This window comes from Hypomesus nipponensis, chromosome 14 (assembly GCF_054491055.1).
Source record: "Hypomesus nipponensis isolate SF chromosome 14, ASM5449105v1, whole genome shotgun sequence".
Taxonomy (NCBI): Eukaryota; Metazoa; Chordata; class Actinopteri; order Osmeriformes; family Osmeridae; genus Hypomesus; species Hypomesus nipponensis.
Window position 1 is genome coordinate 6,426,303 of NC_140374.1, and position 142,736 is coordinate 6,569,038.

The 142,736-nt window shown below is 44.2% G+C and overlaps 7 protein-coding genes across 17 annotated transcripts; 3 read left to right on the forward strand and 4 right to left on the reverse strand.

Moving 5' to 3' along the window:
- Window positions 1-3,064: 3,064 nt before the first annotated feature.
- On the forward strand, window positions 3,065-27,854 carry shisal1b (shisa like 1b). 3 transcript variants are annotated; one of them, XM_084672357.1, is made up of 5 exons: window positions 3,065-3,294; window positions 14,640-14,824; window positions 16,869-17,082; window positions 19,754-20,077; window positions 24,893-27,854. In XM_084672357.1, coding segments are annotated over exons 2-5 (606 nt in total). In that variant the 5' UTR covers window positions 3,065-3,294; window positions 14,640-14,757; the 3' UTR covers window positions 24,894-27,854. The 3 variants fall into 3 exon arrangements, with proteins under 3 accessions (XP_084528483.1, XP_084528481.1, XP_084528482.1); XM_084672355.1 differs by lacking the exon at window positions 24,893-27,854 and having other exon boundaries at window positions 19,754-20,081; XM_084672356.1 differs by lacking the exons at window positions 3,065-3,294; window positions 24,893-27,854 and having other exon boundaries at window positions 14,588-14,824; window positions 19,754-20,081.
- A 1,248-nt stretch (window positions 27,855-29,102) lies between these two features.
- Window positions 29,103-35,175, reverse strand: parvg (parvin, gamma). The gene is made up of 14 exons (XM_084672471.1): window positions 34,905-35,175; window positions 34,554-34,673; window positions 34,392-34,465; window positions 34,226-34,290; window positions 33,601-33,703; window positions 33,350-33,490; window positions 32,607-32,722; window positions 32,388-32,443; window positions 32,266-32,297; window positions 32,107-32,168; window positions 31,725-31,793; window positions 31,459-31,560; window positions 31,177-31,249; window positions 29,103-30,005 (listed from the first exon to the last, which is right to left on the reverse strand). Exons 3-14 carry the CDS (start codon window positions 34,453-34,455, stop codon window positions 29,932-29,934), a joined length of 957 nt encoding a protein of 318 aa, XP_084528597.1. The 5' UTR covers window positions 34,456-34,465; window positions 34,554-34,673; window positions 34,905-35,175; the 3' UTR covers window positions 29,103-29,931.
- Window positions 35,176-35,736: 561 nt separating this feature from the next.
- On the reverse strand, window positions 35,737-44,502 carry parvb (parvin, beta). 2 transcript variants are annotated; one of them, XM_084672470.1, is made up of 13 exons: window positions 44,160-44,502; window positions 39,769-39,858; window positions 39,123-39,193; window positions 38,925-39,027; window positions 38,599-38,739; window positions 38,183-38,298; window positions 38,001-38,059; window positions 37,827-37,846; window positions 37,679-37,740; window positions 37,530-37,598; window positions 37,181-37,282; window positions 37,006-37,078; window positions 35,737-36,697 (listed from the first exon to the last, which is right to left on the reverse strand). In XM_084672470.1, exons 1-13 carry the CDS (start codon window positions 44,272-44,274, stop codon window positions 36,621-36,623), a joined length of 1,098 nt encoding a protein of 365 aa, XP_084528596.1. In that variant the 5' UTR covers window positions 44,275-44,502; the 3' UTR covers window positions 35,737-36,620. The 2 variants fall into 2 exon arrangements, with proteins under 2 accessions (XP_084528596.1, XP_084528595.1); XM_084672469.1 differs by lacking the exon at window positions 44,160-44,502 and adding an exon at window positions 41,488-41,642.
- Window positions 44,503-44,719: 217 nt separating this feature from the next.
- On the reverse strand, window positions 44,720-50,261 carry hdac10 (histone deacetylase 10). 2 transcript variants are annotated; one of them, XM_084672257.1, is made up of 21 exons: window positions 50,150-50,261; window positions 49,955-50,041; window positions 49,669-49,803; window positions 49,127-49,223; window positions 48,805-48,902; window positions 48,545-48,649; window positions 48,246-48,314; window positions 47,766-47,892; window positions 47,617-47,682; window positions 47,477-47,536; window positions 47,286-47,375; window positions 47,065-47,171; window positions 46,878-46,945; window positions 46,520-46,769; window positions 46,344-46,434; window positions 46,145-46,230; window positions 45,974-46,030; window positions 45,788-45,869; window positions 45,489-45,689; window positions 45,184-45,343; window positions 44,720-45,055 (listed from the first exon to the last, which is right to left on the reverse strand). In XM_084672257.1, exons 2-21 carry the CDS (start codon window positions 50,017-50,019, stop codon window positions 45,039-45,041), a joined length of 2,031 nt encoding a protein of 676 aa, XP_084528383.1. In that variant the 5' UTR covers window positions 50,020-50,041; window positions 50,150-50,261; the 3' UTR covers window positions 44,720-45,038. The 2 variants fall into 2 exon arrangements, with proteins under 2 accessions (XP_084528383.1, XP_084528382.1); XM_084672256.1 differs by having other exon boundaries at window positions 46,520-46,787.
- A 194-nt stretch (window positions 50,262-50,455) lies between these two features.
- On the forward strand, window positions 50,456-54,916 carry ccdc77 (coiled-coil domain containing 77). 4 transcript variants are annotated; one of them, XM_084672552.1, is made up of 12 exons: window positions 50,456-50,487; window positions 51,192-51,250; window positions 51,668-51,854; window positions 51,960-52,102; window positions 52,355-52,451; window positions 52,646-52,727; window positions 52,989-53,074; window positions 53,161-53,309; window positions 53,477-53,723; window positions 53,919-54,044; window positions 54,135-54,287; window positions 54,457-54,916. In XM_084672552.1, the coding sequence occupies exons 2-12, from the start codon at window positions 51,213-51,215 to the stop codon at window positions 54,601-54,603; spliced, it is 1,455 nt and encodes a 484-aa protein (XP_084528678.1). In that variant the 5' UTR covers window positions 50,456-50,487; window positions 51,192-51,212; the 3' UTR covers window positions 54,604-54,916. The 4 variants fall into 4 exon arrangements, with proteins under 4 accessions (XP_084528678.1, XP_084528680.1, XP_084528681.1 ...); XM_084672554.1 differs by having other exon boundaries at window positions 51,203-51,250; XM_084672555.1 differs by having other exon boundaries at window positions 50,469-50,548; window positions 51,203-51,250.
- A 77-nt stretch (window positions 54,917-54,993) lies between these two features.
- gxylt1a (glucoside xylosyltransferase 1a) lies at window positions 54,994-61,363 on the forward strand. Of its 4 annotated transcripts, XM_084672558.1 has the most exons (9): window positions 54,994-55,278; window positions 55,443-55,602; window positions 56,003-56,095; window positions 56,408-56,588; window positions 56,745-56,876; window positions 57,174-57,425; window positions 57,727-57,850; window positions 58,195-58,367; window positions 60,376-61,363. In XM_084672558.1, exons 2-9 carry the CDS (start codon window positions 55,502-55,504, stop codon window positions 60,535-60,537), a joined length of 1,218 nt encoding a protein of 405 aa, XP_084528684.1. In that variant the 5' UTR covers window positions 54,994-55,278; window positions 55,443-55,501; the 3' UTR covers window positions 60,538-61,363. The 4 variants fall into 4 exon arrangements, with proteins under 4 accessions (XP_084528684.1, XP_084528682.1, XP_084528685.1 ...); XM_084672556.1 differs by having other exon boundaries at window positions 54,994-55,602; XM_084672559.1 differs by lacking the exon at window positions 56,003-56,095 and having other exon boundaries at window positions 54,994-55,542.
- Window positions 61,364-90,285: 28,922 nt separating this feature from the next.
- LOC146258440 (PDZ domain-containing RING finger protein 4-like) lies at window positions 90,286-131,111 on the reverse strand. Its single transcript, XM_084672239.1, has 8 exons — window positions 131,031-131,111; window positions 105,033-105,283; window positions 102,926-103,028; window positions 97,673-97,771; window positions 95,481-95,543; window positions 94,115-94,216; window positions 93,121-93,249; window positions 90,286-92,358 (listed from the first exon to the last, which is right to left on the reverse strand). Exons 1-8 carry the CDS (start codon window positions 131,097-131,099, stop codon window positions 90,850-90,852), a joined length of 2,325 nt encoding a protein of 774 aa, XP_084528365.1. The 5' UTR covers window positions 131,100-131,111; the 3' UTR covers window positions 90,286-90,849.
- Between the last annotated feature and the right edge of the window lie 11,625 nt (window positions 131,112-142,736).

Sequence of the window (142,736 nt, forward strand, 5' to 3'; positions counted from 1 at the left end):
TAGGCAACGTGTGTGGTAGATGTCCTGTAGGGCTGGAAGCTTCCTGCCGATGATTAACTCAGCAGAACGGACCACACTTCGTAGGGCCTTGCGGTCCCGGTCTGTGCAGCTCCCATACCACACTGTAATACAACCAGTCAGAATGCTCTCTATAGCGCATCTGTAAAAGTTAGTGAGGAGGACTGAGTCCATACCAAACTTCTTCAGTCTCCTCAGGAAGAAGAGGCGCTTACGGTCCGATTTGACCACCTTGACCATGTGAACAGACCAGGTGAGGTAGTTGCTGATGTTCACCCCGAGGAACTTGAAGCAGCTGAGCTTCTCCACTTCAGATCAATTGATGAGTAGGGGTGCATGCTCCTCCTCCTGCCGCCTCCTATAGTCCACAATCATCTCCTTGGTCTTGCTGATGTTGAGAGAAAGGTTATTGTCCTGACACCATGATGTCAGGGTGTCAACCTCCTCTCTGTAGGCTGACTCGTCACTGTCAGAGATGAGGCCCACGATGGTTGTGTCGTCAGCAAACTTAACAAAGAGGTTGGAGCTGTGCGTTGCCGCACAGTCGTGAGTGAACAAGGAGAACAGGAGAGGGCTGAGCACACAGCCCTGGGGGGTACCTGGGGGGTACATGCAGAGAACGGACACATTTGCTGGTACAACAAGGAGTGAAGCACTAAGTGCAGCTTTGGGAGCCCTTAGGCCCACAATATGCCCTCACAAACAATAGTTCTGAAAGGGAAATATAAGTAAAAGATATCAATGCAATTTATGGTAAATCGACTGTATTCCTCTACTGGAGCGCTTTTCTACCTTAATGGTGATCAAACAGCTTTACAATCGTTTTGCTTCTCCTTTCCCCACTCACACAACGATGCCAGTGGAACTGCCATGCATACCTACTCGTCAGGAGCAACTTGGGGCTCAGTCTCTCGCTAACAGAAATCTCTAAAATACAATGCAGTGTATTCAGACTAAAAAGAAAAGTTGATGTACAGTCATTTTCTATTCCTCATTAAAAAGAAAATGTTACGGTACAGTCATTTTCTATTCCTCAGCCTCCCACCCCCACCCCCAATGCACACATTTTGCAGTGCCAGGAATATCAATAATGATTTACTCATTTGAAAATCTACACACCTTTGGTTGAAATGATTCCTACCTTCATCCCCATCCTAACACCTAGTGCACAAGGAGAAATCCCCAGCCATCCCCAACGCCAGCTCTAGGAGTGAACCACTTAGTGAAGGGTCTCGCTCTCCTGAAAGCTTCATAATGTCATGGATATGTGGTGAACAAGTCAGTGTCTCCAGTTTGCATGCATTTAATATGACCTGATTCCCACAGCATTCTTCAAAGCAGTTAATATTTCATGAGACTTTTTACCAAATTGGCCATGTTCTGTATTCAAATGTGAGAAAGCTGAACAAGCAACAATACTCAGAATAATACAATGATTTGGAGCTTCATCCTCTACCAAGTCAATCTTAAAATTAATTCATGTTTGTTATTTTGATAAAAATAAAATCGATTTTCATTTATTGTTATTTTATTTATCCCAGATAAAATGTACACCCCCTAAATCTTTCAAGCAGTTTTTGTTGAAAACACAAAAGGTTTAACAATATTATGACTTGTGAAAGTTTAACCTCTTGTTTTCTGTTGTGATCATGCAGACGTGTACTCCTTTCTGCCTCTCTGCCTCATAACATTCACATTACATTCCTGGGCATATTCCCTGGCTGGATGGACTTCATACACGACTCGAAATCAGCCTGCCATGAGGTCCGGCTGCAGGCTATCCTGCCTATGACTGACACTGCGGTTTATCTCCCTTCACACATACACACCCACGCGCACGCACACACCAACTCTCCTCATGCTCGCGTCGGAAGAGCCGGAGCATCAATGGCAAGTGTGCCGGACAACCCTGGGCGGTTTCTCTGGAGAGGGGCTCTGTCAGCAGGTCGCCCACGCGCTGAGCGGACGCGTGCGTTCCCAACGACAGCTCTGTCTGTTTCTCTCCCTCTGCTCTCGTGCTCTGAAAAGGTCCTCGTCGCTACTTGGGGTTTGGCGTGGGATATCGGGGAATGACGACACGTCATCGACATCAGTAAATATGCCTGCCGAGAGACAACTGAGTCGATTCCCACTCCAACTTGTGTAGTCAGGGGGGGTTGCATGGTAGCTGCATGAAGACATTATTCAAAGGCTTGAAATGGGCCAAGTCTCCTGAGCATGTGGGGACTTCCATCTGTTAGCGTCCTGTTTTTCTGCCCCCCTTCCTCTCCACAAACACACACACACACACACTCATCCCCCCAATGTCCCTCAAGAGGGAACGTTCACCATCAAGCTCTAAGGCCACTGGGATACAGTGTGTTTGCGTGAGTGTACGTGCACATGGTGCTGGAGCGTGAGCGTGTGTGTAATTTACATTTCTGTGCACATCCGGGATAAGGCAGTGACCCCTAGCCAAACAGTGAGGGTGTAGCTGGGGGTGGACATTACATGTCCTCTCCCAGGGATTCAAATCAATTGAGGGGGCAGGGCTGAGAGAGAGAGAGAGAGAGAGAGAGAGAGAGAGAGAGAGAGAGAGAGAGAGAGAGAGAGAGAGAGAGAGAGAGAGAGAGAGAGAGAGAGAGAGAGAGAGAGAGAGAGAGAGAGAGAGAGAGAGAGACAGAGGTTAAACAGATGAATGGGTGATCTTTTATCAAAGGGTCTTCATCAGGGGGATGCTCATAAGTGAGATAACCAGAGGGTTTCTCTTGAGGGGACTCATTTCTGTTAGGGTAGCAGCAACTGACCTGGTGCCTTCTGTTAAAAAAAGAATATGAGACTCACAAGTGAATACACACGCACATACACGCACACGTGCTCGCACACACCCTCCAGTGAAACGCACACTACCTTCCCCCTCTCCCGCTCTCTTCTCTCTCTCTCTCTCTCTCTCTCTCTCTCTCTCTCTCTCTCTCCCTCTCACTCGCTCGCTCGCTTCCTCAGTATCGCTCCATCTCCTCCTCTCTCCCCCTCCCTGCCTCACTCACTCTCAAAAGCGGAGCTGGAACGGCTGGGATACCGAGCAGGGGACTTGGGAGAGAGACAGACTTGCTTCTGCCTTTCTTCTTGGGCTTTTCTTTCCCTCTCCTCTCTCCTTAATGAGCTGTTGATGTCTGTCTCTTCCCCGGGATGAGGAGGAGTATGTCGGCGTGAAGGCGTAACAAAGGAAGAGTAACACAGAAGCAACAAGGGGAGTCTTTGACAGAACGCTCCTTCCTCCTCTAGGCTAAACAAAAGGTTAGTGGGGAAAGCTGTTTTGAATCGAACAAACAAACAAACAAACCAAAGCTGTATGTTCCTCTTGTGTTTGTCATGGCTAATTGAGCTCTCAAAGTTTCCTTGTCTTTTCGATCTGATCCGAAGGAAGTCGTTTGATTTGATGTGGTATAGTCATTAACTTGGATGGAGTCTGCTATGGTTATCGAGGGTATCCCTTTTCAGATGTGCCGATATGGATAACCGTAGTTGGGAAGTTTCAGTTAGGAATTCCACAGCTTGGGAACACTGTCATTTATTTCTGTCTTTTTCTCTCACTCTTCCTTGCTCTCTGTATCCCCCCCCTCTCTCTCTCTCCCCCCCCCCTCCCTCTCTCTTACGCACGTTTTTACGATACTCAGGTGGAGTCGTTTCTTTGCTCTCGCCTTGTCCACTGGTGGGCAGCTCTGTGGAAGACGAGGGCGTCTCAGCCTTCTCCTCCTATGTGAGGCAATCAGGGTGGATTGGCAGGCGCGGACAGTGGCTTGGAAAGGGGGTTGTGGAAATGTACAGTGGCACATGAGAGGAGAAAAAAAATGAGGAGGATCCCTTTGTATATGACGACAGCTGCCTTTCTCTCTCTGACAAGGATTAGAATGTGTGTGTGTGTGTCTGTGTTTGTTTGAGAGAGAGAGAAATAAGTTCAGGGCTTCTGTTAGCAGTCATTGTTTAAGTTGGTTTGGTCAGGTGTTGAATGTGTGTGTGTCTGTCTGTGAGTGTGTGTGTTTTTGTGTGTGTGTATATATATATATATATATATATATATATATATATATATCTGTACTTCTACATGTACCAAAAAGTCCCACCGGAGTGTTTTAGAGATAATGAGTCCATTAGTGCTAATGCACATCAACACACATGCGTTGATCCCCACGTTTAATGGCTTACGGTAAAGTGGAAGATGATTGAGGGGGTTGTGAGCCACTGTGAACACACTGTATTCCTCACAATGCATTTAAGAATTAGTTGGAGGGGAGGCTAGGACTTCATCTCCTTACAGGTTCATGACGTAGCAAAAACAGATCTTTTATTAGAGCCCAGTGGGAGGTCTGCATGAACAAGAATTCACTTGTTGTCGTTACTGTAACGGAGAGTGAGAGGAGGGAGGAGGGGAGGGAGAGAGGGAGAGACAGAGAGAGAGAGAGAAAGAGAGAGAGAGAGAGAGAAGAGAGAGAGAGAGAGAGAGAGAGAGAGAGAGAGAGAGAGAGAGAGAGAGAGAGAGAGAGAGAGAGAAGAGAGGACAGGCACAACCTCAACAGCCTCACGCCTTACACTCTACAGGAAACGCATGACTTGAACATATGAATTATTTGAAATTCTATATCCTCTCAGCGAAGCTTTTCATATATTCATTTAAGCAGTGTTGTGTTTACATTTGTATGCATCATTTTGTATTGCAACAGCTCATTGCATTTTCCACATTTTTGTAGTTAGTTTTTGCAGTGTTAAGACCCTAATCAGGGAGTCAGGTGGCTGAGCGGTGGGGAATCGGACAAGTAATTTGAAGGTCGCCAGTTCGATTCCCGGCTGAGCCAAATGACGTTATGTCCTTGGGCAAGGTACTTCACCCTACTTGCCTCGTCGGAATGTCCCTGTACTTGCTGTAAGTCGCTCTGGATAAAAGGTAAATGCTAAACGACTCAATGTAAATGTAATCACAAGTGACTTCAGCTGATAACATGGCTGAGGACTTGAGGACTGCCAGCCCACAATCTTAAACAGTGTACATACACACAGACACACAAGTCTATAGCAGGTCCTTATGGGGACTGACCAGAATACTCAGACGCTTGTTGACATTCCCCAGTGGGAGAAGTCACTGACCGTGATGGTGTTATAGCCAGCCTGACACACAGAGTGAAGGAGACGGGAGGAACGTCACGACTGGTGCCTTGGAAGGACACAAACATACACGGACATGAACAGACACACGCACACACACCCAAACGCACACACATACTCGCACATCCAAACACACAAACACGTACACTACTCACTACACACTATACTCACACAACAGGCTCACCTCGCTGTAAACTGAGTGAGAAGCATTTCATATTCTGAGTGAAGTAGGATGAGCTAGTTTCAAAAGAGTGGAACATGGTCATTGGTGTCAAGATGAGTCTGAGACACAAAGTCAGACATGGGGAAGTGAATCGGATCTAAATGAAACCGGTGTCATCATCTCATCTCTCCAGGAAAATCTTGTATGCCTGTCCCTCAGAGAAGTGTTCATAGGCTGTGAAGAGAACATATTGAACTGCCTGGGCTCGAATTCAACATCCGAATTAAATTGAAGAAGATAATCAAACCTGAGAAATGTCATGAGCCTTCAATGAATGTATACATTCAAGAGGAATTGACTGTTAACTGATTAAGAACATCATGTAGAAGTAACATAATGTACTTGAAAAAATCACAGCATGCGCTTTACGTAATCAAAGCCTTTGGATGAGAACAGACCAGGAGCTCATAAACACTCTGGATGATAGACATTGTTTCCTGGCCCACTGCGCTTAGAACTGAACGTGTTAGTTTCTGGTCCCTGTCTTGGTGTCTGTTTCCTTCCTATAGAGTTCCCCATCTCTTGTGATGTTCTGTGTGTGTGTGCGAACCTTGCTAGATAATTATCTGTTCACTAGAACTGGATGGATAAGGGTGGAAGCATCAAAGGCAATGTCACAAGCTCATCAAGTACCGTAGCTGTTGTTACTGTAGCTACTAAGCCTGATTCTGTCACACAGGCATGCGCAGGTACACACAAACACACACATACACACACAGCTAAGCATCGACTGTATCCTCTCTCTCGCTGCGTAGCCCTGTATCCAAACAATGTAACCATTAGACACCAGAAGCATTCAGCCAGTCAGTCAGGCAGCCATCCAGTCAATCAGCCAGACAGTCAGCCGGCCAGTCAAGTACTGTAGAGGTCACGTCTTTTACTCTGTAACGGATATTGTGTATTTAGTATCTCCAATGACACACTGTATCCTATTCATGTTTGTCAGGGTTCCAGATCTCTGCCACAAACTCAAAACTAAATGAGAGGTATTTATCATTGTTTACCAAGGAAATAGCACCATATTAAACACTATCATTATGTAGAGGTGGCAATGTGGCATCTGGAGTCTGTTGTCATAATCCCCACCAAACTGTTTCCATTCGGTTTCACATTATGGTGGTTTGTAGGCGGCTGTTGTTCACTCAGAGGGATGAATGTAGATGGAGAGGGTTTATCACCAAAGAAACATGAGGGCATCTTCTCTCCTGTGCTTCTGACCTGTTCAAATGAGAGGCAGGAATAATAAAATAAAAACCCTGCTGTTGAAATTCAGAGACATTTTCACCCACCGGCTGTTCTGAATGCTGATGGGCTGTTTGCTTCTCTGTGGTCAACAAACAAGCAAGGAAATATTGCACTGAGTTGTAATCGCACCAGGTTGTCAAGGTGTTGAGAGCATTGGATGGCTTTAGCTTGACATTGCAAAAGTCTTTTTTTGTTGCCAAAACCAACAACCCTAACCCACGTCACACACATGCAGTATGGATCCACAGATCAACTCATTGATTACCAGCATCTGAATACAAAATGAATGTATTGGCTGTGTCAATACTCATTAGCTCTCTGAATCCACCTCTCTCTGAGACCTGAGACCACACAAGCATTGATCCTTTATTGGCCCTTGTTTATGTTGAAATTCAGATTTCGAATCCAACAGAACTATGGAAGGAACAGCATGGTCAGGACCATCGATTTCCAGAGTCAAGGTGTCCGGATTTGTTTAGAGAGCGGAGGAAAGTCGGTGTGTGACTCTGGAGTGTGATTACTGGGGCTGAGGCAGGTGTTGCAGAGCTGCTGACACCCAGTCTGCCGGAAGGCAGGAGAAGCTCTTAAGTCCAGATAAAAGGGCAGTGATTGTTGGAGCCAGGGCCCCATGTCCCTCACACTGAAACAGACAACGGTTCAGAGGTACGATTGAAGACCTGTACGCTTACCTCCAGTTTACCATCAGTTGTAGTCTGGTCTGTAGCTGGTTGTCTGGATGCGTGGCTGACCTCTGCGTTCTGACTCCCGAAGGGACGCTCAAGTGGGGATTAAGGATTAACGGAGCATGGGAGAGTTTAAGGAAATTGTTATGGAATAGTTTGAATTCACCATCACGCTCGGAATGACAACTTTCCTGCCTCATCTCCTTCCTCACCGCTACGATTGTCCCTCGAGTTATTAAACAATGTACATTAATGCCCGGTACACACACACACACACACACACACGCACGCACACACACACACGCAGAAGTCAGCTGAAGAGCATACATTTAGTCATTTAGCAGACGCTCTTATCCAGAGAAACTTACAGTAAGTACAGGGACATTCCCCCGAGGCAAGTAGGGTGAAGCGCCTTGCCCAACGACACGTCATTTTGCACGGGGAATCGAACCGACAACCTTTTGATTGGTAGCCCAATTCCCTAACCGCTCAGCCATCTGTCCCCCACGGGGTACTGTCATTGCATTCTCACATGTTCTCAAAGACAAATGAGAAACGGTGAAACAATGTGTTCTTTGACAACGGGGTTCTTTGTGCTTGTGCAGCCGACCTGGTAGTTAAGGGGAAGCCACACTGCCATGGTGACGGTGCAGGGACAGAAGAACAATAGATAACTGAGGTTTATTTGAGTGTGTGTTTGGTCTCACATGTAATCTACAGTCCAAGCACAGCAGCTGTGTCTGATAGTCGCACGGCAAACACCTCAGAGAGGAACCCTCACACTGTGAGCGACAGCGATGACGAGTGTGTGTTCGTTAAACACAAACTGTGACATTTCCCTCATAGGCGACAATAGCAGGTGTGTATTGCTGCTATTGCCTGGCATGATGGGGAATATGAATCACTATACATTCCGTTGTAATACTAGAGAGACAAAGGACTGTGAGTCACATCACTCATTTCCTCTGAATATCAAATTTCTCATGTAATTCCAACTCCTTCACGTTGATTAAAATCCTTTCAATCATTGTCCTACAAAGGCTAATGGCTTCTTCCCTTACAAGGATTCTCGTTTTCTTAAGTGTCTCACTTGTTAGCATCTCATGCATACTGAAAGAGCATGTACGAACCAATCAGGTGTTAGCGCTGTGCAGACGTACTCTCAGGCCTCTGTTTGCCGAGCGGAGCTCCGCCTGGTTCCATTAGATCACGACAGCTTCAGTAATAAGGTGTGATTCCTCTGTGATGGCCAGTCACCCAGCATATCTTCTAATGATCTCTGAAAAGAACTCTCTGGGTTTCTAATGTTGCATAAAAATCACCTGTCAAAACCGCATTAGAGCTTGGATCTGGAGAGTTAAATATATTATAACAATCCCTCAGAGTGACAGTGTTATTCTCAGCAGAATGTTTGCGCAGTTGCTGACCTTTGCCCTTTGGCCTCGGTGATCTCCTCGTGTGACCTGGAGGTGTGTGAGCTGTCTATGTTTATCTCCTGGGATTTCTTTGTGACTGTGCTTCAGAAGGGTCATCTGGCACTGTCAAACACCAGAACGTGAAAATACACCACAGATAAGAATGCGTGGTACGGCCATTCTCGGGCTTGTTGGCAATTGCGTATCATGGTGAGAATTGATGTGTAGTCTCAAGATATCCCCGTCCACAACAGAGCCCACGGAATGCAATCTGAGGATGAGGACGCATGAGGCCATTCGGGAATCACTCAGCTCATCTAGATGTTATGGGCCATTTCGTCACACGCTCCTGGCTGGTGTCTCGCCAAACGTTGCATTTCTTCCTTGACATTCCCTGTGGGCTGTGAAGCGTTATTTCAGAGCTGGGTTCTTCAGGATCAACTGAGGATGAGGAAGTGGATACTAGCCAGAAGAAATGAGTTCAGCCCAAAGCGTAGTGTCACAGCGAAATCAAACAAACAGGGCTCAACTTGTGTCTGGGAGATTAAGCCAAAGGGGGCCCATGTCCACGACCTCCTGCAGGGGTGCTGGGCATCTTTTCTCCCTGGTTCTCTTCCTTACAACCATAAAGGGTAGCATTGGAGTCACGCTGGCCTAAAATACAGCACGTATAAACACTGGAATGATTAATCAGCCTGCGGTATGTGACGGCAGCCACTAAAAGCTAAAGGTCCTATTGTGGCAGGAGTCTGAAAAACAATGAAGAGCAGCTTTGGGAAGACCTCCCTGAACGATACAGAATGTCATGTCTCCAGCCCTGGACATGATTGATTATTCCGAACACTTTCCCAGTGTCCCCCACGATCATCCCCCCTGATCATTAGCAGAAACATGGAAACCAGAGCAAACTGGCTACGTATGCATCTAGCAGACACTTTGTATCCAAAGCGATGTACGCGTGGGGGGGGGGATTTAAACCTGTGACCTCTGCAGTCAGATGCTCTACCACAAAGCTATACCCAATGAAACGGGGGGCTGTTAAAGGAAGGAACTAAAAGAGAGGATCAGTCTTCTGTGCTGTTGATGCTGCTCGTCTTTAGTTTCCCTCATTCACTATGCCTGCCTGCTGATGGGAGAGGCTGTCTAATAATAGCAAGAGAATCCCTTGCCTTGACAGGTAACAAGCTAGAGACTCCCGAGAACCACAGTCTGTTCTATCCTCTGGAAGCATGGGCTTGGTAGATACGAGGCAAAGCTCACATTATGTTAGTGAGGTCTAATACATTCCAATCCCCCCTCCCCCGACTTCCACGACTGTGATCCTATAATGAATTTGGTTGATTCAACTCCAGTGGCAGTCTCATTAGAAAATCCCTGCCCTGCTTGAATATGTTTTTTTATCACAGGGTGGAAATGCACCCAAAGGAATGTTCAGTTTAATTTCCAATCGATGCAAGAAGTATTCACACCAGCCAGGAGCTCACATCGGCTGGGTGGTTGAACGTTATTCATATGACTGGTTCAAACAGTCATAAACAGAATACTCTTTAATATAATTGTGTCTGTGTGATATTTCCGTCAATACAAATTGGATTTAGCTGTAACTATTTCTTGTACAGTGTAACATTCGTATGGTAGACTACGTTTTGGCATTTGGCTATCTATCAAATCTTCAGTTGTCATGTACTGTGGCTATATGAGGAAACCATTCGGTTCCCTCTGTGTTGTTAGGCTCAGTCAGATGTTATGTATAGAATCCCCACTAGCATCCTTTTACAAACACAATTACTCCTTTCGAACCAGTCTTACAGCTCCAGATGAGAGAGGGAGATGGAAGGAAGTACAGGGATGGGGAATGGTAATAAAAGATCTCAGCAGGTTGACAAACAGCAGGCTGACAGAGTCTGACTTTGATTACAGTGTTAACACATTTTTGGATTGTATCAACTTAATAACGAGTTGTCGTGCAAATGCAGCCCTACTATATACAGTAGGCAGGCAGGCAGGCAGGCAGGCAGGCAGGCAGGCAGGCAGGCAGGCAGGCAGGCAGGCAGGCAGGCAGGCAGGCAGGCAGGCAGGCAGGCAGGCAGGCAGGCAGGCAGGCAGGCAGGCAGGCAGGCAGGCACACAATAGAGGAACCAATTAAACTAGCGTGGGCCACTCTCACCACAACAAGCTCCCTGGCAACCCCGCTGTGTCGTTCTTTCAGCAGCTTCTTTCCTATTTGACAGCGACTCGTGTCTGTTCATTTCCTGTTCTCCAGTACCACAGACGCTGATTACTAGACTGAGCAAAATCCATTCTTTTCCTGATTATTTACTGGAAGATATCTCCGTCTGTGTCGAGCAGTAGCTTATTAGCACACTGGTTTTTCACAGTCTGCCTTTTAAAATGTTGTTTAGGGTGTCGGTGGTGGGGGTTGATGTTTGGAAATATAGTTTGCATTGTTGCTGATGTAAAGTAAGGCAGTTCCAGCATTTGTATGTGTGGAGACTCCTTTGACATGCCTGTGTAGCAGTGTTGAGTAAGGAGTGTACTGTGCCAACAACAGGGCTCACAAGCTAGCAATTGATTTAACAACCGATTAAACCAACTGGACTATTAACAACAGCATTTCATGAGCGATCACATTGCAATGATCAGGCTTGCTTTGTGTCCAAGACACCAGGCATAAATGTCTCATTGATTCACTCTTTGAATACACCTTTCATATACTGTAGTCTTTCCTTATCCTGTGAAACAGACTTGTTGTCTAGGCAGAGTGAGTTTTGGCCATTCTTGCAGATTCCTGAGGATGGGAATTGCAGGTATACATGCAAAGCACACAGACACTCTGGAACAACTCAGTGCCCATATCAAAATCTAAAAGTGAAATATTTTCTTTTCAAGTCAAACGGTTTTTAAATCTCAGGATACACACACACACACACACACACAAACACACACACACACACACACATTTACATATAAATGTACACACATAGCAAAAAAGCTGTTTAGAAATCATGATGCACAGACCAGGCTCATCAACCTCCCTGATGTAGGAAGTCAGGTGGCTGAGAGGTAAGGGAATCAGGCTAGTAATCAGAAGGTTGTTGGTTCGATTCCCGGCCGTGAAAAATGACTTTGTCCTTGGGCAAGGCACCTCGGCGGGAATGTCCCTGTACTTTCTGTAAGTCGCTCTGGATAAGAGCGTCTGCTGATTGACTAAAAATGTAGGCTCACATCCTCATGGGGTTCTGCACAGTATCGAAGTGATGCTCTCATGTCCTTCAAATGGTACAAATAGTACATGTAGAAAGTACAGCAGAAGATTAAGGATCAGAAGTGCATGGTTCAAACTGTATATTGGTGGTCAGAGTCAAGGAACGGTCTGTAGCCAGGTTGCCACTAACCACATCGCAAAGTAACAACATCTGAGCTATTCTGTTGAATAGTGAGCAGTATGATCTGGGTTCCTGCCACCAGCAGACCCAAGACTGGGATGACGATGAAGAGGCTCTGTCTGTTGAAGGAGGTCTGAGCTGCCACCTGTGTTCCTACAGACTCCTGGAGCAAGATGTCTATCACACTGTACTGTTTGTTTGGGTTTGTATTCCCATTCTATAGCTTTGAACAAATAAATGATATGCTATAGATAATCCATGTAGATTTAGTATAAAAGTCAAACGATTCCGATTACGTACGGTATAATGTCCCATGGCTTTGCAGGGATTTTATGGTAAATTGGTTTCAATAAATAGCCTGAGGATATCAGAACATATTTTATCCAGTCAATGCATTAGCATTAAAGCTGCAGGATGAAAGGTGCTCAACAGCATACACAAATAAAATAAATATATATTTTGAAAAAACATATCTGATCAAAACCATGACAATACAAGAAGGTTGTTTTAAATCTATTTGTCATCTGAAAATAACAAAACCACTTTGCTTATTACCCTACCAACAGATCAAAGCTCCCTCCTTTGTTGCAATTGTGAATTTTTCAGTGGCAGGGGTAATTGCAGCTTTATTTACTTTTGTGCTGTTTGAGTCTGGTAAGTGGTAAGATAAACGGAAGCAAAAACTGGGTTGTTAGGGACCATTTCTTTGTTTAGTAATAATTAGTGTTATCAGAATCATGCTCCTCTCAGTTTGTGCCTTGTTTTGTTGTCTAGCTGTGAGTTTTGTTTGTGTTTTTCGGCTGTGATGTAAACAGCATCTAGTCAGCATCAGTCTGTTTATGTGTGCAACATGTTCATCCTGAGAGCTGTGTGTGTGTTTGAATCCTTGTATGTTCTGTGTGGGTGGGGTGGGGTGTATGTGTGGTTGTCCTTACCAGCTTGTACTCTACTGCATTCTGCTTTGCTTCTATTAAACTCATCACCCCAATGAAACCCTGAGCATTCACATCTGATTTCACATCAGATTCTTTGGCTGAAAACAAACGTCATTATGAGGAACGTGTCAGCCTACAGCACGGCAAAACACAGGAACATATGTCCATCAACCTTGGGAAAGGGAATCCCTGGTCCCACAGCATATGTTGCTGCCTGACAAAATGTTTGGTCCGTTCTAGCTCGAAAAAGAAGAAGAAAGAAGGCAAACGTTTCTAACAAGCCTCCGGTGGTGTCTGCAGCCAGGCTCTCTGAGGAGCAGAGAGACGGATGCCACAGCAGAAACGACAACACAAAACCACCGCATCACTCCACCACCAGGACACATGTTTCTGTCTCCACCGTCCTCTATATGAGATATCGGTGCGGCAGCTATGGTGGGTTCTAACCCCTTTGTTCAGCAATGTTCTCATCAGGTAGACGTTTGGACTGATGACTTTGCATCAAGGGTGAGTAGAGATGGATTGGGAAGTGAAAGGGAGAGACCAAGGAGGATAAATGGATAGATGAGTTTTGGAGGCTGGATGGACAAACCTTAACCTCTTGTTTCTGACTGAAAGAAACCAGGAAAACCAGGCTTGAATCCTGCTTTATTCCGCATCAGACTGTAGGCTGCATCAATCTCCATCTGTCACCAAAGCAAACTGCTGATGGGGCAATCATAGACCCACACAGCCATGAGGCAGATGGTTAGGCTAACTTTGCTAAAACGTTGCCTTACTTTCCAAGTGATTGATGCCGTGTGAGTCAACCTTCAGTTAATGTACATTTTGTGATGTAAGCTCACAACTGAACCAACCGAATTGACAAAGACCGATTTTAGCATTTCTCCTGCATTCTTCCTAGTGTCAACAACGGTCCAGAAGAGTAAAAAAAAAAAGCTTTCTAAGCTAAATCGGTTAGCATCTGTGTCCATTTGTCTCGTTTAGTGCTAGTCTTGGGACAGCTGTGACAGAGTACTACCATGCTAATGGTAGCCTTGCGGTGATGTTGCAGCAAGCAAGAAGAAGGATATACTTTCACAGACTGAAGCATCGTTTAGCAGCAGGCTCATCTTTGAACAGTTCTATTGCCACACAGGGGTCTTATCTGTCAAACTTTGCTGTGATTTATAGGTGACAAACACATTAACTAACAAATGTCCCCATTTGCCCAAACTCTCAAGGGCTGAGAAACACACTGAAGGGACATTTCATTTTTTTAAGTGACAGCAATAGTTTGACCTGTGGTTAATGGTACAGGACCGAAGTATTACATGTAAAAGAAAACTATGCGACAAACCACTATACTGTCTTAGTACCCCAGGCTTTCGGCTATTTTTATGTATTTCCTATTTAACCGCACGGTTGTTACTATAGATCTTCAGGTCAAATGGCAGTTCATGTAACCTTAATGTAAAGTGTTGCCAATAAGTATTTTCTAAACTACAATGTTTATACTATAGATATTGTAGATGTAGATACATGGTAGTCAATGTAACCTAAATGTTAAATGTCTTCTTAATGCATCAGTGTTAATCTGTCCTCTTGCTGTCCAGGGGCTCCAGTGACCATCTGCAGCCATGTGAGAGGAGCTGTGAGAGAGCCGAGGATGTCCAGGTCCAGCTGAAGCAGCCAGCCCCGCTCTCCGTCCTGCTCCCTTATGAGGACGAGAAGATGACGATCACCAGCCGGCAGTCCTTCAATGTCCTGACAGTCCTTTTCCTCCTGCTGTCCACAGCAGGTCAGACCACTGTGTGTGTGTGTGTGTGTGTATATGTGTGTCGGTGTGTGTTTGAGTTTACGTTTGCACAGATGTATGTGTGAATTTAAACATACATGTTCGTCCATCCCAGAAACACTGTTTAACTATTCGCAATATTTTGATCGTCAGACCAACATTCCTGAAATGCTGTTATGGACTTGTAAACAAATGTAATTGAGGGAGATCCTTTCAGGGTTTGGGCTCACAGATTGTAAATATAATGCAATATTTATAAACTGTTTACTGTATCCTAAAATTCTAAAAGGTGTTAATGTAATTAATAACATGGCAATGTGTAGAATGGTACCTTGACCAAAAACAGATGTTTCCACCTAATACCGCAACTCCCCATGTCCCACATGTACCTTTAAGTCTTGCATCATTAGAGCACTTTATGGTCCACTTCCTGTGCATAGATCCTTGGCTTCCTCATTGGTAGATCTTATTACTGCCAATCCCTCTTTTTTTCCTAAAGTTTACAGCATTATCAAATGTCGTTACACCACAACCATGGATTTTACTGCCGTGGGCTTATCACAAATATAAATATTTTCTATTTGAGGATGATGCTTGACATTTAAGAACGATATATCTGATTTCCGGAGATTTACCTCTGCAGTCACCTCTGAAATGTCAGCTGTAGAGATCTCAATCCTCTCAAAACTCTGCACTCAGTCCCTAACTCAAGAACTCAAATGAATAGCATTGTTTTTCTTTTGTATTTCTTGCACTTCATGCTCAAGGTATTTTCCCTTCCTGTATTAAATCCTATCAAAGAGAGCTGCTGGAAAGAACCCAGTAAGCCACAAATTGAGGCTCTCCACCCTGAGTGTTATGCTCCTTCACACGGCCAAAATGTCCCTGTCCAAGATTATAAAAGCTTTCTACCATCAGCAGAAATATGAAGGACCAATCACCCCAAATACCCTGGAAGAACATTATCCATTTTAGCACTCTCAATTATCTTTGGTACATTATTCATGGAAAGCACATGACAGACAGAAATGACCTTCCTTTTCTTCCCCTTTTACATTGTTCATTCAGATAGGCTTCATGCAAAAAAATATCTTTCTCCAACTATATGTAGGATATATTTACATCCTCTGATTAGCAGGGATTAAATGTGAAAGGATGCCAAATTCTCTGAAGCTGATAGGGTTTGATGGTGTCAAACAAGTGGTTTTGTCTTGGTCCATTGTGACGAGTTAACCGTCATCAGCCATGTGTAATTGACATCCATTATAACTGGTCCATTTGGCTGACAGGCTAGTAATTGGTTATCATCTACATGAGTCTCGCCTGCCAAACGATGTTTCCGTGACTTCAATCAAAGACAGAAAAAGCCTCTTGGTTGCCAGACTTCATATTCATGCCATTACATTACATTTATTCATTTAGCAGACACTTTTATCTAAAGCTACTTCCAAAAGAGAGCTTTACAAAGTGCATAGGTCACTGATAATAACAACAAGATAGCCCCAAAGCATTGCGGGTGTCCAAAACAAGAAGCACACATTGTGAACAACCGAAAAATAAGTGCCAAAGGGAAGAACCATAAGAGCAAGTTAAGCAAGTTAAGCAAGTTACAATTAAACAACATGAATCTCTAAGTGCAAGTGTACCTGTAGAAAAAGCAGCAACAGTAAAAATAAAAAATAAGATTAACTCAAATAGGATATTTTGCAGCGAATACAACAGTTTAAATCAGTTTCCACTAACCAACAAGAGCAACAAGTCTCTAAGCAAGAGTCATTGTGATCCTTGAGAAAACTAGCATGACTCATTTCTTAAAATTCCAAACCTTCTACAGAGATTAGAAGAGTAGTGTTGAATTGTGTTATTTCCTTTCATAATTTGCCATGTAGAATACATTTCAGTTGGATAAATTGTGTGTCACAACTGTGACCATCCACGCATTTACTGTCATTGCATTTGCAACAAGAAAAACACAGCTGCATGCCAAATATCACATAATCTAAATATTTCACCCTGCCCGATTTGATCTGGCTCTCCATCTCTTCAGCCCTCTCTGCACATTTCCGAGTGTGCGAACCCTACACCGACCACAAGGGGCGTTACCACTTTGGCTTCCACTGCCCACGCCTCTCAGACAACAAGACCTACATGTTCTGCTGTCACCACAACAACACGGCCTTCAAGTACTGCTGCAACGAAACAGAGTTCCAGACAGTCATGCAGATCAACCTGACCACCACCTCAGATGGCTATGCGCACAAGTAAGTCATTTTCTCAGTGGTCATATGAATGGACTAGCTTACCATGGCTACTTAAACAGATCACATTCCTATCCACTGAAATTACACTACTTGTATGCTGTTTTCAAACATGTTGTTTAAATAAAAGTTAAAGATCATGTAAAGTGGAATTTAAAATTAGTTTTAAGTCAATCACACCACAGAAGAATGTGTTGTTAACTACCCATCCAAATTCGAATGAAAAAAAAAAAAAAAAAAAAAGTTAAATAAGGCTTTGAAATCGTGAGAAAATCAGCAGTCTTCTCTGTTTGAGACTGGGGGGGCGTGTCGCCTGAAGGAGCTGAATCTCCGCCCCCTCGAATTTATTGAATTTAGCAACAACAGCAACACTAGCTAAATCAATTGCAGATATCAGAACAGACCTACCTTCAGTCTCTGAGTGTTTTATGTATGAATTACTTTGTCTTTGCATCGTACCAGCTGAGTAACAGAATGCAACCGTCTGTGATCTGACATGGATAGGTTGCTGTGATGTAGATCGATGGGGTTTTGGCTCCGCCTCTACAAAACCTGAGCTGAAAACGGAAGAGAACTGTTCAACGGTTTAACTCCACATTTTAGTGCGACAAAGTTTTTGCGCTTTGCACATGCTTTCAGGAACTAATTTCGCACGTATATAATGTACTGAGAAGCAAATCATGGATTTTGCTTTACAGGATCTTTAAGAGAAATCTTGACACGACACCACTCAAATGTTCTCAAAGGAAAATACAACTTTGGTTTGGCAGGCTTCAAATGCTAGTGACTGACTGTTAAATTGTTGGCCTAGACGGTAACCCTCTCAATGACACCCTCTGCCCTGTGTTCAAAGGGCACTCCGACATTGATCCAGAGAGCTACAGAGATTCAGAAACACTGCAGTGAAGAGCTGCTACTGCTGTCAACTGTTCCCCGTGAGTGGGATGCCTGTGCATGGGAGATCAGTGGAGAGTAGTGCAGGAGTCAAGTCCGAAGTAACGCGCTGCGCTGAGTATAAGAACGCTATAGCCGTCAGCACAGTGCTCTGCCAAATCTCATAACGGTTCTAAAAAAACAAAAAACATTCATATTATACTGTACCATATGACGCAATCTGTACATTTTGATGTAATCAGTACATCAAATAAACCCGACACTGTGACTTAAAAACACTTCTCACCATAAGTAAACACATCTGCCTGATGTGGCTGGAGTGACAACCCTGTCACCACAACAGGGCTTTAGTCTAGCACAGCTGGCCTGTGGAGTGCCAGAGTCAGAGTGGGTGTGTAGGAGCTTAGTAGGAGGGTTCCCTGACAAACACACAGAGCTTCTCTCCACTAATGCTCTCTCACCAGGACTCTGCCAGGGACGGCCTCTCTGCCCTACGGCAGGTCATGATATTTCACATGACTTGATGGGAGGCCATTTCCTGTAGATGGAGGGTTTGAGAGTGTGATATTTACCACTGGCTTCAAATTAAGTTATCTATCTGTCTGGCACACCATTTCTGGCAAATGTCAAAGCCAGAGAAGTGCTCTTGTTAATCAGCCATTCTTCACTATTCCAGTGCACTGCAGTGTCTTTACCAGTAGAGGTATGTGGGCCGAACTGATCTGATTTCATGATCTGATTTTGACATTCAAATCAAGTGTTGGCAGATGCCACCCATGTGCAAATCATCCAAGAAAATCCGTAAGGAAGACATTCAGTGAGAAGAACGGCCCAAATACTGACACATAATCAATCTTCTGTATTTTGCCCCTCAATTTGCCTTGTTTAACAGCGTCAAACATTTGTTGTAGCTGTGTGGTGATCATCAATCGCTCTCTCAACACTAAGGCCTGTCCAAACAGTACCATCTGTTTACTCTGAGGCTCTCTTAAAACACAGTGTGGTATGGATGGCTTGCTGACCTTAAACACAATCACACACAGACAAATGTACACTTCTTTTTAGATTAGGCTTAGCAAACAGTGTGCTAGGCTACAAAGCAATAAGGGAGTACTTTTGTGGTTCAGGTGTAGAAGCATCGAGGCCCACTAACACTAGACGTGAGTCATGACAGTAAAGAGTGCATTAATAATGCAAGCTGCTTTGGTCAGTTTGACATCCAGTGACGCTTTGTGTCCTTTGTCATAAGAGACTGGATTTGAATACATCTGTTCCAAATATACCTCCACCAACCAAAATGTTGACACTCAAAATAAGTGTTGACACCCCAAAGATAGTGTTAAGCTGACTTCCTGTCTCTCGTCTGCTCTCACTCAGATAAGGGTCAGAGTTGTGTCTTCTTTGCATCCTAATAGGATGCCATCAACTCCCAGGGTACTCCCTATTAGCGCTCCACTTCATAAAACGTCTGGCGCAGCCTTAGATATTTAAGACTGCTCACAGCCCACAGCCCTCACCTGGGGGTTGATTGGAAACAGTCTGAACACATTTACCATCACAGTTATTGATAGATGCAAGCCAACTGTGAGTAATGTTGAGATGAATACCGGCTCCAGAGATTTAGCATAGAGAGATGTAGATGACCAGAGATGGCTCAGTAAGCCTCCCTTTTTACATTGCACTAATGCAACATATTGTCCTATCAATTACTAAACTGCATGAGGAAGAATATATACAAGTTGAACTACAGTGAACCTGGTTCCCTGTCTTTCCCATACAGTAACTACACTGCTCTGGTAGGCGTCTGGATCTATGGGTTCTTCGTCATGGTGCTGCTAGCCCTGGACTTCCTGTACTACTCGGCTATGAACTATGAGGTGTGCCGGGTCTACCTGGAGAAGTGGGGCCTGGGCGGGCGCTGGCTCAAGAAAGCCAGGAACCAATGGCATCGGCCGGTACCAGAGGAGGAGGACAGCCTGGCCCAGGCCCAGCCCATGGTGCAGAGCCACCATCATCCCAGACACAGCCTGCGGGGAGAGAGCAACAGCCTGCGGGGAGAGAGTAACAGTCCCACGCTCCTGTCCTACAACACGTCCACCGCCTGGTGAGTCTTGCTCTCACTCATTACAAATGCCAACAACGGCCATCTTTTGTATTTTGGTTTGACGTTCAACTTTGGGTGAAGGTAATTTTAGCTTATGAAGTAGCTCATGGAAAGCAGGTGCAAGCTCCTGGGAACCCATTACAGTTAAGCCCTCAATTCATCGTTCTTCCTATGCTTCTGTCTCTTTTTTTGGCTCTGCCTACATAAGACTGGGTTCTGTATGATTTTACTCAAAAATGTCAACTTCCAAACCTGCATTACAATACAGCTTTCCCTCCTCCATACTTTTCTGCAGGCTGACTGAGAATGAACCATTGAGTACCCCCCCCACACACACACACACACACACTCACCTGCATTCTCTCTTCCTCTACCTCTCTCTTTCTCTCGCTCTCTCAAAATCTCTCTCTCAAACACACACAGACATGCTAACATCCTACCCACTGATATTCTCATTGCCCGCACACACACACTACTTAGCAATACACACTCTTTACGTTTTCATGTATTCATTTAGCAGACGCTTTTATCCAAAGCGACTTCCAAGAGAAAAGTACAGTCGTGAATATTAAGAAAGCATGGTTATTTGAATATTTTGCTCCTCAAATAGTTGAGTCATCAATATTCAATATTCTTTTCTGTGATTCCCTGGTCATCTCGTAATGAAGCCGTCATCAAATCAAGTGCCGACTGAAATGCTGGCTCGGGACACTATGCTAGTGTGACCTATAACTCATACTAAATGTAATAGTATCATCTAAGATTCACATTTAAACCTCCTCAGAGAATTTTGAAGTGAAAACACCGTCCTTTATGACCTTTTCACATTTGTGGATTGCATGTGGGAGCCTTAGACAAACTCTCTAAAGCAAGAGAAGAGAGAGGAAAATAAAATAATCAGCTCCCGGGGAACACCTAGAGCCTTGCCACGTTGATGTATCAGTACACACAGACAAAATACAGTTGACACAGACAAAACACAGTTGACACAGACAAAACACAGTTGACACAGACAAAACACAGTTAGTCCACCACAGAAACACCACAAAGAAAACCTCAATAATTTGGTTCTCAGTTCCAGGCGTTCTGTGGTGTGTCTGTGGCAAGACTCTGGAACTCAGGAGCAGTTTCCTCATGCAGTCACTGACTGCCCCGGTGCCTCACACTGTCTCCTTCTGTCCATACTAACTTAATGAGGGCAGAGATTTGACAAATGGGCTTGTGAGCTTGACTGGACCGTCGGAGCCTGTGCCCTGACACAGATTGAGGAGCTAGGGCTTCAAAAGTGGAATCCTTTGGCTGTCCACACACTGGCAGATGTCTAACTACAAGCGGAAATACCCAGCAAGCTACCTAGTTAGACATGGCATCCGCTCATTAAGAGAGGCCTCATCAATCTTACACTGTACTGGTTGACCTGTTCTAGCAGAATGCCAGCATTTCAGATAGTAGGCACACAAAAAATAGTGGAATTGACTACATAGGCATTGGAGGATGGAACCATGACAACAACCTGCAGGGTTTATGTAATACCTGTTGATATCATGTGTGATGGATGGTAACTGCTTAGAATTTTGACTCGTTATATTGGGAAGGGTGGCACTAGGGTGTTCGAGGATACATTGTTGTCAAAATAAGTCGCATATTTCGTTTGTTATTGCATTGCTTTGAGTGTCTCACAAAGTGCACGACAAGTAAGCCTCCTGTGAATATGAGTCATATAATTAAACAGGACTTCCCACAAAGTATTATTACAATTCTTGATACAATTATTCAGTATGCAGTGAACACCTTGCCATGTATGAGGAGACCAAATTGATCCCAAATAGCTAATCTTGTGTTTCCTGAACAGTGAGGGAGTCGGGCTACTAATCAGAAGGTTGCTGGATCGTTTCCCCACCGTGCAAAATGACGTTGTGTCCTTGGGCAAGGCACTTCACCCTACTTGCCTTGGGGGGAATGTCCCTGTACTTACTGTAAGTCGCTCTGGATAAGAGCGTCTGCTAAATGACTAAATGTAAATGTAAGATGACAAAGAACATACAGTAGGTGTAGATCAACTAATATGTTCCTGCCTCCTTGGTAATAATAAGCTCACCCACAATTCATGAGTTCAGTAGCGTTCAAACGAGTATTGTAATACATTACAAAGATTCTATCCTTCCAGCGGAAACCCAAGCACGAGTCGTTCATTCTCTGTTTCCTACAGGGAAATAAGACAAAACATACGTCATGAATGGCCTTGGGTTTATTTGTGGAGATGAAGGCCTATCCCCAGAGACAATGCTGAGAAATGTTGAAGTCACTAAGCACAACATCTGTGGTTTTGATGTCAACAAACAAGACGGGGTCAAGTTCTAAAACTGTGGCATTGCCATAAAACAATACTTGCTAAACATCTCCAAGCAACCCCTTTCGATTTTCTTGAAATGAAGGTCTATATGGTAAGCTCGGGAATCAGAAATGAGAGTTGCATATTGCTGGTTTAGAAGGCTGGCATGTGCATTTTTAGATAGGCAGCTGCGTTCTGAACCTGGAGTGGGCGGTCCTAGGAAGCTCTTGTTAGTTTCTTTCTGTGGATCCCTTTTATTAAACTTGGCTCTCCAGGTATGGAGCTTAGTTTGAACAAACAAAGAAAATGTAGTCATGTACAGCAGGCCTGATGGGAAAAAGCCATGGCCTAAATTAACAAGTATCATGGCAAAGTTCAAAAATACACACAGACACAACCCAATAAGACCCTTAAAATATCCTTTCAGACAAAAGCTCAAACAGAGGGCCCAGACACTGGCAAGACACTTAACTAATCAGATTTGTAATGCTGTAATATAAAGGTGCTATTTGCTTTCCTTTACATTTAGTGCGACTTACAGTAAGTACAGGAACATTCCCCCCGAGGCAAGTAGGGGGAAGTGCCTTGCCCAAGGACACAACGTCAAATTGTCTGTCCGGGATTTGAACCGGCAACCTTCTGATTACTAGCCAGATTCCCTAACCGCTCAGCCATCTGACTACCACTCCTGTATCAAGTATCTACACAAAAATGGCACGGCCATGAAACATCTACTCATAATCTCCTGGGACCTCCAGCAACCCTAAAACAGTGGTAAACACAGCTGTTCCTGGAAACTCCCAACACATTTCTGTAAGCCAGAGCATTCAATTATTAAATGGACAACCTGACTGTTAATAAATGCAGAAATCTGTGGATGACTTTTAGCTTTGTCAATGCCTGGACCGTGAGCCTCAGGGGCCGGTGCCCTGCTTTATTCCCTGGCAGCGGCACAAGTCTTCTCGATGCCAGAGAGATGCCCTGGATTCAGTTCTGGGGCTTTGGCTGAGGAAACCCTCTCCAGTGGCTCTCTGCATTCCTTGTGTGTCCATGTTCCCTGCCTCAGTGGATCATAACACAACACCAAAGCTACAGATCAGAATTGGGTCTACTAACAATAAACAAACAAAACATTTGATTGGTTCGGAGTCCCCCCCCCCTAAAAAAAAAGATTCTAATTATGTTTTCTGGCTTTTACGCTTAACTTGAGACAACTATCATGTCAGTATGCCTGCGCCTCATCCATTAATTGTATATAGCGGGACGAGTTATCCCTTATTTCTTAGCGTGAGAAATGTCTGAAATGCGTGAGAAATACAAGGTGTTGCGTGAGAGCGTGAGGAATGGCTGAAATGCGTGAGTCTCACAGCGAATGCGTGAGACCTTGAGAGCCCAGCTGTCCAACCCTAGTCTAGCTTTACCAAATTGTTTGAGTAAAACCAGGCCCAGAGCAGAGTTTAGGCCTGGTCTCCAGGACTTCAGGACTGTGCCTGACGCCAGGATGTTTGTTGATTTAGGTTTGTATACAGTGACAGTGTGTAAACAGGGTGGGCAGCGCACGTGGCCACCAAAAGCTACCCCAGACATGTGACTAACGTCTCCGTGGTGCTGATTAGCAGGTCCATTGGCTGAGGGTCCTGGCAGGCTTCATCCCATGCTGCCTCCCACCTACCTAGCCCTCGCCACCGGTTGTCACAATGATCCAAGCAACTGGCATCTGCCACCATGTTCACAGGAGCTGACTAAGAACTGCCACCAGATCGTCACTTTCAGTTGGTGCTCAATGACTCAACAGCTATCTCAGTCAGTCTGTCACATGGGCTTGTCTGGCAACCAGTCCAGTCTCTGTCGAGGCTATGTCTGTTCCCTTGCTTTTTTTGTCTTCATTGACCAGAAGGCAGTGGCTCCCCACCTGACTATCTATCTGCCAGAGAAATAACACTCCAGAGCACACCATAACTGACCATAATACACGTACATGGTGAATAAACTGAATTCTGGTTCTGATTTTTGTGGCACCGTATGTGATCAAAGAGTAATATATGTACTGCATATTCATTGTTTATTCGAACCAGAACTTAGGCCGTGGAGTTTTTTGTTTAGTTATATATAAGAACTATGATAGTTCTTGGAAATAATTAAATCAAGCCTCTCCTGTCTATCAGTGGAGCAGCATGTCCAGACATTGTCCAATTACAGTGCAACACTCACCATGTGGTGTGAGTACATTACATATCATGGAAACTGCAAAAGACAGCCTGGTTCAGTTTGGCTATGCAAAGATGAAAAGCCCTGGCTGGAATTGCTTTCCTCATGTTGACAATGGACCAGCCGGCACGAACAAAAGCATAAATTACCCTCATTAAATCAGTCGGAAGATCACTCAAGTTGATATTTTACCTTGTTTGTGAAACTCTTGTATTTGGCGTGTGGTATTGTCTGTGCTGTGAAAATTCTAATACCTTGTGTCTTTGTCTGGGCAGAGTACTTTTGTGAGAAGACTGGCGAGAGGCAGCTGCTCTGTTTAATTAACGACAGAGAAGAGCTCAAGCCCAGGCAGACTCTGGACTATTGACACAGCACCACAGTAATGCTGGCTGAGCTGGACCTAGCGAACAGCAGCCCTGGACACTGACTTCAACGCACCTATCCTCTCAGTACCAGACCAGGCCTACTGTTGGACCTACAGAGCCAGGTCTATGAGGTCCTTTCAGCCTCTGCAGAATACAGGCTGTGTGGATCTGTAGAGGTCGAGCCCTACCACCACAAATGACAGAAACATTCATCGAGGCACTAGAAACCTACATTATGGAGGGACAGTTTGGAGCACCTAACACAAAACCTGAACTTGAGGAGGCTAAAGAGGGCTCGCTAGATAAAAAAATAAACTAAAAAACACCTTTCTAGATATCAAGTCTTGATTACACTGCTGTGTTGGTTTGTATTCTGTAGCCATTAGAAGCAGTTGTGGGGTTTTATCTATTGGTGATTTATTGATGTGATTGTCAGGGAATTCTGTGAGTTTGTGGTCAACATTCTGAATAAGTCACAGTGAAGAGTTGATGCCAAGCATCTCTTATGTTTTGTGTACTGAAAACTTTGTCAAAGCCACAGACATAGTGTTGTCTCTCTGTGTGAGCTTCTCAATACTTGATCTTCTTCTAGACTATTGATCACTGAGCACTAATCCCTGCTCGACAAAGATGCTGTAATAAACACAGTAATTTAGCCTACTGTTATAGATGAAGAATGAACGCCATAAAACACAAAAGTAGGTCAACCGAAGGGCTCATGTTGACTATAGAGGGGTTTTTTTCAATTCAAACTAAAGCAAGAATCAGGGACGCTTCAATGACAGCCAACTGACCCCCCATCCCATGCCAGCTAAAGACGGTATTTAAAACTACGTTTTTTGGATCACAGGTATTTCAACATAAAATATATAGTTCAAATAGATTTTATGACCATGGCAAATTAATCTTCAATCCCAGTCCAGACCGGGGTGAGGCTTTAGCTCAGTCAGCAATAAAATGACAATGTTAATTTGGTTCATGATTAGAAAATGTATGATTAGCCATAATAAAGAATGTACAGCCCATAAACACACCTTTCTCTGTCAGCAATAATGTACAGCATTCAGGGCCCTGAGGAGACCTCTACTAAAATGAGCACATACTGTACAGTAGACTGAGTAACCAGTGAGGTGCAGATGAAATGCTCTCAGTAAGGGCACATTTAATAGGGAGGTGAAGTCTATGGAACAGACATGTATCAGGATAATGAACATCAATATTCTATTGAATACTGATGCCCTCCTGCTGCCAGCGAGCTTTACTATGAGAGAGGAACTAAATAATCCCATTAAACGTACACACCAAATGTCACACAATTGTGAGTTAATCCTGCTTAGTTCCTCTTAGTTCCTAAGTTCTTAACGAATTGCTGATGTATTTCCTGATTGATCAATAAAGTGAAGGTTTTTTTCCAAGGAACACAGGAAGCATCTGCTCGTGCCAGACTGCGTGTGGGATGGAACATAATAGGCGGAGACTGAGCCAGGCGGCCCTGTCTATCTCCCACTACAGTGGATAGACGGGGGGGGGGGTGCTTCAACCCCTTTCTGCGTCTGTAACCTGCAGTCTGGCCCTGCACAGAACTACACAAAGAGCGTTCCTGACCAGGCGAGTAGACTGCAGAGTCCCTGGAGGGGTACAAAGTGGCCATAAATGGTTTCTGGGTCCAACATACAACCCTGGAGCAGAGAGATGATAGTAGCTTCACTTAACAAAACAAAATGACAAGACAGAAGAGAATATAAATGGGATGGCCATTATATCCTGTTTTAACAGGAGTCAGCAGACTCAGGAGTCAGTGTGAGTCAGTGTGACTACTACATTTGCTCTTACAACAATAGGGATTCTGGCCTGCTAATCTTTAGTTAGCAATAACGTTCAAATTGGCAAGTCAGAGCAAGTTAACTTCACTGCGCATTTTAATTGCAAGTGTTCTGCCATCACAACCAGAGTAGATATAAAGTGTGCCCAACTCGGATATAATTGGCCTGGAGAGCAGCCTTGGAACTCTCTCTCTCCCCCCCCTCTCTCCCTCTCTCCCTCTCTCTCTCCTTCTTCTCTCTCTCTTTTCTTTCTTTCTCCCGTCTACCTCTCTCTCTCCTTCTTCTCTCTCTCTTTTCTTTATTTTTCCCGTCTACCTCTCTCTCTCCTTCCTCTCTCTCTTTTCTCTCTTCCTACCGTCTCCCTCCCCCAAAGTGAGGGGCAGCAGCAAGCCAGGAGGAACACGAATTTTAAACAGCTGCAGCTCTACAAAGGGATTTAATTGGGCCTCAAAGCAGGGGAAACTGCACAGATCGGATATGGTAGGAAACACACATCGTCTCAGCAGCCTTACTGCTGCAGCCCTTCTGACACTGAAACAGGCTACATGGCTAGCAGGGAGTTCCCCCTTCAACAACAATATGGAGGCTAGCCTAGCAGTGAGTCCCACCAAAAGAGCCCCTTCTCTCATCTCCTCAAAGTGTCAGTCAGTGCCAAGCAGCCCATCTCATTCTGTCCCCTTAACACGAGAGGAATCCCAGAGATCATTTTTCTCAAAGTGTGGTGTGATTGTTGTCTCTTTTATTGAATCTTAACTTTTGACATTGTAAATGTATTTGTAATCCTTAACTTGTGGTAAGGATCAGTCCCCATGTCTGTTTTGGTCTTCAGGTTGTCATGGTAATAGTTGCCTTACAGTGAAATATTCACCTGTACACAAATAAAGCTTGGTGATTGGTACATGGGTGTGGTGATGATGAATTTTATGACGATAATGATAATGTCGACACACATTACGTTCTGTCTATGTAGAACAACTAGATAGAATGTACAGTGCAGTTTTTGGGGGGTTGAATTGTTCTTGCACATGTTGACTTTGTATTGTTACAACAGGGAGAAATAAAGTTTTATCTTTTCCAGTGTGTTTAAAGTCCTGTATGTGCTCTGTCTTTTTATTGTGAAATGGTAAAAAAGAAACCTTGGACACTTCTAAGCCCAGCACATAAAAACACCATGGACCTTCTGAATTACAGTCCGTCCTGGATCTCACTTTGATGAGACACGCACAAGAATCGAGACACTGTCAGACAAGCCAGTCTAAAGACTGAGGTGAATCACCTGCCAAACAGCCATTTCAAAGTCTGCTTCATTCAAAGGAGACATTGAGGTTTGTCTTCAAAGTTTCTCACAAGCTCTCTCTCCAAAGCCCACACCGTTCTATCCGTCGTTGAGAGCTGGCTTTCTCTCTCATCAATCCATCCCTCTCTCGCCTCTCTCTTGATTTTCTATACCAGCCATGCCAAGGCCCTTTTCAGAATGTATTTCTCTGAAACAGTTGCATCATCCGTAGAGGAGGGGAGACATGGAGATGATGAAGAAGAAGAATTTGAAGATGATTGCCATTCATCACTATGGAGAAGCCATTGCCTTGGTATCCATCTCCAGCCATTACAGCAGAGCAGGAGGAGAACTCACCCTGCTAGCATTCACCTATTAAAAACTCATTCCAGTCCTCATCTCTATGTGGCTTCATGCCCCGGCCCACACAGGCCTCAGACCCAAGGTTAAGCTCTGTCTGAAGCATTACAGACAAATTAAGTGGTTTTTAATGTTGTCGTTAGATGATTTGCTTTAACATATTGTACTGAAGCCCCTAAGAATGCCTTAGAATGCCCCAGTCTCTGTTATCACAACACCATTACGCTGCCATTTAAGATCACATTCAGATAGCAACATGGCCTTAAACTCAGCACGCAAAGCCAAGTTCAGAAAGAGAACCACAACAGAAGAAACTGCCAGCTAGCTAGTTATTCGTGTCTTCAGAGTGGCTGTGTTTGCTCGTGAGAGTTGAAGAAGGTCAGGATTTGTCTCTCATGACAAAACACATCCTCTCTGACGACACTGAAGAACCCGCTAGCCGATAGTTTCTGAGAGGTCCTTCTCCTGTGCCGTTGGACCTTTGACATCAGCTCTAGACTGAGGGTAAGAGAGGAGGAAAGTGAGGAGAAAACTCGGATAGTCATCGCCGGACATGCTGAGAACAACCCCGGGCTAGCCAGCTGGATCACTCATCAGATTCTCCGCCATAGGTATGAGGAGAGAGGGGCTTTGTGATGTTGAAGAAGCACAGCAAACTGTCCCCGATGTTTGTTCAAGTTTATTTTTCAATTTGTAAAAAGTAGAGTTACAAGTACATTGGAATTCTGCAAGAAATACAGCTTTTTTTTACAGGTCTTTACACCCGATTTACTGCCTTTATCTAATTCTCCAGAACATCATAAAATACTCAGACATTGGCTTTTAGTGCTGCCAGATTGAAGATGTCTCTATTAAACTACCTGTGACAGGGTTTTTTGGATCACAACATCTGACTGACATTAAACTGGATGCTTGATTTCAAATGTCTACAACTGCAAATGGGAGATGTGGCAGACAACTATATGGGACACAGAGTTGAAGGAGTAGTAAATTGGAAGGTCGATACAAAACGGCAAGTGAAGAAAGCCCATTCAGCTGACCTGACAGGACACTTAAGCTGTCTGCTGAATCGAGCCATTTCCATGATGAACAGGAGGCTCCACAGCAACGCCCAACGCTGCTTGCTGTCCGACTTATGACATTGAGCTGTAATGAGCAACTGTTTCCATAAAGCAGAACACATTTATATCCTACCCTAGACTCAGAAACTCGTCGAGCAGTCTATTCAAAATTGTATTTAAATTATTACAGGGATACAAGGTTGAAGTCATTGCAATCAGCAAGTAATTAAAATGATGCATTCACACAATGATGCATTTATATTACAAAACTATGTATTGGGAAATAAATACTGATTAACCTATGATGCTATGGTTTTAACATCTCCAACATGGTATATAATGGGTGATTGAGGCAGGGAATCCAAGGCTTTGCAGGAGACTGTTCCGACATCCCCTCATCATCTCCTTTCCCATAGCCACACTTCGTGCTCACTTGGCTTTGTGCCTCTTAAATAGGCCATAAAGGACCCTCAAGGTGGCTGATGCATCCTGGGAGATGATGTCTGTTTGAGATACAAAGTCAATTGGGGATGATCTGTTCTGCAACATTAGCAGTTTTACAGCCTCGTGTTTTTACTGACACTAGAGGACGACATCTATTACACAACCTGTAAAGAGGTCAGGAACAAGGTCACAACAACAAAATTAGATGCAATCCAATCAATATAGAGGGAATGGAAAGATCCAAGATTTTGTGTGTGAAGCATTAATTCACTTTTGTGCACTATTAAGATCCACTTCAGCTCCGGATGAGCTAATGAATGTATTCAGTGTGTGTCTGTAGTCCCTGAACGTTGTGATTCCTTATTCCATCAGAGAGATTACCCGGTAATTAAAAGGACACAAAACTTGAATTAAATGAGTCACTTGCTCCTTGATTAAATTTAAGGTGCTGATTCAACTATTCAGCAGCTCCTAATTTGAAACTTAAGAAATGAATATTACAATGTACTGGTTGGGAAAGTATGTTCGTTAAGTCATCACAGAGCACGGAGAGAAAGTTATACTGAGCATTATCCAAAAATAGCCATTAGGCGTATAGGCAATGTTATGAAAAGGGAGTTATATGCACTGTACACACTCACCCACACATGCCTGCCTGACACACACACACACACACACAAACACACACACATACACACACACACCTAATGACGGATATTGCAATACGATGAATAAATATCTGTATCAATCCGCAGACATCAAGTTGTCCTTCTCCCGTGTTTGTCCTTGTGAAAAACTAAAAATGACCTCAGACTTAGCCAGTCACCCAAAGCAAAACATATCTGATACAGATTACTCGACAATAATAATAATCCCATTGTATTCGACAACAATTCTCAGATGCACATTCACACCCAAAGCGTTGGGTCTTAACTGATCAGCACAAATCCTGTCTCTCACTTGACATATAAAAAATCTGTGGCATGCCACTATCACCTAGATAAAGTTCTCTCACACAGGAAATCTTCTGAATTATTTTGTTGTTTTTGTTTCCTGAAGCACTTCTCAATGCCTTGAAAACTGCTGTGGAATGCAACCATGGTTACAGTCCTCAGCTAGATACGAGTTGCTGTCTTGATGCCAGTTGGCACTTTAAGGAGATCTTCATCTGGCGGCAGGAGTGACAGTATGAGGCCAGCTGTTGAAGCTGCAGATTGTCGACGTACTTACCTTGTGGGTCAACGTTGGACACCTCCAGCTCCAGGTCATTGAGGAGGTCCAGGGCTAACGTGACATTGTGAAGCTAGGCAAGAGAAAATACATTACATTGACATCCAAACACAAGCCACACAACACTTACAATGGAAAATCCTAACATCTCACACAGGAGAGACATGGAGCATGATAGCCATTAATAGACAAATCCTTACATAGGGGACCCAAAGCCTTTGATAACATGTCATCATTTCATTGCGACTCTCCATTCAGCATCAGTGTGTTGTGGATGCTCACCATCTCAGTGTGGCTCACGGGGGTAAGGTGAAAGTTACAAATGGGGAGGAAGAACCCCTCTAACTGCCCAATCAGCAGCAGGAGAATCACACCATCTGCAAACTACACAGGAACACAACACCGGCACAGTCACCCTGATAGGCTGAAGCAATGGCAGGGGAGTCAATCAATAGCTTTTCATTAGTAAAAAGTGCTAAGGGATCAATGAAGTAAGCGATCTGTAGCAGTAACCAATGAAAACAAGGCAGGAGCCGATGTTGACTCACCTGTTTCTCCAGGTCGATCACCTGCAGACCCAGGGAGGACAAGTTCTGGTTGACAAAGTGCAGAATGGCCTGGAAAAAGAACAGCAATGGCAATGTAACTATATTCATGTGGCAGAGGCTTTCATCCAAAATGACATACAGGGGGGGATTTTAACCTTTGACTGATACCTCGTGTTTTGCAGTCAAATGCTCTACAGTTGAACCATACCCCACTCCCCAATCATGAGCTTAGGTGTTCTGTAACTGTGTTGAGCATTAGATCAAGAAAAGGTTTCATTTCTGAGCATTAAGCTAGATGAGGAGAAATTCACTCCTGTTACTGCTTCAGAAATACATGTTCTGCATGTGTGAACTGAACTATTCAAAAATAGGTCTGTATTACCTTTTTCACTGTGTGGACTTTGTGCGGGTCTAGCTGAAGCAGCTGATCAATAGGATGTTCTCCTGTACAGAGACAGGCAAGGGTTACAATGGTTCAATGATGACTGGCAGTAACTACTTCAAATGGGTCCCATCTACTTGAACCGAATATTGCACTCACTGTTAGAACTACTCAGGGAGTCTGTTGAATCACTGTTGACAAAGCAAGCAGATGAAAGTCAGTTCACCCAGCCGTTTGATGGGAGGAGGAATAATCCTGTTCATAGGCAGCAATTTACCAACCTTTCTTTGGTCAGGAACTCTATTTGTACGTCAGACTTGATTCCACTTCTGCTGACCTGTATGCAACAACAAAGGAATAACAAACTTATCACTCTACTATTCTATCTCCATGAAGAGGATGAGGTCATTACTTCAAGATCCCCAGGCTCCAAATACAATATTAAATTCTCTTCGAAACCTGGCCTCAGCTGAAGCACTTGAGATAAAATCCAAACTCACCTCAACCAGAACAACTTCCACACTCACATTCGAAGGCAAATCTAGATCGGGCTGAAAACACTTCACCATGGCAACCAGCAGATGAAGAGTGGCCAGGAGGTCTCTGCTGTGGATGACTGACATGGACAACAGAGGAAAAGAAGAAATCATTTTTCATTCTGTAAACACGAAAGCCCCCCCTTCATCTCACTGGCACAAGAAAACAAAGTAATCTCCACCAGTGATGATTAACATGCTGCCCTGTAGCGCTGTCATATCCACAACAATAATCCTTCTCAGTTGGTGACAGGAAACAGACAACACCCTAGGGTGAACATCAAACCTTACCCCTGAAGCCAAACGTGTTCAAATGTATCTTTTGTGTATACTTTCCTCAAGGCTAAAACGACACGGTGATATGTCTGCATTGTTAAGAGGATCTTGTGATGTTTCTACAACATTTAAACAACATGATATGAGTTTTTGCAACATTATGGCAACCCTGTGATGTTTATACAACCTTTAGACAACATTGAGGTGATAATCCAACATCAAGACAACATTGGGACGATAATACAACATCTACAAAACGTTGTGATATTTCAACAACTTTTAGACAACATTAGGATGTTTCTACAACATTGGGATGATTCATCAACATTAAGACAACCATGGGATGTTTCTACAACATTATGATGTTTGAGTAACAATTAGACAACATTCAGATGTTTCTACAACGAGACAACATCCTGAGCATGACTCACGTTTGACGCTCCACTTGATGGTGCTCTCCTTGAGTTCTAGCCTCTTGTTGAGAGCTTCCAGAATGATCTCCAGCTTGTGGATCTGAGCAGCGCTCGTCACAGCTATCTCATCCACGGGCAGCTGCACCCCTGCTAGACTGACTACGGACAGCACAGGCACACACCAGATCAAACAACCAGAGAGAAAAACAAATCAATATGTGTGTTTGTCTATGTGCATATGCACATATGTTTGTGTGTGTGTGTCTCACCCAAGAGATGATGAATCACCAGTCCATCAAATATGTCTTCTTCTAGATGTTGGACCACAATGTGCTCGTGCTTTAAAGTACTGTTGATCCAGTCAACCAAGACCTGTAGAAGGTTTTCACTGTAGGAGTGTGTCATGTAATTGAGATGCTATGCGCTAATCTAAGGTAGCATCTAACAGAATTCCACATAACTGAGCAGCTATCCATGAACTTTCTGTTTTTCAGGGGTCATTCCAAGCACATCTTTTCATATCAAATTATTTCAGAGAACTTCTACCCTCACAGATTGCATCAGGTTTTGTGATAACTCTGATCTGTCTTACCATCTTCTGAGATAAAGATGTTCATTAAAGTTTCACTGATCTCACCACCTCTCTCAGCATGAGACTGCAATAGAACTCAGATGAATAAATGTATAAAGATTGTCCTCCTGATGCATTTTCTGTCATGACTGTGAAATGATCTTCAGCCCAAGGCAAAGGAGAGCGTAGTGATGTGTGTATGAAACTGTTATAAAGGCCTCTGATTTGGATAGTACAATAAATCTGGATTGTGCTGTATATGGAGTATTATTATTTTTTTGTCACTGTCTATGTACACTGTATTTTTTTTTTTTACGTCTTACCTCTTTCAATTTTTCAAGTTTGGGGTCTTGCAAAGATGAGGGTTGAATGATCTTTCTCTTCTCCCCTGTATATCAAAATTGATAATAGTTGAATTCATGACAGAATAAAAGTTAGGTTTTAGGCAAATCGATAGGTTAATGTCCGACTCCAAATAATAAGACTCACCCTGAAAACTGTCAATGTCAATGATGTCTTTCTCCTGCTGTGAGTCAAAGACGTTTCCCTCCATCTTTCTCTTCCTGAACAAGACATTTTTCGTAATGTACCTTCGGAGATTGGTTAACTTTGAATAGTTCAAACAGTTCTTGTCTGGTTTGCTAAACTCACTTCCTTAGTTTACTTTCGTTTTCACTGAACACAATATTGTAGTCAAAGTTGGTGACCCACGTGTACAACCAGCACTGCTACTGTCTGTATTTAGCCGTGACTCTTCCTCTACGTATGTTCCTAAACAGACAAACACTGAAAGAATTAAAAAGAAATACATTTTGACAAAACACTAACATGAATGAGATGGACTTTGACCACGAGTCTATCAAACTCTCCTAACCAAAACTTTAGTTCAGCTTTTCTGAGCATGTATTTCTTTGTGTTGCAGTCCTCTCTGAGGGAATTTCTCCCTAAGGTTGACAGACACTTTCGATGGAGTAACAACAAAGTATTTTCGAATAAGCTTACCTTCAGAGCGACAGAAGTGAACAAACCGAATATGGGAACTTCTGCTTCCTGACTGACGTCAACCCTGACCCCTTCAAAAAAGCCAACAGAGTGAAACTCATCTAGCCTGACAAAAATAGATTTTTTCTGAAATGTTGCATGAAAAAGTTGCCTTCATTCAATTTGAAAACTAAAACCTCACTGAAAATTCAAAACCAAAGTCTGAATGAAGTGCATAGCATAAATCGGAAAACAGACAAATGTGATTCAGAAGAACACTTCCTCTTTACGTTGCTGTGGTGGAGACATATCCTGAGTGTTTCCTGATGAGGACATTCATCTCTATATGATGCATACAAGCTTAGACTCTCATTCCACCACGAGAGGAAAAGGTAAGGACACTTCACTTGATAGGACCAAACACATTTTTCTCCAACCCCACTTCTGGGCAGCACAAATGAATGTGACACAGTCTTGCCCTGTGGCTCCAACGCACTCCACACACATCTCCATTTGAGCCTGGCATTATCAATGTTTTGTAGTCTGGCCCCCAGCAATCCACAATCATCTGTAGACAGATAAAACACATGACACACTAAGCACACTCTCTTGTGCGTACTTCAGAAAAGGAAGACCTTCCATCACCTGCGGGAAAGTATAATTTGGGGAAGGAAACGTTGCTATGGTAACCAAGGGAATAGACAAGAAAATAAAGTCTGAAAATAAACCCGTAATTACACTGACTAAACCTGAACCGTTGGTCTTTTGAGATCCAAGCTTGCGATCACAAAGAACAACAAGCCACCAGACAAGTGGGACACGTACCATTAAAAAGAACACGTTTGTCTGCGGACATGGTTGAAACATTGAAACATTTATTTCTTGACGGTCACATCCACAGGCTAACAACCACCGAGCAGAAACACGTACATCTCCTCTGCTTCTCATCCCAACTTGACTCACAGCCTCTCAATAATTCAACCTGGGTCTAAAATGCATGAGAGGGTCTCTCTGCTCTTGGGCTGCTGCACTGTGTTCAGGAGGAAGCTCCACCGAGACCACTTTGAAAGGAGGATTACTGAAAAGCTACTCTGTGGCCTGCTCTGCTCGGAGAATAACATGGCACTTAAGGTAGGAGGCAACAGTGCTAGCAACAGCTAGGAAATACGGCTCTACAATCATTTGGGAGCATTATGAGAGACGGGGTTAGAGGGTAGGAGATGGAATTAAAGAGTATGTCATATTCATATATCTTGCAGAAATACAATATTCAGCAAGCCATCCAAACAGTGAATCACATTCATAAGCAGTAGTGGCTCTTTGCATAAAATAACTCGGGGTGTTCTTCAGTTCATAATAACATGGCAAACAAGGGCATCCGTATTCTTCCCAGTGCAGACACAGTTCAGGCACGTAGCAAAATATTGGAGGGGTGAGGCTTAGCCTTAGCATACAGGACGTCTTAAATAAATACTGACATTTAGCGTGATTAAATACTAACAGTAAGAGACTCCTCAGGCCATTCCACCTGGATCTGTCCAGAATCAGAATCAGAAGGGATTTTATCATCCAGGTCCAACACAACGCTCTAGTGAGTACAGAGCACAAAGAAAGTATCCTGTATCCAGTATCGTGTTTTCTAGTATAGTCCCAGGGTGAACTCCGGGTCCAGATTTCCATGGAGTGTGGATTTAGAGGAGGTTCCACCTTCTGTTATAAGCAGTGTCCATCCATGACTTATTCAGAGTTCTTGTAGTTGGTGAACAGGTTGTACAAGACCCTCAGAGTGGACTTCAGGTTCAAGTTGACGACGTCTGTAAGAGAGATATGATGTGATAAGGTCATATGAGGTGATTTATTGAGGACTTGGGAACGTTTAGTGAGCGAGTCACTAAGAGACCGTTCACTTCACCGTAGCCTAAAGTTTTACAGTAAGGCAAGGCTGCCCCCTACTGGACACCTGCGCACCATTACATACTATTGACATGTTATTCATTTAGCAGATTTAACAGCATCAGGGTTATAAAAAGGTATATGTTATGAGGCCACATAGAATCAAAGGCCACATAGAATTGTTCTGCACTCTTTTATGTGGTACTTCCTGTGAATGTCCCCATCTTACCTTCGGGTCTAGCTTTGGGTTTCTTCAGTCCTCCATCTTGCATCAGCTCAAAGGCAAACGCCACATTGTGGACCTGCAGGAAACAGGCAATAGAATCCCAATGGGACATTGACCAATAAACAGCAACAATGATCATAAAAACATTTTTTTTAAGATAACTTTGTAATAAACTTACTTTCTGTTCAAAGCTCTCTGGCGTCAGGAAAAAGTTGTAGAGAGGGACAAAATAGTCTTCCAGCAGCCCCATTAACAGCACCAGATACACACCATCAGCGAACTACACAACAGATAACACAAGCGAGGACACACAGGAAAGCACAGCAAATATGTATCATCTTCCAAAGATGCAACATTGATTCATTGCATTTGCATGTATATTGTATTTGTTTAGCAGACACTTTTATCCAAGGTGACATACAAAAAGTGGATACAGTAAGTAAAGGAGAAGATCAGAGATCAGACGTGCATCTTTCTAACAGTAAGTGGGAGTCATTAGAGATGTAGAACTTGAGTTGATGTCCCACCTGAGACTCCAGCTCTGTCACCTCAAGGTTCAGCTTGTTCAGGTGTTTGTTTACAAATGTGATGAGTGACTGGTGAAAGGACACAAAAACGGCACGTGAATCACTGAGAAAACAACAAAACTGTGGAAACAAGAAGTCGGATAACTTACCTTTTTTACAACGTTGAGTTTGTCGGGGGCATGATCCAGGAGTGTGTCAAAAGCATCCCTATCTAAGATAAAATGAAATGTGGGATGAATGAATGCTAACATTTAAATGGACCACTCATTAATCAGTAACCGAACAGAAGTTACTTACCAAATCGACCCACCATCATCCTAGAAAAAGGAGACACATGAGGTAGAGTCATACCCCAACCATCAACACTAACAACTACTTATTTTCACTACAGGTAGAAGAAACGACAACATCACAGCTCTCTTCCGCGACATCCACACTGGAGCATGGATAAGGACATCCAACATGTCTTACTCTGTAGTGCTAGTTAGCTCCTTGGTCACATGAGACGTCTGCAGTATGCCCTCTCGTTTCTGTATTCCCAAGAAGGGGTGGAGGAACAAAACAACGGGTTCAATGAACCTCACACGGCAGCCAAAGTAGCAGAAATGGGTCAGTCAGGTGTCAGCCAGAACTGTGTAGGTGGGTTTCCTCACCTTGACCACCACCACCTGTACAGACACGTGCTCAGGCAGCCGAATGGGAGCCAGGAAGTGCATAGCAAGGGCCACCAGCAGGTAGATGATGGACACCAGGTTTTTAGAATGGATAGCTGTAAAGAACGGCCAGAAGAAGGCACTTACGGGAGACATCGCGTGTCTGTCCTGTTTATCTTCTTAGCCAAAAACCACATTTCAAGATAAGATACAATGCGAACGACAAAGAGTTGTCGTTTTTGACGGAATGTCATAACAAAAGCAGAATTTCAAAGTCAGATTCATAAAGAACAACTGAAAGTGCATTATAGCATGACGGTTTCTGATCGAATGACACACAGAATGTGGTAACGGCTGCATGGAAGCCTGTGGTCCAGAGGTCAGGTTACACCAGCAGTGAACAGATGTCCACTCACAGTCCACACTCCACTCGATGGACCATCCGTGAGGCCGGAGCTGCTCGTTCACGGCCTCCAGAACCATCTGGAGTTTTTGCTTCTGGCCGATCTCAGACTGGGTCACCTCCGCTACGTTCAGCTTCCTTCCACACAGCTTCTCTGCCGTCAGGATGAGGAAGAAACACAGGCCAGCGTTTTCAGACGGCTACTCACAGCCACAGACAAAACACGGGCAATAAGACTAAGGCAAAAAAGATTTCCTTACATAAACGTATACATTCTGGCATAGAGAATACAGCCCCACAAACATTTCTACACACTATCCAAATCCATCTATTTCTTACCAAATAACTTCTGAAGCACCTGCCCATCATAGCAATCTTCTTCCAGGTCTTTGACAATGATCCTGTCCTCCTCCAGCTCATTGTTGATCCAATCAATCAGTACCTGCACACACACACACACACACACACATAGGATCAGTACTCCGATGGATTTCAAAACACACCCTAACACTGGGAATACTGAGGGCTGTGACCTACCTTCTGAAGGTCTTTGAATTTAGGATTTTCTCTGGATGTTGGGTCCAGCATGTTCCTCTCAGCATTCTCTTCTGGCAAAGACATGACAGAGAGCAACTCTTAGCTGAGGAGCCAAAGAAAGACAGTGGAACATACAATACACACAGATGGAGAGTGTGTCTTACACATTTACAGTTTTGAAATGAGTAACTCCTTTTCTCTGTCACATACATAGCCCCGCCCCCCCCCCCCACACACACACACACACACACCAAGCTTCCCATCAGTCATCTCTAAACATAGTAAGTGATTCGGAAAAAAAGGGTGTTGTCCTCGCTCCACCCTTCACGCACTGCTCTTGTCTTGTTTCATTTCCTCCTCCTGAAGTCACTCAAGGTAGTCAGTCCCGACCTGTCACCCAGTCAACGTCAGTCGCCTCCTACCTGGTTCATCATCGTGCCCTGTAGCTGAGATGGGGTTACTTTGCGATGCGGCTAAGTAAATACAGACTATTCCTTGAATCTTACCACTGAAACACGTTTCGAACTGTGCACTTCTGAACTTCAGTTGTACTTTACAGATGAACTGTTTTTGAAGTTGCTGAAAATAGTGTTTGTGTTGTCTTAAACAGCAATTGTATGAGCATTGGCGTTAGCCTGTTGCTTACCTAGCAACGTGTCCTCAGGGTGGATTTCGGTCCCAGAGGGCAGCATGGGGGCGTTGATGGCATTCTTGCCCTCTTCAGTGAGGTCACTCACTGGGGACAGGCAGGGGAGAGTGAGACACCGTTAGATACATCGACATTCTCGGGGAGAGAAAGAGAATGCGGACAGAGAGGAGAAAGAGAGATGGAAAGGAAGAGAGAGAGAGAGTGAGACAGTGAGAGAAAGAGACAGAGAGAGAGTTAGAGAAAGAAACGGAGAGAGAGAGAGAGTGAGAGAAAGGGACAGAGAGAGAGTGAGAGACACAGAGAGAGCGCTTCAGTGTACCTCCTACTAAGCTGTTTGTTGGTCACTCATGCCACACTCATCCCTGAACGCATCATCACCCTCCACACCTCCTGGGCACTGTAGGTCTTTACTTCTGTAGTTCTATACCCTATTAACACCATCTGCTACAGCCTATACATGCGAGTACATGCATATCACCACCAAGAACCAAGGGACAATTAGGCACTTACCCACTGCAGGGTAACCAATCAACCAGTCCCTTCTGTATAGTGACACAAATCCATTATGAAATTGGCAAAGCAAAGGTAATGTTGAGTATAAAGAGTTTTGCGTTTTGGAGTCGCACCATTGCTACAGTATGGTATAGCTGTAGTATAGATCCTTTCTTAGATGCAAATGGAAAGCCTTCCCAGTCAAGCCTATCTCTTTGGGATTTCTCTAGCTCTGTTCTATTGCACAGTCTCTGGGGGTTATAGATCAAATACTGGCCTTGTACCCCAGCAGACGCAGTCCTTTCATCTTCCCAAACACTAAGGGCTGCTTTCAAAAGAGCCAACCCAAGTCTATGACTAAGAAGCCGCTTTAATGGAGAATCTACCAATACATTCACTCAACCCAGCACTCGCTTTGATTTGTGTCTGGTACCAGTCACACAGAGTTGATTTCCCGGCCAGAGCCTAATCTCACCGCTTCAGACAAACTATCTATGCTTAATCTCTGTCTGGGGAAAGGATACAGAGAGTGGAGAGAATGTTAATATATGTAGAACTGAGATATTGAAGTCTGGGTGGAGTACTCTCTACAGATTTAGTCTAATCCGTTGTTTACCACCAGTCCTTGCCGGAGGGTAAACAGTATGGCTGCATCAGACCACAGATCAGTATTTCCTTCATAATTACAGGCCTGTCCGCCTTTAATCGTAATAGAGCCCTTTCCCTGGCTGTGTCCAGTCCATCTGTCTCTCTGGCTGGGTTCAGTGCCTCTGGCCCTGTGGCTGTGTCCGAGCCACACTGGTCCATTAGTAGCACCAGCATTGTTTCACACATCCTTACCAAAAGCAGTAGTACAAAACATGTAGACAAACATTGCAGCAATGAAAAGGTTCCCACATATTTTGCGGAAACACCATCTTCTGACAATCTGATATTGGTTGTATTTATATATATATATATATATATATACTGTATATATATAAAAACCTCCAAAACCTTATGACAAAGAAGATTTTTTCTAATGATATAAAAATGTAACAAATATGGTCCATGTAAAGTATTTCTTTCATCAACGATGAGGCGGAATAAGAAACAGCATTACAGTCCATGCAGGCACAGAGGTTAATACAATACAATAGGTTGTAAGTCATGCTTCCTATTCATGGTTCCCTCAAAGCCCTTTAGTGACCTCAAACACCATTACAATCATATCAACAGAACTACCTTGTTTCTTCCTCTTGGTCCCACACAGGAGTCCAGCCATGTCCACAAATATACAGCCCTTGGAACGGCGGTAGCAGCTAGTGAAGGTAGAGTGTGTGTGTATCTGTGTACATGTGGTGCAGCCGGTGGGTCTAGGCATCGGCAGAAGCGTCATCACGTGTTTATTTCTGTCACAAACCCCCACCCACCCATGCGGTCTGGTTACAAGAGAGGGGAGAGAGAGAGAAGGTGTGTGTTGTGTGTGTGTGTGCGTGTGCGCAAGCGTGTGTGTGTTTATGAAGGCAGAGGGGTGGTCTTTAAGAAAGGAAGAAGTAGTAGAGCACAGCATTGGATCCCTGGTATACTCCAAAGTGGAAACAGAACTTGGCAACTTGGACTGAACAGAGGACCTGGAGACCCTGCAGCTGGCAGGTAGCATGTGCCGCATGTCTACAGCACAATAGGTTAACATTTTCCTGTTATCAAGAAAAAAAATGTTATCTTCACTTAAGTAATGTGTAGGAAGCCCAGATGGCAAACATTTAGATATGCTGGAAGAAGGAACACATTTTAATTTGCTTTGCTTCATTAGATAATCAATCATGCAGGAAATGTAGCCCTCTTAATTGAATTACAATAACTCAATTCTAACCCAAGGTCTTCTCGAGGTATAAATCTTTTTACAGCTTTGTTGCAGGCATTGTGCAAAACATTGTGCAAGGCAAGCATTGTGCAAAACTAAATTCATTAGCAGAGTAGTCTGAGGAAATGACCTCAGTCACAACAGTAATAACACCAGCATTCAAATGCATAGTCAAAAGCTTGTCATGGTGCACATCTATTCTAATCTACCTTTACACATTTCCCTCCAAGTTTCACATGATGTGTGACATGGAGGATATGGTGCAGTGTGGAGACAGAGCTGGCCTTAAATTAGCCCCTGGGTATTCATGCCAGCAATGGTCAGGAGGACTGACTAAACATCCACAGTCATACATTCAGTGTCACATGCCAGGAGCAACGACACAGTCACACCACTAGGGGCTTCTCCGGTGACCCAGAGAAACAGTGTCCTACCCCGGACCACAAACTGGGTGTGAAAGTTACTAAAACGTTGTTCATAGAGAGCCTACAGGTCATTTATAATTGTTGCAGTCATTCAAAACACTACTTATAAATGTTATCGACGCTGATATGTAGAATAGATAATAGCAACTAAGAGCAGAAGCTAAAATAGCTTGAGTGTATAATATTAACTGAGGAAATTGTGTGGAAAAAACCTCTCCAACCAAGCTTAACCTAGGACAATGCTTGAATCAAACAGTCCTTAATATCCAACAATAATTCACATAAAACACTGTGCCAGTATATACCTGTATAATATGGGATACACAAAAAGAGACTTACTTGCTGTAAATAAGTTGTCTGTACACTACAAGGGTTTGGGAGCAGTAAAGTCTTCTTTAATTAAAACACACTGCAAGTGAACTACCATCCTTCCTTTTTAATGGAGACAGTGACTTGCACTTTCATAGCCTCTTTATCACTTGCCTGTCCATTGCAAGTGAGTGACACTATCATTTGAGGGAAAAAAGACACACTTCCCTTCAGTTTATCTGGAGACAGTTGCCATTGTGTGTTCTGGCACTGCAGGAATCTGAGGAGTTCCACAGTTAGCTCTAATCGTGCAACTCTGCTCATCCATCTGCCACAGACGGTGGTTACTTCTCCAAATCTGAAAGCATCAGCTGGAAAAGTGGGTTCTTTGCGAATTCTGTTATGGCAAATGCTGTTCCCCCAATATATTCAGAAATGTATATATATATAGTCGTGACATATAGTCTTGGGATTGGCTCTCATCACATTCTCCATACCGGGGCAGTCTAAACAGCTATGACAGCACCAGGGAGCTTTGTGTTCCACTCCTCTCTTTCTGGTACAAGCAGCCATATCACCTATAGTATTGTTGTGTTGACTTGGAATTTATTGGGGTTCCCCATTCTCCTACTGTTTGAGCTCCTTATGAGGAGAATGGCAAACACATGGCTGGGAACACACACACAGACACAGACACACAAACACACAGACAGGCGTCAAACCTTGCAGCTGTCCATACTAGACAGAGGGGGGAGAAGGGAGGTGGTGGTGAGACTTCAAAATAGCATGGTAAATAAATAAGAGAGATAGCGCAGTATAAAGGTTTAATACCCCAAAAGCTAATTATCATTCTAGACCAAACAAAAACTGGAGGTAATCCTCTTACACCTTATCTTCATAACCTTGCATTACTGGCAAGGGTGACATGTATCTATTTATGTGTATTACCTCATGTGGAATGCCAGGCAACTTTCTTTGTGACTGTCACACGCACTCTTTCTAGACTGGAACCCTGTCTACAGTTCTCTAAAATGAGCATTATAAATGAAATTCCACCCTAGCCTACTTCATAATCATAGTCAGAGAATTGCGTGAAAGCCATACACGTTGAAAAATGATCATATATAATTTGCACTCCATTTGTATAGTAGGCCCACGCAAATGTAGACAATATTCATTATATTTTAAAGCTATTAAACGATCGCTCAAGAACATGTTGATACAGAACCATGGATAGTTACTTGTAAATAACTTACATAATCATACTATCCATATCAATGACAACAGACAATATATTATTAACAGTTCTCAGTTACCTTCTCTACACTTTTTCTTTCTCACCAGCGTTCCTCCTAGTTTCCCAAGAAAAGATTCGTCTTTTTTCATCTTGCCCGACTGTGAGGTTGCAGATCTAGATGGAGCTGCAGACATCTTCGTACGACTGTTAGCGACTATAATCTAATTCAACGTGAAAGCCCAAAACTGATTCATTCAGTTACAGCTGGATTTCGCAGACCGAAAATAAACTCGTAGCCTTAAAGCCTTGAAAGCTACTTTAGACACTGAAGACGTAAACGATAGGGTAGAAAGAGAACACCGATTGTTTGGCATTAGTATTACCGGATGGCTCATTGTATGGGAAGGCTATGCTTTTATCTACCGGACCCCACAGCGCCAGTCAATGGCTGGATGAAGGATAGAGCAGGCTGTCCCGTGAAAGCGAGGGAGGATGACCGTGGGAGAGCCTGGGACCACCTGCCATGATGCAAATCTTTGGGTGTGTTTAACACAACGGCTGACTTAAGAGTTAGCAGACATTTTTATCCCAAGCGTTATGTAGGAGAGGGGGAACCAGCAAACCACACGCATTAACATGCCCATTCATCTGCCATTGTGACATTTAATAGAAGAGTTTACAGAATACAAATCAAATACTTTTGTAAGAGGGATAGGCCTAAAATTTTTGCAGACAGTTTACAAATAATAAAAAAAAGTATATTTTACAATTGTTGGCTAACAATTGACAACTGTGCTACCAATTAATATTAATGATTAACTTTTTTTGATTCAAAAACATTATTGTGCACACATTATGAAAACTAATTCAAACGGTATCAAAATTGAAAATGTAGGATCTTGCTTGTTGTAAATCAAGTGTAAATGTGTATGTGTCTTCAGTCATCTTGGTCCCTGGGTCATTTTTCTGATATCGCTGTCAAGAAATCAGGTCAACAATACAAGAGTTACAAAACATCTTGTATTCATGAAGGGATCACGCCTTTTAAATATGTCTCAGATTGCTAAGATCTTGTTTTCTATTTGGGTTTGTCACATCCTTACCAGTGGTCTGCAGTAGCTTCCAGCTGGTCTGCAGCCTCTGTCTCTGTCTCTCTACTGCCTCAACATCTTCAGATGGCGGGGCCCCTAAGGGGCCCAAGGACGGCACAGGGTCCCCTTGAAGAGAGGCTGCGGTGCCCCTTAGAGCTTTCTCCTCCCCCACCTAGAGTACCACAAGAAAATATATTTGTCATCCGGACTGCACTGTATTAGAATACATATGTAGAATAAATACACAGGTTGTAATGTTTAAATCATTTAGGATGAACTCCCAGTGAAGTCCTGTGGCTCTGTGTATTGTCACTCACCTGTAAGAGTACCAGTGTGTGTCCTTGTGCCAGCCCCTGGAGCAGGCTGGTGAGCTGGGCCCAGGCGGCCTCCCCTATCCCACAGCCAGGCGATCGGGCAAGCAGGACCAGACCAGGGTCATACTCGTAGGCCAGGGGCAGGAGCAGGCCCAGCACTGCATGCATGAACCCGGATACGTCACTCTGGTCCTCTGGTGGAGACTACAAGCACACACTTCGGATTTCCCAGGACCAAAACAAGTTCCCACATTTCAGGAAACAATGAAATATTTGTGTGGATGAGTACTGAATCGGTTTACCTTTTTCAGACACACAGAAACTTTATACTGGGATTTCTGCTCTCCTGACTGCCTCCTGCTTATCTGCACGAACAGCATTTTTCTAAAAGACAGGAGATGCCAATAAGGATTCTATACTAGTTTATATCCAATACAAAACATCTGATGTTACTAGACAAGTTAACACTATAGGACCCAAATACTCACCCCTCCTCTGTGCTATAAGTTGTGACGTCCTCCTCCCCCACAAACACCACTAGGACCCTGCAGAGAATAAACGCAATTAGATGTCTGTGTGTTTACATGAGCTATACCCCACATATTGTCTGTACTGTAGGTCTAGTATTGGAAAAGGTCAAAGGTTATCATTTCAAGTACCGGTTTGTAAGTGACTCAGCAGCATGCTTAAAAGCACATGAAATTGCCACGGGAACATGAGGAACCAGCGCCAAACCATTCCGAATCTGAAACAAGTTAACTTGTTAGTCAGAACAATATTCAATTTCCACTTTTCATTTTAGCACTGTTTTAGTATTCTTGGAAATTATCTGAGGAAAACAACAAAGGATGTTCTCACCTCATTTTTCTTCATTTTTTCAAAGAGAGTAATGACACTGTAAAGGGTCTTGAGATATCCTTCATCCACAGATTTTTCAAAAAAGTCATTCCTTTTTCAAATAAACAACAGTACAATGTCAAGAAAAAGCATAATCATAGAAAATCAAGTGTTATTGACCAATATTTAATGCAGACCTCAGTGTCTGCAGTATGTCTGCAGCAGGAGCCAGGGAAGGTTCCAGCAGATCACATCCCTCCAGGGGCTTCACCTCAGCTGGCAGTACTGCAGCTGTACGGGATGGAGGGACCAGCCTCAACGGAGACTCTTGCCAGACAACCATCTCCTCTTTCTCCTCCTCCTTCTCTCCATCTTCTGCCTTCCCGTTTCCTTCTCCCTCTGTCTGTTTACAGCGTTTGGTACTGGGCTCAGAGATGGGTGGAGCCTCTGGGGGACACAGTGTTACTGGGTTTGTAACGGGCAAAAGAAAGATGTATGTTCAGATTGAGTGAGTGGTGTTTCTGATGGGTATAGGAGTGCGTTGCCTTCCTGTACCTGCATGTTTGAGGCAGTCCCAGTATGGCTTGTGTGCTGCCCTGACACACTGAATAGACTCCAGAGCACTGAAGAGAGTCAAAGTAAATTGAGCTAAACATCAGTACTATCAACACTACAGGACACATTATTGAGGGTACCATACTTTTTGACTGACACAATATATATGATTGATAACTGAGCAGACCTCTCACAGGGGCCAATCAGCTCGGACGGTTGGGGGGCGGGATCTCCGAGCAAGGTTTGGACCGTCTGGCATACTGATTGGGCGAGAGAGGTCAGGTTGTACCCTCCCTGGAAACCAAATGATTTGTAGTGAAGTATACAACAGTAACAGTCTTCTTGGTATATTTTATTATCATCACCATTGGCCGCCGAGTTAATTTTTTTCAGTGGCATCCGACTTACCTCAAGCACTGCACACAGTCTACCCCCAGCCAGGGACATGAGGAGGTGGGTGAGATGGGCAAATATATCTGGGGTGGCACACATGTGTCCCTGAAACATAGAATGTACACAAAGGGCTTAGTGGGGGAAAAAAACTTTATTTTGTAGTGTACAGTTGCGACAGGCCTTGTTTGGAGGTTAGAATGACTGACCTCTGGATCACCAATGGCTGAGTCGAACCCTGCACACACCAATACCAAATCTGGACAGAACTAAAACAAGCAGCATGAAATGTGTTATTCTCAGATCCCTAAAGTAAATACAGAGATTGTTCTCTATCGCATGAACTCACCTCGTATGCCACAGGTAGGAGGACATGAAAGAAGACTGACAGATAGTCACTGTTCTCCATACCAACCTGAAACGGGAACAAAGGTGAAAATAGCAAGGTTAACATACGATTTTGAGGAAGAATACATGAAAGTAGTTGTGGGGCCTTGCCTTGTTCCAGGGAACATTGATGTTGAAGCCAGCTCCTTTCTCCTTGCCTACACTGTCATAGTCTGACTCTCGAAGTTTGGGCCAGAAGTCTTGGTGCTCATAGCGGTGCCAGGAGAAGTAGAGGACACTGGGAAATGGAGTATGCAAATATCAGAAGTGTCAGTAAGAAAGAATAGTAATGATTTTAGCCTGAATATAATATATGTATTATTATTATTACAATGTCCAACGTGATCAGTGCCGGTCCTTGCTATAGGCGACATAGGCATCCAATTAAATTAACCTTTCCGCTGTCCTTGAGTTTCAAACGCACTACCAGCAGGGGGCGCCAACCGCAGCACGTCATATGTCCGTGTTGTGGTTGGCGCCCTCTGCTGGCATTAAAAAGTGGGGCTAAGGTTGGGGGGGGGGGTGCCAGGGGTAAACCTAGCCAAGGGCACCAAATGTGCTAGGACCGGCACTGAAAGTGATGATTCTCACCTTGGGTCATCCTCAAAACTGTACTGCACCCCTTGTCCGTGATGTACATCCCAGTCCACAATTAGCACCCTAAGAGTGAGATAATGATTGTCCAAAACATTCAGGCATGTCAGTGTAGATAAACAAAATCAAGTAAGGTAAGGTAATATTTATTATACCCAATTTGTGGTAAATCTGGTTGTGCAATTTGTAGCACAGCCAGCAGTATATAGCAAAATATACACAACAAAGAAAACATAATATTACAACTATGAAATCACAGTCGTAAGTAGTTTAAGCTCTACCCACCTTCTCCTTACCTTTTAACATTGTGGTGCTTTTTAGCATAGTGGGCTGCTATAGCTACATTGTTGAACACACAGAAGCCGTTAGCAGCACTACGTTGACTGTGATGTCCTGGAGGTCTGGAGAGAGAAAAATAATAAGGGTAAAAGCCAACTACCAGATACGCGAGGTGAGCATCTAGACTCAAAGAACAGCATTCTGGGAGATGTAGTAGAACAACACAATTGAGATTTACGGTAGCTGATTCTTAACTCTCTCTATGATGAGGACTCACCTGACCAACGCCATGCCGTTCCTCACCTTCCCTTTCAGCACACTGTCCACCAGCTGGAGTGTGGCACCTATAGCCAGCTTGGCACAGTGGTAGATATTCTGAAGAAAACAACAAGTCACATCATTCATTCAAAGTCAGTCAGCGAACCATGTCTGCTCAACCAATGCCAGGCTTTATAATGTATTTAGCACCCTGCCTTTGAAAGAGACAAGACACACATTTACACTACAACATTTGAAGACTGCCATTCTACCATAACAATTAAAATATAGTACACTGTATCTATAGTGTGTGCGTGTCTTCCAGAAAGTGTTCATCTCACTGGGTGGAAGTAGACATCTCCATACTGCTGAGTAAAGGTCATCAGCTCTTCCAGGGTCATATGAGGGGTCTTCTTGACAGCCTCCAGATACTCTTCACTGTGGGACAGATGGAGCAGGAGATTAAAGATGCTGTAAAGCAGAACTGAAAATGAGTTTTAAGTTCACCACACTACAGAAGAATGTGTTGCTAACTACCCATCCAAATTAGAATGAAAAAAAAAAAACACAGACAAGTATGGGGAAGTTCCGGAAGTAACTGAATGCAGGTTATATGAACCATCTGTGATCTGATGTAGATGGGTGGCTGTGACGTAGATAGGCTGGGTTTTAACCCGTCCATACAAAACCTGAGCAGATAACGGGTGAGAAACTGTTCAATGGTTTAACTCCACATATCAGTGCAACAAAGTTCTCGCTTTGAACATGCTTTCAGCAACTCAATTCACACTTACATAATGTACTGAGAAGCAAATCATGGAATTTGCTTTACAGCATCTTTAAAAGGAGGGATGTGAGGGATGTGTGTATGTGTCAGACTAACCTGTGTGCCAGTAGAATCTCTGCATCAGTGGCCTGGCGCACAGGCACATTGATACAACGCTGGGCAAGGCCATTCTCTTCCAGAGCTTTATAGCTCACAGTAAGGCGTTCAGGAACCTCTATCTTACATGCTGGGCTAGAGAAAGCAGACACACGTGAGAAACGTGAAAACATAAAGTTCATACATTTGAATACAGTATTTGAAAGGCTGTGGAAACATACTAAAGCAAACAAAAAATTGTCCTGTGGCGATATGAAGTCGATATTTGAATTAGATCAAGACTTACTCAACCCACAGAAGTTTATATTTGGTCATCTCCTCATCATATATCAGTGCAGTCCCCGACTTCATCTTGGAATAATAGTAGTAGGTACTGCAACAGAGAATGGCAACGTCAATGCAATGTGTTTGGTGCTGCATGGACTAGCAAGTAACACGGTAGCAAACTGGCAGGATTTTTAATTTGCTTGCAGTCACATACCGAGATTTGAAATCTGTTTACAAAGAAATAACAACAAAATGTGTAGCAACTTTATCAAAACATGTGAGAATAGGGCGTCGACATCTTTGTTTTGTCATGTGACGTCTACGCATCGGTCACATTAAATGTACTTCAAGACCAAAATAACAAAAATACATATATAGTAAATAAATGTGTTTTAATATGTTAATTACACTAACAATCTAGTCGTTTATGTTTTTCATAGGTTTTAAAATAGGTAAATAAATAAAAATGTATTTTCATTGTAATTTCCTACTTCCTCTATTTATGATCATTTCCGGCACAACGGCAAAAAGAAAAACTTCAAAACAGTCGAGGTAAGATAATGAAAATATTTGGTTGAAACACTACAGTAAAGTACTGGATTTTTAACAGACAGTAAGTGGTAGTGTAGCTTATCTGAATTAGCTAGGCAACTCATTCACAATCCCGCATTCCGCACAGTAAACTAGACTATTGTTAGTGTGCTAATTTAAGATATACTTGTCAGATTCGCTCATTTTGTCATGCTTTTTCAAAATGTAGTATAGCTACAGTAGCTGTTTGCATGCCATGTCTAAAATAGTGATAAACCAGCATAATAAACTAGTGTTACTAGATAATATAAATGTTCCGTGATTTAAACGTCCCGCCTCACCTGGCGCCCAATTGGAAATTGCAACGTACAGTGTGTAACAGTAGTATTACAAAATGACTTGACAACATGCTGGAGATGGGAAAACTCAACCCACACGTAGTGGCAAAGCTCTGAGCAGTGGGTTGAGTTGAGTGACTAACCCAGCAGTTTGTCACTCAACAAACTAGCGTTAATTCCCGCTGTAACGTAACTGGGGAACTTGAAACTTAAGCTTCCATCGTTAATTTACAGTACAATCACTTGTGATTTGCACAATCTACTGCCTCAAGATAAACACGCTTTAGTCATACTACATTAACTATACAGGCTAATTTTTATAAATTAACAGTTTCCTAGGTAGGCTACATTATAATACGCATATAGTTATTTACTCAATCCATGCAGTTTTGTCACAGGTCAACAAAGATGGAGTCCCCTCCTGCAAGGGATCATGTTTCAAACAGGTTAGAATATCTAATGTATCTGGATTTTCATTACTCAACTTTATTTTAAAAATTCAAGTTTTGTAATTCCTAAATCTGTGCCTAAATAACTTTTCCTCTCTGGAATCTATTTCAATTCTGTTGAGATTATGCAATAATAATTTTGTTTCATTACCGGCTCTGACCTGATTTGTATGTGATTAGGCATCTATTTGGATGACTACAATTAACTGTAATCCCAGAATACTAGTGTTATTGTGTCTAATCCAGCCCTGCTCCTATTCTAATCTGACTCTAAGGAATGATTCCTTAATTGGGTTTATCTAGATATTTCAGCCTAGTGTCCACATTCCCTAGCTTCTAACCCCTCAAACCCTGGGGTCCTCACGTTACCATGTCTGAGTTTGATCAATGGTCTCCTGTGCGCTCCCTCTCCAGAGCCACTGGTCGTACCCCGGGACAGGAACTCGACTCTCCCCTGCCTCCTATCAATGAGCGCCTGGCCTACCTGCGGCCCTCCAGGGAGCTGCTGGAGTTCTACAGGCAGAAGATTGCCCAGTATGATGGGGAACACGAGGATCTGCTACAGATGCTGGAGAAGTACAGAGCTACCACAGACGACCAGGTAAGAGATATGTCTGTGCGTGTCTGTTTGTTTGTGTGTGTGTGTGTCTATTTTCACATGTACCAGTTTGCTTGTTAATCTCCCTGTCTCTCTCTGCCCTCCCAGCACAAGCTGCAGTGGGAGGTGCGTCAGCGCGAGGGAGAGATTGCTGAACTGCAGAAGGCGCTGAGCGACATGCAGGTGTACCTCTTCCAAGAGAGAGAACAGGCCCTGCGCCTCTACGCAGAGAACGACAGGCTCAAAATCAGGTAGGACAGCCCCAGTGAAACACGAGTATGTAGAATAGGGAGGAATCTGTCAAAAGATACGATGCCAACAAATATAAAATGAGACCACAGTTCCGCACTTTTTCATACTGTCAATCACTTTTTATTTGTTCCCTTATTTATTAGTCTATTTGTTCACATTTTACATTTCTGAAGAGTAAAACATAAAACAAAAAGGATTAGGATATGAATAGAAACCTTATTCTTTTCATCTTAAACATCTCTGTGTTGTAGAGAGTTGGAGGACAGGAAGAAGATCCAGCACCTGCTTGCTCTGGTGGGACCCGACCCTGGGGAGATCACCTACTTCCACCGCGACCCCCCACACAAGGTCAGTTCCAGCCAACCAGCCAACTGTTGATTACAAATAATGAAAGATAACGAAATGTTGCTTATTTGCTTATTTTAAAGTGAATTTATAGGTGTATTGATGTTTGGATGTGTAATGATCATTTTGTTATAAAGATTAATTTACAAAGATACCAAACCATTGGTTTGTTTTCTATCTAATGGGTTATTTTCCAGGTCATTGTTGCACAAAAAAAGCTTGAGACAAAGGTCCAGGATCCTCATAGGACAACAAAATCAAGAGTTGGATCCATTAAAGGTGTGTACCAAAATCAACATGGCAATATACTCCCCAACTTCTCCTGCAACTCGTATGTTCTCATCAAATACAAAGACTTTAAGATTATACCTTTACTGTAAGATCAACCTAAGCCCAAAACAGTGAAGTCCCCCAAATTCCCAATTTGTAAGTAGGATTACAGCTCTTAGAACTAATTAGATTACAAAAAGTGGAATAATCTGACTTGGGAGTGCAATATTTTCCTGTCTCTGCCACCTAATCCTGTGTGTATCTGAGCAGAGGGCAAGCGGAGAGCCAGATCAGAGGAGGGGATGAATGGAGATTCCGAGCAGTACAAAAAGGACAACCAGACCTTATTACTACAGGTACTGAGTGACACATAAGAACCCAAACCAGTAAGGCTACCAGTCTCCGGTTGACCCACTCTCTTGTTATGTCTCTGCCTGTCCAGGTGGAGGCACTGCAGGCTCAGATGGAGGAGCAGACCCGTCTGTCCAAGGAGCAGGTGGAGTCTCTGCTGGAGGACCGCAGGATCCACGTAGAAGAAGGACAGGTTCAGCACCAGAGAGACCAGGACCGCATCACTGCTCTCACTGACAAGTAGGTCTATTAAACCTCACACACAGTACTGCTATTAATGCTTCATCACCCCTTACCCTAACCTTCCTGCATTGTGACACCATGTAAACTGACTTGCAGTATATCAGACAAGTCCCGATATGTGCCTCAGTATATCGACCGTTTGTCTCTACTGGCCCTCTTTCCAGACTCCAGCGTACTCAGAACCTGCTGTACGAGAGCACCAGGGACTTCCTGAAGCTGAAGTTTGACTCACGGGCCAATGAGAAGAGCTGGATGGTGGAGAAGGACTGTCTGCTGCGGGAGCTGGACCAGAACCAGGACAGACTGAGGGAGGCCAGGGTTGGCCGAGACCACCCGGGTCCCAGCACCGCAACATTGCTCCTGGCCCAGCCCCTACCAGACACAGAGCAGGTCTACAGAGAGGAGCTCAAGGTGGGACCCGGACTTCAGAAATATGTTATGTAATGTATTCATGTAGCAGATCATCTGGTATATGGTTATTTAATCATGCATTGGCTGAAATTATTTCCTTCATTACGGATGACATTAAACGTTTGACTACTCCTGAGTCTGTTTTATTTTTCGCTAAGTTACAAGGGGTCTTGCACCCCATGATCTGTTCTTCAGTCGATGCAGGAGGAGCTGAAGCAGGCCCACCGTCTAGCTGAGATGTACCGGGAGCAGTGCGTCACCCTGGAGACAGACCTGGCCCAGATTAGAGAGGAAGGGGATGTGGGCAGAGAGATCTTTAAGGTAATGTGTGTGCGTGTGCGAGGGCATGTGTGAGGGCGCGTGTGCGTAATCCTTGTGATACCTGAGTGGTTTGGTGTATCACGCGTGCAGGGTCGCTCAGACAAGATGGCAAAGCGTCTGCAGATGATGACGCAGCGCTACGAGGCGCTGGAGAAGAGGCGGGTCATGGAGGTGGAGGGCTTCAAGACTGACATCAAACACCTGCGGCAGAAACTCAAAGATGTGGAGAAGCAGCTCTTCAAGGTGAGAGATGAGGGGATTTCAGTAGCAAGCAGACATGAATCAAATACAGCTTAAAACCTTTTGTGTCAGATATTTATAGGTAGGTTTGTTGTTCTTTTACTAATCTATCTATTCCACATTGGTGCTCAACTGGATGTTGTCTGTATTTTACCTCACCTGTCTATCTAAGGTGACATTGAACGTGGGCCCTAACCAGGACCTGGCAATTCTGCATGAGGTGCGCCAGACCAACGCCCGCACCAAGAAGGTTCAGGGGGAGCTGAAGACCCTAAAAGCCAAGATCTATGGCCTGGAGAATGACCTGCGATACAGCTGAGGTCCAGCTTGGGTTGGACCACTGAAGTGGGATATCATAACATGATAGATGTTATGAAAGGAACTGTCTTCTAATGCAAGTTTTATTTATTATTTTTCAGGATGTTATAGAATTGATAGAAGCTTAACATTTAAGATTGGTCAGTGCCTTTTATTGTTGATGTTTCAGATTATCTGAAATACAACATGGACAATGTTGGTCTGTGTAAAATGTTGATCCCATGATTTTTCACTACTTATTCGTTTAATGTCTTTATATGAAATGTAATGTGATAAGTCTGTAAAGTTTTTAAGTAAAGCCGTGTTTTTATGGACGATGTAGCCTGCTGTTGGTCATGTTGTTGTCATGTGTACCCTGTACCCTGGAGTGCTTGTAGCCAGAGCATTAGCCTTATTACTCAGCAGCGTACTCGACGATCCACAGGTCCTATCATGTCTTTAAAAGAGCTAGAGATTGCTCTATTATGCTCATGGTTAATGATTTCTAAACGTGTTGCCTCTCCTTTCTCCACGCTTTTGGAGTCAAGTAATATTGTCAGAGCTAATGTTGTTAACTCAAACTGATCAAAAATTCAAGATACGGGCAACACTTTCAGTATTTATTTTCGACTGAAATAAGCAAAACACTTCCATTCAGAAGTTAACATTTCGGACGGTGGCGCCTACTATTGACTGGGTCTGTTAGTGAAACAGATTAGTTAGCTACCAACCTAGCTAGTCTAACCACACACCAAGGCAGCATGATTAAATGACGCTGGCCAAAATACAAACGAATTGGGTTAAAAATGCGATGCTATCTCCAAGCGCTTACGCTGTGTATGGTGTTCGCTTTCTTTTCAGTGCTTTATGTATTTAACCAACTAGCGTCTTCTTTGGAGTCGCAGAGCGGATGGGCAGACATGGAAAAACAAAAGGGCTCCAGAAAGAGTTATGACACGGGGTACGTTCTCAGGAAAGAGGCCGGAGTGGCAGGCCTAAATGACAGGCAGTTACGTGACAGGTACGGCGGAATGGCAACATTTTCCAACAATTCAAAACTAACTAGCTGCACTGCTATGCACTTGCCTATTGATGTTTATGGCCAACATTTTTTAACGAGCTTGCAAATAATATGCGTTGTAGATAGCTTACTAGCATTATCAAAACTACGCTAAGGTAAGGAATACGTACAGTGAGGTTCTTTGATCATTTATTGATTTACCTCTGAAAGTACAAAAGGGCAAACAGCTCTTAGCCCAGTAGCTATACGGAAAACGAACCTGTTACGCACATAAGTTGTGTCAAGAACAGACACTGTTTTATTTCATAAATGACTACAGGTGCTAACAAAATCCCTTACTATTTGCCCCAAATAAAAGTATTGGAAGAATCCAAAAGGTATTTTCTTTCTGTTCTGTCAGGTGTAATTCATTGTCTGTGTCTTACTGGAATCCCTATTGGAGACTGCCTCCTGATGTTTGTGACGTGAACTGCTTTATGGATTCACCTTCTAGGTATGCTTGGTTGGGGCAATTCCTGAGAGGGCCACATTGGTTTCTTTATCTATGCTTAGTTGTTTCAACTACGTGTAGTGGAACTTAACACAACTCTAGACTAAGTCTTTGCTCCAGTTTGCCCTAATTGCTCGTCTGCCTCTCTAAGTAGGTATTCTATGTGACAATTACAAATGCCTTGGGCTTGAAGTCCAGACAGAACATACCGGAATATCTTTCTCCATTTAGGGTGCCTCCTTTCCACTACAGGGACACATTGGGCCCCAGATGTTGGTTGACACACATCTTTTCTTTGTCCCCCTTCTGTCTCAGGGAGAAACCAAGCACTGGCGTGAAGACCAGCACAGAGAGAATGCACCTGGGTGTGGTGGCCTGTGGCCCCAGACTGGAAGAGACCCTCACCATGCTGAAGTCTGCTGTCCTGTTCAGCACAAAGCCACTGCACTTCCACATCTTTGCTGAGGACCACCTACACTACAGCTTCAAAGATTCTGTAAGTCTTAGTAGCAGAGTGAGTGATCAATTACAAATGTGGGGATGAGACTGATGTTTCCTGATGAAAGCCTGATTAGCTGTGATGTCTGCTTTTACATAGGCTTACCCTTTCTAATAATAATAATAATAATAATAGTGTTGTTTTTCCTCCTAGTTAAACACTTGGCCCAGTGTCGTCCAGAACAAGTTCAATTATACTACATATCCCATCACCTTCCCTCGTGAGAATGCCAACGAGTGGAAGAAGCTGTTCAAACCATGTGCATCTCAGAGGCTTTTCCTACCGGTGAGTTATCCATCTGCATCCTTCGCCATTAACGATCATCCTCAGGGTTTGACAAACGTTGGGTCGCATGCTTGTGACAAGAGTTTAGTTGAGTCAGGTGACGTCCATCACTGTCTAATTGAGGTCTTCTTGTGTTGTTTGGAATGGGAACACAGGTGGGTATTGGCAGTAGGCCCAATTGTTATTGTGCAAGGATACGTGGCATATTTCACATAGGAAATGTGGTTTTGACTTGAAAACGAATGCCAGATCTAACTGAATAGCTTTTTGTATTCTCTTTTTGTTGCTGTCAATCAGCTGATTCTGAAGGACGTGGACTCTCTGCTGTACGTCGACACAGACATCCTGTTCCTGCAGCCCGTGGAGGAGATCTGGTCCTTCCTCAGCCTCTTCAACTCCAGCCACGTCGCGGCCATGGCTCCGGAGCACGAGGAGCCGCGCATCGCCTGGTACAACCGCTTCGCCAGACACCCCTACTACGGGAGGACGGGGGTCAACTCTGGGGTCATGCTCATGAACATGACGCGCATCAGAGGCCGACTCTTCAAGGTATTGTCACGCTGCAGTTGATATTGTGTTGTTGTGTGTTTCAGGTCCAATTCGTCCTGTTTTCCTTGAATGTCATCTACCTGCCGTTATAGCTCTGTTGTACCACCAGTGTTGACCAGAGGAGGTCACTGTTGTCATTTGTTTGGCTTGCTCGCAGGCTACAAAGACGTGAACGTCCGGCTTTACGTTCTCAGGGTTCACACCAGTGTGGATTTGGATGTTTGCCCTTCCTGCTTTGTCTTGTATTCATAGTCCTTATTTGATTCAAAATACTTTGGTATGACTGTTGTTTTCTTGACAGAATGACATGACATCTGTTCCTCTGAGCTGGAATGAGCTTCTGATGCCTCTCCTTCAGAAATACAAACTCAACATCACATGGGGGGACCAGGACCTCCTCAACATCATCTTCCACCACAACCCAGGTTTGAGACAGATTCATGTCAGATTGCTAACTCTCACCAGGACCTCAGATCTAATTTAGCAGTTGCTTTTTATACAAAGCGTTGTACGCGGGGGATTCAAGCCTGCAAGCTCTTGATCTGCTGATCTGCAGTCAAATACTCTGCCACTGATATAATGCCTATCCATAATTAAATCCTATAGATCTCGAATGTTAAAACCAAAGGGGACAGTTCTGGTTAGCTTCTTACATCATGACTCTGGTCATATTCCTTGTTAGAAGATCCACTCCCCCGTAGACTTTTCGGGTGGGTCATTTATTACAAGGAATGTCTGCAATGCAACTTTTCCCCATTCTGTCTTGCAGATACCCTGCATGTGTTCCCCTGCCAGTGGAACTACCGCCCGGACCACTGTATCTACGGCAGCAATTGTCGCCAAGCCGAGCAAGATGGAGTCTTCATTCTACATGGCAACAGAGGCGTTTACCATGATGACAAGCAGCCAGCGTTTCGAGCTGTCTATGAGGCCATCCAAAAGGTACCACTGTCCTTGTACCTTAGTTGATTTGATGTACTTGTAATGTTTTAGGTAGAAAGGGGTTTGAAGTCAAGCTGGAAGTGTATTTTCCCATCTCTACCCAGAGAGAATACTAGAGTAATGTTGTGGCTAGGAAACATCCACCAACTATATTGTAGTTAAATCTCCTTAGCCCCTTGCTGTTCGTCCAATCACTATTGTTGTGATGAAACGACCTAGTCGACCAGCGTTCGCTCAATTATATCATCAGGACACTGCCGACCATTGCTTTTCTATTAGGGTGACTTCCCTCCGTCCAGCCCCGAATGCAAAATCAATAGCCCCTTTAACTTTTCTGTCATTCTGACCAGGCTCCGCCAAAGCCAACTAATCTCCAAAGCCCTTTCGTCCGCTGCGCCGATCGGTCCCCTTAATGCTGAAATCTTTAGCGCTGTGATGGATGGGGGTGGCTAACTCCCGTTCGTCCGTAAAGCCTGTGGCCTTCTGTCTCCCTGCACTCCTGGGCCGGCCGGCCCGCCTTCGATCCCCTGCTGTTGGGATCTCAGGATGCAGGGAGGCGAGGCAGAAGCATTGATGGAGGGGGGTGCTTCATTAGCTGATCTCTATCCATTACCACTACATGCCCCCAGACCAGCCACCATCACTGTGGGCAATATTCTCAGCCATTAAGTAAACGAGCTTGCTCCATTAAGGGGCACTTGGCCCCACACTGCCATCCTTCTCTGACAGCACGCACAGTAAAGTACACACACACACACACACAACAAATGAACACGCTGACCACCCTTATGCCTGCTACATTGAGCTGGATTGATGGGGAGGATGGGCAAACCGGTCTTGTTTACTGAGTAAAGAAATATGATTTGTGGCAAGTCGTTAACCCTAGCCCTGGACTCAGCCCTTACGGATGAGAATGATAAGATATACAACATATAATCTTATACTAGATATCTTCAAACCAACACAAGCCTATAGTAAACTCCACACAAAAGCACACAGATGCTGTCTGATAAACCTGATAGGTCTATCTAAAAGCCACAACCAGACATGGGTAGGTTTAAGAGAGACCATATAGATGGCATGAATTATCCCTGTGAAAATAAACTGGTTTGAAACGTTCTGAAGTGAGTGTCTGAATCGAACCTCGTCCTGGCGTTTAATTCTGCCACACTTTGTGGGATTCGAAGCACTGCCCCAGCAGTGCTGGGTTAACAGGCGCTCTCTCAGCCTCCCACTCCTCTCCCTGATCGTCCTCAGAGTCCCAGAGTGGAAGGTTCTGGAAAAACCTTTCAGATGCAGCACACAAAGAAGTGCCCAGTAATCCTCCCCAGACAAGTCCTTGCCCGGTCTGCAGGGTAGCTGGCAGTAAAGGGCCCAACCATTACAGAGCTAGGCCCTCAGAAGAGTAGTAAATATTTTTAGTGCTGATGTCACGTTACAGACACAATGATGTGATGTGGACAACGCACCACCACTATTCACATAAAATCAATAGGAAAGAAAGACTGTTAATGGTGCTTTATGGCCTGCTGTTGTGGATGAACCATAATAGAGCAAGTGTGCTTTGAGTGACCTAATGCTAGGCCAAACAAGAGTCAAATGAGACCTCGTAAAAAAGTAATTTCCTCATATTTACTGTGACGGCTGTAAAAGTGAGGCGCACCCACAGAATGTGAAGAAGCATGATTTTTTATTCATGAAGGAGACTGAGGTGCTGGGGCTGTTTGGTGGTGCAAGAGACAAGACAAATATTGACTGGCATTTGAGTTGGTCTTCATCCCTGGCATTTACATTACAAAGGCAAACAGCCATCAAGTAATATCTTGAGTGCTTCGTCTGGGGTTTCAATAACACCGTCATGCTTTACCTAACCCAATATCTTATTGTTGTGGTAATTATGATACATTTCAATATTCATCTGCCGACCATGGTCTGACCTGAAATGAAATGAGGTATGATGATATTGTTTTCGACTGACAATGACAAATGTGTTTTGTTTGTCCCGCAGTACACGTTTGGTGAGAACATGGCCGACTCTCTCCTGCTCCCCCTAGAGGTGAAGCTACAGACCACCACTCACACCTATTGCGGAAGAGCCAGCCATTTGTTCACAAGGAGACTAAAGCAGACTATTGGGTGCATTCAACAGGAAACCACACAAGGAGGATAAACTTTGTGACTTGCTATTACCATACTTAACTCCCGGGCCAAGCAAAATGGCAGTCCAACTGAACTAAGCATTTTAAACATGAGTAACAGGAAGTGTGACACCACTTCCCCTGTTAAAGACTTCAAGTCCACTGGACAATCTGCTGTTTACAAAGAGGACTTGGTTTATGAGTTGCTTGAGATAGAAGTTAAAAGAGGAGCACACTCTGATTACTTCCATGTGAAAACTTGATCACCTAAATCCATCCGAACAACCTAACGTGTGATCACCAATGCTGCGGTACGTGAAACGCACTGGAATGACCTTTAGAGAGGGGATGTGTCTCGCTCATGGATACAAAAGACATGCCAGTCAGGGCGCCATGACAACGTCCTAAGCAGTGACGATTGACAATCAGTCCGTTTGTCTCCTCAGGTCTTAAATAAAGAAATAGATAATCAAGAGCCTTCCACGATGATCTAAATATATATTAAAGTTAGGGCTAAGATTTATTGTACATCCTAAAAATACATTTTATATTTTTTGGCCTATGTGTCTAAATAGTGACTATTCTGTTTTAAGGTACGTTAAAACAACTCCAGTGCTAGTACTTTTTATTAGTAATGGAATGAAGAGCATAACCTGGAAATGTCAGTATTGATGATGGCGCATCAGATGATTCACTGAAGTTTACATGGGATTGTTAACTTTGTAACGACAGCCTCAATCGTGAGGTGTATTATAGAGATATTTTTATTTGTACATGCCAATGTGAAGATGGTGACAATATCTGGAATACGTTTTGAGTCTACTGATCTAATCTTCAAAATGTTGTGTAGAAATTTCATTTTGTTTCTTGGTATTTGTTCCCCATCTAGATTATGCCAAATAACCCCCATATTTTGCACTATTATGGATGACGCAAGTTATATTCAGAAATGACGGAAGTGTTTCAAATATGATATTGGAAGAGTAAAATATTTGATTGCAATATAAATCAAATCTCAGTCAAGAAAAATCAAATCTCAGTCAAGAATTATCATTGAATTTATTTTCAGTGTTTAAATATAAAGAGACATAATTCGACAATTCAGAACAGTGAGTTACATTGAATGACCAGTACGAATATGGTACAATAAGTGCAGAAGTCTACAATCAGTTATGATAAAGGCTTTACATGTGTGCGGGGTTATATTGTTTTCTCTTCGTGCACAGACCTGGACTTCGACTCACACTGACACATAATTAATAATTACTGACCTACTTGTTGCTCAATCCCACATGTTGCAGGAAAAAGCATGACCATGAGAATTTCATAGAGAGTTGTTTGATGGCTGAAAAGAAGCATGTCGTCAGAGCCATGTAGACTCTGGGTCGTCTCCACAGGCAGATTGGGAGACAGACGTGCATGAAATGACCGATTTACCCAAATCGCACAAGTTCTTGACGCCTTGACTTATTCATGAAGATGGAGGCTTTCTGCTGCAAAATGTGATGGTGGAATGTTCAGTTAGCAAATGCCCAAACTTCGAAAGAACAGGCTTTATGGAAATCGTATGTCTAATGAATTATGATCCACGCATAGCCGGAGGGGCAGAGTAGGGGAGGGCTTCCGCTTGGTTATGAATAAAGCCAGAGGCCATCTACTTTCACTCTGCGGTAGGGAGAAATCCTGACTACCAGCAAGTTTCTAAATTAGCTATGGCCCCTGTTGTTGTTGGAGGAGCTCCACTCTCTTTAACCTGAATGTGATCAAAGCACCTTGGAGGGATAACACAAGTATTTAATGCATCCCACTAAAACAGTCAGCACAAAGAATGCCAGAGGTCAATTTCCACATCCTACAAAGTGTTTATATATTTACAAAGGGAGGCTAAACTCCGATCATTTAAATGCCTCCAAGAAATGAGCTTTAGTGAGATGGTTCCTCCCATGTTTAAAGTGCGGAAGTTATTTTGGTGTGAGTGGCCGCTGCGTGTTTTCCTGCCAGGCTTTGCTTCCCAGGGAAACACGATGGAGGTTTCGTTTTCCTGGCCGTCTGACTGGAACTGCCAATGGATTATTCATGTTATTGTTGACTTGCATCATGGTGCTCAATAGCACTCTAAAGCCCAGACATAAATTCAGTCAATAGGAGATAAATTGCCCAACACAGTAAAAAAAGGGGTGTCTAAGAAATGCATAGGTGCATGTCACGTTGTTTCAATATGTTCAGTTCTATTGAGTACACTGAAACAAAGCAATTGTCTGTAAGGGGGAAAAGTAACTTACCTTACTCATCTCAACTGATCAACTTATCCTACTGACTCATCCCAATTGACGTCTTGGAGAAAATATTTATAATTTCTGGATTTATTTAGGAACAAACAGCCAATCATGTTCTGTAAGCCTACAGTGACTGGTTGGATCTCTGTGATACCCACTGTGCCTCGGAAGGTAACTTGTCTCCATTCTCTTACGGGTTTATTCACCATGCAACCACGGTCACCAATAATCTAACTGACACCATTTCCTCTCTCCATTTTAAGTCTCGTTAGCTGAGAGATGCAGCTGACTGTGTGCCACGGATCTTGTCAGTTAACTAAACTGGGCTAAATGACAAACGGGAGAGGAGACGAGGAAATGTGGGAAGTTTGTCACAGCCAGGCAGACCTGGGAAAAGAAATGTGTTTTCACCCAAGCACATCTGTCTCTAGGCTTTCCTTCCTAGTGCAGGCAAAGTGGGATTTCGTCTGAAGAATGAGAACATTTTGATCAATAATACATTTGCTGACGCTGCTGAGACAGGTATAATTGTGCGGATATGTCAAAGCTTAAAACAATTAATGAAATTTATTGTTGAGCATTAGCTATGCACAGGTCTTTCTGTATCATGTTGAGCTATGAATTTGCTGCTGTAAGCATGGAAGATGATGAGAAATATGCATATGCAAATGAAATGAGATCAGCCCAGTCAGTGACTAAGGTAAGAAGGTGCAGGGGCTTAGGATAAATTCAAGATTTACAGATTCTTTTTTATTTCAAGGAAAATGTGGGACCTGAGGCCTAAGATGGTTTCCCTGGAGGTACCATTCAACCCACAAGCAATGGGCTAAATATTCAATTCCCCCATTTGGATTCAGTCTTTTCTACAATTTTGTATTTATTCCTCGAAGAACAGAGGTTGGTTAGATTAACGACACAATGTCTAACAGCCATTCTGCGTAGGCTTCTGGATCAATGTTTAAACAAATAATCCATAGGTTACTTGAGGACAGTTGCTTTTGCCCTAGCATCAGTTCTCCATACACTGCAACTGATAGTCAAATATCAACCCCAAGAGTCACCTTCTCAACCATCATTTCATATATAGCGTGCCAATATATAACCAGCTGCATGGATTAGAAAAACAAAAAATAAGAATGTTACTACTCATGAGCGCTCACATAGGTCTGTTTTATGACCCAATTGTACCAAATGTCAGCCTGATTCATCATACAAAATTCACAAGTAATGCTCTCGGTATTACCTCTCATAAAAGAGGTTATCAATCACTTCAATTGACCTTTTTTCACTGATGAAGCATCTCTTCAATGAGCCATCCCTGCTGCCTGGGGGCTAAACACTATTGGCTAGAATCAATGGTATGCCATGTGCTATTAGTGAACAATGCACTGTTTGATTCAATACTTGCTTCTTTCTTGATTGCACTGCAGTACACCTGAAAAACAACATTAGTATATAGTTAGTGTGATTCATCATTATTGCATGTACTGTCACAAACAACTGGATTAAAGTAGAACCCAATGGGGTCCATTGAAGAGCACATTAGCTAACTGTCTTTTCTTAGAATGCATGTTGGTGTGCTTGCATTTTGACATGTGACTGTCAGGAACTGTGTGTGTGTCTGTGTGTGTGTGTGTGTGCGTGTGTTTATGTGCATTGAGCTGGGGGGGGGATGTTGTCGAAGGCTTGGCCCTAGCCCCTTTAGTTTGGTTCAAAGTGGGGAGTCAAGCCATGACAGCTGGTGCGTTTGGCTTATGGCTACTGTATTTGGACCTATAGCAGTCAGGCACCCGTCTTGGCACTACTTCCTCACTACAGAATTTAGGGCTCTCAAGTCTCACGCATTCGCCCATGAGACTCAAGCATTTCAACCCTTTCTCACGCTGAGAAGTAAGGGATAACTTGTCCCGCTAATTACAATTAATGGACGAGGCGCAAGCATACTGAAATGATAGTTGACTCGAGTTATACAGGGTGAAATGGGAATCTCACGCCAAACTTTTGATCAAATTTGAGAGCCCTGCAGAATTACATAATCACTTTCCACCCCCCCCCCCCCCCCATGACTTAATTCCTTTTGTATTATTCATGTTATGCTTATATTTTAAATCTGTACACACGACTGCTGTATTTGTGTAACAGAGCAATCTTTTAGCAATAACATTCTTCACAGTTTCTAGAGGATCAATGTTTGAAAAGCATTACTGAAAGCTTTATGTGTGTCAAGCATCAAGAGTCAGCCTCAAGAGTCTTCTGCCTCATATAGCAGTTAGGTCCATAGGTCATTTTAATTGTGTCCCACACACTTCCCTTCTCCACCAGCTCCCTCTAATGAGTCTATTGTTCACAAGGCTGCACATAGAGGTTACTTCATTGACTCTCCGAGGTGTTCAACCTGTGTGAGGAACCTTTAATTGTTTTTCTGCAAGCCTGACAGCTGTCGGCACGTGATGGATTGGCAGGAGTACTCACAACAGACAGTAGAAAGAACAACCTCCAGATCCCTTGAAGAATATTCACGGTCAAATGTGAACTTTGGCTATGCATGAGTGACAGCTAGTGAGTGAGAGAGCGAAGATAACCACACTACAATAACGGCCGTACGTCAGGCTAGTGGATTTTCAAGCTTCGGTGTGTTGTGGGAAAGTGTCAGTCATCTGGATAGGAGAGTCCAAAGATGTAGGAGGAGGTAAGGCTCTGGGTCACGCATGTCTGATCCTAAACCCTGTTTAGGGTTCCACACTATTCAAAGAAACAATGAGCGACAGTGACTGAGTTTCTTTCGGAAGCTGTGATTATTATGAAACATGGAAAGAGATGATTTGTTGCAAATGCAATGACACGCTCCTCATGTCAAACTGATTCCAGGGATATTTTTTGTGCTGGAGTCAATTTGGTATCCCACTTATAATGAGGTATACGATAGAGATGTAAAAGGGGAAGGAATTCATCACATGGAGCACAAATGGCAATTCAAAGACTGCTCTGAAATATATAATGAGACTGTGTTTTTTACCCTACGAAATGCAACACAAATTGCATGAGGAAAGCTATTTTTCCATTTATTATCTATTTATTTTCAAGGGCACTTTCACCGCAGGAAACACGAAGGCATCTCTTCATCAAAGCTCACCCAAGTCATTATCATTATTTATGCATGCTTCAAGGAAAACAAACCAAATTTCTCTGTGAGATGAGCAATAGGGATGGATGCCATAGAGACTTTTTGGAGGCATTTCTGAAAACGCGCTCACACTGGAAGAAGTGGACATCATCTCGAACCTTTTGATACAGACTGAAGATGGATTTGTCGTCTCAGCGTGGAAACTCTCTCTCCGTTCGCATGGCTGGAGCTAAGACCATTAAAGAGATTCCACAGAAGCCTCCCACAGTCCTCTGAAGCTGACCTCCTGAACTAGCAGCATCATCAGAACAGTAATTATGGATGCCCACTGGGTGGTGTCCGGTACAATAGTCTGGACAGACACAGCGCCTGGACGCCTTCCAGGAAACAGCCAGTGTTGGATGACCTCTCCTTACTATCTCCCAAGGGCCCCAGCCAGCCAATCCCAAAGCAGTTACCTCAGGTCACTCCAGCCAATCCCGTTATCTCCAGAACCGACATGCGTCCAACCGTGCGCCGAGATTCTGTGCCAACTTGGCACAGTCACCCAGGGGCTCATGGTCATACTGGCACACATTACTGTACGAAGTAATCAATACAACACCTTCCAATTTCAAAAGTCAATTTTCCCCAAATGTTCACTTTTTTCCTTGAAATGCATTTGAACATGGAAACAAAGGCACATTTCAATACCTGCCTCATTATATCAAACACAAAGAGATCATTTGTTATTTTAGTCATTTGTTGTCTCTCCGTATATTCTTAAATGCTTTAGTCTCCAGCAAAACCACAGGATTACAGCATAAGCCTCTTACAGTCATTCATTGTCTTGGTGGGATTCCTCTGGTGACTTCATAAATCAACTCCATTCAAATGATATTCCAGATTTTCAGCTGTGCTCATTTTTTTATTCATACCTTGTGCATTACCTACCTTCTGTCTTCATGCTTGACTTCACGAGACAATTTAGAGTTCAGAAAATGAGGTTCTTCTATCAAATCTTGAAGGATCCAAACTCCTGGATTGAAAACTATGATCTTTGAACTATTCTGTCATTTCTGAAGGTCCCAGACGTATTATTGAGAACTTTGACATATTTTCTTAAACATATAATTTTTTATGGAAGCATCATTCTATTGCTACAGAAAGCCAAATATAACAGTGCACAGTGCAAAATGTAATTCTCACAGCTATCCATTCACATTCAAATGACCATAAACCTAAACTCAAGAACAGAACAATATTCTCAGATAAAAAAATATGTAAATGGCTGATAACTGTGAAAATGGATGACAACATTAGAAAATGTCATTAGCAAAACACCCTAACCAAAGCCCTTGAGGTGAAACTATAAGGTTTCTAGGATTAAATAATTGAACTGGTATTAACCCACAGGAAGTAATCCATTTACAAGAATTTAGAGCAGGGAGCATAAATATTTCACTCGGCACTATGTCTGTTCACGCATGAGTCCACATCAGTCCGTTTAATTGATTTCCCTTGAACATCTCTATAGGTACACAATGGAGTGAATTGAATACAAAATGGCTACTGGGGACAGGTACGGGAAAATCCATGCATGTAAGGAAAGGATAATGAAATAGACAGAGCCTCAAGGTGCCTTACCACTGGCCTGCTTTGGTCCTTTGAGGATAGAGATCTCCCCTTTAATTGAAATCTGATGGTTTCTGGCTGTAATGGACAGTTAGTTAATGTCAGTTGGTCTGAGTCTCCCAGGTAATATCCACTTGCTGTTTTGCCCAGTATCAAACCCCTTTTAAAAAAACGGTTCCTCAAAGAAAAAGATGCATAGATTTAAAAACAGATGTTCCCTTAAGAATGTTATACATTCACTAATGTATTATGGGACTGAAAGATGTATTCCTCTGTCACTTACAGGGTGCTGGTCTGTCTTGTGTGACGCCATATCCTTGGAAAGAAGCCCTATGTTTTACAGAGAACATGACTGTAAAGCTGCCATATGATCACAGCAGATGTGTCTGTTGTCATCCTCGGTCAGCTGATCTAAGGGCCTTTTAGGATCTTCTCAAAATGGAGCTGAACTTTGATCTGTGAGGATGCCAAATCAAACTCGTAACAGCTTCTCCTTATTTTACCTCACCAACACTCAGTAAGAACAGGCAAAACCACTGCAAAAGCAGGAAACCTCTTTGAGGAGAAGTGAAGCATGACACCTGTTGACAGGTGCTTTTCCTGAGGGACTCTGTGATAGCAAAAAAACAATTCCAATGGCTCAGCCTTTCCCATAATACCTCTTCATCCTATTACTTTCTCTGGGAGAAGGATTCAGAAGAGTTTAAATTGCAGCTTGACCTCAATTTATACATGTGCTGTCTCAGCACACAGCTTTCAATTTTGTTGTTCAGCATCAGTAGCGGAAGTGAACTTGATGTTTTGTAGGCTGTGTTTGGCAGATTGTAGTCTGGTGCAAAAAAGTATAATTTTTATCGTATCATTTTCATATAGATGCAAAATACAAACCTTTGTTAGATTTATACAAACATGAGTGGTGAGAATGATCAAGGCAGTAAGTCAAGTAACACAGGCTCATGGCCTGACTATGTTCTGTGTGCTTCGTTGCACTGGCATACAGGTTTGAACTGATGAGCCAAATACAATATTCTCTCCAATCTAGGAGGTGCGGATGTTGGAACAGTGGAGTATCATTATTGCAGATTCACTGATTAAGCGTGACAATGGTGCTGTGCTATTCAATAGTTCTTCATATTCCAGTCCAACCCACTCATTCAGGGACACCTAATGAACAGAACATTTGGAGCACCAGAGCTGAAAGTCATAAAAGCATCGTTTGACTTCACGTTTCCTGTTTAAACACCCTCATAGTCACCGTTCATCCTTTTAATTCCATTTGGAAATGGGAGGAAACACAGGGAAGATGATAGAATCACTCTGCAGGGCTATCTACTTAATGTTCTCTGCTTTCAAATCAAATTAAATTCAACATATCCTCCTGGCAAAACACATTTACACATACAGTATAAACTATCACACACATCTAGACTGTTTTTCATGACTGGCCAAATGTCTGTTTCAATTAACATTTAAGAAAGAATCTTCTGCCTAATTATAATTATACAAACTGCCATTAAGGAATAAGGCATAGCTAGAAAGAGCAATGCCAAGTTTAATCTTTCAGGGCAGCAGTGGAGCAGGGTTATGAAAGTGCATCTGTAAAAGTTGAGGATGCAGATGATTTAATGTGATTGTTCCTTCTAACTGCAGGATAAAAAGTTTGACTTCAGGGGTCATGTGGTTGAAATGAACCTAATGAGAGAAAGCATTAGATGATTGCCACTGGAGCCTCTTATCGAAGTGAAATCCTCTTTCTGACGCTGCTGCAATACCAATTAAACCTTTAGAATTACACACTACACCAACTGATATTAATTTGTTCTCACCAAGGCTTCACAGAATAATCAAGGCGAACTGATGTCATCTTCTTATTTAAGCTTTAAGACGTGTAGTTTTTAAGACGTGTAGTCTTTTTAGTTGCTGCTGCTGAATTGCTGTGTTTGAATGCCATTTATGGTTTTCCACTAAATAGTACAAACATGCTCAACGAGAGGTCTTGTACATTCTGTAGTTTTTACAGCCGGCTGTGCCTTCTCCATCATTCACGAGTTCAGTAATCACACCATAGATTGAAAAGATGGCTTTTATTGAAGCAGAGCTTGTAGCAGAGACGAGCCTGGAGCGGTTGGTGGAGGCCGGTAGCAGAGCCGGGCCTGGTGTCCGGGCATGGACTTGGGGTGTGCGGAGAGTCCTAATGGGTCATGACAGAGCAGCAGCTCAAGCAGATCTTCTGGGAAACCTGGATAGATGACAGGGAGGCGCGGAGAAGAAAGGGAAGGGTGGGAGGGTGACGACAACATGCTGGCACAGGGACCAGAGGAACGGAAGATACTTTATACAGAACTCTTAATTGACCAAGGGGAGTTTGGTCGCATTCTTCCGTGCTGCGGAAGATGCGTATTAGTTTGATTGGAAAAGGAGGAGTCTTGGTGTGCCACCTTCCTCCTGAACTTCAGTTAACCCTTTCAGGCCTAACTCCATCTATTGACAAATCACTAATGTAGCCTCCTCTTCATCAAATCAAATGTATTTGCATAGCTCTTTTTACAAGCAATGTCACAGATAGCTTCACATATGTCTATAGGACTTCCCCTCAGCTGACCTAAACCCTCAAGGAAGACAAGGAAAAACTGGAAGAGACCTTGGGAGGAGCAATTCCGTGAGGAATCCCCTCCTCCACAGAAGGTTGATGACAGAGACGTGCAGACCACAGGCTAAACACAGTCATGCATCTAGAGTAGAAAATAAAACATGCAAATGAATGTTGAAACACATTTCAAGTTCCAGCTCAGTGCTCTGTAGTAGCTGTCATCCACAGTAGGTCTAACTCCTGTTGACCCTATAAACTCCATCATAGGAGGCTTATGTCCACTTGGTGACTAGGCCCAATGTCGGCAGACTGGCTACCTGGCAGGTGTTGATAGCTCAACTCCCCATACCACAGGGTGGTCATCTTCCTATAGATGTTTTGTGATAGATTACACATATTCTGTCATCCTCAAGACTCTGGTAGTGACACAAGTAATGTACCAACACCCCACTCCGGTTTGAATGTCATTTATTTATTTATTTTTATAACAGGAGGTGAAGGGTTTGTGATGGCCTCTCTTAACTATTACAGGGTACCTCCCTGCTTTCTCTCAAAGACCCTGCTAAGATCCACTGAACTCTCACATTAAGATTTTCTTTCTCTTATTTTTCCCTTGGTAAATAATCAGTGACAAAGAACACTAGGCTCTGGTACACTGGTAGCTCCTTGCTGTGGTCCCATGGGAGAACCTGTAGTTGTTGGGTTGAAATCAAAGGCCTAAACTTTACAGGCTTCTCGCCAAGAGAGATTGTGTATGGTTTCTTTCAGAGATTTCAATGGTTAATAGCGCCTCACCTGAAGCTACTGCAGACAGAGCTCTGCCAAAGCTGTCAACACCGTCAAACTGTACACCAGCTTGCTTTATTTTTTTAAAATTTTCTGTACTTCTTGTTCCTGCATCCATGCCTCATAATCTAAGGGGAGAAGTATGGCACTTGGGGTGCCCTAAGATGTTGGAATTAATTTAGTGTCTGTAGGGATTGGCAGAGGAATACAAAGTGAATGTGCACTTCTTTGTGTTCAAGTGAAATCTCTTGAGGGATGGGACCTGCATGTCAGATGTAGGCAGCCTTTTTGATCCAACAGAATGTTAGCAGCTCCTCTGCCTTCCTAGTTAGCTCACCGATAACCAATGACTAATGCCTTGCAGACACACAGTACAGCACTTACACTTCACTTACAGAAAACCAGTTTTTCAGATAGTTTAACCAGAAAAGTGCTACAAACATTTGAAATAGGGAACAGAAATAGTTTATCCTGTTCAAATGCCTGCAAGCACCAGAACTCTTTAATGCTTCTTTCCAGACAGTACTGCTCCATTGGGAATGGGAGTGTGGAGAATGAATTTAGAAATCTCTACAGAAGACAAAACTGACATTTTGACTCTGGAATTGACGTCAGGAAAGTAGGTTGTCAGGGGAGACGGTGTACGAGACATGAAAGCGGTGAGGAGAGCCCTGTTCTATACTAGGATGCAGGACCAGGCTATAATAGTCCAGGTGGGACCTCTTTCATGTACAATATCCCATCTTCCTTTTCTGGAACATATCTTGTAAACTCAATGAATATGCTTCAATGAAACTACCATGGCAAAAGAAGTAGAGTATGTTGCATTATGTATTTGCCAGTGATATAATATACCATCATATCATTTGTGTCAATCCCAGCAGCTACATTCAGAATGCCCAGACTCTCCATTGATTTTTGTTTCCAAGTTCTGAATTCACTGCAAATTGACTTGCAAATGTTCGTTAATCACATCTTTTTTTCCACAGTATATTCTAATGATCACCATAAAGTTTTGGAGCCATGAAAATTTTACAAGACCATGTCGTGTTTCACGAGCAGAGTCTAATTAATTGTAAAGTGCTGCATAAACCAGCCACATTTCAATAGCAGATTGATTACCCCAGTGCTGCTGCATTGCCAGTCTTCCTGGTGGCTGTGGCACGTCTGAGGCATTGTAAACACAGAGCTGATTCTTACACTCTCTGATTGAGACACACAAAATAGACACGCTGTGACATTCACACAATGCCTTCCCCTTAGTCTTTTCCCTCATTGCTATCCTACTGAGGAATCTCCAGGGAGGACAGAAGATAATCTCCAATATCCTGATGGCTTGTGATCTTGTGGCTTAAGTCTGACTGACAGCACTTATCATTTCATTTATGTTACTTACTTTTAGCATGTGTGCATGTTACACTTTGCTTGAGTTGTTGACAGGAAGGTCATGCTGTAAGTGTGACTGTGTGTGGCTTTGTTATGTGTCTATTTACTTGAAACATATGCTGTACAGTAACATTTGAAATGACAGGAGAAGCACTTGTCAATTGAACATATAATAAAGCTTGTATACTGTATAGTAGACATTTAGTGACCCTTATCCTTCCTCTGATATTGTCTCAAGAGGGGGAGGCGGTTGTGATAATTGTGGTGCCACATGTAGATCATTCAAGAATACATTTGCATTGCATTATGGTAAAATATGACGAAATGCTCTTTTCCAAAGAAAAATGATTTCCACTGTTTGACAGTCCATGATGTTTTGAGATTTGTTGGTCCTTAATAATTTAACTCCTGATAGACATTTACTATATAATTATTCCTAGAGGGAGTGGGTCAGAGGAATTTTGGAGAGGTTTCTGAGCCAAGCGTCCTGTAATCTAGGTCATGTTGACCAAATATTTGGATCCATGAGTTGCTTATAAAATCACATTCATTTGTTCTGCTCCAGCTGCTTAATTACGAGTTATACTAATTGCCTCTGGAACTTTCTTAACATAAAGAATTCATTACTTCATATCAGACTGACTCTTGAACAATCAGATTAATTAATAGCCACCTTTTAATCATGTTCAGCGTTGAATAAGTCTTCACTTGACATCGTTTAAAGATATTAAACCAAGACTTGCTGATTTATTTTTATTTTTATAATTGTTCAGAACATGTGTGTTAAAGATTAAGAATTAATTATTATTTAGTTTCTGCAGTACATGTGCATGTTTTGTCATACATAAAGTGAAACAGTTAAGTAGTCTGCTATGTTGACCCTCAGAGATCAATTTAATTCTCACTTTTAAATAATTACCTACTTGTTTTAAAGCTCCTTGTCTCTAGACAGAGTTAAATGCAAAATCACAACAACTAAAAGGTCACAGAAGGTTAAAATCACAAATTGATTTGAAAGCTAATTAACTTTAAACCTAAAGGAATGTGTTAATGAACAATTACCACACTCAAACTCATTTTTCAAAGCTGATCAAATAAACTGATAAAAGTTCAGAAATATCATGGCGAAGTCAATATATTTAAGACTCATTAAAATGCCATTATCCCTGACCACCAACCATATGAAATTATTAACATCAGTTGGCAAGGTCTTGAAAACATTATCCTCCACCCAAACAATTCAACATCTCTTCAACCCTGATCCCACATGCTCTTTACTCAGCAGCTTTCCAAAGCAGCTTTGCCATATTCTGGACAGACACCCAAATGTGCAGGAAAGCTCTTTCCCTATGGGAGGCCACCTTTTATCGTACAAGACAGGCTACAATCATACACCAGACGTTATCCAGCCCCAAGTTCTTACCTCTGATATTTCCGCTGACTTCAACAAAATGTGTGATCAGGAATTATTTCAGAACTTGATCAGCAGTTCATCCGACAATTGTGGTCGTTGGACATATCTTGAATGATTCTGTATATACAATTTTGCTCTCAGTCATTTTTTGATCCCATTGCTCATCCATCCCAACTAAACACAACATCCCCATTTTAAAATGTTGTTACAGCTATGCTGTGTTTTCAAACATGGCTATAATTGGGTCAGCATTAAGATAGCCTTGAGACAGTAGTACAGACTACAGTATGGGATCATCCTCTTGCCTAGAGTCCACTGTTGCTTGAAGGACTTTCATTGAATCACACGAGGGATCAGTCAAACCAAACAAGCACATGTTCAGTGTTGATGGTTTCATTAAAGCCAGACTTTGTCTGCGTTTAAGAGGAACACGGCAGGAAGGATCGTTTCACCCCCAGAGGCAGTAAGTGGCAAGTATGGGGAGGCTTGCTTCTAATGCAATTTACACTATTTGATCATGGCTCATCATTATCTCATTCCAGGAGTCTAATAACAACATGCAGGCTATTATGTTGAACGCCTACATGCCCAAGGACAGAGGTATGACGACGTCTGCGGATTACTCACCATTTGCATTTAGATTGTGTCTTTTTACAAAGACACCTGAACAGAGGATTGTGGTTTTTGTTGGGGTCCATGTCACAGTAAGAGTTCTGTTCATGGTAATACCCAACCTTCTCTGCTTTAATCATGCCTCACAAGGGAAGCCATTGTGAAGGATGGTTTACTGGCAAGCTTGGAACTACAAAGGGGTTACTACCAAAGGTTAAAAGCAAATATTTTGCATTGCCAATGCTTTTTTGTTGCACTATTTTGTCATTGGGGAGAGCAATCTGCAAGTGTGTTCTTGTGGATGATTGGAGACCTCTTACACTTTGAACGTAATTTGATGTATTAAACATCCAACTTCAAATCTGAATTTCTGTCAGGTCTATGGTGCACACTGCACAACACGTCTAATAGTGATGAGTAAAATTCCATTGGTGGTGACTCACTGTCTTGTTATTGTTTGTTTCACTTGCTAGACCTCCATTGAGACTATGATGAACAATAATAGTTAGACTAAATGTTCTTTTCATCCAAGGTACAACTGTCAGTAAATACCAGAGGAAATTGGCTGCACACTACTGGAGTGAGGTGGTTTTCTACCATAAAACAGGACCCCACAGGTACTTCTTGAGATCCAGGCTCCTTTATTAGTAATATTGATGAGGAGCGGTTGGTCAATCTGGATGAGTGGATCCGGCCATTCGTTTTCATTAGTTAGTCGTGTGTCTCCCGGCGTCCTGGGGAGAGGGGGGAAACACACCATCTGTGAGGCTCAGCAGAATCGTCTGAGCTCCCTCTCCAAGGCTTACTGCTGAGCTGGTGAGCCACACAGCTCACTTCATTTCATTTGAAGCATCCAAACAGTGTGTGGCACTGATATGATGGGCACCGATACCAAGCCATTGATATTGGCGTCCATTGTTCACACCAGGACACATACAGTGTCTGGATGTTCTGCACGGGGTGTTTTGTGTGTGTTTATGAGCTTTATTTGAACCGACTATCTGTCTTCTCCTAATATTGAAGTTGTTTGACGGGCAGGCAGGTGTTGTGGAACGATGGCGCTTCTGTGTACTCTACCATAGATGCAAGCATGCTCTCCTCGCCTCTTCAGTCTCCTGAATGAGAACAGACAGGTTGAATGAAATGATGATATCTCTGAATAGGGTGTCCATCTTTCATCAATGCCTCTGCTGACAACAAATAATAGGCCTTCCCCTTGTTTTAATTTCAATAGACTCATAATTTATCAGCTTTTCTTCATCCCTGCTTATCCTTTATTCAGAATGTATCTTTTCGTTGTCTCACAGTTCCTTTAAGTAATGGCAAATCTATTTATGAGAGGTTTAATATTTCTCTTTCATTCGCAGTTGGCAAACACAGTTCAGAGGCTTGTTAATGGGATAATGGTTCCGTAATGGTGCTTACACATTGCACACTGCCGCAGAATCACTCAGACTTAGGGACAGAAGAGGTGTTATTTGTTGAATTGGCCATTATGAATGGTACATACATATTTCTTATGTAACCCCCCCCCCAAAGATTCTGGCTGAGTGTGTGCATTAATGAAAGTACGGTGCCCAGTGAAGAAAAGCCTATGTTAACACATTTTATAAAAGAATAAGCTTTCTACACTTGAAAGAGAATGGTTTATGCAAGACGTAAAAGCATGTTTACTCACCCCGTGAATCTGGCAAAGACTGATGTTTATTTGCCTGTTTTTATTGTGCAGTTCTACATCAGCGACTTTATGAGGGAACTAAGTAAGCATTGCTCATGGTTTCCAATAACTCAAAATACCAAAAGAAACCTCAAGACAGGAGCAAACGCTGACAAACCCTCAGATCCTCATACATATGTCCAACAATGGACAGATTCATATAGATATTTTACCCTAGTAAGGTGAGGAGGTGTAGTGAGACACATGGCAGGTTGCCTCCCAGTATATCAAACAGAGAACAGTCCATGTATACTGGCAAGCACCATCTGTCCTTGGGGCTGTCTGTGGAGCTGCAGGCCCATGTATAATTCTGACAGGTGCCATTCCCCTGTCCCACAGCTGACAATGGGGATCCTGTGAGTAAATACTGGAGGAGCAGGAGAGACAGCTGGTGTGTGCTCAACATGCCCACAGCTCAACCCACGGGCGCCTTCGTGGGCTGGGTCTCTAGCCACATCACCATGTTGTGTCTCCTCCCTGGAGAACCGCTAAACCTCTTTTTCAAGGTCGACATCAGTGCTTACAGGACTTTCTCAGACCAAGCCCCAGCCCCAGTCCCAGCCCCAGCTCCGACCCCAATCCAAAGTCCCGACCCCAGCAACAGTAACAACCTCGAACTCCTCCTTCTTCTGATTCTTACTCCTCCATCCAGTGTCTTCACCAGCCCCTCTAGCCCACACCCCATGCTTTTATCCTTCACACCTTAAGGGCCCTGGCCAGGTACAAATTCTCCTGCTCTGGGTGTTGATCCAGAGAGGTCAGTGAGAAGTAGGCCACACGGCGAGAGGGCAAGGAAATCAGCTCCGGAAATGTCTTCTGCTCATATCACTGCATAAGAGGTATCATGTACACACAAACACACACACGCTCCCTCTCATAAGCCGCACTCCCTCACACACTCACACACACACATACAAGCGCATGGCAATGCTATTAGCTGCTGGCTGTTGTGATCCATCGCTGATGAGAAGTGTCTGGCAGGGAAAAGGCTGTTGATCTTAATGCTAATGCTCAGCGTCCTGACAGAATGAAAAGACTATTCTTCAGGGGAAAGTGTGCAGTGGCTTAACCAGAGCGAAAGAGGAAGAGTGGTAAACAAGAATTAAATGATGCTGTGTCTGTGAGCAGGTTGCCGTCGTGACATTTCCTCTCAGTGCGATTAATAATGAAGGAGATTACAGGCACCTCGGCGGGGACACACAAATGAGACAAAACCCAGGAAGATTATTAGAAGGCCGACAGCCCACGTCAAATAACGTAGAGGCTCAGACAGCTGTTGTGAAATTAATATTTGATGGCCTTTCATCAAAAGAGTGCAAGGAGGTATTCCCATCTCACTGTGTGCTTGACTTTAGAAAGACAAAACTGTACGACATCTGGAAAGCGTGTGTCAGGATCCATTTTTGCGATATAATGAGCGACACAGTGACGACCCCCCATCGAGGCGGAGGAAACAGTACTATTGATGTTGGATACTATGACCTATATTTCTTCGGTATTCTATCTTTGTCTACTTAACCGTTGTTGTGCTTATCAAACCAGTTCCTGAACCAGCCATACCAAAGAACACAGGGTTTTCCTTTCATTTGCCAAAAAAAAGGAACGACAGTGAGAAGGAAGCAGGCAACGGAAGGTGATAATTGGAGGTTGAGAGCGTTGTTCTTCACACAGCAGTCTACAGAATATACATTTGATGAAAAGACTATGAAGACCTGGTCTACTCAACACCTGGCTGGGAATACAGGTGAGCCCATGGAGAACACTAGCATGGATTTATTCAAACCCATGCACTCATTTGGGTTGTTTACGTTATGTTGTGTTCAGTCAAAATGAAGGACATCTGCACACAGCCAACGTGGATGGAGTCTGACAGTGACATAAGATCAAACGAAATGTGGATTGACAGGTGAATGAAAATGTGCGAGTCTGCTTTCTCTGTTTACCTCCGAATGGGTTTTGATTCCTGAGTGACGTGACAGCCTCCTGTCTCCTTTCTTTCCCCATGAAACCCAGACGGGGGGCCGTTAAAGGAGCCTCGTTGCCTCAGGATCCTGACCCTTTTGAATCTCCTCCTGTCAATGCAGCACACTTTTGCATGCATGTCTTTAAGAAAACGATGTCACCGCCAGCCCTACTAACATGTTAGTTTTCCCCCTTCCCTTGGGGGCGGGCTGTGTTTGACATACCCAAACGCCAACCAGCAGAACAGCCACCGTCAAGAAACGCTTTACGACTGGGGTAATTCCATGTGACAGCTCGCTGAAATGTAAGCAGTGTTCTGAAGCAGCGCATCTCTCTGCAGTTTGGGTGCGAGGCCGATTGCAAATGGCTGCTGACGCGTCGTGATGCATGGCCTTGTCAGCTGGCGCCGGAGAGAAGCGGAAGGTCACCAGTCCGGCCGGGGGTGTTTATCACCAGCCATGTTCACGTTGTCACACTGGGAAATAGAATTCATTACTTTTATTCTTTACATGCATTTCATTAGCCTATGGTAGACCTCATGCTCTGTATCAAGCCGGCGCAACCGTCCCAGGTCTGGTGAGTGATGCTGAGGATTCTTAAAGTGTTATTAAAACACACAAGGAGCGTCAAAATTTAATAGGATTTGTCTGCTGTGAGATTTTCATTAGTTCATTTCTATGGTCAATTCACCTCTGCTGTCCCCATTGACTCCGGAAATGGGAAATGTGATATTCGTAACCTTTCACAAAGATATATCATTAATTGCTGGCAATAAAACAAGGAACATCTTTCACCGTGAATATACAAATCTCTGTTGCTAATACTGGAGGTTTGTGACCCATTGCAGATGAGTGTCAAGAACAAGGGGTGAATGGTGCAGGGATGGGACCTCCATGGTGAACGTTCATCTTCTTAAGGACATCGGTGTGTGTCAACCTGTCGACTTGTGTATGCTTGAATGACACTGGAGAGCCCCAATCACATCAGGTTGGTCTCTGCTTTGCAGATCTGCTTTGCAGCTCGCCACACCTGTTCATCTTTACAACCATCTTTGTGTCTCCACCTTCCTCACTCATCTCCTAGGATACAGTATGTACTCATTTACATGCTATACTTATGACATGGATTAGATGCTCACGATATTATTCTCAATCTGTATCATCATTAGCCTGACGTTGTCATACTCATAATTCTAGTCAGAATATGAGTCTGAGAACTCTCCGTTGGACTTTGACTACGGGGCGTGTTTCAAACGAGCCTGGAAAACAAATGCCTCTTCGCTCAATTGGATAGACCTACAACCAATCAGAGCAACGTAATATGTTGTTTGTTCAAAACAAATTCAACTTAAGCGCTCTTTTGTGACGTGGGTGATTACGTTACTGTTGATCATCTGTCCATCATCGTATAAAGCCCGCCCTGGCAATTTCATTGGTACGCCCAGATCCTGGTTTTCTGTAGTTGTTCCCCAATATGAGACCCTCCAGACCCAACTTCCCGACCAAATTTTTTTGTGGGCGGGGAGAAGTTGGGCTGGCAGCCAGGCTATATCATCATATGATGATGTTATTTCAGTTTTATATTTTGCGAGAATGTGTTGAGGAAAATGACATGGTTTATGTCCGTTAAATGTAAGGTTTACATGAGGTTTGTAAGTAAGGTTTGTAAATATGGAATGAATCCTGACTCACAACAGAGTTGTAAGTGATCTTTGCCTCCGAGAAACATCTAGAATGAGGTAAGACCATTTTGCCTGGTTTGTTTACAAGAAACAAAGATAATGTGCATCCATTCTAAACGAAAGGTGTTTGTTTTCCAGGCAACATTGGACCTGACAATGGAACAATTCCAGCAGCTTTGCTGCAGGCACAGACGTGTTTGACTGTTGATGTTATCCAAAATGTTTCCCATGGTGGTCTCCACCTGAATTCAAGTCAGACTTCTCTCAACCTCAACACTGTTATCTCTGTGGGGTCAAGAAGAGCAGTCATATTTAATGAGAAAACAAAATTGCAAGAGATTTGATCAGCAGTGTGAGAGAGTGGAGCTCAGAAGAGTTTGGGCAGGAAGAGCAGACTGACTGGCATCAAAGGGGGTCAAAGAGAGGGCAAGCGGGCATCCGTACACTCTCTTATTAACAGGCTGAGGATGATTAAAAGATCCATGGAGACTCTGGACAAAAACGGCCGCCTCCTCTCCATCTCCACAATTCAAAGACTTTTACATTGCAAACCGAGATGCTACGTTCCCCAAACAAAAGGGTCGGTAGTCTTCTCTTATTCCAAAAACCATATTCAGAAACGACGAACAGTGATGCGAATTAGGGAAATGAATGTTTCTACTCAGTCATGCCATTGAAATGCACCTATTTCCATACACACCAAACAATCTAAAATAGGCCATTTTACTTTGATCTAATACCTTCTAAGTGCACTGTCGAAGAATGATCCTAACGATCTATGGGAGATGGAAGAGCTATTGTCTGTTTTCTAGAGGAAGCCTCCCTATGCATCCACCTCCAGAGAGGCCAGCAAGGGATGAATGACCACCGGGTCGCTACTCTTTTCTTATTAAAATAAGAAATATGAACCTAGCTGGTTCATTGTTGAAATTAATCTAATTTGCAGTATGCCTACAGGACCCCTTTGTTTGTGAACGAGGGTGCATGAGAGAGAGATAGAGAGCGAGGAAGGGAGGTGAAATACTGGTGGGGGCTTCCATTCATATGCATGGTGCTACTCAGATTCCTTCCCTCCAATAATGGGATGCTGGTGAGAGAGTCGCGGATGAGGAACACGGCCAATCTGGGTCATAAAGAAGCGGGGTGGCACAGACGCTTGTCTTTTGTCTGGATATCAGCAAACATTAAGGCCCGCTGCGATCCTTTGAAGAGAGGATGCAGAGAGAGGAGACTGTTCAGACTTGCGGAGGAGGGAAAAACTGATTCAATCAAAGCTACACAGGAAGGCACATTATTTTATTCAGAACATGGTATGTTTAAAATATGGTTTTTAAAAATTGAATTGTAAAACTACTTCAAAAAGACGGTTGTAGCGTCTTATTTCTTTTGTTTTCTGTCACAGATTATCTAAATGTCTGAAGCAAATGTCTGGCTATTAGGCCAGCTAATTAGCACAACTGGAGTTGGGATCATCGAACATGAACTGTTTTTTTTTGTTGAGAACAATGAGGTTTGAAATAGATTTTCTTTGCAATCCGAGCCTTGTAAGACATAATTGTGGTGCAACTGATAACCCCATGTGACAGAATCCTCATCCCATCAATAAATGTGGTGTACCCTTCTTGTTAGAAACGGTTTATCTGGCAAGGAAGTCAGATATGTACTTTCAGAGCCAATAGTTGGATGCATAATGTCAAATATGAGACTGAAAGATGCCACAGTTGGTGGCTAATAAGCAGTTTCTCATCGACAGACCAAGTCACAGGGCGATTCAAAGAAGATTGTCCACTGACACCAATTCTATGATATTCTCAGTGGGACAGTGAGTAGTGAGCAGCACATTTGCCGACTTTTAAGGCATCTTTGGAAAAAGGCTACGTCAGAGTCATAGTTACCGGGCCTTATTTGTTAGGTGCTATGTGATTTCAAGGTTTCTCTCATGTGACAGCTACCCAGCAGTGTTTTAAGGCTCAGCTTGATGCAGCCTTTCTTCTTGACATCTCTTTTAGATGGTGGGTGTGCATGAGGTGGTTGTAACAAAAGATAAATACATAATGCTGGTGTGCACTTTGACATTCTAAGGATACAAGATGAGCATGTTTTAGAAGACATGCTGTTGAGCTCAGATTACTTTATGGCACACATTTTCATATTTAATGCGTCAAAAATGACCCTCATTTTTTACGTTAACTCTCAATGACATTACTTAGGTGGACTTTGAACAAGTGTTCTAGCTAAATACAATCAGTCACTTTAGTCGGGTGGGTCACAGCACTGTCACATTTCCGCATTGTTCCATATTGTCTGTTCAGTCTCTGAGGTCTCCAGCTTCTACCCAACTATGACGCCATGCTACAGCCCAGTTAATCCAACACGCGTACACCCCCCAGACCCATACAGGGACAGCTGCCCAACCCAGATGTTTCTCATCTCTAATGATGCTTAACCAAAATGAAATCACTTGCACTCAGGCTAATGACTGTAATCCCATTCTGTCCTTTTGTCATACAGGCCTGCCTGCTTCCGCTGTGAATAATGTTGCATCCTAAGCAGTTTTCTATGGTTACCCCACCAAGTACAATAGGAAGCTCATACCTTTACATACTTTATGAGATTGTTCTTCCTGTGCTCATGTCCTCAGGTGGTGACGAGGGCTCACCTCAGGATGCTGGTGCTTTGAGGAATCCCAGCTAATTATCTACTGAACAAAAACATATCCTTTGAATCTTCCAGGGTTCAGAGACAGAGATTTACATATTGCCGGCAACAGAAATGCTATCTATTGACATCCTTGCGGCTCAAACACCAGAGAGATCGGAATGGAGAGGTATGCGTTCTTTATGTCAAAAACACAAAGCTGTGGAATTCCTCCATGGTTTTGACACTTGCATAACAACAAGCTCTGGCAGATCCAACTTAGCAGCATGACTTATATCTCCTTAACATAGTTTACCAAACAAATAAAACCCAATTACCAACCGCTTCTTGCCGTCAATGTTGATGAATACCTCCTGACAATTACAGCGATCCCCTGAAGACAAACATCTTAACGCCCCTAAACCAACAGGCTGTGGAGTATGGATGTTTCTCATTGGAAAGGGGAGGACTGCCATGACAGTGATATATTGGCTTTGTGAAGAGCAAGAGTGTACAAGCATGGGTAGCTTTGTGGCAAATGGTACAGTACACAAAGGGAGCTTTGTCCTGTTCTACTTTCTAATATTTTCCACCAGTAAGGTAACCTACATACAATATACAGGTAGAAATAACCCCCTTGTAAATGTGACTGTTCAGATGTGACCTTCTCTTAACTGTGTCAAGAGTTTCTGGTCTGACCACTTTACATAATCTGTCAATTCACACCAAAATAGGAAGTTTGAATCTTGAACGTGAACTAGATCCAAAAGGACCTGTTTTCGCAAAATACTACCTTTATAAATTGTCCTTTTTTAAAGATACCGTGTCTACTAGTGCCACATTAAAACCATTCTACGGCCTTATAAAATTGGTGGCCATGAATCATAAAGTTGAGCAGACCTTTGTAACCTAATAAAAAAGAATAGTCATAACATGTCAAGGTCACCTCCACAGACGCACAGAGAGGGTCAGACAGCAAGCTAGTAAAGTGTGCAGTAGACCACATCGGCACTGTGGGTTCTGTTTGTCATTCTGTTGCTCAAGTCTCATCCTTCAATGTGCAGCAGGCAGCTTACCTTGTTCTGCCGACTTCAAAGACAGAGCATAAGAAAAGGTTGTACTTTAGAGTCAATACCAGACTTATCTTTTTGTGCACTGCAACATGTCAAAAGCAGATGCTTGCATGAATGATAATGAATATTTGGAATTTGAAGATGTCAGACAGGTTCTTAAAGCAACATTACTATGATGACATTCACGTGAGGTTAAAAGTGACACTCTACACCTCCAGGTGAAGACTGGCACAGTCATTAAACACTCTTTCTCCCAAAAATATGATTACCTGGTAACATTCCAAATTAATCTTTGTCGGTTCATACTCCCCAAGCCTAAAGACAATGTCTATACAGACAAATATACCATTTTGTTGCTCACTTAAAGAGCAAGAGGACCGTGGAGGTACTTTGTCATGATAATACAGGAAGTGGCAGCAGGATCATACATCATGACCAGACCTTTTAGCTTTCTAGTCCGCAGCCCAGATGGAGCCCGAGCCAGAGTGCTGAGTTAGCAGAGACCCCAACCTGGACACCTGGCCACCGGGGCAAACACTTATTAACTTCCACCCAGGTGAGCCTCCAGGACCAGCAGGAGCCCCGCTGCCTGGGCTGCCTCCTCGCCACACTGGTTGGAGTGTATATCAAAGGTACAGCACACATTTCATGCTTCTGTGGGTAGGGAAATTTCATTAGGAGGTACGCCTGGAGCCAATTATGACCATGCAGGTCCAGACCCAGTGTGAAATCTGCTCATGACAGGCGCACTATGTAATTCACAGGGGAACTCAAAACAATTAAAGATGGAGCTTGGTATGACTAATGAAATGCCACAGAGATCAGCACTGAGAGCCCAGACTGAAGACATGAGGGAGGGGTGGAGGGAATCAATGTTTACATTGTGACTTAAATGTAAAACAGGCTGTATAAACCAGGTGTCAGGCATCATTTGTTAATTTCAGTGCTCAGTGAGGCAAACGCAGGCAGTAGAAGATAGCTTTCGATTTATATTTATATTGTGCAGATACAGATACTAACCAGGCTAGAGTCCAATATTCAATGCTAAACTAAGACCAATCTTGCCAATCTTTGACAAAGAATGATACTGTGGTTGTCTGGCATTTGTTGTATGGTATTCACCTGGAAGAATACGTGAGAGAAAGTATCTAAACCTTAAAAGGCAAACAGATACTTTTTAGGCTTTCCTAAAGATTTTAGCTTCTAACATACAGTACATGTAGCTTCTGAATTTGCACTAGGCCCTAGTGCAAATTCAGAAGCTACATGTACTGTATGTTAGACCTAGTGACTAGGGTAACCTATGTGCCACAGTAGTCTGTTTCTAACCACACTGTCTGATATAATAAAACTTATTAATTATGCTAAATAATTAATTTGGTTCTCTGTCTAATCCTGAACATCAAGGTCTACTATGAACTTTCTATAAAATGCAACACATTAATGGTACCTAGGTGTTCTGATTAGAATCCAAATAAATAATACATGCTTGAGAGTTTTTACCATTGCACTTTGAATAGAGGGTCGCACATTTCATGAATAATGAATTGTAATTAGTGCTCTAATTATCCCTGTAAAATTCACAGGTTTTTGCCTAATTGGATAAAACACGTTCGCTAACGGTAAAGACAAAACAAAAGAATGACACATGCAGTGCAGCAAAACTATCAGAATAACACCATATGAATGCGTCACAATCTCATAAAAGTACCTTGCAAAATTTGCCCAACAAACAGAACTACCAGGAGTGAACAAAAACAACTATAACAGCCGCCAGGCTTCAGGGATCTAAGTCCTTCTCTGTTGAAACTGTCTTCCTCATCCAGAAACCTAACCAAGCCTTCATTTTACAAATCATTTCACTTACATACAAATACAGTGAGGGGAAACATTTATTTGAACCTCTACTGATTTTGTACGTTGGCCCACTAACAAAGAAATGATCAGTCTATAATTTTAACTGTATTTCAACAGTGTGAGAGAACAAATAAAATCCAGAAAAACACATGTCAAAATTGTTATAAACTGATTTGCATGTTAATGAGTGAAATGAGTATTTCATCCCTCTGCAAAACATGACTAAGTACTTGGTGGCAAAACCCTTGTTGGCAATCACAGAGGTCAGACGTTTCTTGCAGTTGGCCACCAGGTTTGCACACGTCAGCTGCAATTTTGTCCCATTCCCCTTTGCAGATCTTCTCCAAGTGTGTTTTGGGTCATTGTCATGCTGGAATACCCATCCACAACCCATTTTCAATGCCCTGGCACGAGCACTAGCTAGGATGGTGACAATCTAGAGTACAGTACAGTAACGTAGCAGTGTCGAGCAAGATAGCTGCTAGTAAAGATATTGTTCAAGGGATGTGTGAGCACGTTGCTAAAAGTATTTCACAGTCACTGTACTGATAACTTCCTTGTTAAACTGAGGATCCTGATGTAATGCTATGGCTTTGTATAAGATCGCCAGGTTATTGCTCTCAGGTTGTGCCTTATGCATACCTTCTTTAGAAGATATGACTGGGTTGTTACCCATTGCCTATTGTGTTAAAATTGTGTTCAAATAAGGCCCAGTTTATAGGTATGCTCATTTTAGTCAGAATAAACCTCATAATTCTCAAAATTCTGACCATTTGCTTTTTTATTAACAGCATTTACTTGTACTTGTACTTTCAATACTTAAGTACATTTAATATCAGAAAATTACTTTTGATATTTAAGTACAGTAAAGATCAGATACTTTCAGACTTTTACTCAAGTAGTATTCTAAAAGGTTACTTTTACTTTTACTTGAGTTATTTTCCAGTAAGGTATCTTAACTGGATTTTGGGTACTTTATACACCACTGGTCCTTGGACAGCTCTTTGGTCTTGGCCATGGTGAATAGTTTTGAATCTGATTGATTGATTGCTTGCTTCTGTGGACAGGTGTCTTTTATACAGGTAACAAACACACTCTTAAAGGGAGTGCTCCTAATCTCAGTTTGTTACCTGTATAAAAGACACCTGGGAAACATCAATCGTTTCTGATCGAGAGGGGGTCCAATACTTATTTCACTCATTAAAATGCATATCAATTTTTCTGGATGTTTTTGTTGTTATTCTATCTCTCACTGTTCAAATAAAACTACCATTAAACTTATAGACTGATAATTTCTTTGTGAGTGTGCAAACGTACAAAATCAGCAGGGGATCAAATGTTTTTTCCCCTCACTGTATATACAGCCTTGGGTTATTCTAAAATGTTGATTATTCAATAATATTAAAACACCTTTTTCACATTCATACTACTAGATACATTGTTGATAAGAATATTAGCTTATAGGTTTAAGACTCCAATGTACCTGGTACCTGTACAAATTTGAAAACTTGAAACTTTGACGTGTATTAGACCCTAGAGTAGTGATTGTATGCCCTTCCTGGAGCGGCTCTACAGTATGTGTATGAATTGATCATTGAACAGATTGAAATCTGGGCCAGTTTACATGCTAACCACTCTTTTATTGAAGTGTCGGGCTGCTTGGACCTGCTGTCAGATATGGGGAACATAACTTCACCCTGGCATTTACGGATGTCATACTATGAATGAACACCACGTAGGAATATCAATGGAAACAGTCTGGGCCAGTTATTTCCTGCTTTTGGCACTTTTGACACATTTCAAGCCTGCCTGAAGCAATATGAGAAAGACCGCTTTGGACAAGATGAGTTCCTTTGCTGATTGTTTTATTTGTATTTGTATATACTCTTTGGCCAAAAGTAACACTACATAGCATACACTAGAATACAAGGCCTCCAAATTAGGCATGGTAGACATTGAAATAACGTTTTGTGAAAAAAGTATTTAGTCTCATTGTGATTAAGTGTAGTGCCAAAGTCAATTGTGGGCTGGTTTCAAGCTGTTATTGAAAAGCACTTCACCCTAGGAAGAAACTGGTTTTGTTTTATTCTTGACAGATTCAACGCAGTTGGAACTGATGGAAGGATCAGTGTTGCTAAGCCATTGATCCACAGGTAGCTAGATAACAAAAGGATCACTGCTCACAGAAACAGAGAGAGATTGTGGCCTTCTGGGCACAACTGCCTCCCATGGGCGGGTCAGCAGGATAATCAGATGGAAAACTGAGCAACGCTGATGTTGTTGACGAAAATAGATACCCCAGTCGTTTCTGTCTAATGGTAATCATTTAGAAGAGAAACAGACGATTTGGAACACAACAAGAAACTGGAATTTTTGAGACAATTTTCAAATGAAACATTTATTAGATTTTTTTTTACATACCCGTCGGGATGCACATATTTCAGTTAAGGATCACTGGTTGAGTCCTGATCACGGGATGCCCCCCCTGGAGTCCTCTGAATCCTCACAGATCTTGGAAACAAGAAATGAAACACACAAACACCCCCTAAAATATACAATGACACTTGCTAGAGCTATTTGATTTCAATCTATTTGATTGGCACACTGTCGTGTGTTGGCTCAGCAAAGCTGAACAGAACCCATTACCATGACACTGTTGCTACAGCTGCCATCAGTATCCACAGTCACATCAAAAGGCACATCATCTGCAGCAATTACCAGTTTGTTACATGCCTCATTCAATCCATAGAGCCAGCCACTAGGTCAGTGGGAGACACATCGGAGCAACAAGGTTTGTCACCATGTTCAAGAGATTTAGGCATCCATAAACATCAGCCCCTCTCGCTGGATAATGAGAGTAAATTTGTAGTTTTTGCTGTTCAGGAAATCCTAAAGGTTATCAGCCAACATTCATAATGGAGAAATGCAGTAGCGTGTTTATACATGTGAGAGACAGAGAGAGAGAGAGAGAGAGAGAGAGAGAGAGAGAGAGAGAGAGAGAGAGAGAGAGAGAGAGAGAGAGAGAGAGAGAGAGAGAGAGAGAGAGAGAGAGAGAGGCGAGCAGAAGTGATGTGTTCTGCTATCTGTTTGACATTTCTGTCAGGACGGACTGGTATTTAAACTGCTGGATGGCTCTGACAAATGCCACCGCTGTCACAAGCTCACTTTTAATTACACCTGACCAGATCTTTCCAGGGCTCTGGAATGGACTTGATTATCTAGAGCCGAGGCTATCAGTTGGTACCACCCAAACAACTTCCATGTCATTCCAAAATGATATTAATGGCCTATCTGCATACACAATTAAAATGACCAAAATAGAAGAACAGGAAATGGGGTTTTAGGTCAGTGGGAGTCAACATTTCACACACTGCCTCAACCTTTGTTCTCGGTTGTGTAAATTGAAATTATTTAACGTGCACTGGACTCGGTCTGGAATGAGCCATTCATAACAAGGGAGGACAGGTCTTGCTCATCTCAATGTCATCCTCAATGAGAAACATGTTCTCCGCTTTTGCATCACTGAACAGACCATACATTGCAGGAAGCTTATATAAGAAGCTTACATAGTAATTGTGTGAGGATATTCTGCTGTTGTATCAAACAACAGCTTCCTCAATGGTAGCCACGTGCACTGTGACTTTCAAAGTAAATAATGTTGGTCTTTACTCATATATTATTATGGGGATGACACAATACATACATACAATATATTCTTTACTTGGCTTTCCTATGTACACTTTTAGGGCAAATTGGGTCACTTTCATTTGACAATCCCTTCCTGTAATTCCTAGTGTTATGGGTGTTATTTTAGTCTATTGTGATGATATACTGTGGCTGGCTCAACGTTTCCTAAAAAAGGAATATTGCACATAGTCAATTAACTAAAAATCCTCAAGTATAACACAAGTCAAGACAGTGACAGTCCAATGTCAACTACAGACAAGGCAAGCTTTTCATAAGATCATATATAATACAGTTATCCCAACTATCCCAATAGCCTTCCCATGCTTATGACAAGCCCACTGAAATGATTTAGTGGTTGGTATATTTTAATGAACAGAGAGCAATTCGCGTGGAAGGAGATTTTAATTGAATTTGTCTTCCGTTTCAGTTCATGTGTTTCCTGTGAGACAAAACCTTCCAAGGTAGAAACATTTCTCTGATGAATGAGTTATTTCCTGTTTTGGAGGACACACAATAACACAAAACACACTTCTCTATGGTGAATTGAACTAACAGCCAATCAGAGAGGTCAGAATAGTTAACACATGAATGCAGAGGCTTTTTAAAGAAAAAAAACAATAATTTATTCAGATTTATTTTTTCAATGATCACAATTACCACACATTTACCTGGCTACAAATGTTCCATCTACATATTACTTGAAGTAAGACCATTGACATTGACTTGAAACAAATACAGGGATTGAATTGGAATTTACATTATTTCACTGAAAATGAGGCATTTATGAAACAAGTATATGCTGTACACCTAACCTGACAGGCATGTATGCATTTAGTTGGCAACTTGATTTAACAATTTTAAAATGTGCTGAAAGTGTAATGAAAGCTAAGTTGCAGTCATCCAAGTGGGTACTTAATTGTTAATCATTGTATGGGAGATTCTAATGGGTGGCAAATAACATAACGTGTATTATTTTCCTTCTAAATAATGTATTTAAAAGTATTAAGTACGTTTTATTGACGTTAAGTAATATCCTGACTTCTAAGGATTGGTCATATTTGTAAAGCCAGGTTGCCCAAAATAAGGTCAATGAATTTTTCATTCAAAGAACTGTTAAGGCTATGTTGGGTAACATTATGCAATAAGTATGGTTAGTACAAAAATAAAACAATCATCAACATAATCAATGCAATGAAGGTAGAGTGCAGGGTATACCATTACATTATCATTCAACCTCTCCTGTATGTTTGTAATGAATACAGAGTCGAACATTATCTCACTGTGTAGTCATTCAACATGTTGTCATATTGTACTACTAGGCTTTCCTTAAAAACTGTGTGTCATACACTAACTCTAACCCTAAATGTTGTATGTTACCTTTGTCAAATCAGTGTATTTTTGACTTGTGTGTTGCCGTAAACTGTTGTCTGAGTTGTAAACCTTAAACTGCTGTTAGTGTCACTGTCTGTGCCATTTGTGTGATGAAAGGTCACAAGAGGAAGAAAGTTATTGTAGCAAGGAGACTGTAGAAATATAGAAGCTGTCGGGTGTACCGGAACATCTGAATCATTCTGGTCTGAATATGTCTCTATAAATTCAAATTAAAACATCTGGTTACTTGGGGATAAGGGTTAAACCGAACCAAAGTATGAAAATAATTGTAAAGATATACATTTGGGTTGAACCAAGAAAAATAATTGCTCAATCATTTCATACAAAAGTGTTTTATGAAATACTGAGATATGGAAAAAAAGAATGAAAACATTAAAAAAATCCATGACAAAACCATTGGTAAATTCTTTACAAAATGCTTTTTTCGGGTTACAAAGTGTGAAAAATATTCCTAATGTCCGCATAAAAACGCCACATTGAACGAGGCAAGTATATTATATACCACATGGGGTAGATTGTGTGTGTTTGTTTTACTATTATACAGTAGTGACTGAGAGAAAGGCGTTGTGGACCTTAGCACCCTCGGGGGCTTTTGCCCCATGTGTCATCAGCTCTTGTATAGTCATCCAGTTGTCCAGGATCTTCTTGTTGCGTTTCTTCATCATCTTCTTGTGGCTCAGCTCGATGATGCTGACCTCCTTCCGTCCTTCGCTGCTGCTCTGCGGGCTCTCCCTCAAGCTCTCCAACCTGCTCCTCTGCATAAACTCCCTCCTCCTTCTCTGCTCCTTGGCTCTCATCAAGTGCTGCTTCCTCTCCTCCTTGCTCCAGTACCTCCCCATCTTCATCTCGCTCATTGCGTCGTCGTCCGTGGTCATCCCCCCGCTGCGCTCCTCCTTGATCTTGAGGGCGCGCTCGCGGAGGATCTTGTCCCTCACGGGCCTCTTGGTGATGTAACGCGTGCCGTCGCTGCGGATCTTCACCTTCCACTCCATCTTGGGCTCGTTGGCGGGCCGCTGGGGCTCCTTGCAGACGCTGAGCAGGCTGAGCTGGCTCTGGGCGTACTCCACGGCCGATCGCTGCTGGATCAGCTGCATGTAGCTCTGGTAGTGGCGTGCGTGGGCTGGGATGGAGCCATTGGCCTGCCTGTGCTGGGAGCTGTGAGATGGGGACAGGTAGGGGATCTGGGAGCCCCTGGAGGGGACCATCATCTTCCCGCTCCTCCCCTCCTCCGCCTGGACTGTCTGGTCCGACTCGGAGGGGTTGCTGTGGTCCGGGCTGCTGCTCTTGCCTGGGACGGGGGTGCGCTGGTGGGAAGGGCTGGGGCTGGGGCTGGGGCTTGGGCTGGGGGAAAGGCCGCCCGCCAGCCGGCTGGTGCTGCGCAGATTCCTCTGGTTGGTGATGGCCACCATCCTCCTCTGCAGCGAGTGCTCTGGGGAGCGGTCCATGGCCAGGGGAGTGCTCCGCGAGCTCTCCGCGGTGTTGTACGCACTGGAGCTGTCCTTGTCCGACTTCTCCGGACGCTCCTTGATGTCCACCAGCTTGCCCCTGCTTTGGGGGACACTCCCCTGGATGGGGTCCTTGGAGGGGGGCATGGGCCGGCCAGCCTGGTGCTGGTCACCCTGGCCCTTCCGGAGCTTGTGGGCCTGCATGATGTTCTGGCACTCCAGCTCAATGCTGCGCAGTTCGTCGTTGAGCATGCGCAGCTCATGTTGCACGCCCACTGGCTCCCCCAGGCTGCACTCGATGGTACTGCGGCGGCTGTAGAACAGGTCGTACTCACCGCTGTTGCGGATCTGACACTTCAGCTCCAGCAGCTGCTGGAAACGGTCGCCCTCCGTTTCCTCCTCTTCCTCCTCCTCCTCTAGGATGTGCGTGTCCCGGGTGTGCGTGTCTCTCAGGCACTGGGACAGCCTGCGCTGAATCTGGGCCAGGACGTCGTGCTCGGAGCTTGGGCCTCTGTTCCTAAGCCCCACCCCTCTGTCCTTGTTCTGAGTGAGAAAGGAACAGGTGGCTGTGTCTGTTATCAGGTCGTCCTCCTCTTTTGTCTACGAAAAAAAGAGAGAAATCTGATGAGTTCTTGAAAGACATTCGTGATATTACAGATCAAAGCTTCCCTACTTCTGAAGGTTTTCTCTTTGGCTGAGAGTATGACTGTGCTGCCCGTGTCTGGAATCCAACACAACATAAAGTGTAAATCCAGAACAATGTCAATGATATTCATAGCTAGATGGGATTTTCTGAGGAACACCAGTTCCAGTGCTTTCCTCCTGGGGTTCTCTCCTCTCTAGTGGACTTCTGTTATACCAGTCTACTGCTTTGGGAATCACTTCAATTTCTCTGCAATGCTTTACCGACTTTGAACTTCTATTTCCAGCCATTTTATAATATGCTAATCTCTCGACAAAACACAAAATAGTAAATTATTGCCGATGTTTGGAATTTACAAGGCTCACCCATCCATATTCATGCACTATATTCATATTTCAAAGGGCATTGAATGTTTTCGCTAGATTTGAGAACATCAATACAGAGTTTGATTTGATATACAAGCGCTCTAGACTAGTAATCATTTCAAACAGCTCTAAGTTTTGACGTATTGAAGTAACTTATGATTTGAACAGTTACTCATGCCCTGAAATGATTTCACCACTTGAGGCAATTCATTGACGCACATTATGCCTTAGGTGGGATAAATATCATTAGTAGCCTACATATACCTTAGCATTTTAGCTTGGAATTCTGATGTTTTTGAGTATGTGTGTACATGTGTGTGTGTTTGTGTGGATGAGTGTGTGTGCGTGTTCGACCTGGTCGTGCTCCTGTTCCTCCTGCAGGGCGACCAGCTCCATCTCCTCCCTCTGCTGCTCCTCCAGCATCTCCATCTTCAGCTGCTCCAGGAACTCACTGTGCTCATCGTCCAGCCAGGCCTCCTCCAGCTTCAGTTCACGTGGAGGGAGGGAGAGAAGGAGGGAGAGAAGGAGGGAGAGAAGGAGGGAGAGAAGGAGGGAGAGGGGGACAGAGGACGATGACTTACGTCATGTACCAAAGATCAAGCGGCCCCCACTGTAGAGCTTTCACAGCTTTGTGAACACTAGATAGTCCTGGGACATCAGTCCTTGAAAAGCCATACACTGACCAGAGAGATGAGGTCCATCCATCTTAATGCACATCACATCTTGACCTTTGACCCTGTTCCTTAGTGTCATCCATCAGTTCTTTGTTCGACTCAAACCAAATGGGATCCATATTCGAAGCTTCAGGTGTACGAAATATGTATTTAATCACAAAGGAGAAAGGAGGGGGGGGGGGGGGGGGGGGGGGAGTCTGTAATGGCGGCTAGCTGGAACACACTCAGTGTTCTCTCCTCAGAACAGCCAGTGTGGCCTTGGGCCTGAACTCACTCCGTATTAGCATGCCATTAGATTTTATGGCTCACCGTTGGAAGTCAATTACAGCGCAGCTACATAAAAATAAAACATTACGAGTGTCTCAGCCATGGCCCTGTCTCACCACCGTGGGCGGGGGGCGGGAGGAGGGGGGGCCGTGGGGCAGGTGGGGTCACAACCTGGCCATGTTTACTCTGAGCACAGGGCTCCACTTGAGGACTGATGGCATTTGTCTTTTTAACCTCAAAGCCCCGGCTGTGGGCTAAAATCACCCTTCTAAACCATGCTGTGTCACATTGATCGCATTTGAAAGACTGCTTTGCCTCAGATCACGGACATCTGATGGCCGACCCGCACCGTAGGCATGCCGGTGGTCTGGTCACGAGAGTCTGAGGATCTCCTGCTCCACACTCACCTGCATCTCAGGTCTGGCCACCAACAGCAGGATGTTCCTGCAGTCCTCACTGGAGAGCATGGCCACAGCTTCCTCTCTGTCCTGCACGTCCTGACCATTAATCTGATGAGAACGACACACACGCACACACAATCACCCAGACGCACACACAAACAAACAGCCATTGCTGATACAGTAAGCATGTGCTAAGGGTCCACACAGTTTGGGTTGTTTTATTGAAAGACGCTGGACTGAGAATTGATTGTAAGCAGGGCAGTGGTCTGGCAGAAGCCCTTGTCTCTGCAACGAAAGCATCCGGCAACATTCATACATCTAGGCACACAATTAACTGGCCACTGACAGGGGGCGTCCATCTTTTTGTAGGCAGAGTAATGGGGCTGTCATTGGGGGATAATAGTGTTGGGGTGTGGGCCGGCCTCTGCTTCTGCAACACCCCCTCCTCTGGTGCTCTGCCCCAATCAGTCACAGCACACACACCCCAGCAGACAATTAGAGTGGAGCCTGGCATTATCTCTCTCGCCAAACACCGCTTACACTGCCCTGCCCCTGGCTGCAGGCATAATGACTGTCTCTGTAGCCTCACCTGTCTGTGCACATCAGCCCTATTAGACCTATCATCACAAAATGAACTTTTCTCCTTTGCTAATTCCCTTTATAGGGACCATTCTGACACGCGCCCTTTCAAATATGCTCTGAAATCCCCACACCAGTGCAGAGCGGTAAAGGGCCTTGAAGGAACTGCTTCTACTTGAAGGAACTGCTTCTACTTGAAGGAACTGCTTCTACGAGCTCCACTCAAGCATTGTTCCCCGTCTCTCTCAGGGCCTTCCTTCCCCGGCAGCTATCCCTGACACCACCTCTCCCCAAGCCACCACCTGCACTTTCAGATTACAACAAGCCGGCGAATCACACCCCATACAATAATCACCCACGCAGGCCATTGCCGAGGCACTTTGGTGTTGTCGCACCAGCGGGAAGCAAAAAGCTCTCCTAAGGGGGTAACGGGAGGGCCACGGGCCTGCCCCAACCCCCACCCGGGGTTGGAACTGAGGGGTAATAACACTCGTAGCCCCGGGGGTGGGGCTGGAGGGGGAGGTAGGCAGGGATGAGAATCCCTAACCAAGAGGCTTTTAAAGAGACCGTGAGGTGCTGAGTCGGTAACTAAAACAGCCAGGGGGACATTTCTCCAGCGCTAACCGTCACAGAGGGGGCTGAGCTTCCTCTTTAATGTGTGGCCATTAAAAATGAATGGGCTCTTGCAGTGGGAGACAATGGCTGGGAGAGGGAAATAAAAAGGGTTTATTGTCAACTGTGATGATGAGAGGTGGGAGAGGAGAGCTGGTGGACCAGATATAGACGCTGGTACCTGTAAGATGCGGTCCCCTTCCCTGATGCGACCGTCTCGGGCTGCGATACTGTTCAGACCGACCTGTTCGGGGACGACAAACGGATTGCTTTAGTGCCATGAAAGATCAAATGTTTCAAATGATTGCATTACTGCTTCAATTGCGTCCTGTCCACCATATTATGAGGACAAAAGACCTCCAGAAAAGACTTTTACTAAATACTAAACAGAGAACTAAATGTATAACACTTCTAGACCGATCAAATGAATCATGCCTTTTAAGAGAGAGGATAGGGAATAGTTGAAGCCTGAGGGTTACAGGAAGACCTTAGCCGTCAGAAAAGTGATATGATGTGCCTGGTCTGCCATTAAGACCACTTTTACTTGCACTTGCAGCTAAATGAACGCAACTAACTTGTCAACACCTGTGTCTGGGACAAGTAGAGCAAGCAGTGGTCTAGTCAGGATCTTGTATCCTTCGATTTCCCTGTTGGGATGATCCACACCCATCCACAGCTATTTTGTGAAGGATTCTACCACAACGTTAGCCTGTACAGCACACAAGCCCCTCCATGCTTTATCTTGGGCTAACGATACTGAACGAGGAGGCAGGACACTCCTTCAACGACCAGTCAATTGGCGTCTGGGGCCGTTTGTTTCACTCTGTCCAATCAGTGCAGATCTCAGGAGATGGCAGGCGCGCCCTTGTATTCCATCTTCCTGAAAGGACGGTCCTTCACACAGAGGCATTCATTAGACGTGACATGAGGCCGCTAGACTGGGCCGGAGGAATCATATTTGTTTGGACTTGACAGAAAAACATCGTAGGCTACACACATACATACATACACACAGTGATTGTTCCCAGGGGCCTTTGTTCATGGAAGTCTTGGTTGTGCTATGCACTACTCAGGGAGAGCCACACAAATCTCAATGAATACTAGGAATATTATAGATATTTTTTATCAAACAGTTATTGGTTGATGTGAGTTTGGTTTAGTGCATGACACGGGCTCTCAAATCACTGCAAAGCAAACATGTCAACTGAAGTTTATCTGACCCTGCATGGTTCAACACATGCATAATCCCAGTGCTTAAAAGTATCAAATACACTCAAATACAATTTGTATGGAGTGACATACGGAGAGCTTATCGGAATTCACCATGCTCTCCTTGGCTCGACTTTTTATAGAGCGAACACTTGAGTAGACAGCAGGCGGGAAGCATGGACCGGAGCGATCTGTATTCAGCTCCAGCGCAGCAGCAAGTACCTTGCGGCTCAGAACAGACTTCAAACGAAAGGCAGAGCAACTTGGGCAGAGTGGTGGACACAGCTTTGTGCTGTACGTGCTGCCAACAAGTGGGAGAAACACAAGGGGGGGAGGGGGGAAACTAAAACATTTGACTGCGGGCACAAACATTGGAAGCTGCTTGCCTGCTAGACTGTGTCAGTCAGACACATGAGAATCTCTGTTCTCCATTGCCATCGTATTTCCATTAGTATAAAAGGCTAACTGTGTATCTATTCAGTCAGTGCAATGAGGGCATTCATTTACCACATTCTACAGATTTAATATACTGTATAAAATATGAATATAGATATATTGTTTATACACACCTTAAAGGAGTAGATTCATGTGGGGGTTACGCAAACATATTAAAGTAAATTCCCAGTCAAGACACTCAAATGAAATGTCATAACTTTTTAAGTGACAATATTCATGCATTTTCTTCACCTTCAGAGACATCTGCATTCCATATCTATTTTCGGCCTCTGTTATATTGTTACAATAGTTTGGTGGGGAGAATAATACTGATTCTTTTGAAACCTCTGGATGAACAGAGATTTCTGATGAGCATCAATCACATTTTATTCAATATATATAAACAATACATAGCACTAGTTTCCAGATTTGTTATGAAAACTCAGTGAAGATGACACACATTGATGAAAACCACATGAGTGAAGATCAGGTGGCCTCACAGAGACTGCCCCCTAAGGAAGTAGACTGTCTACAGCAAGCATATTTTGCTTCCTAGATCACATCCATATGAGCTTGTGGTGGTGGTGGTGGTGGGGGGAGGGTAGTCTGGATCCACCAGGCTACACAGTAGCCCCCCGCACAAAGAGAGTAGAGGTTAAAAGATGACCATACACCTAACCCCTGTAGTTCCCACCCTGGTTCCCTCAGGCCCAGCACACTGTGTCTCACCTCGCTGACATAGATGGCCATGTCCTCCTCCTCGTCTGTCCGGTAACACAGAGTCAGGCCCAGCTTCTCCTGGCTGTTGAGGCGACACAACTCCACTTCCTGGTATCCAAAGAAAGCGAGGGTTTGTTGGTCAGCGACAAGCAAAAACATAGATTTTTAATGACCGGAGTCCGGCTACGGTATTACGTTTTACATTTGAATCACGTTTTTTTTTTTTTTTTTACGTTTTGCCATTAAGTAATTTTATATTCTGTGAATACTCTCACAACACAGGCAGGAACAATTACCACATTAGCATTATCCTCCTATGTCGATGTCTATGTCTCCTAAAACTGAACCCAGAAATATCAGCATGAGTCGTTTTCAAGCAGCATATTGACTTTAGAGGGTTGAAGCTTGACTGAGCGGTCTGTGTGTTTGATGTTAAAAGTCGCTTTCTTAGCCACCTGATCAGAGGTGCTTTGATAGAAGTCTGAGGGATTTAGCTTATCTTACTGACTTACTTGCCTGACGTTAGAATATACATTTTGTAAATAATTATGCTAATATTCACTCAGGTATGCTAAACCCTAAACACTAAAACATTCCTCTTCTCCTAGTGCATAGTGCAATGCTATTAACTTTCAAGTCTCTGGTCCTCAGATTTCCCATGAGCCTCTTAAAACACACTTAAAACCTTCAGGTCTTTATGCATAGGGTATGTATTATTATAGTGCAAAAGTTACCAAAACAGCCCATGAAATTAAATTCTAATCACCTAATAACCACCCCTCAAAATGACAGGATTCTTCTTATAACGGCAAGAAAGCATTGCTATACTGTCCGTCATATAACTTCCGAAAACAATGTTTCTTATAATCATAATTTTCATGTATTATACATTTTCGAATGTACATTAGCCACATGGCATTGATAACCAGGGTAAATTACAGCTTTACTTTCATGTTGAACACACACTGCTCTGACAACATCGAAGCGTGAAAGCACAACAACAACATCAACATGAACAAACAGCAGAGCTTGTCTCCCTAGAGTCCTACAGCATGTCAAGGGTGGCGAAGGCAATCAAGTGTAAAATGGCCTCTCGACCAAGCCTTCATTAGAGCAGAAACACATCACTAACTCCTCCTGTAGGTGCTCTTAAAGAGCAGGTGAAGGAGGGGAGGAAGGGAGGAGGGGAGGGCAGGGAGACGGGAGGAGAGGAAGATTGGAGGAGGGAGGAGGAGTGGAAGGGAGGAGTAGAGGGGAGAAGGGGAGAAGGGGGAGGAGTAAAAGAGGGAGGGTGGAGGACGTGGGTGAGCACCGGAGGGTACTGTGGGGGCTGGGAGACGAAATAGAGAGATTCATTGCTTCCCCTGACATCTGTGGCTTGGCTGGTTACATGTGTCAGACATGTCAGCTCTTTGGGGAGGTGGAGAGCGGCAGACCACAGACCGAAGGGATGGGAGGAAGTATGGGGGAAAGAGGTGAGGGGGAAAAGTGGAGGGCGGAGAATGAGGGAGGATGAGGCTCACTCTGGAGATGCCACAGACAGCCACCTGGTGCCTTTCCGCTCCAGCTCTACTGTGTGGACCCTCCCCTCTCCCTCCCTCCACTGGCCACTCTCCCTCATCCACCCCTTTATCACCCCACCCTTCCACTTTCCCCCCTTTTCTCCCCTGTAACTGATGGACAGTCAAAGAGCACCCTGGTTTGGGGACCTACTGCTGCTCCTAATTGCGCTACTCCAGCACACCCAAAGAGGGAAAAAATAGTGAACAATACAGTCCGAAAAAAACGTGTGTCGTCAAGCCTGTGTCGTGTCATCTCTTCTGACACACTCTACCTGGCAGGAACTCAGATCTTTAATTGACTGTCTCAGAAACTATGACAATTTCAAACCCCATCCCTGGATGTGAAAGGAACAAAAGGTATTGGTGCTGAATAGCTGAACAAAGCTGAAGGAAAACATCATTCAGTTACTGATAAGTATTCTTCTACTTGCTAATCAGATCCGTAAGACCTCAACTGATAATGGAATCAACCAAACAAAGACGTTACAGCACCACTGCAAGCCGACAAAATCTTTAAATATGGACAGGCTTCTGAGGAGATTTTGATTCCATCCATTATGAAAACATCAACCAAATATCTGGAAGAATTATACCGCAGCTAAAAATACACCAAACAAATTAACAAGTGTTTCCTGAGGCAAGTGAACGTGTGAGTGCCATTTCTATATGAGTGAACCAGCCTGAAATTCCTGTCTAATTAATGACTGGGAGAGCTACAGGAGACCTGTGGGTACATTAACTGGGAAAACAGATAGCTGTTATTACAGCGTGTTGGAGGAACAGTTGGTGTGCGAGAGAGAGGGAAAGCACACCTGGTTGCCCTGTTTCCTACAACACATGTTTCTTTCTCTTTCCTGGCACACAAGATATAGGTTGTGAGTTCTGCCGGAAGGACACGGGAGTGGATACACACTCATAAACACGCACACGTGTCCAAATGTTTAAACAGTCACTCAAACATGAGGCTTGTAAACACACACGCACACACACACAACCCACACACAAACACTTACACACATACACAGGCTGGTGAAAATTCCAGATAAGAGCTCTGTCTCCTGATCCAGCCCACAAGTTCACACTGCTCCGGAAGCCTTCCTCTCTGCTTTTCCATTTTCCGGGCGAGCTCTCAGCCTCTGAGGCGAGAGATTGCAGCGTCGCATGGGGACGGGGCCTGACAGTAAATTAATGACCGCGATGGCGTGATTAGAGGGGGATTGCCGCCCACCGTCAGAGCGCATTGGATGCTGTCATCATAATCGCGCCTTTGATTAGCAGTAATTGAAAAAGCAGTCACAAACGTGTGGATGGCAGGCACACGGTAGGAGAGAGCTGAGAAAGCGTAGAGTGGAGAGAGTAGAGAGTAGAGAGAAATCAGAGAGAGAGCAGAGAGAGAGTCCAGAGAGAGAGTGTGGAGGGAGTGGAGTAAGAGTAGAGCACAGAGAGAGGTAGAGCGCAGTGAGAGAGCAGAAGGAGAGAGAGAGAGAGAGAGAGAGAGAGAGAGAGAGAGAGAGAGAGAGAGAGAGAGTAGGGATAGACACTCTCCTATCTGAGAGCAGCACAATGTTTACTGGTAGATGGAGCCGGAGCTGGTATCAATGGAGGTATACTAGAGCCTGGAGCAAGGTCACATACGCTCTGATGTCCCCATGTGTCACGGAACAAACATCTTCATGCCTCTTTATGTTCACTTGAGCGCTTGCACTGTAGATTGCAGATGTGTAGGAAACCCATTTGGAGGCAAACACTGTGACAGGTAATAATCTAAAGAGGATTACAGAACAATTGAGTCTTCCACTGCTGGTGTTTCTCTTAATCTTTCTTCCTGGTAAAACCAGCGACCCCTGACTCTCACTGCTAAGCCTGGGCCAAAGGAGCCCATCACTGTCCTCGTGTATTCCAAAATCCGATTCATTCCTTCGATGTAACAGCAAAATGCCCAGAATTGTGGTTTTTAATCAGGGCTGAGGTGATTTCTGAGCTCTCAGTGCCATGAAAAAAGGAACAGGCTTCGTTCTGCGAGAGGCTTTTGGCTCCAAACTAGTTCCCACCCCCAGCCTCCTCTGTTGACATATGGTAAAGGAAGGTGCGTTAGCGTGGAATACACCATCCCATGCATGAATTGCAGCGGGTACGGGCACCAAGGCACTTATAGCATAATAGGATTTGTTAATAGAAATGAGGCATATAGAGCTTAATACATTATATTTGTGCAAGTTGAACGGCAAGCCCTGGCGACACAAGTGGATGTGCAAATCTCCTGAGAGTGGGGAAGGAACAGCTCGTGTGGAGAGGGTGGGAGCACTCAGACACTCTCCGATGAAACAAAGGGAGGAAGGTAATCACCATACATCAGTCAAAGGCTGGCACAGTTTGCCTGCTCCTCAGTGACTTGGGAATAAAGGGTAGGAGACTGGAAAGTGGGGGTGTGAGTGCGCGTGTGTATGTGTGTGTGTGTGTGTGTGAGACAGCGTTGTTTCTGAAATGAAACAGCTATGTGTTGGTTGTGGAAACGGTTTATCATGGACTGTCTCATCTGCATCCACAACAGGGAGAAAGAGAGAGAGAGAGTTAGAGTGAAAGAGAAAGAGAGAGAGTGAGAAAGAGAGAGAAAGAAGGAGGGAGTGAGTGAGAAAGAAGCAGAGGAGGAAGGAGAGATTGTGAGTAGCCTGACATCATCTGTCAGGCTAAGCCAACAGTCTGCCCTAGCACCTGCTTGTTATTTCAGCTCAGATGAAGATGGAGGCAGAGTGGTGTGCTCATGGAAGGACCACCTGAAGCTTGTTCCTTTTCAACACCTCCTTAACACACCTTCACAAACACCTTTTGTGAGTAAACCAATTATCTGGCTAACAAAACTTCCAGAAGATGTGTAATCACTAAGACATTAATATTATGGAAATGCCACATCAATATGGCCCAAAGTTGTACTGCAGTGCGGAAGAAATTGCAATTTTCTGTGTGCTTACATTATTCACTAATCAATATAACTAGTTATTGGATACAAGTTAGTGTGTTCCTCATGTAAACTTGCTATTAATAAGAGTAGATTGTGTCTATGTGTCAGGGTTAATAGATGTTCGAGATCAGGAGAAAGTACTGGGTAGATGTTCCTTGTCATGACTACAAGGAGAGCTACAACTATGAACTCTAGTCTGAGTGGTCATGTGTTGGGAGCTGTGAATCTCTTTCTCTGAGACTGTTGTAACGTCAATACTGCCTGACTGTCACTATCTATGTTTACACTCTTGTGCCCTATAAAAGATGGTCCTCCGGCCTTCAGAGCCGAGAGAGACATGATTGAGACCTAAGCCTGGTCTTGCGGTGTCATTTATTGTCAGAGGTCTGGTTTTCTCTCCCAATCTGCAGATTGATAATACTTATTAAAACTCAGTCACTCCGTTTATGAAGAGACGGACAAAACACTTTCTTCATCAGCAGTATGGGGACTCCAGTAAAGTGTGTGTGTGCGTGCGTGTGCGGCTACTTGGAGTCTGGCCTATCATCTGTGTCCCAGCACTCCCTTGGGAGAGTCCTGTGGAGTCAATTATAACTGGCCTGCCCCCTGATTTATAAAGACCTCTTAGAAGATATGGTGTAATAAGTGGGGGTTGGGTGTGTGTGTGTGTGTGCACGTGCGTGTGCATGCATGTGTGTGTCAGCGTATCAGCTTCTATTAATGCATGTGATCAAGCCTTACCTCGTACTCAAACTCCTCCGTCCTCTCTCCGTCCACCGGCAGGGTGGAGAGGTAGTCTGTCCCCTCATAGAACTCCTGTTCCATGTTGTGGAGAGAGTGGCAGCTGCCAGGAGAACGAGAGAGAGGGAGAGCGAGGGAGGGGGGGGGGAAACAGAGAGAAGGGGGGGGGGAGGAGTAGAGGCAATGGGGGAAAGGGAGATGGAGAGAGAAAGAGAGAGAGCAAGAGATAAAGATGGAGAGAGACAGAGAGTTAGAGGGAGAGAGAGACAGTGAGAAAGAGAGAGACAGAGAGGGAGAGCGATTATAAGAGGAGGTTTTGCTAAAACACAATCGCTCTCACACATGGGGGAAGTGACAGCAAGGGAATCCTTCCCTTTGTCTTGTACAGTAACTAGGTCTGCAAGGCAGACAGGAAGAAAGGGCCTGTCAAGTGCTTTCAGCAGTAGTTCTGTCTGGGTGATAAAAGCTCTCCCTCATATTAATCATAGTCTATTCAGTCATTTAATACACTCAACACTTCAGTCATCGTTTTGTCTTTGTAAACTTCAGCCAATACCGCAGAGGAAAATAGCTTACAGATCTAATATTATTGCAAAAAACATTATTATTAGTGCATGGTAGGAAGGTAATTTCACAATAATCTTTGCTCACAACATTGACTTGATCATACTGTTAAACTTGATTCTGCTATTATTCTGAAGTGCATCCTTTTCATGTATTTACAACGATCACATTCAAACCCTTTTCTCTCCCAAATCACTTTCCTGGTGACAAAATTGGCTTGGTAAATGTCCAAATGCTTTATACTCTGGGCAAAACAATATTACACATCGTAACAACTTTGAGAGTTTGTGAGCACGGAACACCATTACTAGACTTTACGGTCTTTGTCTCAAAGAGGGGGAAACAAAACATTTGTTGTATCTATAAAACGTGATGTATCTTGGCCTGCGCACCTGATCACAGATGAAGACAGGAGAATGTGTGTTTTATGGGACACATTGATTACATTTGGAGCCGGCCTAGGGCTATAACTAGCCTGTGAACGAACACTGGGCTATGTTGCCTCAAATTTTATTAGACCCATTTGGTTTAATCACCTTGTAAACCTTCCATGAAACCAAATGGATATGCCAAGCAGCCACAATTATTACAAACATGGCTTGTGGGTGGTTGTGCAGAGTTATGGTCAAGAGAACATACATGAACATAGGATCATGTAAGGGTCAGGTGGTGTGTGGAGTCACTGAACACTTGTGGCTGGTCAGCCGTGTTCTGTCTGTTTGTGCCACACAACATCAGATACATGTCTTCATCGTGGCATTCCGTTATTGGATAGCTCTGCAGTAAAGCATTTGGCAGTAGATCAAGAGGGTGTTGGTTTGAATCCCCACCGTGTACATTGTTTGGGATAAAAGTGTATAGTAAATGAACCATTATGACAGGTTTTACACATCTGATCTGTGAATGACAGCAGGAGCTCCAAATGTAATCCAGCCAAATTAAAATGAATTCAAGACAATCTATTATCCATGGGATGTTGGTGGAATTAATTATCTAATAATACACACCCTCCTTTACAACATAGTCTCAATTAACTTTGCAGCGTTGTGTAAAAGAAGCCTCTGAATACATAATGCTCCAATGTATCGTTCCCTGGAGAAGAAACCCAGATATTCCTCTGCTAAACTTTGTCTTGTTCACAGTTAGCTTCTCCTTTGAGATGAATAGAATATGAACAAAACCCAGGAAGAGAAAATAACGAACAACTTTCTTTTTGTTGTCGAGGAAACCCCAGGATAACATTAGATGAGACTCTGAAATGTTATGCATCTTAAATGTCAATCCCACCTACAGGGTAAAATCTACAGAGGATGGGTATAGCTCAGTGGTGTGGTGTGACCTCAGAGCGTATGACTGCAAATCAAGAGGTTGCAGGTTCCAATTCCACATAATTGGTTTGGATTAAAGATTAAAGTTGGATGAATAATAAACATAGCTTTGTGGTGTTTCTTTAAAGCCTCCAAGCATGCTATGCTTCTGATAACACTTCTGTGCAGTAATAACAGAAACAGGACGCTCTAAACCGCATCTCCCCTCTACGTACCTGTCAGAGAGGAGGAAGGGGCAGATGTCAGGCACGGGAGGGGTGGTAGGGCGGAGCTTGGCCAGCGCCATGATGTGTTCGAAGGTGATGTCGGTCTGGGTGCAAACGTCCACCACCAGGACTTCCTGAGGGGGCCCGCGGGCGCCAGGGGGGTTACGCCTGAGGACTTGCACCACGATGGGGTCCTTGGCGCTACGGAAGGCCTCCACTGCCTCATCGTGGCTGGTCTTGGAGAGGTTCTTGCCGTTAACCTGGAGAGCAGCAGAGACAAGGACATCAGATAGACCCTAACATCAGACAGGCATCAGATACAAATTGAACAGACATAAGATCGACCCTAATAATAGACAGACATCAGATAGTCCTTGATATATACAGTAAGTTGTGTAGATATAACAATCCATTGTCAGTAAATATACTGTATCCTGTCTGGAAGCCACAGTCCCTCTATCAACAATCCAAGATGATGGGTATACAGTGGTGTTATGCAATGATGGCAAACGCCATAAACTCATTGTGTAATCATGTGTAGGCATTAATTAGATTTACAACACGTACATATATATATATATATATATATACATATATGTATATATATATATATATATATGGTAGGCTATTTTAATTACAGCCATTCCCAACCTTTTCCGCTTCGCTCCCCACTTGCATAGCTCAAATATTTCTGCGGGCCCCCCAACACATCCGTTCACTTAATTTGCTCTTATCACACATGTTTAACAACACCACGGGAGCCAAAGAGTTCGCTTTCACGGCTACATTTATTAGAGCGATCAAATGAGGCAGTGTCCATCAGCGCCACAAGCACACATTGTAAAGAGAGGTAGCCTGCATACAACCATTCCAATAGTTACACATAACATGAAGTTAAATAGGAAACTGCTATATTGAAGTGGGTGGATGCACAACTCAAGTTAACGTGCCAAGCGTAACTATAGGCTTTCGGTCATGAAGAGTTAAAGGCAAAATGTCATAAAAAAATGTGTACACATTTTTTTCATCATTTACCAACAGTATATATAAATATGTTGGTATTTATTTTAGATATTTTAGTTTTAATTTGTTTGGCCACCCACCTGCATTAGGGCCACAGGTTGGGAATTACTGGTCTATTATAAATGTAGATTTCAATCATAAAATAGAGAAAATATCTACAGGAAATCTATAACTGATGGATATAACAGCCAGAATTGTTTAGCCTAGGTTGCAGGACAATCAGATGGTTACAGGCTGGTGACCATGACTCCTTCTCTGAGTCACTGGACCTGCTGAGTGACGTCAATGTGATACCCAGACCAGTGTACAGGAATCACAGAACATTCATTCTTATATGACCTCACCCAAGAAAAACACTACCAAACATTCACAAATGTATGTGCTAAGTTTTCGGTTCTACACCGGTGGCCCTTGATGGTCTATCACCAAGTTTGTAAATCTTTAGGGTCAGTGAAACAGAACCAGACCTCACCTATTTTCTGGCGGAGGAGAGAACATTTGCAAGGCATGTATGGAAAAAATATTTTGGTTCATTTAGCCCCAGTAATTGGACTGGAACAGAAACCATTGGCATGAATTACTTCAGAGAATGCGGCTTGGTATGAATATGACATCGCAGATTATAATTTAGATAGACCACGGAAAAGGGAACATGCAGCACAATTCGCTGGCAGTTATAATCAAATATGGCTTTGGACTGTGGCATTGTGCTTGCAGACCACGGTTGTTGGAAATGGGTTGGGATGATAACATGGAAACTAAAGAAAAGAGAGTTTGTCTGGATATTGACAGTATGCACTATCCAAAAGTTTAAAGCTTAACTCTAAGATATCTCGGATATGTCCTCTAGAGTTATACTGTACAAAATGACCTACTTATTCCTCTGTATCAGTCCTCGGGGGTTCCTGTACTGGATGAATCTATGAGCAAAATATACTTCATAATGTACAGTATGTAGGTCACTGAGCGTTTCCTACTGAGGAAAAGCAGAGAGCTCTGAACTTCATCTTGACTTTGATATCTGCCACCTTGCATCAGTGTACGTTACAAGCTTTGTAAGAACATTATAACCTAATAATGTAACAACAAATCATTTTTTAGCAGACACTTTTATCCAAAGAAACATTCAGATGTGGATTTGAACCTTGAACCTTCAGGTCGAGAGTCAAATGCCCTAAAAATGAGTTTAACCCCGGCCGGACTGAAGAACCTTGAGGAAAGGTGACAGGACAGGTGGAGAGGAATGTGAAGAGCTGGAGCTATGGCAGCCATGGTGGTGTCTGACCTACAAACACACAATGTATTCTCAACCACAACAGTGGCCATAAATAGCTGCAGTCGGTGTTGAGTCCTGGTCTGGTTCCCAGTGTGACCTTTGTGTGAAAGGTGTTTCATTAATCACCAGAAAGATACGGTAAAGTGGGCCAACGGGTCTCCTGTTGAACCTCAAGATGTGAAACAGGCCCCCCTTTCTTCTTTCCCCTCTATTTCTGCAGACCTGATTTCTTCCCCTTTTTGCCACTCGTCAGCAGTTGCTTTATTCTGCAGCGTTCTTAGCATTGTGCTAAAAACGGGGACTGTGAATAATTAGCCCATATACTGTAGCTAGCTTGGTCAAAGCTATGCTCCACTTCCCCCCCCCCCTCTCCCTCTGTCTTTCTTCCCCTCTCTCTCTTGCCCTTTCTCTCTCACTCTCTCTCTCTCTCTCTCTCTCTCTGACTGGGCAGTCTAATCCTACAACAAGGAGCCCGGTGGAGACAAAGGAACAGACAAATGAGGCTGCCGATGGTGTATGACAGTCCTGGAGAAAAATGATCACATTTCCCAACCCTCCCTCTGGTGTAGCCTGCCCTGCCTCTGCTCCCAACCTCGCTGTGTGTACCCTTGCAGCACAGCCGCATGGAACAAGGGGAACCTCGTCAGAAGGTGCAGGCTAGTGCTACTCTATGGTTTCATGTGAACCAGATGGAACAAATAATCCCCAATCAACATAGGAATATTAACGAGGTCCTTGTCGTGTCCCACAGTGTGGTGCTCAGTAGATGCAGCTCCCTAGCTCGTCTGGGTTGGGGCAATAGATTCTGAATACACACCAGACAATAAAAGGACATCTGAAGCCGAAAGGAGAACAAGGTAAAAGACATCAAGAGACAGATTTTGGTTTTGACAGAGTCCTTGGACCGTCATCAGATTGAGAGGATTTCCCACTTCAAAGAACATCAACCAGCGTCTTTCATAGCACCTTATGAGGGTGGCAACAAAGACATTGGGTGTCTTCAAATAGGTCTGTCCTTGAGGAGAGTTAAGAATAAACTCAAGTTTTCTTAAAATGTCTCTATGATTGATCAACACATGCATTCTATTCTATGAGCTGTACAAACTTTGAGACTCTGTCAGATATTCACATACATTCCAACTTCGTACGATTTCAGCACAGAGATATTAGTCTGCTTACATTCACATACATCCTTCTCCAAGGTGCACACAAAGGACGTGTATAAGCTCAATATTCATATTCAGTCACACCCACTGGTAGACAAAGGCTGAAACATATTTAGCAAATCATGCAGTCAAGCAGTCCCAAACATAGCTCAAAGAACTCCACATAAATCCAGACATCATAAATTATTCCTATTGTTTGGAGCAACAAACAATAGTGATTATTCATGGTGCTCTATTCTCCTTGTCCAGTCTTGTTTGTTCCAAGTGAAAACCATGTGAGAGATGGCTGGAGGTTGAAGGAGAGGACGAGGGAAGAGAATGGCTGTAGCGTGGAACATCTGTCGGTGTTTGCACATGGATACGTGGCAGCTGTGGCCAGCAAAGGATGCTGTTTTTATTCAAGCCCGCGAGACAGCCACCAGCTTTCTCTCCCAAAAAAAGCAATACACTGGATTACTGAAGTGAAACAGAGGTGGATGAATTCCCATTTTATGTGTCTACATTTCTCTTTGTGACAGTTACTGACAAACTAAAATTGAGATTTTATATTCAACCAATCTCAAAACATTCAAACTTGGGGTGTGCAACGGAGGCTCACCAGCTTATGCGTGTGCCATATGAAACCTTAACGCAGCAGCCTGCGTTTTAATCTGGCCTGGGCATTTTGCTGCATGTCATCCCCCCCCCCCCCTTTCTTGCCTGCCTTTGGTGTCCTTCTGTTTTGTCACCATAAAAATAACAAAGGCAGAAATGCCCCAAAAAACATCCAATTTACACCTGAAAGTATTTAAAAGTTTCACTAACTTACGTCCTCCCAACAATTATGAAAACCGTGTATTCCCACGGAATTTAAAAGCATCCAGCAACATCTGCCAATATAGGTGTCCTAAAGTATTCTACTTCAAGATGAAATGCTTGTTTGAGGGAGCCAGGAAACAGCGCAGTCTCCTCTGGTTGTTGCCGCTGTCAGTATCGACCACCGACTTCCATCAATATGTTAACAGATTGGAGGCCGCATGTGGTGACAGTAGTAGTGAAGTAGAACCTATTTTATCCGCTAAGATGTCAACTGACGCTTCTGCTGCTATTGCCTCTTCTGAGTGCCATACTCGTCTTTTGCTGTAAGGCAGCAGGGAGCGGAAAGTCATCTGAGCCAGCAGGGATCTGTGATCCAGTGATGGATGGGTGGAAGTGGGAGGGGAAAGACGCTCTGGGCAACATGCTCTAATGTACCATTATCGGCTTTCTAATTAACCGCATACATAATTTCATAGTTTGCATGCTGTGTCTTATGAATTGTACTTTACCATTTGTGGGAGCTGACATGAGTTTGAAGTGGATGTGTTTGGGTTTTGGATTGAAAGAATATGGTTCAATTGAAGCCAGTCCAAAACCACATTTGCCCAAAATGTTTCCTTCTGCAGTAGGAAGATAGTGTACGTCACCTTGTAAATCGTAACCAGTGCTTTTCTTAGCACAAAACTGGCAGCTTGCACACTCACACTCCTAACTCCACTGTCTTTTACATCCTGCTGGTTTGAGTGGCAACCTGGTGGGTTTGAAACATATGCAGTCTGGGAGAGACTAGCATGTATGTCATGTGGCCTCGTGAGCCTAGCGAGGCGCTTACAACCGTTGATTACATGCCTGTTGCATCCGTGGCCCCAGATCCATTCCCCCATGGAGCAGGTAAGATGGCCCCAGAGCGATAGGCCCAAGCCAGATGTGTGGAGAACTCAGATAGAGCTTCGTCAAGGGCGGTCTGCATTAGGACGTGTCCACACACTGCCAGAGGAGATTCAGGGAGATATGGACAGTGGGGCCTCAACAGCTGTGTTCCATAGATAGGCACAACAGAACCGCAGGACAACACAGCGGTGCATAGGAAATAGAAAAAACCCTCGCTCGCCCATGGAGAAAACCACATTACGTCTAACCTCTCAGGTTGAAGCGGCTGTTTAGATAAAGGTCCCAGACGATGGCTAGCCATATTGTCTGTGTTTTCCCGCCTGGGCTAGACAACAATGGCACTGGAGCAAGAGGAAGACAGCCCCTTTCAGATTCTGTGCCGGTTCAATCAAGCCAAATGCTCAAATAGACACAGCTGAAGTCCTTCACAACACACTGTCAACTCCGTTGTTGAGCACACACATGAACCAATTTGAATTTTGATATAGAAAAAACAACATTCAGGTTCAAAAACAAAACAGGGAACACTCAATGGAGAAGAGGCACTGAATCCATCCCAAAGGTAATTCCCAAAGCTGTGGTTTTGCCACCGTGCGTGCAGAGTAGAAGTGTCTCTCCCTCGACCACATCCAGGACAGAACCATACTGGGATTCCTCCTCCTAGTCCGCCTAAATGTCTCATTTCAATAATAAGTGTCAAGAGTAAAATACGATCAGCGGTCCGCTACAGTAAAGCCTTTATGACTGCATCAATCACCGCCAGCCAGACAGAGCGGCACAGCCAGTGTGAGTGACTCTCGCTCGGCTCGGCTAGTTCTGCGCTGCTCCAATGACATGGAACTGTGGTAAAAAACTAGGAGGCCACCGGGGAAATCTGACAATCCCCCCCCCAACATCTCAACATGAAACAACTAACAGCCCTACTTTAACCCTTCACCAACATAAAACACATTCCCTCTGGGCAAGGCCCTCAGGCTATTTTTCACATTAAAAGACCCACTCCTTCCTGTCGAGGTTTATGTCCATGTTACATTTGATGAATTTCTCCAATTTTCTCTCTGAGCTCAACCTTGAGTGTAGTGCTCACTCTGTTGCATAAGACACTCAACATCTATCTCCATTGTCAAATTACTTTTGTGTTTCATTGGCTACCTCCACTATCCACTGCTATTATTACTGTTCCAATACAAGGGCAACCCTTACAAAGGGGCAAAGTTTTCCAACAGTGACCTATGTTAAAAATCCTGGAATTAAACGAAACAGTTGACGACTTGAGCTCTCAATTGGGAAGGAACCCTTCAACAACAACATCCACAGGAACAGTGGTTTGTGCTGGTGTGAAACTACTTCTAGAGTAGTCAAGGTGCTCCAAGGCTAGCTGTAGACTAAAGTCATGTGATACCGTAAGTCTGAAAAAGTCATGTACGGTAATGTGTAGTAATGCATTCATTTAGCAGATGTTCCTAAACTTTCCTCAAGGTTTGGGAAGATGGATGGCCAACCCAGGCAATCTGCACACAATCTGCAAACACATTGACCTGAGAGAAACGTTGTGCACACACACTACTGATGTCAGTTCATGATGCACAGAGAAATATAGCCAATGCATTGAGAAAACCCAGACAGTGAATTGCGTATTGTGCTTGCATGGTCTTGTTCAGAGGCACTGGGCATGTATAATCCCTAAGATCAACCCCATACCGCATCAGCATGAAATTAGATCAATAAACGATTCCATCTTCATCACTAACATATTACAGCAGAATAGAAGATAATTACACCATCCCATTGCAGCTGAGTTATGAATTTCCACTGTGGATTTAAAATGTGATTTGGGACTGGAGGAAAAAGAGCTAAGCTAATCAGCTTGTTCAAGGTTAATGGCACATGTAGAGTACATACGTTAAAGAGATTGAGAGATACACAGATCATTTCTTCACTTAGGTTTAGCGCTATACTTTTAAAATGAGTTTTAATTGAAGAAAGAGTGCCAAATTGGAATCTTCAATGAAAGCATGAATTGAGTACATGACTGAGATCATCTCGGAGTGGAGTATTTGACGATTAGTGATAATGGTTGCAGCTGTATGCTGTGCAGATCAGCAGGATGACCAGGCTGGCGTAAAATGAATGTAGATTGGAGTCTGGTGGCTAGTTATCTGAAGGTTGCCAGTTTGATTCCCGGCCGTGCCAAATGACGTTGTGTCCTCGGGGAAGGCACTTCACCCTCCTTGCCTCGGGGGAATGTCTCTGTACTTACTGTAAGTCGCTCTGGTTAAGAGCGTCTGCTAAATGACTAATTGTAATGTAAATGTATATAATGGTGCCATCAATATGCTGACTGGGTAAAACCAGTGGGTACTGTCATGGAACAACTATGTATGTGTTAAGAGTGAACAGTGGAGAGAAAGAAGGACAAATTCCCGTTAGTCTTACTGATGCCTCGTGAGAACAATCCTGGAACAAAAGAGACATGGCGCCAAAATGGATGAGCTCAATTTTGAACTGCTGCCCAAGAAGCTTTCCTTCCATCTCTCCCCTCTCTCTCTCTCTCTCTCTCTCTCTCTCTCTCTCTCTCTCTCTCTCTCTCTCTCTCTCTCTCTCTCTCTCTCTCTCTCTCACACTCATTCTCCCTCCCTCTTTGTCTCTTGCCTCTCCCTTTCTCCATCCCTCCCTCTGTCTCTTTCTCCCTCTCCCTCTCTCCCTCTCTTTCTCCCACACAAACAGAGCTTGTTTTTCCTGGGCTGTGTTTGGATAAAGTGCAGGTAACAGACGGTACCTGCTGTGACATAGTGGATGCCAACCCTGCCATACACACAACAACCGGGGAGAGGATTTAAAAAGCTGGGGAAGTAGCTTCCGTTCACATTAATATGCAATTCCTGGCACTTAAAGCACATCACAGTGAAGGCAATTAGCATTGGATAAGCACTATTTACATAATGCCAGACGCACTCACAACAAAGACATGTCTGAATCCACCCCCCCCCCCCCCCATCTCTCCCTCGACATACACACAAAGAAACACAACACACACAAAGAAACACACACACACACTCAAACACCTCCTTCTGTGGTACAGTCATACTGTTGCCTGTGCTGTGCTCATGTCAGCAGCAGGGAGATGGGCCGTAGGGTCAGAGGGTGGCGCGTGAGTCTCTAACATCCAACATAATAAGCTTGGACTGTTTGATGGGTCACTTAGACCCCTGTGGCTTCCCATTGATCTGCCTGTTAAGCAGTAATTGGTAGCCTGGTGAGGTGGGGATTCATGAGACTGGATGCCACAGTACACTTAAAAATAGGGAAGAAATGAAAAGGAAAAAGTCAAAGACATATTGTTTGTAACTCTTGGTTCTTCATGCTGGAAGCTGTTTTTAACACTCTCTCCAGAGCCATAAGAGCAATTAGTGTCCCATCACAAATGTCAACCACCTCAAAAAGGCCTTATGTGAGGAAGGAGCAGAAAACCCAATTGCCCTACGGAGTGGTAGCAAAGAGTTCCAGTCAATCCAGCCGACTCCAGAGAGAATATAAAAGGCAGTTGTGATGGTAGCCCAGGGCTGGACGGCTAATATCCCATCCAGGCTCCTCCAGTGCATTGTCTTCACATCTTAATTCAGGGCCAGGAAATGACTCTGAGATGAGGGGTGGACTGACAGGTAAATGGCTGCTGTTTGATAAAGTGTTCGCTTTATGAAGTGAGTGGACTCCTCGGTTTCTCTCTCTCTCTCTCTCTCTCTCTCTCTCTCTCTCTCTCTCTCTCTCTCTCTCTCTCTCTCTCTCTCTCGCTCTCTCGCTCTCTCGCTCTCTCTCTCGCTCGCTCGCTCGCTCGCTCTCTCACTCACTTTCTTTTATTTCTATTCCTACTCGTCTTGAGTGAGCAAATAAGAGAAGTTAGAGAAAGCACAGCACTCACTACAAGTCACAGGGACTGGAGTACTAATGTACTAATGAACTCTTCCATCAGAGTTACGAGAGCACCAACGTCCGTGTCTGACTGAGGCGTGAAGGAAACTACAAAAGGTTTCCAAAATTAGAGCCATGCACAAGCAAGCACGGTCTACGGTCTACAAACGTAATTCATGGAGTCAAATGGTTGCTTTCTTGTCTCCAACAAGACCATCTACTCACTATGATGACCAAAACCCTGTATGTTACCAATTTCAAGACTGGCCAGATTAACATAGACTCATGTCTCCCATCTGTGCTTGGTAAGTAATTCAACTTCAGTTCCTAAAAGGAAGACAAAAGAAAAATATAAAAACCCAAGGGTGCAAAGTGACAGCGTGTCTTGCGAACCAATCCCACTCCGACAGATGGATGCGCAGCAGCAGTGAACGCGATCAAGCACTTCAAAACTTCCAATGAATAGTAGAGCTGTTCAATTAGGCTCAGCATTAACAATGAGACCGTGATGAGTCGCCGGCGATAATCTTAACGTGTAAAGACCGGGAACACAACGCGCCGTCAGAGAGAGGGACGTTATCTGAGGAGTTGGATCACAAGCGTAATCAATCTACTTCACGACTCCCTGCCTCCTCTGTCCGCCTCGCTCTGGTAGCGTCAGGGTGGAGCCAGGCGCACCAACATCTGTGTCGTTCTCATTCACTCCACGCCTTTCATGCCTCTTCTAATCTCTCCACAACAAACAAAGGAAGAGAGGGAAAAATGGGATCTGATTCAAGGAGATGGGAGCCACTGTCCTCTGAGGGGTTTCAAATGTTCCTGATTACACAGTGGGAAAAGTCTGAAGTAATAGCCACCGCTGTCATATTACGAATGAATACTGTAACTACCTGTGCATTGCAGGAAGACAGAAGGGGAAACGGAGAGAGAGGGGGGAGAGGGAGGGAGAGGGGGGGAGTAAGGGGGGAGAGAGAGGGAGGGGGGAGAGAGAGGGAGAGAGGAGAGTGGGAGGGGGGAGAGAGAAGGATTCATTACTCTCAAATGTGCTTCCTTTGATTATGTTTGTCATTCAGTCTCACTGGGTGAAAAGATTGCTGCACTTAGAAAGAGAAAGAGAGGGACAGAGGGGGAGAGGGGAAGGGAGGCAGAGAGAGAATAAAAACAAGCCTGATGTGGACATTCTACAACCCCATGTTTGTGTCTTGTTACTTTATATTTCTAAATGAGAGTATCTTTGTTCAAGCTGCATTGTGGAGTACCACTGAGGATAATGATGATTCACTTTTATTAGTGATATGTTGTGCGCGACAGCTGTATCTACTTCAATTCAGATACAGGTCCATCACTCACCAGACTGCAATTTCTATAATTTCAGCCATACACCACAAAGAGGATCTAGCTTTTGTTAATAGCATTAGTCCCCCAATATAATTACAGTAAATCTGTTCCAGGGGGTCCACTTCCAATGAAAGGCCTGTCAAACATGTTTACCTGCCACGTAAACGAATAAACTGGTTTGCAAAGGAAATGAACTGTTGCATTGGCTCCCTCAACAGAATCTACATTAATGAGAAAGAAGCACATCTGCTTATTCTGAAGGCACACAACCACAGGCAAACAATGCCATCTTGATTGCGAACACCTGGTACTGGTGTTTGAAGGGCTCGCACAAGTACGAATAAAGAGATCTAAAGCGGGACACAAACTAACTGATGAATAATTCTGGCGCTTCTCAAAAGTTCCCGAGCAACAATTTGTTGATGAACACAAAGACTTCGAGGTGGCACTTTACAGATATGTTCATTTGGCATCCCTTCAGAAAGATATTTACTCTAACGAGGAAGACACTGTCAGGGGTTACCGTTTGTGAGTGTGCGGGCTGCACGCATTCGTATCTGTTTCTGTGGGTGCAAGTTTCTTGTGCCTGCAGGAAGGCCACGCTGTTAGGCATTGCTATAGGGACCCTTAGGGAGGTCACCCAACCACATGTGTTTGTGCTGGCTGGGTTCAGTGTTGCCACCCCCATCAGGCCTGGGTTCCTGAGACTAATGGCCGTAATGAAGGACGGCTCACGACAGGGTCCCCTCGTCTGCTCTCCATCCTGGGAGAAACTGCTGAGTACCAATCAGTCTCCACACACAGGCTAATTCTCAGGCAGATTTACAGCCCTGTCTTTACGGAATGGATGATGCCTGTATGTGTGTGTGTGTGTGTGTGTGTGTATTTGCGTAGGTGTGTACATAAGCTCCAATCATGGTGCCAGATCCCTGTTGTCTAGGAAGTTGGCCCTCCTACAATTGATCAGCCAACATTAATCTTTAATCAGCCATCAACCAATCATGGGCAGGCAGTTAAGCGTCCACTCAGAACCCACATTGAGGCCATATATCCTAATAAGGCAAACAGAGGGTCGGACACGAGGGTCAGGTCTGTCAACCAGTTTGCTGTAGAGGGAGAAAGAGGTCACTGCTAGCTGTGGATAGGAGGGGGGCCTCTGGCCAGATCAGGGTGGCAGCTGCTCGCCTACCCCGCCTCGGGTGCAAGGGGTGGGGGTAATGGAGCCTGGGCACAAGGCCTGGACATGTGGATACTGGAGGACGATGGGTAGGGATGAGACTCAATGTCTGTCTGTCTCTCTGTCTCTCTGTCTCTGTCTCTGTGTCTGTCTGTCTGTCTCTCTCTGTCTCTCTCTGTCTCTCTCTGTCTCTCTCTGTCTCTCTCTCTCTCTCTCTCTCTCTTTCTCTCTCTCTCTCTCTCTCTCTCTCTAGGGATGAGACTCAATGTCTGTCTGTCTCTGTATGTCTGTCTCTGTCTGGCTCTGTATGTCTGTCTCTGTCTGTCTGTCTGTCTGTCTCTTTCTGTCTGACTCTCTCTCTCTCTCTATCACACTGTCTTATCACACCGACTATCTTTTTACACACCTATTACACAATCTCTCTATTTTCTCTCTTTCACATACGCGCTGTCTCTATTCTCTCTCTCTCTCTCTCTCTCTCTCTCTCTCTCTCTCTCTCTCTCTCTCTCTCTCTCTCTCTCACTCTCTCTCTCTTTCTCTCTCTCTCTCTCTCTCTCTCTCTCTCTGTACCTCTCCAACGCACACACTCAATGTCTCTCGGTTCTCTGGCCTCCAATAGCAGATGCTAAATTGTGGCCGGGGCTTGCCGGGGCACCAGACAAAATCTGCCCTCATTACCAGGTAGTGTCTGTCCCGATCTCAGCCATCACACCCACCAGTGGCCTCTTTGCTGCTTCACCCCACTCATGAGGTCTCACCAGAAGAATAGGGGGGTGATATATATATATGCTGGATCAGCAAAAACTTTAGCAAAGTGCATGTGTGTGTGTAAGTGTGAGTGCATGCATGTACTTGTGTTTGAGTGTGTGTGTATATGTTGTTGAGGGTAGAACAATTAGGTTCGTTTATACCACGCCGGTGCTTGGCATAGACCCACTGTTCCATGTGGAGCCAATGTAACACTAGAATGAGACCAAATGGCTCTCTGCTATTGGAAAGCAGAGGGAGGCAGTGAGTCAGTGTGTGTGCGTGCTTGTGTGTGTGTGTGTGTGTGTGTGGGGGGGGGGGTTATAATTAGATGAGCACAATTGCTTGGGAGCAAAGCGTCTGTTCTACTGTGATTTTCCAGATAATTCTATGGTTTGGAAAACAGGAGAAGGCAGACAATTAGTATGACCAAATAAAAATATTAACCATATTGTGAATAGAAAATAAATCTGTCTTTAAACAGCCAAGGAATTTGGCATGTTGGAGTGATTTGACAAGAGCAAATTGCTCCCGAACAGCAGTTGGGCAACCTGTTAGGAGCTCAGCTGAAGCTGATACAATTCGCTCACATCGGCAGTCAAACACTTTTACAAATGTTTCTATGTAAATAAGAAAAATGTCTCAACACGAAAGGTCATAGAACCTGATTTTTCATGTTTTCCATGACTTGATGGAGTTCAACCTTGTGCCCCCTAGTGGTTTGAAAGGGTAACGCTTTTTTCTGAATTTAATAGCAACCGCAGCTATCTGGCCTACAACATTAACTCCCCAGTTATCCTGTAGATACTAACAGCCTAACATCGGTTACTCTAGCTTAGCCCATCTCCTGTGATTATGTAGATAGGACAAGGTTAGTAGGCCTACATTCAGCACTGTATGCAGCCCCAATCTACAGTTGTTTCTTAGACCCTCGGTCAAAAGGGCCAAGAAACAATGTCCACAGTCATTTCATGTAAAAGGAGCGCACTGGTTCACCCAGCAGCAGGTCCAATGATGGTCATTAATATACCCATTTGTGCTAGCTCGCTGTGGCAGCATAAAAGTGTTTACAAAGAAACATTCTTTCTTTCAGTTTTTCCAAATGAGCACCTCAAGTGATATTCACTCACAGGAAACGTCACCTTGTAATCATGCAAACAGATTATTTTCCATCAGCAAATAATTACCCTACAGCAGCGACTATGAAGTATATCAAATTGGTGTCTCCACAACAGCTTGGTTTGAATGCTACGCTAACACTGGAGATAGAGTATTAAGCTGCACAGCAATCATGCAATGGGAGACAACTGTTAGGAGGCTAAGGGGGATTTGAGTATTGGTCTACCCATTTTCCTGCCATAAGTTGACCTATAAAACATTCACCTGAGGCAAACACTGAGGTTATCTGAGGAGAGAGAGACAGAGAGAGAGAGAGAGAGAGAGAGAGAGAGAGAGAGAGAGAGAGAGAGAGAGAGAGAGAGAGAGAGAGAGAGAGGGAGCTAGAGAGAGAGAGAGAGAGAGAGAGAGAGAGAGAGAGAGAGAGAGAGAGAGAGATAGAGAGAGAGGGGGAGGAACTCCCTGAGTTCATTTCTAAACACAGAAGAGAAAACATGATTGATTTTTTTGCCGAGCACACTGGATATTTTTGGGCTCCTGGTCCTAAAGTACAAATCCCTCCCCAGAGCTGGGAGGATCTGGCAGACACCTGGATAGGGATGATGGGATGGACTAGTGGTGTATAAACACACACACACACACTAATGGTCAATACACACCAACGGGCAAAACAGACGCATGCACACATGGTAGGCTCTTAAGGGAGTTAGTTCCTCTCTTATTCTCTCGTTTAGAGCGTTCTGTCAGGGCTCCGATGAAGAATCCCCTGCCCCGGGTGGAGGGAAGCCCCATCTCTCTTTCTAAAACAGATTTTTCTATTGATTATCACACGCACGCACAGTCTAAACACACATGGAGAGACAGACATGGAGAGACAGACAGTCTCTCTCACATTGATTATGTCTGTTTGTCTCCCTCAGGCTGTTCCAGGCTGTTCAGGCAGCCTTCGAGCAAAGCGCTGTTTGCAAATCTACTGTGGTGACTCTCTCTACTGCAGAACAACTAACCGACAGCAGAGATCATGTTAGTCTCTCTTGCCATGTCAACGTCACCTTACTCAATCAGTTCACGCTTAGAAGGAAGTAGCTAACGCTTCAATATTTACTCAAAACACCTGCCTGGCTTTCAGTTTCACTTTGACTCTGACTGGACATTGCTCAAATGGGTGTTCTGAGAGTGGCATTGTGGAGCGCACTTAAACTGCTAGCGCTACAATGGCTCCCAGAAACTCCCCTCAGGATTGCGCGACCGCTGGCCAAGTAGAGGAGCTGACATGGACGATGACAATCCGAATGGTAATGACGAGCTGGGAGACGCTCCGGTTACACTAATGGACTCCCAATCAGCGCTCCCTTGGCATGGCACACACACACGCGCACGAAACACACATGCACATGACACACGCACACGACCGCCCCCCACACACACAAACACACACACACACACGCACACACACACACAAAGGGGTAGAGTTTTTGAAACAGAGCACAGATTGACCACAGAGGGAGACTTGGATAACATTTCACATTTCATACTGGTCTACTGTAATTATCACATGACCAGGGCTTCCTCAGAATTTACGATTAAACGGACTGATGAAATGGATTACATAATATGACCTGATACCATATTAGCACATAGATTATATATAATCCTACTAAATAACGAGATGTAAACGGTTTTGGACGCAGCGCTTTACAATGCGATACAGTCGAACACAGCAGGAGACGAGTGAAGCAGGTGGGCCCATGCTCAGCACAGTATCAGAGTGTTTGTCGTAGTGTTGGACTCTGACTGTGAGGGAGAGGGGGCCTGTGGGTGTAGCGTGTGTGTGTGTAGTGTATTTGTGTGATGTGTGTGTGATGTACGTGCGCGTGCGATGTGTGCCACTTGGTGTGTGCGCGCAGGAGTGTGTGTCCACAGCATGGTGCATTTGTATGTGTGCGAGGTGTGCCTGTATGGGCGTGTGATGTGTGGCGTACGTGTGTGTGTGCGGTGTGCGTGTGTGTGTGGGCGCGCGCATGTAGAGCTTGGCGTACGCGTGTATGTGCATGGTGGGGTGCGGTGTGCGTGTGTGCGTGTGTGTGTGTGTGCGTCCACGTATGTGAAAGACACAGGAAGGAAGAGCCTCTGGTGTGTAGGAGGTGCTTGGTTTACTGCAGCACTGCGGGGGAGATGAGAACCATTCTACGGTACCCGAAGGAGCCTGCCTCTCCCATCGAGAAGAAAAACCTCCGATCTTGAGGAGACTGGAGAGGAATGAGTCATGTGGCTGTGAAATGGGTCTATTCCCCGTATGAAGATCAACATAGATTGGAAAGCACTAGGATGTTGGTGAATATTTATGGGAGTGTGCCTCGAATATGTGTCTGGTTCAAAGCTTTGGGGTGTCTCGTGTGAAGCGTTTGGACGAATGTGAAGGCTTTGGCTTTTCGAACACGCTCCGGTCTTTACATTTCTGATTAATGTGTAGAACATTCTTCTAGTCAAATAGCTTTCCATACTCTGAGTCGTAAGCTACGGGTCAACTGGCTGTGACCTGGCACAGGACAAAGCCTGGAGTTTTAACCCTCGTGTTGTCTTAACATTCTGTACACTCCCCTTGTCCTAAGGGTAAAAAATGACCCACCTTCACCAAACCCCTAAAATAAAGCAGCTTGTTTGAATTTTAAACTCTTAATCTTTTTTGCATGAAGAAAACAACCTGTACTTCATCACAACATTTGTGAATATGCGGGTTTTGCCTCTTCACATTGCAGAAAGACTGCATTTAATCAGTTGACAACTAGTCATTTTTATTACAGCAGACCTGTTATAACTGTTTTCTTTAAAGAAGTACAGGTGTATTATTGCTTCATGCTCTGGGTAGTATTATTCCCCATGTTCTTCTTCAGATACCTCTTCTTCTAAATCATTGTACTCTTGTTCCTTCTGGACATCTAACAACATTTGGATAAAAGCGTCTGCTAAATGAATACATGTAAATATCAGATCTACAACCTGTAGATCTGAGAGCTGAGACCCTAAACCTGTTGGGCAATGAAATGTGCAGTCATGGCTTCAGCAAAGAATACTGGGGCTACTGTCATTTGCAGGACTTTTGAAGCCTCTGACTGCATTTCCCATTAGTAAACAATGCTTTGAAGACATTTTTATTTAGTCAGAAATTCGGTTTAGTCTGTCTGAAATTGTTTTTATTTTGTCTGTGAGCCTGAGTCATGTAGGGAGGGGAGATACTGCATCTGCACACGGATAAATAACAAATAATGTAATTATCTTATTATATGCGTGTGAGTGTATGTGTGTGTGGGTATGTGTGCGTATGTGTGTCAATTTTTTTTGTTTTTGTGGTGTGTATAATGGTTTTATAACTGCCGGGTCAAAAATGACCCCCAAGACAATCTTTGTACCCTAGTGGTATACAGCTTTCATGGAAATGTGAACAAAACGTTTCACTTTTCTAGTGTTGGGGTCATTCTAGGAAAAAGTCATTAATTTTCAGGTAAAAATAAAAACATTTAGGGGGTTTTCTCTGCTGATAAACATAGTGACGGCTCATAGTGAAGGGTCAAAAAGCCATCGTGATGGTTTCATCGAAAAATGACTGAAGAAAACAAATGTCTATGGAAGTGTGTCAGTGTGTCAGTGTGACAAGAGTACCAACAATGGCCCTGCCTCGACTCACCTTCACTTGAACGGAGTAGAAACACTCAGTCATATACAAACACTATACGACAAGTAGTCCCTCTACGCAACGTTCAAATGCACACCACTTGCCGGACGAAGGTGGCGACTATGGTGTGGTTCATAATGGGCTCTCATGTCTAGACGGCTCTGTGGAGAGGAGGTAGCTGTGGATGCTCGAATGCTAATGTGGCTACAGGGTCTGTATTCATGGGGCTTCTTATGGTATCCTCCCGGGGGCCTGGCCATGTGGGCTGTGGAGCAGGGAGGTGTGAGTGTGTGTCACCCTTCCCATCAACCTCCTGTCAGAGCGGGCTTATCAGAGGAGCCACAGGGGGAGCCTGCTGACCTGCGGAGTGACACCCAGCGAGCCTGCTTCACCAGGGCTTTGTGTTTCCCAGCCCCCCCCCCCCCCTGATCTCCTGGCCTTTCTCAGCATCACTCATCCAGACAAACACACTCGCAGGCACACAGACGCACACACACACGGGCACACAGACGCAAGCACATGCGCACACACACACACTCCTTTCAGACACACGCACAGGCGCATGCACACGTGTCGACACATTCCCTTCTCTCGTACACATTCACAAGTAGTAACTCACACGCGCGCACACACACACACACACACATACATGCCCAGCCACCTCACACCAACATAATGCAAAAACGCCTTGCTAGCCAAGGGGCCAGGGCAGAGCAGGGGGAAGGGAAGGGACAAACAATGTTCAGGAAGAGCACACTACTTTGTCACATCCTCTATCGACGAAGGATCACATGGGCAGCTCTCGGTTGACACTGTCCCATTTCTCCAAATGTCAGCAGAGATGGTGGGAGATGATATCTGAAGACCAGGCGCGGGGGAAAAACGGACGCCGGCTCATTGTGCGGTGTAGATAAGCGGAGGATTGGTCCTCCGTATTCCTCTGTGTCTTCTCCTATTTCACGAATGGTGTGAAAGGATGAAAAGAAGAGACCTCGTCTCTCACTCTCCAACAGCCACACACAAAAAGCGACACCCAGGTATGTCTGTCCCTTTGGAGTGCAACCAAAGGGAGCGCTTGTTTTCATTATCATTCTTATGAGTGTGAAACACCAACAGCCCTTCGTTTGAACTCTGTACTTCCCATTCAAAAGGTCAGACTCAAGTCTTAGCTCTAAAAGAGTATTTTTTTCATTTAACAGGATATGAATCCGTTGAATGGCATTAACACTGCACACCTTGTACAATCCACGGTGAAGAGAGTTTTAACATATTTTGGACCATTAAGACCATACCATCTACCTCAGAAAGTGACTATAACCGCTAACACAACTCTCTGAACTGAGCATCCCACCTGGGCCATTGTGTGGTGAGGTACTGTTGGCCTTGCCCCTTCTCAGTGTAGAGTCCTACAATAAGGTGCCTCTCTCTCGTCTCCTCGAGTGGAGTCCTATTTTAATTGGGGCAGAAGATGTCTCCTTGAGAATATGGTAATGAGTTAATGAGGGTCCTTCAGTCTGCCTACACACAGCTGATGTACTGAGAGTCCTAACACACACACACACACACACACACACACACACACACACACACACACACACACACACCCTCCTGGGAAGATCCCATGGCTCTTCCTTTTAGCTAATGTTCAAAGAGGGATGCCCAAGCTGTTGGGACTAGTGTCACACACACACACACACACACATACACACAGAGACACACCATGTATTTCATTAGCTTGAGAGTGCTAGATTTATGCTGCTGTATAAACGAAGAAGATTGCTTCTTTGAAATGCATAAAATGTCATTTATGAGAAGTCGCTGCAGTAAGTGTTCCTGCCTTCCACCATTAATAATGAGCCTATCGGTGTTAAAACAAGGAACAATATCTCTCTCAAATCTTGTGATTTATGTTTACCTCAAGAGATGGATGCAACAAAGTACTGGGCCAGACAGGGTTCCCAACCCAAGCACCACAGTGCCATGACATTTCTAGCTGTAACACACGCAAAGACTTATGACTCATCTTCCACCAAGATCAATTCATTAGACAGACGCTTCAGTTCAACAGGATTAAGTATTGAGACACTCAGTCACGTGGCTCATTTCCATCGTTGCTCTTCCTCTCTGATTGAAGTCGAGTGGCTTTGATCTGAACGAAAGCGCCGAGCCGTGATGAGTTTAAAGACGAGTCTCTCGTTTCAGTCCCTCTCGTTCGATGACGCCACACTTATGTCATCCCGCCATCAGACGTTTTCTCGGATTGGTGGAGCAGGCATCAATAAGTGTGGTTACACCCCCCCCTACCACCACCACCACACAATGGGGATAAACAGCTAAAATACACTGTTGTAGAAACAGATTTGTCATTCCAAAGAAGCGTAGACACAAAAGTGACTGGTATATGCTGTTTGGTGTAACCCGCATGTCCCATGTGTAAGGGATGACAGTGATGTGTGTGGAGGAGAGAGGATGGAGGCGATAAAACTCATTTTGAAGAGTGTCCTCGCAGTCGTGTCAAAGGGGGTGAGGTGTGTGTGTGTGTAGGGGTTTGGAGGAGGTCCAGGGATTTGATACATGGCTGAAAAGGTCAGCATAGCTCTTATTGGGATAAGAAAGAGACGGAAAAGCAAAAGGTCAGTTCATCAACTGCCTCTTAAATCCTCGCTGCTCCTCCCGAACGAGATTTAGTGGACTGACTGATAAAAACCCATTGACTTCCTATCGGGTCGTAAACTTGCCAGCGCTCGTCTCCCGTCTTCCACATCAATGTTTCCGCTCCGGCTAACCAACGGCGTCACCCACATTTACATGACGCCGGTCTCATTTCACCTGACACAGGTGATCAACAGAACCGCAGGTATAAACAGCTGCTCCCTATACTCTCACTAGGAAACAGCTACCAGGTTCACAGGTCTGGGACTGCATCATGTGAATATGTGAATATGAAGTCCCTGCTTCTACATTCAGTGTGAGCCCGGGGTTATGTAACCCACTGCAGTGTCTGAATCAGTCTGTGAGCAGTGAAGACGCTGGGGCCACTGGAGGCAGGAGGTAAATACTCCCGCTGCTTCACAAACGCAAACAGGCAAAGTGGGAAGAAGATCTAGTCAGCATATCACTGATCTCATTTCCCATGTCTGGAGTTCCTGAGGCAGATGTCTTGATGTCAGCAGACACCCATTTGTGTAGCAATCAAACATGGTAGGCCTGGCCGGTCAGCGCTGTGATAAAAACATGCAGGGTCGAAGCCGAGCTAGAGCTGGGGATGGGGGAGGGAGACGGCCAGAAATATGGAGCGAGGTATTCCCAGCGAAAGGGGAGGACGGCATCCGATTATATTTCAGCGTAATCTCTCCAGGGTGGACACGAGATCAATCAAGCAGTACATTTGTCTTTCCTCCCTTCTTTGTTCTTTCCTATCAATTTCAACGGTTGAGGGACATCATTCACAAAAATGTAATGGGACAGGGAGATGGATGAGAACATTTGTAGCTAACAGTCTGGAGATAGAGCGGGAGATACGGAGGGGGTTAGGAGAGAGGGGAGCAGAGTTCAAAAGCCGGTGCCGATAAAAAACCATCCCACACAATGCCTGAGAGCGTGCACACACATACACACACCTACGCACACGCCCAGATAGATACGCGCACATGCACAAACAGACATACGCATGCACACACAGACAACATCTTCGTCGTGCCACGTGCCTTCTTATCGTTATCATAAGGGATGGGTTCGCATTTCACAGCATCCCTCTTGACCCGATGTGTCCTGCTCGGGAAAGGCTAAGCCAGGAGTGATGCAGGAGCTATACTCTGAATGGCGGACTGCCCATCAGCAGAACAGCAGAACAGCTCTGTGGTGCCACCACATCCCTTGTGGTGTGGGGGGTCTGAGCTGTCAGGACCTGCCTGGTCGTCGGTTTACCAACGCTGGACCAGGTCGTCAACCGGAAACCAGTCTCCATGACGGCCAACAGCGAGTTTCCAGGTCCCATCCAACGTCTATAGAGCCGAACAATGGATTTTTGGTGTTTCAAAACCCATTGACATTGTATGACTATGTTTAGCTTGTGTTCTGCTCCTCTCTCTTACCAACCGTCTCTGGAGGAGGGGATCCCTCTCTGAATTGCTCCTCCCAAGGTTTCTTCAATTTTTTCTCCCGTTGGGAGTTTTTCTGGGAGTTTTTCCTTGTCTTCCTTGAGGGTTTAGGTTGGTTGAGGGGCAGTTCTATGGGCGTATGTGAAGCCCTCTGTGACATGCTTGCGTGTAAAAAGGGCTATACAAATAAATTTGATTTGATTTGACCAGCTACGGCCCACAGACAACACTCGAGGGAGGGAGAAGAACAAGCGTCTCTCCCTCCACCATGCTGGGGTCCTTCCTGCGCAGGATGCAGGATGGAGCTCCTGGGAATCGTCCTTCACCTCAGGCGCACATGAATTCCAACTCTGCCTCATTTCAGCTCTGTCACTTCCTCTCAGCCGAGCGACACCTCCGCACGGGCTTGCTAAGAGCGGGAACCACAGATGGAGTGGTCATATTTCAGCATCACAACACTCTCATACGCTATGGTTCCTCACGGCTAACAATGTTCTTTATTAACAACCCTTTGATTTTGATTTTCTGAGGGATTGCTTTGAGTGGGCTGGCGTGTGGTGGACGTCCTCCCTCATTTATATGCATCAGTCAGTAAACAGGCCCAGTTGAGCCTCATTGACTTCGACAGATACTTCCAATTCCATTTCTCCACCTGGAGGGCTCCGCTGTCTATTCTTGGAACTCTGTCCTATGAAGCAAAGAACTGCAAAGATGAATGAGGTGAACTAAACAAAGCGGTGAAAAGAAAGTTATTGTTGTTAGTCCTATGGTAGAAGCATCTAGCTGTTGGTGTAGCCTAGCGGTGACACATCAGCGTCACCTCAAGGTCTGGAAATCCAATTCACAAACCCAGAGGTTAGGCTGACTATCCTCTTGGTTATAAAGGAGTTATGTTCACTGGGACACTCTTAATCCAGAGCGATTTACAGTAAGTACAGGGACATTCTCCCCGAGGCAAGTAGGGTAAAGTGCCTTGCCCAAGGACCCAACATCATTTGGCACGGCCGGGGAATCGAACCAACAACCTTCTGATTAATAACCCAACTCCCTAACCGCTCAGCCATCGGACCCCCATTATACATCGTACTGTCCATACATCGCAATGGGGAAGATTACTACCTAAGCTAATGGCCCCATATCTAGCCATGTCACTAAGATAAGCTACAGTGCTTCTCTCATCAACATCTGCGGTCGTCCTAATTAGCCCTGGAGAGCTACACATCGCTGAGTTTGAGTAGCACACAGACAATGTGCGACACTCACAAGGGAAGACCATGGACACAAAGGGATTTGCATTACTGTGTGAGGCCATGGAGCAAGAAAAGTATTCCATTGTCTTCAGAAATCCCTCAGGGAAGGTTAGAGGTATGGGATGAGACAAATGTACTCTTAACACAATACAAAATGGAGTCCATGTATGAGAGGAAAGATTAAAGAATTGAGTGTATTCATGGCATAAAGGAAGGGGTGGAAGAAGCGAGACAGAAGAAAAAGAAACAGGAAACAGAGAAAGAGTAAAAAGCAGATCAGAGTATGGTATGCAGGTATGCAAAGTAAAAACAGGAACGCAAACAGGTATGCAAAGTATATGTATGTCAAGTAAAAAACAGGTACGCAAAGTCAAAAAAATAAGTGAAAGAATGAAAAGGGCAAGCCAAAATTCCTGCGTCCCCACAGTTAGCAAATGCTGATACAATAAATAAAAAATGTCAGCTTGGCGCGATAGCTTGGCCGCCCAGCAGAGAAAGGTGAACATATTTCCAGAGAGGGAGTGAAGAGTACAGACAGAGAGCGAGAGTGAAAGCTGAAGTCATAAATCCCCCACAGCTAGCGGGGTCAGGCAGACAGGTATGGTGTCAAAATTGTTTCTGGGTGTGAGGAGTAGGGAGGTAGGAGGGTGACCAACCACCGTGACTGACTCCTGCTTCAGGAATCAACCTGCAGCAAGGGCAACCTCTCACACCTGGCACCAACACACTGCATTTACATCTACACACACACACATGCTCAGTACAGTCACACTGGGGGACAGCATGTGATGTGTCCCCGCAAGTGAAATGGATACAGAGAGAGGGAGAGGGAGGGAGAGAGAGGGAGAGAGAGAGAGAGAGAGAGAGAGAGAGAGAGAGAGAGAGAGAGAGAGAGAGAAAACAAAACAAATAAAAACTAACAGAAGGAGAGTCACTGTGTGCGAGATAGAGCAAGACAGAGAGATGAGAGAGACAGGGACAGATAGGAGAGAGAGAGACAGAGAGATATGTAAAAACAGGGAGAGAAGGCGTGTAGGATTATGAGGCGGTAATACTCCACTGCTCAGTCCCCCAATGACAACAGACCCACTGACACACCTCCTACCCACAGAGCGCACTCTGCCGGCCAGAGGACATTCACTTTCCCTCTCGACTGCAGCTGTATCTCACTCTCCCTCTGTTTGGATCTGGGCCTTCTCTCTCACACGCTTTCTCTTGTTCTCCCTCTCCACTATCCACATCACGCTCTCTGTCCCCCCATCTCTCTGCCTCCCTATTTCTTTTTTTCTCTCCATCTCAAACTCTCTCCCCCCTTTTGTTCTCTCACCCACTCCTCTGACTGACAGGAACGGTAAAGCACTCCCTTTCTCCCTCCGCCTTTCTTTCCCACTTCAATCCGTCTTTCTCACTCTAGATTTTCTAATCCTGCATCCCTCCATCTCTCTCTCAGTCTGCCACACTCTCCCTCTCTCCACCACACTCTCTCCCTCTTTCTTTTTACCACACTTTCCCTCTCTCCCACACTCACCCTAACCCTATCTCTCTCTTTCTCTCTCTACCACAATCTCTCTCTCTGCCACATTATCCCGCTCTCCACCATACTCTCTCCCCCTCTATACCACACTCTTCCTCTCTCCACCACACTCTGCATCTACCTTACTCTCCTCTTTCTCTCTCTACCACACTCTTCATCTCTCTTCCTCTCTCTACCATGTTCTCTCTCTCTCTCTCTCTCTCTCTCTCTCTCTCTCTCTCTCCCTCTCTCTCTCTCTCTCTCTCTTCCAAAGTCTCTCTCTTTCTCTCTCTCTCGACCACACTATCCCTCTGTCTCCCTCTCTCTCTCTCTCTCTCCCTCTGTCTCCCCGAAAGTGGTGATCAGATAGCGGGGTGTTGATGCTGCCGCACTTCCCTGGGGTGATCTCTGAGGGCTTCAGCTGAGCTAGCCTATTTGTCATACAGCAGGGGAGGCTTCGCTCCACAGTCGAGCGCACAGGCTGGTTGTTCCACAGGGACCGACACACCTGGTGGACACAGCGTCCTTCTGCTGGATGTAGAGACGTGGAGTCAGCACTCTCCTCATGCAGTACCTGGAGCTAAGAGTGCCGCACTATAGAAGAGCTATGCTCCTCTCCCAGGACTGGGACCGAGCCGAGTATGCCATACAAAGGCATTCTCAACATCTGTCATGGCACTGTACAGGCTGGACAAGCTGAACTAGGCTTGCCTGAATAGAGCAGATGAGAAGCCTGTGTATTCCCTCTTCACATTCCGAAACCCACTCAAACGTTCCAGAAAAGCCAAACCCATTGACAATTGCCGTCCTTTGAGTCTTACAGTGACTCCAGTCTCTCACAAGCTGAAAGCCACAGGCAGCGGTTAACACATCCAGCTAACCTCCCCCTCTCCTCTTCTCTCTTCACAAGGGTAAAGAGAGACATTTCACGTCTAATTAATGCACAGGATGGTTGTATAAAATGGCTAATGAGGCTGTGATCACGGTGGCGTGAAGTCAAGCCAGCTAGAGCTCACTCTTAGAGGCTGGCTGAGCACTACTCTGCTCAATGAGATTCTGAGAGTCTCAGTTATTAGCCTGTCATGAGACTAAAGCTGGTGGGGGAGACAGGGGGAGACTGGGGGAGAGGGTAGGGGAGAATGGAGGAGAGAGTGGGGGAAGATGGGAAGAACGTAGGGGAATTGGGGAGACAGTGGGGAAGGATTTGAGAAGAGAAGCTGGCGGGCACTTTAATTGGAGATATTTGGGTGTAATCAGATATTGGTGGGTAGTTACATCATCGTGATGTTTTTGAGATGGACTCAGTCTGCTCTGATGAATAAATGAATGAAAAACAAAAATACTAACACCATATGATACATATCATTTATATGATAACAAATCACTTTAACTGGCATAACATTGGTGTTTATCTACACTGTGTCTAGGACTCTAAGAAAGAAACATGACTCTCAAGACAGCACCGAATTCCTCGAGAACACCTGAAGACACCGTGTACAAGACAACGTTTATTTGACTGGGACCTCTAAACCACCCTCCACAAAAGACATGGACAGAACAAGCAGCCCTGACCCTAAACAATCAATCTCACCAGTCTGTAATAAAACGGGAGACCGTGTCCAAGCTAGAACATTCTGAACCATGACTCGATCGAAAAGCCAAGAGCCCCACGGCAGGTGGTGTGTCCTGTCCTCAGGTGAGTGTGCTTCAGCATCCCTGTCCAATCCACCTGCTCCCTCAGCCTGGTGGGCGATTCAACCATGCTCATCCACTGCCAACACAGCTGCTGCTCTGGTAAACACACGGTAGGAACACACTTCCCCTCCCTGTTGTATCCTCACCTCCATTCTGTATACATACACTCCTCTCATCCTTCTCCTCTCCTTCTCCTCCTTCTCCCTCTCCTCCTCCCCCCCCCCCCCTCTCTCCTCTCCTCTTATCTCACAGCCACACAGCAGCGGAGATGCAGGGTTAGGAAACTCCACACAGCACACAAGATCACTTTCAGACGATAAAGAGTCTCCACTCACCTGGGCAATCTCATACAGCAGTTTGTAGTGTTCCTCTCGTTTCTGTAAAGTGCACAGATTGCAGCCCATTATAGTCGTCGTGGAAATGCCTGGCGTCAGTCCCTGAGCAGTGGTACGGACAGGGGATTACCCTCCAGACCTGGCCACCGCTTCTCATCAGTCACTCCTTAGCGGGCATGTCACACACACACACACACACACACACTCTTACACACTTGTGTCAACAACGGCAAACGGGCATTCAGAACCCCCAGTCAGGGACAGAAAAATCTCCCGTGAAACAGATGCAGTCTCTGACGAGAGCAATGTCTTCAGCGTTCAGCAGTGTAGCGTTGGCAGCCGTAGTAATAGTAGCGCTTTCAGTGTCAGCCGGTGCTCCTCTGCTCTCCTCTCTCCCTTTCTCTCCTCTCTCAAGCACACACGCTGGAGTTGTGGCTCCCGCGCGCATAGACACTCCCCCTTTTCCCCCTCGTAGCTTCGGTGCACATGACTACGCCGACACCAGCTCATGAATAATGACGCAGTCTGCCTGCTTCATATTCATGTGGAAGGCATGGGCAAGGGGAGGGGACTGTTGAAGTGGGCGGGGGGTGTGAGAGCCGGAGTGCTGGTTCATTGAGACGGAGGCGCAGTCACACGGCGAGCTCCTTTGTGTGAGCATCGCCGCGGAGAAGGCAGAGCAACGCTTACGCGGCCTTTCTCGCCGAGGGGACAGAGATCACAGGCGTCTCGCTGCCACTATCCCACCTGTGGTCTGAGGTGTTTCACCGATAGCCTGTCTAGTGTGGTGCACGTCCCACACTGGAGGAAGAAGAGGGTGTGTTTCTCTCTGAGGTACAACAGTTCTCCCCAGAGTAGGTATGCTAAAGGAATCGCAAATTGTGTGTTTACAATATGTACTGACTGCATATACGAAGGCAATAGGAAAAAGCCAATAACAGAAAGGTCATTGAGATACAACTGTTTGCACTGCGGCATGTGTGACAACAGCAGCGTGTGATTCCATATTTGAGGTCATGAATATCCCCCTCCCTAGTGAGACGCGACGTGACTGGTCGAAGAAAGAAAAAAAAAACAATTTATTTGAAACTTTAAGTAGACGTTGCAGGTGTCTACGATAATGGAGACTCTACAACAAATTGGCAATCAGGAGAAGCTGGAGACTTCAGAGAAGATGGATCAACCGCTGGTTTCTCTCAAACTGTGATAATTACAAGACAATAGACCCTGGCCACGATATCAACGGTGGGACCCCCTACTCGCTAACAGGAAGCTTCACTAACGAGCAGTAATTGTTAACAAATTGGCCTCCCAGCCAACAGCGAGCTCGCTGAGCTGAGTGGAGCGGGGCGAGGAGTAGATGAGCTCTCATCTGCTGGCTACCAGGCATCCCTCCCCCAGGGACTTCATAATCCGATTTTCTGGGCTTTAATTTTACTCTACTGTCTGGAGGCAAGCCAAACAGCTACCTACATCACGCAGCACCATTATGGTTAATACTATCCACCATCCCCCTCTCCTTCCCAACCACTCATCCCCCCCACCCCAACCACCCCTGCAACCAACCATCACTGTCCTCTAACCATCCTCTCGTCGTTCAGATGTGTCTTACAGGAGCAGCCTTTCTCTTGTTGCCTGGCAATACCAAATATCATGAAGGGCTGTTCACTAAAGTATCAATTTGACATCAAAGAGTCTTGCAGGGTGGCTGGTGAGTGGTGGTACGATATTGCATTTGGAGGAAGGGGGTAGCGCGCGTCCTTCGTTCACGCCGGGAAAATAAATGTGAGACGGAGGCACCGGCGGGAGTGATGGAGGACCAGTTGAAATGGAGTGAGACAGTGTCTGTCACGGTCATGTTTGTGTAGAGGTGAAGGGTCTCCAACATGTATGCCTGGGAGAAGCAAACTGCTGGACAGGCCTTTTCAAGAATCCTGGAGGATCCCACAACACAAACAACCGGAGTGTTGTGTGTGCAGCAAGACAGCGATTACCTCCCGAATGTGCTGACAACACCCACACCATTATGAACATTGGGCATTAATAACAAAACAAGTGCAAAAAAAACTGCCTTGCTCAGGGAACGGCATTGGTTGTCCAACGCTTTGTGATGCTGTGGTCACCAACCCATAAAGGTTAAGATGCCCATCGGTCAGACTAATGGTCTTCCTCCTCCTCCCTGAGGCGAGGCTGATACAGGAGCCTCTGCCTGCGGTCAAGCGGCTCCTCTCAATGGGACGTGTTGAGTGAAGGATATCCTCCAAAGAGAACATTAAGACTGATAAAAGCCCTCCTGAGGTGCTTTACAGCATTGGGTTCTACATTCTGCCGGTGAGAATTTACCTGAAACTGCATTTCCAATGTGACCTAGGGGCAGGATCGACACATTATACTAACGTTTACCAAAACTGCTCACTTCCTGCTCACAGGATGATACTATTTGATACGGTGTGTTTTGATACTATTTGAGTTTCTGCTAGTACTAGGTCTCAATTTAACACTTAACATTATTACACATAGCGAATCAAGTTTCCCTAATAATAATTGTGTAAAATAATAACTATTAAAATAGTATCTTTATGGATGTACAAGAGAAAAGTATTTTGGTTTATATTTTCCTCACCACTGCCCTCCCAGCTCTCCTTCATTACTGGTCATGATACATTAATCATGAAACTGCCCTTTGCCTGAGTAAAAAGGGGATCTAGATTGTGTTCCCACTCTCAGTTAATGGGCCTTGCATGCAGGGGCATAGACAAGCCATTCGTTTTTTCCATGATGGTCCTATTTCAAGATTTCTTCAATTCAATTTCTGACAAACTGATATTTGAGCCCCCTTTACACCTGAAGTCAAGTCATGTGTGTAATTCAGTTGTATGACCAAATTGAGAACTCACATGCCGTCTATAACAGGTGAGTTGTCATGAACACACATACACGCTCACACATATACACACTTGTTCACACACATGCACACACACACACACATTATCTGGCTGTAAGTCAGGACCTCAAGAAACCTGAAATATGGAACAGTGCTCAACCAACCAACCACAACAGAGGAGGCGGGGCTTAAAGTGACATCAAAGATGAAACATTTAAGTCAGGAATAGGCAAGAAACCACCAGCCTGCAACCAAATACCCAAAGTCAAGGTGACTTTTCTACTGTGGGATCCAAATCAAGGTGAAAACATATGCAATGACTTGCTCTATTTCAAATTAAATCCAACATTTTCCCAGAGAGAAACAAACCACATCCACAGGTCCACACATGCAGAGGATCGGTGACAACACCTGAGCTGGAGTTTAAGTCCGAGGGTAACAGCCCTGCAGACAGCCCAGGGAGGGAGGTTTGCTCTGGGCAGGCTTCCTCTGCCAGATCAATGTGCCTAGTTCCATTAAACACAACACTTAGCACAAGTACCTGACAGTAAGGAGGTTAAATGTGCAAAAAGCAGCCAATTATTAAGGTCAAGAGGGCAAATTGAAGCACCTTCCAGGCTAATGTGAAGGAGAGGAATACTAAGAGCCCTTCATGCAGATGGTGAAAACCCATTTGTTTGTATCCAACACTTCAATAGCTTCTGGTAACCTTGACAACAAACACGCCAGTGTGTGATGATAGCTGCGGAAGATTTAATAAGTAAGGGTTAGAGCAAGTCTTTGGAGTCTGGACTACTCCCTGGAAGGAATATCAAGTATCTTCAGCCTCGCTCTGCAAAAACAGGTTTATTAGACTGGGATTGACATGTCAGTTGTGTGGAAAATTCTCTGAGGTGTCGGCTTTGAAGAGCGAAATCATATTCGCGTGAATGAAGGCGAGCGGGGATGCTAGAGGGGCTTCTGATGTGACACAGGGCTCAGATGTGATCTCCTACAGCCACCCTGTGCCTGGCCCTCGCCCCAGGGCTCTGACGCCACCCCATCACCGAATAATTAAATGCAAGTCTTTTATGAATGAACCATCCTCACAACCTCCCCCCTGCTTTGACAGCTCCAATGGTAGGTATTCCAACACACACTCTCAAACACGTAGACATGTAAATACACACATGGACATCCACACAAGAACACACACTCAAATGCACAGGTGGATGCTTCAAAGGCAAAGTGTCCAGACCGTGGGAAGCCAACCAAAACATGTTTCTCAATGACAATAAATAATTAAAAAGGCTTGAATCATTAATTCATGTGGGAACGCTGCCATGGATATAAATAGCTTATCGACAGCTCACTGTGATGGTTCACAAAAAGTAGCATTTTAAGCAATTAACATAATGGCTACCTTATTCATAGATCTAAAGATTGTCCAGGTTTATCTCATATTTTTCTGTTGGTAGGTTACACTTTGGAGACATGAATAATGGGTTACTGTGCCATTACAGTTTCTGGTTAGCACTTAATCACTAGTGGTGTACAAAGATTACCCATCTGCCTTTCCAGTCAAGTTCATAAACATATTTGGCAACATTTTGCATTATGGTTACATTAACTATTTAGCGGTTGAATATTACACAAGTGAAACTTGGTATGGGGGAGGTTGGGATTTTCAGACGGAAGTGGATAAAGACCTGTATGACATTTACCACTTACATTAATTCCATTTAATGTCAGATACATTTCTACGTACCTACAATGCTTTACTATTACTATGTAGTCACAAGGAAGGAAAATAACCTTCATGGAAAGTGTTGCCAAACCATCTGCACCAAACCTGCAATCTTGTCTCGTTGCTTGTCTATCATCTCAATGGATGTGAAGAAGTCTCTTGTTTTACGCTATCGCTGTGAAAGTACCAAGTCAATGAAGTCAAAGTATTTATTACAGATCTGTAAGGTGCAAGTGTCTGGTGCACTACAGCTGAGCCAGGGGCGCCGTATAGGGGGAAAGCTAGGACAATTCTAAGGGCCCCTGACTGACAGCGGCCCTAAAAAATAGGAAAACTAATAGAAATCATCAAAAAAAAAACATTTATATTTTCATTTTCATGGGGCCCAAAATTCCTGGCTGCGCCACTGAGCTGAGCATCTCAGAGGACCGGACATGAATACAGGAATGAAAGGCAGTTAAATAGAATTGTTTCCCGCACATAGAACATTTGTGGCGGTGCACCACATATTGCGTTTCGTAAAAAAAATATGTTATCACTATTTAGGTTAAAACACGCAGCGTATTTGTTCAGCTGTATTTCCTTTCCCTGCTCTCCCTCCGTCTCTCTGTCCCTCATGCGTCTTTCTCACATACGCACACAGTCACAACGTCAGCACACGTTAGCTACGATCCATACCTACGCCGTTCTAGCTTAGACCGACAGCTATATCAGCGAGCCTTCAGCCTTAGTGCCGTAGCTAAAGGTCTAGGAAAGTTGAGGCTACTTTTCGCTAGGTACCTACGAACATGTCTTAATCGACATGTTCGCCACAAATAGCTTTTTAATCTGTGGGAAACAGTCAATAGTATCACAATATGAGAGGTTTACTTTCACAAGAAACGTCAGGAGGGTGACAATCAACATAGTTTTTGCAAGCACAGGGAGAAGCTTGAATTCAAGGCTGCTGGATAGCTTTTGTTTAGTCTTTAGATTGGACTCCTAGAAATGGCCTTGACGTAGCTCTCATGAGCTAAGATAGCAGGGTATAGATCAAACATTGTTTATTCAGAACATTCAAAACTGTATAAGAGTAATAAAGTAATCATTAGTTGTCATCTTTAATAATTTTTAATTGATCAGTGGTTAACGACAGACCTCTTCAGAAGGTAATGCAATGATAGCTTGATATACATTTCTAGACAGTAGTCGTATCTAACCATGAAAAACACAACAACTACAGGTAATGCCATGTGAATAAATAGCAACCTTTCTTGACAAGCCTCTCTGTCAGAGCAGTGCGTGCTAGAGTTTACAGTAAGTGTTTCAAATATGACACACACCTCTTGTTTGTCAGCAGATAATGAGCCTCTTCAAGGAAACAACCCACGCTGAGGACTTACCCCATGCCAACACAGAAATCAGCAGAGCACGCGCACACACACACACACATATACACACACCCACACCAACATGTCATCCACACGTCGCAAACATGGCAGGGTTCACCTGGTTCCTCCATGTTTGTGGGAGGATGAAACAAAGTGCACATCAGACAGGAAACCTTTGCTTCCTCTCGGTGACAACGTGTGCACGTTAGAGATGCCATGTTGGGATAGTGACATGTGAAGTCTGGGGAAAAATATAAGATACAAAGGATACGTCGTCAGGCAGACATGCTCGGCTTGTGCCGGGTCTTCTTCACCCACTAACTCTGAAGATTGGAGGGGGCTATCTCCTTTCAGATAAAAGGTATGTGACCTTAATCTTTGCAACACATTTTCGGCTGCGTAGAAACCCACTTTGACACACAATGCAGCCACGTTGAGTGAGTTTTTCTTGAAGCATGTCTGGAACAAGTCTTAACATGTGTAAGCAATTGACCTTTTCAGAGCCCAAACGTTCCTTTTACAGTAACACTCAGAGTGGCAGTGGGAGTGTGAACGATGCAGAGAGTGAATGTACACACCATGGCCTTCACACACACACGCGCACACTCCTGCACACGCACACGTCAGGCGTTACTAAGCTGTAACATGTCTGACTGTTTGATGGTTGAGTACAGACCATTGCTGATCCACAGACAGGGTGCTAACATGGCCACTTAAACCACAGCACAGCAGCCATGGATGGACCTCCATCACCTCAGAGACAGATAGAGTGAATACAGAGAATGAGAGAGAGAGATCAATAGAGAAAGAGAAAAAAAAAAGAAATAAAGATAGAGGGACAAAGAGTAGAGAGAGCAAGAGTGAGGAAAAGAGGGATAGAGTGGGAAAGAATGAGAGAGAGAGAGAGAGAGAGAGAGAGAGAGAGAGAGAGAGAGAGAGAGAGAGAGAGAATAGAGAGATGGAAAAGACAAAGACAGGGAGTGAGAAACCTGAAACAAAAGTGAGACAGGCAAAGAAAAAGAGAGACACAGAGGGAGGGAAGGTGGTGGGAGAGGCTGACAGTGTTTCTCTCCCCTCATCTCCCCCACATTTAGCCGTGACTCGATGTTAGAGGTCTCGCTGTGACCCTGTGGTACAAGGTAATGACTTTGAATGCACATTCTTATTCTTATTTTTATATATATTTTTTATTCAAATGGTTTTATTCTTAGATTGTTCAGTTCTTACAAATAGTTAAACTTTTGTACTTCATTTAATATTTGTGTATGTTTAGTGTTTGCACCTCCCTGCCACAGTAAATTCCGTGTTTGTATAACATACATGGCGAATAAACCAAATTCTGATTCTTATTCTGACAGCTCTCAAGGAGTTGAGGGCCATTGATAGTTGTTGTGTGCAGGTGTGTGTGTATGTGTGTGTGTGTGTGTAAGCTGGGACCAGAAGTCTCCTCAAGAAGAGTAAAATAAGAAAAAGTAAAACTTGTGCAAACTTTTAATGGTTAAAAGTTAGGGGTAGGGTTAAGATTAGGTTTCTAAGTTAAGGGAAAGGTCAGGGTTAAGGTTGAAGATGCCGGTCTCTCTCTCTTCCCCACTTGGACTCCCCATGATCGCATTTGTTATCTTCCTTTTTTTGTGGTTTGGGGGGCATTTGTGTTTTTATACCTTTAACACATCTACATTCTATGCCTCACGCACACATCTCCTACACTACTGATCAAACACATGGACACATCCCATTGCCTGCACTGACAGCCTTTGTTAAACAATTGTTCAACTTTAAACCCCACGTGGGGTCTCCCTTATTTGTTATGGTCCAACAGCATCGTGACGATGTGCATCACAGTATGTGTGTGCTTGATATTACTATGTGCCTAACAGACGTTACAGGTTCATAAGCCTGTCTATGCTGTAGCCTAGGGTGGGGTTTTTTGTTTGTGGTCTGATGCAGGCCAATCATGGTCCATCCACCGTCATATTACCCCATTCACCCAGCTGAGACAGCCATGCCTGCAGCTGCCCCTCCTCTGGGCAGGTGTAGAAAAAGGATTACAAAGCCATACAAGATGATCAGATAACATTAAACCCTTACCCTGACTCCGTAAGGAAAGAAAAATGACAAGTCACGCTCACAGTGAAGTCAAGGGTCTGCAAACAAGACCAGCAGCCAAATTCAGTTTGGGTTTCTTCCGCCTCCACTGCCTTTGTCTGCCTGTCCGGCCTCTGCTTCAGCATAGCTAATCAGATCTTTGTCATTCAGGAGGTTAGAAGGCCCTGGGTGGAGTACAGCAGATCTAATCTGGGATGGCCCTGTGGGGGACAAAGGGACCTGACATTTGTCACCCACCAGGGGTCTCTGAGACGGTGGTCCTGGACGGCTCTGGAGTCTTAAACTGTCTTAGACACAAGGTTCAGTGAAATGGGTCTGATATCAAACAGACATCAGATTCATTTTCTTTCCTTAACTGAAGTATAAGAATGCAGCTTGATCTACAGGAATACAAAACTGATACTGATGTGAATGACTTACTACATTTGCGTGGCCTGGGTGAAAATCCTACATCTGTGCCACACTCCATTGGATGGGCCATAAGGTCTCCATTTGGCATGATTCCTATAGGAGCTTGGCCATGAACCCTCTAGACTTGCCTACACAGCAGACAGGGCGGTAGGGTGTCAACCACCAATGGGACCCTGTGATGCTCAAGGTGGCAATGTCTCACTGACAACAAGAGGCGGACACAGAGCATGTACAACAGGCGTGCCATTGATTTCACACTCGTTCCTCGCTGGTGGCTGAGTGGCAGTCAATACCGTCAATATGCCTCAGATTGTGTGTGAGAGAGAGAGTTTTGTTTCTCCTGAAGAGAAAAAGCAGATCTATAGGACAATCAGCTCAGAGGGCGAAGAGGTGAAGCACTTAGGCCTTTCTATTCCACTGCCTTCTATTCAGAGTTATGCTGATACTAGCACTACAGGGCACATAGAGAACCTGAATGTTCTACGTAAGGCCTTTCAGGACAATGTCACCTAGAGAATAACAGACCACCACCTAGCAGTGACAGTGTCCCTCTGTCCTGATGTCATTGGATTCAAGGAGAAACATGGGATTTTTAGTCCAGTGACATGGGTCACATATTGTATGGCCTTAATTTGTCTGCGTATAGCAACACCGTGTCGGTATGTTATCTCAAAACCAAGAAGCACTTCTTGTGCACGACTTGGTCAACTCAAGCCAACAACCAATCAGCCAGCTGAGATGAGATGGAGTGAACCGGTTGGCTCTCATTTTGTAGGCAACAGTAAACGGAAAAGCAAGAATGTGCCATCTCTATAGCTCCCAAGATGGATTTCAACAATGGGGGCATTTCATACTGACCTTGGGTGAGAAACAATTTAGAAACCCTGCTCTTTGTATCACCCAAGCCACGGGTGGCAGAATTGACTCATAAAATTTATATATCCATGGAATAGAATCAATACTACAAAGTACAAAACTCTGCAATAGAGAATTTCTCTCTTTCAAATTAGCCACTTAGGCTTGAGAAGGTGGCGATTAGCAGAAAAGTACTGCCAAGCGTATGACCGTGAGGACCACGAAATGACAAGGTGAACCGCTCCACTACCTCAAGTCCCCTTAGACAACAGACATAATAATAGAAAAAGGAAACAAAGAACACAACCAAATGTTCAGTCCAGACAGATTTGGGCAGCGGCTCGGCAATTTAGCCGTCTCCCCATCTGCGTGGAGACACTTTCTCCAGCGGCTCCTGGTGTGTTCTCTGTAATTTGTGCCGTGTGATAGAATAGCTCATCATGCCCTTCCAAGAACTCGAGACGGCCCGCTGCATAGACATACAGTCATTTCCTGAGCCTTCATTCACTAGCTCCTGCCGACGTGGGGTGGGAGAGAGAAAGTTGCCCCCGGGATAAACTTAAACCTCCCTCACCTAGATGACATCCTTTTATGAAAGCAAGCCCAGATATGTGTGCCATTACAGTGTTGCGGACGAATCACGGGTTTGTTTTTCACCACAAGCAGATTACTCGGAAATTATGATGGTACCCGGAAGGCAGAAATCCCATTTTCCTGTCCTCCTGATAAGAAAACGAGAGTAGCCAACAACTGCGCCGGAAAGAAAGCAAGAAGAAGAGGTTTCCACACACTGGGACGCATGCACACAGCCAGGATCAGATAGTGTGAAATGGGTTGTGTCTCAATCTGAGGTAAAACAGATACTTCTGTCCCGGTGCAACATCGTTTATTGTGTTGTGTGTTTGTATGTATATTAAGCTTTTTTCCAACTCATGTTTAACTACATGTCCTGGTATCTCAAGGGCTCTCTAATGAAGCAGCCCACGAGCACAGGATGTGTGTGTATCTAAGTGCCTGTATGTGTGTGTGTGAGTGAGTGGAAAGCATGTATAAGTAAGTGGATGTTAGCCTGTGTAGTAAGTGTGCTCCTCCATGTGTGGAATTAAATAATAAAGTAATTGGATGGGATACACAGTTGGAAACAATGCCCGCGGAACACGACCACATTGCTGCTCAACAATGTGGTCAATGAGGAAGAGCGTTCCAATGACCCTGTGCTTTTAAAGGCTAATTGGGGCTCTATGCAACAGCAACACACACCGACATACACCACACAGCCATCCCTTTCAGTCTTTTGTGCTGTGAACAAATTGATTTGTTCACAGCACAAGGATCTTTTTTCTCTCTGCACTGTTCAGAATGAAAGCATTCTCTCCAAACATTGGGTCGACACACTTTTGAAAGAATGCCCACAAAACAAAAGACAACAGAGGCAGACAATTTTGCAAACCATTGAAACGTTTGATTGCAAAGACTCTCTTTACCCACTGCTAACAGTGAGCCCAGGAAAACAATCCCAGCCAAATTCATTCTTTAATCTTAATCAAAATACACAGTCCCGTACATGCACTTTTTAGTACTCTATAGCTTGTGATTATGCACATTACAAACAATATTATTTTGGTTCACTTTACATTAATTAGCCAGCTACTATAATTGAGATGCTATTGTTGTCTTTTTTGGTTTACTGTGCCAGGTAGCTGAAATGTGGTTACTTTTCAATGTAAACAATACATTCTTGAACCTGACCACCAAAATTCTGTTACACTATGCACTTCTGATCCTTGACCTTCTGCTGTACCTCTGCTGGACATATGCACTATTTGTGCATCGCTTTGGATAACAGCGTCTGCTAGGTATATCAACGATACAAACACAATCTTGAGGCAGGAGACAGTTATTACAATCTCACCTATTAAGTATGAACAAACCCTGCATGCCTATTGGCACCACGTGAGCTGCAGATATACTTCACGGTGTGAAGTTGAGGTGGGCTGTGTTCATGTGGTGACAGTTCAGTCCCAGTGGAGCATGAGCCTAACCACTACAGGCCACACGTCGCTGTTGAACATCAAACAAGGAGCCCTTCCATGGAGCCTCCTTCTGATTTGAAACACAGAAACGGATAAGGAGACGTAGTCCACCTCTCCCCGCCACTCTCTGCCCGTCTCTGCTCATCACAGCTCCCCCCTCAGGGATAACCATTGATTTTACAGTTATTATCAACACCAAATTATTGAATGTCAGATGATAGTGTTGGGGTCCACAAGGATGTCCCTGATGGGCTTCCCGGCCCCACCGGCATCACCATGGTAACCGTTCTGTCCTGAGCCAATGATGAGTAACTCTTTTGC

Excerpts from the sequence above, each read along its gene's own strand:
- hdac10 (XM_084672256.1), bottom strand. The coding sequence starts at position 50,019 with ATGAAGTCGGGGACTGCACTGATATATGATGAGGAGATGACCAAATAT. Across the intron at positions 47,376-47,476 it reads CAGCCATTGGTGATCCAGAG|GGACACATGTGTGCCACCCC; the intron begins GTCAGTCATTCT and ends TCTATGTTTCAG. Across the intron at positions 47,172-47,285 it reads GACTGTGTGCAGTGCTTGAG|GGAGGGTACAACCTGACCTC; the intron begins GTAAGTCGGATG and ends TTTGGTTTCCAG.
- LOC146258440 (XM_084672239.1), bottom strand. The coding sequence starts at position 131,099 with ATGGGCTGCAATCTGTGCACTTTACAGAAACGAGAGGAACACTACAAA. Across the intron at positions 97,772-102,925 it reads CGGAGGAGTTTGAGTACGAG|GAAGTGGAGTTGTGTCGCCT; the intron begins GTAAGGCTTGAT and ends TTTGGATACCAG. Across the intron at positions 94,217-95,480 it reads AAGGGGACCGCATCTTACAG|ATTAATGGTCAGGACGTGCA; the intron begins GTACCAGCGTCT and ends CGTTCTCATCAG.
- ccdc77 (XM_084672552.1), top strand. The coding sequence starts at position 51,213 with ATGGAGTCCCCTCCTGCAAGGGATCATGTTTCAAACAG. Across the intron at positions 53,724-53,918 it reads TCTACAGAGAGGAGCTCAAG|TCGATGCAGGAGGAGCTGAA; the intron begins GTGGGACCCGGA and ends TCTGTTCTTCAG. Across the intron at positions 54,045-54,134 it reads TGGGCAGAGAGATCTTTAAG|GGTCGCTCAGACAAGATGGC; the intron begins GTAATGTGTGTG and ends TCACGCGTGCAG.
- parvg (XM_084672471.1), bottom strand. The coding sequence starts at position 34,455 with ATGGAGGGAAACGTCTTTGACTCACAGCAGGAGAAAGACATCATTGAC. Across the intron at positions 31,794-32,106 it reads AAGTCCACACAGTGAAAAAG|GCCATTCTGCACTTTGTCAA; the intron begins GTAATACAGACC and ends TTCTTTTTCCAG. Across the intron at positions 31,561-31,724 it reads TGATCGACCTGGAGAAACAG|TTTGCAGATGGTGTGATTCT; the intron begins GTGAGTCAACAT and ends GTTCCTGTGTAG.
- shisal1b (XM_084672355.1), top strand. The coding sequence starts at position 14,758 with ATGACGATCACCAGCCGGCAGTCCTTCAATGTCCTGACAGTCCTTTTC. Across the intron at positions 14,825-16,868 it reads CCTCCTGCTGTCCACAGCAG|CCCTCTCTGCACATTTCCGA; the intron begins GTCAGACCACTG and ends CCATCTCTTCAG. Across the intron at positions 17,083-19,753 it reads TCAGATGGCTATGCGCACAA|TAACTACACTGCTCTGGTAG; the intron begins GTAAGTCATTTT and ends TTTCCCATACAG.
- gxylt1a (XM_084672556.1), top strand. The coding sequence starts at position 55,388 with ATGCGATGCTATCTCCAAGCGCTTACGCTGTGTATGGTGTTCGCTTTC. Across the intron at positions 56,589-56,744 it reads ACTACAGCTTCAAAGATTCT|TTAAACACTTGGCCCAGTGT; the intron begins GTAAGTCTTAGT and ends TTTTCCTCCTAG. Across the intron at positions 57,426-57,726 it reads TCAGAGGCCGACTCTTCAAG|AATGACATGACATCTGTTCC; the intron begins GTATTGTCACGC and ends TTTTCTTGACAG.
- parvb (XM_084672469.1), bottom strand. The coding sequence starts at position 41,641 with ATGACGCTTCTGCCGATGCCTAGACCCACCGGCTGCACCACATGTACA. Across the intron at positions 39,859-41,487 it reads GACCAAGAGGAAGAAACAAG|TGAGTGACCTCACTGAAGAG; the intron begins GTAGTTCTGTTG and ends GCCTGTCCCCAG. Across the intron at positions 37,847-38,000 it reads GAGCTAACTAGCACTACAGA|GATGATGGTGGGTCGATTTG; the intron begins GTAAGACATGTT and ends TCCTTTTTCTAG.